We start from the raw sequence: 119,205 nt of genomic DNA on the forward strand, positions 1-119,205 counted from the left end.
TGAGATGCACTGTACTGCACACAAAAGCTAATGCATTCCAGATTGAGCCTGTCAAGTGCTGATGGCTTTCAAAGGATCCATCCTTACACTCACCTTTGAGTAAGTCACAGATGTGTGGTTTTGCTCTTTCCATGCTCCCAAATGAACTGATAGCAATAGTTAGAATAGAGTCTTCAGACAGGAAAAAAAAATCAGTGTTTCTGGCTGAAAAAAAAAAAATCAACATGTAGATGTCTCACAGTGATGAGTTCTGCTAGGTGCACCACAAGAAGTATTTGGTATTATGAGCCTTTTGGCCCATTTTGTGATTTGAGCTTGCAGGTTGCAGAGGTATGTTTTCCTGAAAACTGAAGCAGAGGCAAAAGTAATTGCTAAAGTCAAAACTGTGTACCTTAATCATAGTAGGATACATGGAAATTATATTTTAAGAAATTCAACTGTTGCCCAACATCAAAACCCAGCAATTTCTATTGGAAGGCTGATGACCACAGACTTTACTCCCCGCCCAGTCTTAAGGAGCTGCCTGCAAATCAACCTGGGAATAGTGTTTTCTGTCTTTATGACTTACTGATCTTGTAACTTGTTTCAGGGAAAAGACCCTTATTTGTATGTTACTGTGTTTAAGCAATGGTGGAGTTATGTGTATGTTATATACAATACATTCATATGTTACATATAAAAAGGGTGACATGGGTAAGAGAATGTGTCAAAACCTCCACCAGTTGAACAGCAAATGATGTGCAAAGATACAGATAAACATTTCCAGAGCCAATGTACCTGGGAGTTTCACCTCACCCAGCTGAAGGTGCCTCCTTGAGACTTGCGGAGGGGACTCTTGTCACCAGTCCTCAGCCAGTGATCACCCACCCTGTCCAAGAGCTTTTTCATCAAGATATGCCCCATTTCAAAGTTCCTAATAAAGCTTGCTGAGCAACACACTGATGCAGTAATTTCTGTAACACGTTATCCATAAGGAATTGGCAGTGAACAGCCATTGGCATGTAAGGACATGTGTGGGGAGGAAGGAAATCAACAAAGAGAAGTCTGGAGAGATTGAACACTACTATTTTTTGCTTGACCAAACTATGAAGATCCTTTAAAGAGCAAGGGTGGGTCAGAAGAAAACTCTTAACTGTTTTTTTTCAGTATGAAGAAAAATCCATCTGCACTAGTTGAGACAGACTCCATCAGAAAACTCCAGTTTCTCCATCCTAGTAAAACTCTAGTGATTAAAAAACATCATTATGGACTCTTTCCCGAAGGCAAGTTAGAACGTGGCACTGTCATCCAGGCCAACTGCAGAACTGGACCGGGTGGGATTCTAGCTAGGAATGACTCGGGAGGAAAGCAGGGTGCTTCATGTCTGTTATTGGCGGCTCCTAAGAATCCCAGGATAATTCAGGTTGGTAAGGATCTCGGCAGTCTTCTATCCCCAGCTGAAAGCAAGGCCTTCAAGGAGATGTATGGCTGGGATCTTTATTTCTTCTCGCATAGCACAGAGTCTGTCCAGAACGAGCAGCACACGCTGTACTGGAACCACCATCATTCCGCATTAGGGATGTAAACTGAGGGCCCCATTTGCTGCCATCGTTGCAGAGCCAATGGCACCTTTTCTGTTGCTGTATGTACTGTGCTCAAGGCCTTGACTCCAGAACTAGGGCTGGAGTGGATCCCAATGGGCTGCTCAGCCTGTGTCCCTGGCCTGAAGCAGGATCAATGAAGCAAAAGTATATTGTGACACGTATTTGTCAGTCCTGATCTAGAAATGCGTAGCAGTAAACATCTGAAAGCTCTGTTCAAGTCCATTCAAATGCTTCACTGTCACTAGCATCCTTTTGAAAGACTTGCTTAACAACTTCCCTAGTTATACCTTGCTGAAATGTCATCATCATCATGGCTGGGCTTTGCGAATGAAGATTTGGGGAAGGGTCTCCACCCACGTTTGTTACAAGTGTGCTGGTGGCTAAAAAGGCCAATACGAGACAGGCACGTCCGGTTGCAAAAGGCACAGCAGACAGACTTGCTGAAATGTAAGCCCCTCTTTTCTCTTCTACCTCCAGAGGACCTGTAGAGCAGTTCATTGCCATCTTTATGATAGCCCATCTCGTACTGGATGACTGCGTTTAGATCTCCTGTCTTCTCAAGGTCAAATGACTTAAACTCTTGGAGCCTTTCCTCACAGGTGATATTCTCTGTAGCTCTGATCATTCTTGTTGCTCTCCTATGGCTTCCTGTTGCTCCACCTACTTTCTGAAATGCAGTTCTGAAAACTGGGCAGAGCATTCAACCGAGCCCTTGCTGGGGCTGAAGTGAGTGGAGGAATTGGTTATACCCCTCTTGATCGCTATACAAACACCTAGAAATCCCCTGGTCTTTCTCTGAAATTGATACCTAACGAGCTGTTCCCTACATTTTGGGAAATATGTTGCCTACATTTGGGTAGCTAACTGGTTTTGCTTTTGCATGAAGCTTTGCACTTATCCTCGCTGAATCGCTTCTTTTTATTAATCTTATACTATTATTCCACCATGTTAAAATCCTTTTGAATTATAAACCTGTTGGCCAGGAGGATTTAATGCAAGATTTCAATTCTACAAAAGCAGTATAAACAGGAATCAAGAGCTTCTAGGAAAGAAAGATATGACTAATTATCAGAAAAATATTTGGTTTATTGTGCAATTATAGATGTCTGCCCAGACTGGAGGGGTAGGATGAATTAAAGACATGATTACCAACCTGATTACCAGGGAATGGAAGGCATTAAGGGATATGGATAATGCCAGGAGAAGGTTAAAGTTTAGGTCACATATGAGAAGAAGTGAAAGGACTAGAAAAAAATTCTACTCCAAAAGAAAAATCAAATGCATAACAAGCCATAGTATCAGAAGCAGGAAACACAGCCAGAGAATTTGACTAAAGCCCAACATTTACAACACTTTTTTAACCTCATCTGTGACCCACAGAGGCCCCAAGGGAAAATGTTGACTTCTCCCAGCTCATGTGTTACAAAAGCTCATTATATTTAAAGGAAAACCTCCCTGGGAAGCTTATTTAATTTAACATCACGGTTCAAGTGAATGGATGGGAAGATAAACAGAGATGGGGATTGCTGGCAGGCAAGTAGGGTGGCCCAGCTTTCAAACTGCTGCAGAATTTATTCACTGTTAAAAAATTAAGTTCTTACAGGTGTCCTTCACATGCAGTTTGGAGTCAATCATCAGTCTCAGCTGGCTTTGGGGCATAACTTGGAGTTAAAAAGAGAAGGAAAAAAAATTCTGGCAGAAGTCCTGAGGACACTTGTCTTCTTCACCTAACCAGATACCAATAAGGCTTTTAGGATAAATCAGCAATTAACTAATTTCTGGACTCAGCTGGATGTGGACTAATGGATCAGTGCAAAGAGGCCAAGGTAACCCAGGGAGATATTTAATTTTGTCTCAGTCAATTCTGTGCAGAAAGGCAGTGTAGCAGGCAGCAGCCACTCGTGGGGAGGATGGAGGTTGATTCTCAGGAGTCTCTAAGTACAGTTCTCTGCTTAACACACAAATTGGGAAATGGGATTGTAATCTGATGCATGACACTTTTGAATAATTAGATGTGAGAAATTCAGCATGCACAACAGATGAAGCTGCCAAAAAATGAAGGGGGAAAAAAACTCGGAGAATTTCCACAGTCCATTTTTGATAACATGGAAAAATATAGTTAGCCAGAAAACAGTCTCCAAAATGCCATAAATGCACAGATTTCATGCCACATGGTAGAAGGAAGTGAACAGAGGGCACAAAGGTTAGAGGTAGAAAGACAAGCAGCTCTTTTTCTTTAACTTGTGGACAATTAATAGTGAGAGTTCTACTACCAATAATAACATTATCTATGAAGTGCAGGGGAAAGGTTGAGAGTGGATTAAATTATCAGTGCAGACAGAAAAAGCTGAGGAAGAAAGAAGCTAAAATTTGTCCAACTAATTAGCCTTGAATGGAGAAGGTGACATGGAAAAATGCACCAAAAGTGTGTGAACGCTGGCTGGAAGCTGGATGTCCAAAACACAAGCAGAGAGGATAACAAATTGCCTGGACTTAAGGTAGATAATAAAGACACACTTGGTAACACAAGAGGGTCTTACAAAAACGGGTGGCAGACGTGCACTGGTCTCAAGAGAACCAGCTGACAGCGGCTGTTGTTTCCAGTAGAGATGAGCTGACCAGGCTGGGGACGTTTCCCAGGAAGGCAAAGAACAGGACATGATTGAAATTTATTTTAAACCCCAGAAATGCACTCTCTACTAAAACTATTGCAGAATGGCAGAAAGAACGGATTCCATTCCACTCCCTGAATGTTTCTGACAACCTGCTAATACCAAAAGGAAGTATGCCAGCCAAAAGTGAGCCTGTGAGCCAGAGAACGTAGTAAATGCTGGCAAGGAATGAGGCAATACAGGTGGGAAGGAGGAATGAAATCCCAAAACATTTCTGGGGCTTCTTCTGGTATGGCACTATATACTTCAATGTGGTGCAGCAGAATATTTGAAGGGAATGTCTGGTTTGTCTTCCATCCGGATGACTGCTGATACGCCTTGTCCAACTGAGGAATGACATAAAACAAAACTTCAGGTTAGATGAGACTTCAGGAGGTCTCTAGTCCAACTTCCTGCTCAAAGTAGAGTGAGTTGTGAGGTCAAAACCAGGTTACTCAGGGATTTGTCCAGACTGGTCTTCTAATGGTGAAGTGAGAGATGTTTTAGGCCATTGAGAAAATATATCAGGAAGCTACAATACAACCTTGAACCCATTCTGCGGCCTCCTTTTCAAATCAGATTAAACAGGAAATGAGAACAGGTTTTGACTCCCCAAACATGAAATAAGTTTACTTTTAAGGGCCCTTTCTCAATCATTACCATGAAGAGATGATGTCCTGGATGCTCTAGCAGATTCAATCTCTTAATCTAGTCTCAGGTTTGAAAAACAGACATTTTTTCCTCCTCATGTGTAAAATGTCTTGCTCACATAAAATCTGAGACCAGTGCTTGAGGTGTGGTTATTATCAAGTAGGACCAACATTCAAGATCAGTCATGCCATCCCACAGTGGTGTGTAGACATTGGAAGATTTGCAAGCAGGTAAGTATTGGCCATGTCATCCATGCAAACACCAGCAAAGAGCTGTGCTGTTCCATTTCCCCCAGACACTGAGTTTAAGTATGTTCAAATAGCCCTCCTCCACTACTCCACGTGGCAGATGAAGAGATTTACAGATGATCTAAGGGAACATTCAGGCCACAAAAGACACACCTGAAATTAAACCCAAAGACACAAATCAGTTCAAAAGGGGTTATTATTGTGTTCAGAGAATCAATTAATGAAATTTCTGCTCAGTACAACCAGTTATTTCCCTCTCCCCATCTAGTCTGAGATTTCCCATGTTCATTGATTAGTACTTTTGCAGGGTTTTGCAATTCAAACAGAAGTTTTGTTTCTTGCTCTCCCAGTACTTCAAGGGTTGTGAGAAAAACGGAATCATTCTAGAGATCAAGAGTTTTAACGATGGAAAAGGGCTCTTACGGTTGTTTCTGTTCAAGTCTAACCATGTCTTAAAGTCCCTTTCAGGCAGAACCAAAATAACCTGAAAAGGTGGTCTTTTATTATAATAAGGGTCTTGAGTTCTCTGGTGTGAAATTATTGTGCTGCCCAAAGGAATTCCTGGCAGTCATCACATACTGAGCTGTTTCACCTGCATTTATTTGGGAGGAAATCTGTGGTCAAGACTGGCCTTGCTTCCCTATAATAGCTCTTTAGATTCAGACCTTGCCTAAGGTTTGGAAAAACTGCTCTGCCCAGATTTTATAGTTACACATAGATCAGCACACAAGTGTGATAGAAGTGATGCCTTGTGCAGAGGACCTTGCTGGGAAATGATTGCAAACATTACTCTTTCTCAAGAGGAGAAGGTTTCTCAGTTTCTTTACTGGAGAATCAGGAACATTGGAAAGATATATTGAGTTCACAGTATGCATCCCGCAAGTTGTGGGGACACAAACTGCACCAAGTCTTGAGATCTTGGTCAGCAGCCATCCTCCAAAATTATGCCAGTTTGCCTTTTGTTCTCACACCAGTGCACGCAGAATGACCCCTCGGACACGTGTGAAAAAGTGGTGCCTTATTGCTTGGTCCTCCTCCTTTTGTTAGCTGACTCTTTGGAAATTTAAAACCATGAAGAAACTGTGACACAAGGAGAATAAAATATTAACTTTGCCTGCTGTATGACAGCCTCTACAAAGTGCACACGTCTGGGGAACTGTGACTGACAGTCTTTTGTGAAAGGTTGTGTTTGAAAATTTGTTCTGTATGGTGACCTCTGCATTTCTGTAGCTTCATATTTGAACAGATGTCAATTCGCACAAGTGGATCGAGGTTCTTTTTGTTCTTAAGCATGTTTTTGTTATTTGTTAGGCTGAAGGGTGTTCCTAGTGTTGTTCAGGAGTTGAAAACATACAACATCTAGTTTAAAAGTAGCCATCCTAAGAAAAATACACAAGGTGGAAATCAGCTGGGAATGTAGAAAAAAATGATGACTTCCTCCATACAGTGGGAAGGTCAGCAATGTAGCCTTAGAGGAACTGGGCTTAATTAGTACAGGCCTTCCGAAAACAGTAGGTCTTCAAGAGGAGTGGAACACATGAGACAGCAGAACAATTCACACTTGTTCAATGCCACTGCAAACACAGAAGGCTTGAAAATAGCAAAAAGCATTTTTTGCAGCCTCTTCTCTCTTGGAAAGGTGGAATCAGGCCCTCTGCTCACACAACCAGGCAAAGTGTCACAGCCACCCAGGCTGGACCCCCCAGCCAAGGAGCTGCCCCCCATTAATATGCAGAAGGTTCTGACTTCGCTTACATGATCACTGCCAATCTTATAACTATAAGAATCCATTTTTAGAAACGACTGATTCACTTCAGCTGACAGGTTATGTATGATTAATAAGCAACATAAGACAACAATGTTTAATAGTTTAATGCCTTTAAGTACAATGCAAAATTATTTAATTGTACAAATTAAAAATGCTGAAAAGTCTTTGTAATCATACATTTCTAAAATTTAAATTGTGTTACTTTGATAATTTGATGTCTAATGCTGAAACATACTGAACACCTCTTAAAAGTTTTGTGCTTGACTTCAACTTCTGAATAATTAGCAGTAGACTTTGAGGACAGCTTCATATTCCACAAGCATGGAGACAGAATTTGTAAAACAGTAATGTTATGAAACAAGCTCATTTAAAGAATAAACTCTACTGAAAACCAAATTATCAATAAAAAATCCAAACATTAGAGTAAAAGCCTGAATCCTTAGAAGCACAAGGCTAAATCCTAAAATTTATCTAGACAATATTTAGTATTACATAAGTAATAAAAGTAATAAATTAGGCAAAACTGTAATACTTCCTCTAAAGTATGCTGAGATTACAGTGTGCAAATTGAGTTTGAAATTAACTCAATTGACAACAATCTGGTTATTTTTATTGCATTTAGGCTTCTAGTTTTGTTTACTTGTTTTGCTCCAAAATTCTAGATAAAAATCAAGTTCATTTCCAAAGAACTCTCTTTCTAACTCTGGGGAACAGGACATTTAATATGTGATGAACACCAAGCATCTGCATTCTACTCACAAAATACAAAATAAGCTGAATACAACAGTTAAGCATTTGCTGATACAGTTCAAATAGTGCCAGTGTAGAAGTATTTTTACACAAGCACCTCACAAAATATTTAACAATAAAGTCTAAACATCCCTCTAACTCAAATATATTTGTGATGTTCCCAAAGGGTTAATATTGTCTTATTTCATTTCTTACATGTAGTAATTTAGCTCTGAACAAAAGCAGCTCCCCGCTGGTTACCTTGGCTAAAGGAAACACAATGAACTGGTAAAAACCAGTTTTATCTCACTGCTGTTGCCTAGGGCTACAGACAAAATGAAGTAAAAAAATTCACATGCAGAGTATTAGGTGCTTATGAAAGATCCAGCAGCGCTGTTGCCTAGTGATTCAGTGAGGAATCAGCACAGGCCAATGAGGTGTTCGGGTACTGAATAACATCCCCGATGGCTGCTTTACATCTCCTGCAATTCTGTCATACACCCCCATGATTTCCCAGTGGTGAGAATCACTTTCAAGGGAACCTGTCAGAATAAAAAAAAAATAAAAATAAACATTTAAACAAACAAACACATCACAAATAGCAAGATTACTATTTTTGCTTTTCCCTTTGGATGTTGATACTGCTCTAGATTACATACCTATCCATCATGCAATGTTCTTCATTTCTATTAATACTCAATCATTGCAACAATTTTGATTAAAATACCTTAACAATTAAGACTAACCTTTAGTTTTGAAATTGCAAATACATGTTACTGAATTGCAAGGAATATGCTAACGCAAAACTCATCTGATCATGCTTTTCAAAAGAGCTACAAAATCATCATAATGATTTTGATGTTTATCATCAGCAACTTTGTCAGTAATGCATAAAGATACTATGTTGTTTTTTTTTACCACCTACTTTTCAAATTCTGGGGTATTTTTATTGTTGCTTTGGTTTAATTTCAGTTTGTTTTGCAGTTCCTGGTGCTCTGGTACACAGTAAATTTGCTGACATGAAAGCTGCCTCATTAGCAAGGACTGTTTTGGAAAAAAAGCTACTTCAAAGATAAAGCATTCTTTACCTCAAAGAAGAAAAAGAGCTCTCTCCCTATTAAGACTGTATGTGTGCTCTACTTTAGTGACATTTTGTCTCCATATTAAAAAATAATATTCATATTAACAGAGCACATAACACATATTTAGTTAAAGTAAGTCTGCTGAAGGAAAGCAGGAGCATTTCACAAAAACCTTTTCATCTTCAGCATCTCTAATCCTTAAAGACATATTCTTACTGTATAGAAGGGTAAACAACATGAATAAAAATACAGACTTCTTTTTAAAAGATCACTCCCAATTTCTTCTCTGAGATCAAGCTGTTGGTATGTTATGTTATCTATCTGGCCTTTGTCATTGATCTCTTTGTATGTTCAGAGGAAGATGAAGTACCTTCATGATGCATGTAGTCTAGCGTGCTGTAGCAGTAAAAGTATGTCAGGACTCCTACAGTAATTTGCTCAGGAAAAGAAGACCAAACAAGGGTAATGAAATGTATCTCTCCGAATACTTCTCCTGCCTACTAAAAAGTCCTGATCTTTGAAACCCCCAGAGAGCCGCCTATTGTCCAAGAATGTTTCCTTTCACCTATTAAAACGTAGTTGGGGTTTTAATTTAAACAGAGAATTATTGTTCTGATAGGAATGGCATACTGAATCCATTTGCTAATGCATCGGGATGAATTTGTCAGTGTGTGACAGTAAAACACCTTAGACAGAGGGGAATAAGACTGTTTGTCCCATTCTGTCCACAGGACACCGAAACCTTCTGCCAGCTAATGGTTAGTCTGAAACATGTAACACGAAAATTATAGTCTGCACATGTAATTTTGAACATTCTCAGTAAGCACGTAAACATTTGTCTTTCTTAGAAACCTATTAAAGTGTTCGTATTTATATTTCATGGCCATGATTTCCTCAGGCAAAGTATGCATGTTGTTGCCTGTCAAAAAGCTACCAAAAAGTCTCCTAAGGAAGAACTATAGTGTTGCTATGAAATTTATGTCACCAATATTACCATATTTATTTTTATGAACTTTATAGCAGTGTGAGTGTAAATATATGCTTTTAATTACAATTAAAAATATTTAAATGTAGTATAGCTTGAAATTAAAGGTAATTAAAATATTTATGTGTAGTATACCTTGAAAAACACTCTTGCTTCTCTTTTTCTTTTGAGGAATTTGTAACAAAAGAAGCTAGGCAAACACAGGTGTACAATGTAATCAACCTATAGAAATGCAGTTTGTAAAGCTTGGGAGTGTTTTCTATCAAGCAACAAAAGCTGAGCAGTAGCCGAGGGTGAAGGGTACCAGTAGAGAGAGAAATGTAATTATTTTATAAAATAATTACAATTACATTCAATACATAGATAAAATAGCTATTTACTCAGCTATTTACTCATTTTTTACAGATGTTGGTCTGATAGATGATCCCCTCTACTTTGACCAGTGACCAAGGATTTCGTCTGCTTTGTCTGTTAGGCACCCACATGGAAACGTCAAATAGACCCCTTTTCTAAGTGAAAATTACTGAAGAAAGATCTTTTGCAATATTTTTTTCAACAGTAACAAATGCCTGGCACATCTAGAAAGCCTATTAAAGGGACATATTTTTCACTGTACCACACCCAACAGAAGTTTCACGGCAATGAATGAAATAGATTTTGAAATTACCATACTGCATTGCTAAGGCAGTCTCACTTTCCAAAAGGGAGGTTGACTTTCTTTCAGTTATTTTCCCTTAGAATTGTTATAGTAATTTTAAAAAGCAATTACCCACAAATATGAAAATGAAACAATTGAAGTGGAAGGCAAAATAGTTTTTGCTAGATTCTTGATATGATGACGATAATATACAAGGCTAAGCATGCCTGAGACAGTAATGGAAATTCAAAATTATCCCTACCTTTAGTGGCACTTCCAAGGCTGTTGTTTGCTGCAGGGACTCCATTGTTCTTTTTACCAGTGCTGTAAGGTTAATTTGAAAACCTACAGCTTTATTTTCCATGTTAGCATTGTTATGTGTATATATATAAAAAAATCACATGCTTTATATTTTCCTATATAGTACTTGCATTTCTGTGTAAAAAAAAATTACCATTTACAACTTTGTCAGATTATTTTTAAGTTATATTTTATCTCGTATGGAAGCTTCAATTTCTTATTTTAAACTGAATTTTACAGTAAAATTTGCAGAATTATTTAACTTCTATATCCCATATATAAATAAGTACAGCATTAATATATTTCATATAGAGTACATACAGCATGTATGAGTGCTGAATTTCTCAGCTTTTAAGTTCAGTACTCATAACTATATGTTTGGTTACATTTTATACGTTTTAATTTTTTTGTGCGGCCATAAAACTCAATTAAAAAGAAAAGAAAAAGCTAGGGAAAAAAACCACTAGAAGTCTGAACTTTCTAAAATATCTTATTCTTCAAAGTAAAAAGATCAGAGCCAAATTTCAAAAAAATCTTCCCTGTGGGACAGTGGAGCTCTCAAGCATCTAAACAATTAAACTTCAGTATAATTCATGTAACTTAACAACTCATCATGCCATAACACTATGCTCACTATTACTGTGCAAATGCATCTATAATTATTCCAAATCAATCACTTGGGATCAGATTTGTCATCACTGGTCCTGCTAATTAGTGTTTTGCTTGACAAAGATTGCTGCTGCAACACATATTGTTCTAATAAAAATCAAAAAGAGATTGAGTGGATAAACAGTTTTTTTAAAAAAAAAGTAATTTTTGGCTAGTGAAAGTGAAATAGGAATACCAGGCGGCCCCAGAACACAAGATATGGAGCAACCTCCACTGCTCTGACAGGATGGATGACTAAATAATGGATGTGGTCATGTGCCTCACAGAAGTGAGGGATAGCAGGGAATGCAATACGAGGCGCTGGAGCGAAACCCACGTGATTACTGAGAAGCTTCCTTTGAAGTTATCCCCTGATGCACATCATGGCTCTTTGGCAGCTGAGGTTAGAGGCAAAGGAGCAACAAGAACTCTAAGAAGCTGTGTATGGTTGTTGCTCTGGCTGCTGCCAAAACCTCTCCTAATGATGCCAGCAATGAAGAGCAGCATGTAATGTTTGGTGTCACATGGGTGACACTGAGGATGGCTTGCTCATAATGATGAGGATAACTAGCTTCTGCCTGAACAGAAGTGCAGGGCTCAGGCCGTGTTGGCTCACTCAGACTTGCGTGCTAATGAGCTGTCATGAGCTTTTCCATCAAGTCCAAAGTATGCAGGAACTCAAAGGATCGGTGGCTCAAATGTCAAAGCTGAGGAAACCAAGACATTTGTTGACACATCTATGTACAGCTACACCTATATATTTGCTTCATGTTAGATTTGAGGTAGTTCATGGTCCAGTGTAGGACACAGCATCATTTTTGGAGCGCAGAAACAAACATTGCAACCGCAGATTGTGAAGGGAGAAGTGCTGGCCTAAATAATTACCCATTTGAAATCCAGTCCAAGTCAACATGGCTATTAATAGAAGAGTGTTGGACTGAGAAGTCCACTCTGAATTTCAACAAGCTGTCGGCTCCAGGAGGTCAGCAACGCAGCAGATGCTGGGGCACCCCAGCCAGGTGGGATGCCTTCAGAAGGCTAAGTGGGTGGCCAGTAAAGTCCTGGATAAACATTTTTTCCATCAGTAAGCTCCCTACCAGGCTGCATGAGAAGTGCAGAACCCAGGTGTTATCCTCTCATAGCCTGCATATGCACTGAGTTAGACCAGTTTTCCCCTAGTTCTCTAGACCTCTGAAGCTGACTACTTCTCTCCCATTTAACTGTTATCCCCAAAAGGGGATTCATGATGGCAGCAATGATTGCAACAGCTTTCTCTGTTGGTTGACAGACTTTTCGCTCTAAGGCATCTGGCACAGTCAGAATTCTGCTGCATTCTTAACTGCTCTTAATTTTAAAAAGCACAAATTAAAATGGCCACATCAGTGAACAAACCCAATGGTTCCTCATTCACTTTGACAACCATTAAAAACCTCTCCACGGGTTTGCTCCATTTTCTTCATTCCTTTTTTCTGTGTCAGTTTGGCTCCCTGTTCTCTTTCTCATGTCACACTGACTTCTTCTCAACCCAGAGTTTAGTGGGTGGCATAGTAAAGCCATTCATTTCAAGCAATCTGAGTTGTTGTGCCTGCATTTCAGCCTTCTGAAATCACACCTTTGCAAATATACAAAAGATGTACCTACATCTACTTTACCACAGATTTTGAATGAAATAATAAGTATATAATAACAGAAATATCAAGAAAAGGCAGCTGGATGTTCAGTCGTCTGCTACAACAGTAAACAGGGAAGAAGGAAGCATTTAAACTAAATTACAGTCTTTGCACAAAAATAAATAGGTATAGTGGCTGAATACATTTAGACTGGAAATTTAAAGTTCTAGATTTTAGAGAGATGAAATTCTGGAATAGTCCCTAGTGGGAGTAATTTTTCATATGGAGATGAAAATTTATAAAGGAGACCATATGGCATGGGGGTATGTAATCGCAGGATAGGTCCCCTTTAGTCCTATGTACATAATATCTGAATCTCATGCTACTTTCTCAAATCTCCTTGAAACTCTCCTCTTTCTCAAAGCTCAGAATAAGCAACCAGACATACACAACTCTATCTTCTTTATCTCATATACATTTTAGAGTGTGGTCACTAAAAAAGGAACTGCAGTGTTTAAATAGATGTCTCTACCACTTTTAATTTTTTGTTTCTTTTCTAAGATTTAGATTAGAGGCTTTGGGAATAATAATTATTTCTGTTCAGTCAAGAATCTAGTATATCTGGGGCACATAAATTATTAATTTTAAAATGTTCCTTTACAGTCAGCCATATACTGCAATGGCATCTGTAAAATGCTGCTCTCCCAATCCTTGTAATTTATCTCTCAAAACCTAGAGTCAGAAATTAGGAAAGTTGTTGATTATACTCATCCTGAAATGCTTTGTAAGTGCTAAGTATGCACACTAAAATATTATGTATAAAAAAACCCAGTGACAGCAAAGCTAAAAGATTATAAGGGAACTGAAATTTTAATGTATGTCTTAATGTATATTAGATTTTCTTGATACTGGCCAGGATAAACACGGTTATTGAAAGTGCTGTGAATAGGAACAAAGGAAAGACACGCATGCCTGCTGTGGAACAAAAGCTTATTTGTCCCTATCGAACTGGAGACATTTTTCAAGCGCACTCACCTATGAAATTATGACTCCAGAAACATGTCAAAGCTGGCCAGACATATGATCTATGGAACAGGGATTTTTGCACATTGAAAGCTATCCGGAGGCATCTTTAGTTTATGCACCAGTGTTTTTCAAGTTAGAAAAAGGCAGCTCAGAGGACAGAAAATGTCACTAACTTGTGATGACCAGTTCATTCCTTTGTTCTTCTGTTACTTGAGTCCCCTTTTGAACATGTGCACATTTTTATGCAGCTGCTTCAGTGCACATTAAGCGGGAAATTGTAGCAAAATAAAATGACATTTCATGGAATTTGTGTACAAGCCAAAAATTTGTACTGGCAGATGATTAAAAAAAACTAAGATACTGTTCTTTAGGTAGTAAGATTCTGAATTTATAGAATAGCAAAATAAATAGGCTTAGTTTATCCTTTTTTTTTTTTTCCTTAAACTGGTCCTTCTGGTGTTCTTAGAGTATTTCAGCTGAAATATTTTATACCTGGTAAAATATTAGAAGAATTGTTTAAAACTCTATGTTTTACGTGTACGAAATATAAGAACAGATGCAGAAAACCTTTAATTCTATCAATAATGTATAATTATGAGTTCTAAAAAAACCATCTTTAAAAATTACTCTAATGCACTGTGATATTGAACACAAAGTACTGAAATACATACATTTCTACAAAAAGATGTTACTTCAAAGTATCAAGTGTCTTTCATTTAATTATCACTAATGGATGCAATTAAGCAGGCAGAAAGACATGGAAGAATCCACAGTAATCACCACTGGCAAAGTTCACCTTTCAAATCCACTAGGTATTTATAGAACACATCAGAAGCCAGATTTTACAGCTGTAACTAGAGGTATCTCTTTACTTTAAAAAAAAAATTGTTCTGCATTTCTTCACCCCAAAGTGTATTTCCCCCTTTGACCAGTAATGTAATCAGAATAATCCAAGGGCAAAGAGCCATTTCAAGCACAGCATGGAGTGGCAGTGCCAGAAACAGTCCCCACAAAATGAAAAACTGGGTTCTGCAGTTCCTGAATACTCTTCCAGAGTCCCTAGACAGACTCACTGTCTGATCTGGGGACAGTCTGTCTACCTGATTACACAGACTTCAGAATTAGAGATGCTGAGGCTTCTCAGATCCAAGAGCCCAGTTTTTGGCATTCCCAAAATATCATCTGCCTTTCTGCTTCCTGGGCTGCTGGAGAACTCAGGATGTGAGGAAGCCAGACAGGCAAGCTGGCTAGAAACCAGGCACATTATTGACGGTAAAGCTGAGAGTCTTCTGCCCAAACCAAAAGAGTTTCTGCCAAATGTTTTGATTTGAACATCCCAAGCACCCTCTAATAGGAAATTAGGATTGTAAAAAGCTCTTTTGCTGTCATGTTCTTGCCCTAACCAGAGAACTGAGGGAAATAATATGCCATATCTTTGCTGAAAATTACACAATTCACAGTAGTAGGTGCTTCATTGTATTTCAAACTGTGTCAAAGCTTGGACACAGTTATAAATAAATGATGTTTTGCCTTGTCCATTCAGAGTGAACCATATGCATACTATAAAACTGTGGGTGACATTCTGTTGGAAAAAGGTATTCTTGCGAAATATAGATAACACCTAACTTGTTACATGCAGTGCTTTGTGCAGAAGCAGATATTAGAGAAAAAGAACACCTTATTGCATACCTCTTTTTTATCAGATTTAAAAGATTCAAAATCATCTTTGCATTATTAGATGCACTATAAATTGGATTTCTGTATACTGAAAAGTACTGACAATTCTTACTGGGGCCTATGAAGTCCTAACCACAACTAAAGAAAGCACCAGCATTACAATTCCTTGTGGCAGTTCTCAGCCCCCATTCACGAGAGTCTTAGAAGAAAATAGACATTTTAATCTTGTATAACAATACAAAGGAGACACTTCTATGAGGGAAATGCTGCTGAGAAGGCTTATGTTCTGCACTATGATCTAATGAAATAATACTATTTACCTATATGTTCTCCATTTATAAATCTTAAAAATATTTAAAGATTTCATATCCATTCTGCAAATAGGAAAACAGAGACATATATTTGTAGTTGCTTTCTTGGAAAAGTAGATCAGAAGCATGACTGGAATCAGAATGCAAACACACTGAATAGTAGGCCAGTGCTTCTTGGATCACACTAAATGCAGGAGAATAACACAGCACTGAACTGTAGTCCATTAAAGCCCTCAAACACTGCCCTTTAGCTTTAAGTCCACGGTTTTCCCTTTACTGAGCTTTGTGACTGTACAACTGAGATTTCTCTCTGGATCATTAAACTCCTGGCTGGAAACTGCAAGTCAGCAGATTCTGTAATTTAAAGTTTCTGAATGGACAAAAGCTCATTAGATATGTAAAGACAAAGCTGACAGCTAAAGAATATTGGCAAATAAAAGTAAGAAGAGTAAGGGTGAAAGAACTTTGGGTAAAGAGATGAAAACCATATTTTGACTTTCAAAGCACTAAAGTGAATTAGGAGCAGGCATCCTAGTGACACTTTTTTGGTTTAAAATTCATATACCTAATCTGTTACCTCAGTTAGCAGCTCCTGAAATAATTGGAAAAGATTAGGAAAAAAGAGTGTTCCTATTTAGTTTCATCTGAAAGGAATCTAGGTCAACTGCTCTCTGCTCTGTGATGTGAACCAAAACGGTTCACACCACAGACTGGGACAACAGGCAGATCTGCTTCAGCATGTACTTCTGACTGGAAGTGCAGATGCACCCTTTCTCTGCCTATTCAGATCAAGCAAAATCCTCATTAATGACATTGGAGAAGAGCCAGCTTTGGACCCTTTTAAGACAACTGGGATTAGTTCTTTTACCAGTACTAGCACTATTCACAAAACACAGTCAGGGAGGTTGGAAGGAACCTTTGGAGGTTACCTGGTCCAGCCCATCTGTTCATAGGGGCTAGGTAGGGTTGGTTGCCCAGGAGTGTGTCCAGAAGGTCTTTGAACACATCCAAGGGTGGAGAGTCCACAGCCTCTCAGGGCAACCTTTGCCAGTGCTCAGTCAACCTCACAGTAAAACACTGTTTCCTAATCTTCAAAGGGGACCTTCTGTGTTTCAGTTTGTGGCCACTGGCTCTGGTCCTGTCACTGGGCACCACTGGAAAGAGCCTGGCTCCCTCCTCTATGCCCCTCCCTTCAGATATGTATATACTTTAATAAGATCCCATGAGCCTTCTCTTTTCCAGGCTGAACTGCCCCAGCTCTCCCAGCCTGTCTTCATAGGAGAAATGCTCCAGACCCTTCATCACCTTTGTGACCCTTCATTGTACTTTCTCCAGTCTGTCCCTGCCTTGTACTGGGGAGCTCAGATCCCAGTGACGAATAAAGAGGAAGGAAACGAACGAATCACAAGATGAAGAAGGAAATTAATGTCTTACATTGGTCTTTTGTGTTAAGAATAAGACATTCTTCTGTTCTGACATAAGTGAGTATATCTGAAAGTTCCTGTAATGCAGAATTTTCTTTTTTTTCTTTGTGTCTTAGGGCAAAGTAGAGACAAATCAAAAAATCCATCTTCAATCAGCAGAATGAAACAAACTCCCACGTTGAACACTCAAGCTTGGCAGCCTACGTTAAGTGCAATGACAATTTCCAAGGTATCTCACACCTCTAGAACTGCCCCGGTCCATTTTCTAAAGGTCATCTTAGCGACTTCAATTACAGGGTGATAACTCTGAAGCACGACAAGGAATTTACAGATGTGTTTGTTCTGCACGCTGCAGCTGCACCTGGAGAAACATGAACTGGTTGCTGTGTGGTGTGCACTCCAGGCTTGAGTATTTGAACCAGACTTCGTGTTTTCAGAAAAAAGCTCCCCAGTCGTCACGTTTCTATAGTGGGATAATGTATTACTGGTGTCCATACAATAACTAGAGCTTTTTCTGTTATACTTGAAAAGTATTGATTTTTCCTGAATTTGCTACAGATTCATACTAGTAATACAGGTCAGAATGTGACCCAATGAGGGAAGAATCTGTGATTTTCTAGATGTATAAGCAACTATGAAAAAATTTCATCTTTTGGGTATAATATTAGCTCTATACTTAATGCAAATTGATGCAAAATAAGATAATAAAAATTGTTCTATGATCTCTTACAGATTTCTTACAATATGTTACACTTTTTAATTCTGAAAGTATGTCCCTTTTAGACATTGCCTTTTCTGAGTAGATACTGCAAACTCAAATAAATTGTACGGTGTTTTTTAATTTAAATCAGATTTGAACTCCTCTATTTAGAGGTCAAATGTTAATATATTAACCTAATTCATTACAATGCCTCTAATATATTGAATTGAAATATTTCCCAGGTAGTTTGTTTAGATTAGGTGGAGGTTTAATGTTCTCATTTTGAACTAATACTCACAAGAGGGATCAATGATGAAATGAGACTAATATAGCAAATTGCACTGTTCAAATGAACACAGCACAGGAAGGTGAAAATTAATTTTTTATTAGATGCTTAGGTTATAATGAAAGATATTTCTTGTATGGTTCATTGAAAATATTTGTGACATTATGCTAATTGTTTCAGCCAAACATGTTGTTGAGCTTCAAACAAGACCAAAGTTTGTGAATAAACATTTGGTGCCTACAGGAATAAATCCACTACTTACTGGAGAAGAGACCAGACAGCCTCCTATGTGGCCTCTCTTGTGAACTAAATTTGTACCAGATGCTGAGATAAACTCTGGCTTAGGAAATAATGTCTGGAAGTAAGCCAGATAAGAGGATAAAAATGTAGGCTGGAACTTTTCCTAACCTTAACCTTGAGAGTGCCATCATAATGATTTCTTAATATTAAAAAAAGCAGTAAACTAACTTAGAAATTACAGTACATTACATGGTTACATTAAGAATTTCATATTTCTTTATGTAACAGGGCCCAATCTAAAGTATTTAGGAAGTTACTTTCCAAACCATACTTTTTTAAGCTGGCCTATTTCCTTCTAAAACCCTTTAAAACCTTGGAGAAAATATTATTATTTAGTTTTACAGGATTCACACACTGGATGATGGAATGTTGATAAGAAAACTAAATAAAAATAAGCATGGTGATGAATTCCAGATGATAAGTATATCCACGTTTTATCCACATAAGAGCCAGGGGTGGAAAACATTCAGAAAAATCTGCTTGGTATACATTTTCCTAATTGTGAGAATCAATGTGCTGCTTCTTGCTACATTAGCTCTTTATTCTCTGAGAAATCACAGGATATAGGGAGTAAAAATGAGGTGGGAGGGAAAGAGCAAGATAGATTGTATTTACCTGAAAATTCCTGGATTTGAGAATCTTCTACTTCAAACAACAATTCATCATGGATCTGGGCAATTAACCTGAAAAATTTCAGAGACTTTAGATAACATATGCAAAAAATTCTTTCCATTCGTATCATCAACTACTTGTCACACACACAGTGATAAGTTAAAGTGAAAATAAACACCCAAAGAAAATTAAAATATCGTGAATGGATTTAAAAGAATTGCCAGTCCACATATTCTGGAAACATAAAGGCCATGGTTGTAAACCCAGACTGTGCTTGCTAACTTATAAAAGTCATACAGGGATCTGATGACGTGACAAGGTATTACTTAAAACCAATGTAATTTGCAGAAAAATGCAAGAAATTATGGAGACAGTTTATGGTTTGTTAACATACCTTGTTTTTTTCAAGTTGAGCTGGAATAAATGTAGTTGCAAATGGGTGATTTTACTAATGAAAATTAGGTCAAAAGTAAAAGTACTTGGCTCACTGATATACCAATATTAACTCCTAGGTGTTCAGTGAATTGAGTCCTTTCCAGGAAATAATGTTTTCACTTATGTGCAAAGTGGGTGTCCTCATGCTGACAAACAAGTGGGTTGAAGAATGAAACTGCAGGCACATACACACAACCTGAGCCAGTGCCTGTGCTATCAGGACAGTTGCCTTCATAAGGACAGAGTGTACAGCTGAAAGCAGTAACCCCGTGAAAGCTCAGCAGCTACAAGTACCTGAGCTCTTCAGCTGGAGCTGTTTTGTAAGGAAATGTAACTGCTGCTTTGTTTTTCTCTTTGTCTGCCATATTGATAGGTCTCTTGCATATGCACTGTGACTTATTTGTAGAGTGCTTACAGGAGAAGCATCCTAAATTGTTGGGTTGAACGTAAATGAACTTTCACAATGGCAATGATAAATGTATTTGATTGAATTAAGTCCACAGCAGAATAGATGCAATATAGCACATATAATCCCTGAGTGTAGTAGTAGTAAAAATACAGTATACCTGATTAGACTTTATTCCTATTAGATCTATTTTATTACTTCTTTAAGTACTGTAGCTGGGAGTGTAAGTCATAAAACTGTAACATCCATTCCCAAATTTCTTTGCAATTAGTATATAACATTAGAAAGACCTGCACCTGTTAGAGCAGCTCCAGAGGAGGCTATGAAGATGCTCAGAGGGCTGGAGCACCTTCCCATGGGGACAGGCTGAGACAGTTGGGGTTGTTCAGCCTGGAGGAGAAAAGGCTCCAAGGAGACCTTACAGAACCTTCCAGTACCTAAAGGGGTTACAAGAGAGATGCAGAGGGATTTTGCCAAGGGCCTAGAGAGACAGGACAAGGGTAACAGCTTCAAAATGACGAGGGCAAGGTTATAGATTAGATATAAAGAAGAAATTCTTCTTTATGAGCATGGCGAGGCACTGGAGAACAGTTGCCCAGAGAAGTTACGGATGCCTCATCCCTGGAAGTGTTCAAGGCCAGGTTGGATGGGGCTCTGAGCAACTTGGTCCTGTGGAAGGTGCCCCTGTCCATGGCAGGGGGTATGGAACTAAATGGCCTTCAAGGTCCTTTCCAATCCCAACCAAACCGTTCTGTGATCCCATGATTTAAATTAAATGCCCATTGTAGACTTTTCTTAATACCTAGCAGTTATTCAAGTAAATACTTCTTTACAAATGGCTGAAACATCAATATGGTTACTAGTAATAACTTTTCACAGTTTCTTAAGATAGTTTCACGCTGCCTTAAATTACAATGTGACATTGACTAACAGTGTGGTAAGCTCTAATAATAGCTCTTAAATTATTAGTCACAACACAGTCAGAAGCAGAGGGAAACAGATTAACATATTTCTAATAGGAAATTGGGACACAGGATACAAAAAAGAAATAGATGAAAAGACCAGGATCATCTGTAGCAAGAGAATACAGTTACATGAAAAGTTATAATTTCTAATGCAAGTAAATTAATTAAAGCAAGAGTGTCCTCATAATCATTGAAATGACATGTAAAAGATATAAATCAGAACAGTGAATATTAAAGATGAATAAACTGTGAATCAATGGAATAAGTGAAAATAATTGCATTGATTAAACCAGTGCAATAAAAACATGATAGACTGGTTATTGTATGTACCAGAGTAGTGTCTCATGCCTTCAGTCAGAATAAGAGCACCATATATTCTGAATACTTAGTAAGGAAAAGTCCTTTCTTAGAAGAATTTACAATATACATAAAAATTTCATCATAAATTTGTCAGAACTTAGGAATGGAGGAAAAGGATTTTCAAAACAACTCAGCAAAGTTTCTACTGATCACCTCATCTCTAAAGGAAAAATCGCATTCAGGAGGAGCAAGGTTGGACCAAAATTAAGTGTTACCTTCATACATGCCCAAAAACCTGTGGAAGCAATGTAAATTAACTCACAATTTCTGTATGGACAGCAAAATAAACTTGACACAACTCTACATACTCCAGTTCACATACTGAAAACAGCACAGGTCTTTTAGCTTGGTTCTCCATCTGGGTTGGAGGATCCTGTTTCTCACCCTTATCATCCTGAATAGCACAGCCCACAGCTTGGTGACATTGCCAGTTAACTCAGGAACTGCTCAGAGATGCAGTTACATCTACCCCATCTTAAACATCTAGTGATTAAGTCGAAGTTCAGGACAGTGTTTTGTCTGCTAAACACAGAACTAGAAATTCACATTTGATGGTTCCCTGTCTAGCTCTGCTGCTTTCCTAAGCAATGCAAATTCAGTTAGAAAATGGGGATAATATTTGTGAGATCTTCTATTGTCAAATGAAAGGTATTACATAAGATTTAATTAATGCTAAATGTGATTTCCTAGATTGATGCAAAGAAGCGAAATAGTATACACTATTTCCTCCTTAGCGTTCATCAGTCAAGTTAGATATTTTCTTGATGATCTCTTATCTCTTTTTCTTATCCATTTCACATCAAATTAATGGGTTCTGCTCTTACAATCTTACAGTACAAGGCCACCTGTATTTTTTCAGGCTTGTTAAAGTAATAATACTTGCATGCAATGTGCTGTTCCACAGAAGGAAGCATTCAATTTGACAGCAATACACATGAAAGAAAAAAAATCAAAGCAATTTATACATTCAAAATTCACAGCTTTCACCATTCCAGTGCATGCACCCACCCAACCGTTGCACACCTTGAGTGAAAGAAGTTTAAAAAAAACCCCTATACTTTTCCTTAATAGCTTAATTGAATCCTCTTCACTTTGAAGGAATATTGAAATAGCAAGCTCCTCTCATTAACTGTTGCTAAGAGGTATGGCCAGCTGGATTACAAACTGCAAACCAGGCAGAGACTAGTATTTTCTTTGTTGTTGTTCTACAGATGATAAGAATGCCTTTGATTTACAAACTGATATTTTATTAACTATTTTCTGGATTGCCTGAAAATTAGGCAAGATTGCCATAGTAGCCTTTATCAGAGGCTGGTTTTTAACAGCCACATGTAGTGTTTCGGGACATTACAACGTGCCAAGAGTTCCTCAAACTAATTAAATTCATGCTCCTTCTATAGACAAGGGACTAAGGTTGGTTCTGACTTAGATGTTCTGAACTGACATCTGGAAAAGTCCAACTCTATGCATTGACTCTGTGGGGGTAAAATCAGTCATTTTCTACTCAGACAAGGTTTTTGTCATTTAAAAAAACACCATGTCCCTGATCATTGAAATTGTGAACATTTTCTGTAACAACAGTATTAGATTTTATATCCCAATTATTAATATCCTTGTAATCCCTTGTAATCCTATGCAACCCCTTTTTTTTGACAGAATCAAATCAATGATCAATAAATAATAATCCAACTAGTAATATCACATTTTTCATTTTGAATCTGAAACCTCTAAATGCCTAATGGGAGACTTCAAAGCTGCAGACACAGGAGTACATGGTTAGAAGTTTTGTATATAAAAATAAGTTTAAAAAAATCCCCAAAAAGCATAAAAGCTTTTAAGTGGTTAGGAAAAAAAAAAAAGATAAAAACAGTAACGTATTTTGAAATCAGACAAATAGGGATATATGAAAAAAAACCCAAAACCAAACACCAAAAAACCAATGAAAATAAGTTTTATGTTTTGTTACTGAAAAGAAGAATTTAATGACTTGAAAATCTGAGACATTCACACTCAATAAATAAATATTTAATAAAATAAAATATTGGTTTAAAAGGCATGTAATGAAAGACATTGTCAGAAAAAGTCAGAATGGCTGCTCATGTAACAAACACTTGCGTGGATTTCAAGAACATTTAGAAATGACAACATACAATGAATTTTTGGGAAGACTTTTAAATCTTATGTTTCAGAACTTAGACTCATCCCCACAAGTAGAGGAAGATGAAAATCTGCAGACAGACAGGCTACCCTACTACAGATCTTACACCTCCCTCCTGAAGCATCTGCTACTGGCCACACTCAGCAATAATGGGCCAGATGGATGTTGGATCCGATCCTTCTTAGAAATATCCATGTTCCCTGCACTAAAACACTATTCATTTTTTTTCTGATACTACTAATACTACCTGTTATTTAGCTCTGCCACAGTTTCCCCACAGATTCCAGTGGACAAAATGTCTATTAAGTTGTCACGTAACTAAGGAACAAGGTTATGATAATTTTATAATATTTTGTAGAGTTTCCCTGTTTTGTTTTTTTTTTTTTTTTGAAGCTGCATCTATCAGGATTTCTAATGTGGTACTATAAAGGTTATAGCTCAAGATACATCATGCCTGCATAAATGTCACTTGCATTAACTTTAAGCTACCTCTTCCAGTGTTTCCATGATAAAGACCAAGATATTTTAACATTTTAACCATAAAAATCCAGCTAATTTATGAAATTGGTTTTCTCAGCAGCTACATCATGAAGAGAAGGAAACTGAACAGATGGTTAATTAAAGATAATAGAATTTTTGCATGTATCCAAAGTGTTTGAAAACATACTAATCTAAAAGGTGACCTACAAAAGGGGTTTATAAATGAAATACATTTATTTGCATCCAACAACTCACATAAAGGAACCCTGAAAAACCTGCTACATCGTGAATGTCCTTTTTGGCTGTGATATTTAAGCATATTAAATATATTTTGTTCTTTCTATAAAGAATAACTGACTTGCTCTGGCTTACTGTGCATGAAGTGTTCAGGTAACAGTTCACCATCTTGTGGATGCATGCAAAATACTGCTTGAATGCTTAAGGAAAGTGATGATTTTCCTAAGTTACAGCCTGCCTAGAAATTCAATGTTACTTGGCCACTTTGGGAGGCGAAGAGCTACATATTGGTCTGGGACAGCAGCTATGGAGAGTTCCCAGTCATTTCTGACATAGCAATACAATCTGGGAACTTCTGCTACTGAAACAAAAGCATTTGTGTGTGAAACAACAATCTTACTCTCCTCTCAAGCAGAATCCAAAACTTTTATCTTTTCCTTGTGATTCTATTTCTCCAGTATTAGGCTATAGGTAAAAATTGACCATCCTGCTAGAGTTAATCCATATCCTGGGTGGGAACTGTGGGCAGAGTACCAGAGCAATAAGCATTTACTTGAAAATCCTGGTTAACTGGTAGAGAAGAAACATGATTAAAAACAACTATTTAATTCCTGAAGAAACAGATAAAGGGAAGTAAGATTTATGCTCAGAGTTAAAGAAAATCAACACACATAGCAGCAGCTCTAAGCATTTTACTGAATGTATTTGGTTGAAACTATGATGTAATCATGAAGTTGGGTTTATTAGTATGCCTTCTTGTATGAATCTGAGAAATGATAAGAAGTTCATAAAGTAATAATGATTGAATCCCTATACACCTTATAAAAATGCCTCTGGATTCTTGTGTCATACTAAAACTGAAGCCACTTCCAACAAATGAATCATGTGTGATTTATCACATGACTTGTATCTGAAAAAAATCCAGGTCACAAAACAAAATGCTTGTTCCTGGGATGATAGGGGCTGTTTCTAACTAATTTACCTATCTGCAGAAGTGAGCTGCATTTACAGCTCACCAGCTCAGAAAATCATTAGGTTGATTAAGGAGTTTGTTCATTGAGGAAGACATACAAAACCTCCAGCATCCACTGCTATTGAAAAGCAGCTGGGACCAAGAAAATATACCTTTTCCTTTTATTTGCTGGTGGCTTTTCCTTTTCAGATCACTCATTTAGATCTGGCCTGTGGCTGAACCTCTCTCTTTAACTAGGCTCCAGACATGCTAAGAAGTAAAGCTGTGTGTTCGTGGCACAGGTCCAGTGCTGAAGGAACAATAAATTGGTGAGAAAGCAGAATTTCTGGATTCACACCAAATTACTCAATAGTTCTGTAGACTTGTTAAAATTAATTTGCATGTTGTTGGGATATTATCATCTTTAATGACTTCCTCAGAAGTTCATGTAGCATCAGGTAGACTTTGGGTAACCATCAGTGCAGCTTCAGCTTGCAAAGTGATAATATGTACAATCATTGCTATAGGCAGCAATTCTTCCACAGTTTGCCAGCATCCTTCTTTCTCACCAAGTTTCCATGTGTCTGCCACTGCAGTGATGTTTTAAACACTGAAAAGAACTACAACTGTCCATCTGAGTTCATCGAGTACCTTTACCCTCTCATCAGTTCCATAAATCTTTCTTTCAGCTGCTACTGCATGCCTTGATCTCACTTCAGAAGTTTCTTTGCTATCATCTGCCTGCAGGAAACATCATGTGGAGGTTCTGTGGATTGCATCAGACAGGTAAAAGCTGGCACTTGAATAATTTATGTCAGCAGCACATTTTCAGCAAGCAACTTGGCCAGCAGCAGCAGAACAGCATCTTAAGAAAGATCTAGGTAATATGGAAGAAGTCTGAAGAAATTGTGATTACTTGTCAGTGCCACACAATATGCAGAGATACCAGTAGCCAACTCATACTAATATCAGATCCATATCATATGTGTTGCATTTAATGCTACTTTTCCTGGTTTCTGTAAAATTATTTCCAGGTAACTGATTGACTTTTTACTGTCAAAGCATAATCTGCTAGGCTGGCATTTGAATTAAAAGATGAAGGAACACAAAGAGAAAAATGAGACTGCTAGTTGACAAAACAGAATTGATCAGTCACAGTGGAATATCCTGTTTCATCAAGAAGGCCTCTCTGATGAAGCCTCATGAAAATGTGACTTGATTACCTTTCCCTGACTTCCAAATGCAGTATCATATGTGCAAACAATAACTGAAAATCTATGAGCTGCTAGTCAGATGAAAGTTTCACACTGTTGGGTCAGAGCTTGCTCACAGCTGAACAGCTTACAGTGCAGAACAATGAAAGCAGTGCTGTGAGTGAAGACTGCAAACTAACACTAAAAACTGTAAGACCTTACCCAGAATTATTTTTTCTTTATTTCCAAGGTAAGGAAGACAAAATGTTGAGCATTAGCCAAAACTTAGCTATGCTTAACAGGATACTGTCTCCCAGTGTAAATGCTCATAAACACTTCTAAAGCCTGTAAAAATTATATTTCCCTTTGATATACTGTTCAAAGCGAAAATTCTGTTTCCAAAATTAGAAATTCTAATAGGGAAATAGAGATACTTACAAGGGGCTGAAGATAGAAGAAAAGATAGTAGTGTGCTATCTTTGGAATGAATATGATCTGATGGGATGATAATAGGAGATTGATTATATTCTCATTTTGGAAGAGCTACTGTGCCTTCCCACTGTTACAACAAGAGCACCGATTATGTACACACTTCCTTTTAACAATATTTTTCAAAGGGCTTCATAAAGGATGTTAGGATCATTATCCTAACTTGACTGATAAGAAAATCAAGAAACAGACTACTGAAAAAATAACTAACTGAATGTCACCTGGCAGGCAAGTGGAAACACAATATTTCAAGTTTCAGTCCCATACTCTTTTGGCAACACCCCACTGATGCTTTCAAATGCCACTGTCCAAACTGGTGAGTGTTCACAGAATTTATAAAGGCATTGATTGTGCTTTTCTGACAACTCTGGCCATAAGTACCTACTAAATATTACAGCAAGGAGCCATTATTGACTATTGAAACACTCTCCTCTAGCAAAGCCATCCAGTTGTTAATGGCTGGCAGGAGTTCAAAATTCTTGTTTAAACTAGTCTATCTCTTTGACATGTCCTTGCAGTTTTGATCTTTCCCAGCTGTGACGTTTATGATAAGAATAAGCAGGATAGGCAGTGATACTTTGTTGTTGTCTGGTGTAGCCATTCCCCTACGCTTTCACAAGGAATTTCAACATGTAAAACTCCAATATTTCCCCATATCTGTTACCTCCTCAGCCATTTGGTGACACTACTTCTTTAAAATAAATAGTTTTGAGAAATAAAAACCGAAGCAAAATTTTCTGTTGAGAGAGAAGAAAACATTCATGAGCTTTATCAGACATGACATTTGGCTTTCTCAGACAACAAACAGCCAGTTACTGAATCTAAAGATCTGTGTGCCAGGTAGGAACTGCAGAAGGGAGTATGTTCTTTGCCCTCTCATCACCTTCACTTGCCTCCCCTACTAAACACTGTTGGCTACTCCTCTATCACTAATCTAACTCAAAGTTTTGCTTGCTACTGATACAGAAATTTTCATCCATGCCACAGCCATCAGATTCTGGTCTCTTCATTCAACTCAGGTATCAAAAAGAATTATAATCAGTGCAGAGAATCTGCCTGAAAATGTAGAATGCAATATGTGATAGTGCATCATCCAACATTTAACACAGAAATGTACCATTGTCTGAATGCAGGCAGGATCCAAAGAATCATCTCCACCAAAGAATCATTTCCCATTTCAGATCTGTACTACCAAGAACACTCAACAGTTTTATTTTTGGCATAGGAACGACTGACTCTAACTTTGAATTCAAAAAGTGGAATTTATATTTGTAATTAAAAATTACGTTTTCAAACACGGATCAAATAAAACAACACCACTGTGTGTAAATGATACACACACACATACACACACACACACACAGAGTATTTATAGGTTGGATATAACACATAATTGCCAAGTATATTTGGAAGGCCAAACCCTGTTCCTTTGTAACCTAAATACCCACTGAAGTCCTTAACACATGATTGCTACAGCTAAGTTATTATTACCCCTTCTAGATGACAGAAACACTGATGTTCTGCACTGTCTGCTATCTCTGCTTTTATTTGAACTTGTACTGCACAAATTCATGTGCCACTGGATTGTTTACTACAGCATTACACAAGATGAGAACCCATTTGTTTGGGTTTTTTTGTGCCTGTTTGACTTCAAAGTATCTTTCTATTTCAGCAAATAATAATGCTCCCTGGCTCTCTGCACCATCCCCTCCATCCTTTTTACAGGAAAAGTAGACTTCATTATTTCTGCTAGTGGTGTAAAACTCTTGAGGATGTTCTGTGATCTCCTGCCCAACTCTCAGCAGTCACAGCAGAAGAGAATCATGATGACCAAGCTTTTCTTTAGCAAAGGAAAGCCATCTATACAAGAATAAAAAATGTTCATTTATTTTGCTTGAGTACTGGTTTCCTGATTCCTGTTTTTTTTCCCAGCCCATTGAATGTTCAATTCCCACTGTACAATACCCTCAAAATACAGGAAGGATATGATCAGTGGGCTTGATTTCAAAGATGCAGAACTACCACTGAACTGGATCTGACTGAGTTTAAATGGCCCTGGGGCATTTTATTGCCTTGGGATGGATTTACAGATCCAACCATTAAAGTACAAAGATGTAACTTTAAATGTATAAAACCATCTCACAAGTCTTTGCTTGTTAAAAGATTCAGAGGCATACATGACATTTCTACAGCTGCTTAAAATGCCAGAAATATATTCATTTCAACCAATTTTGTTTTAAGAACAAACAGTTTTGCAGTCATTCATTACTAACCTGGCTGTTAAAGTGGGAGAAACGACAACAGAGGTAAAAATCTTCACCATAGCCATTTTACAAAGATCAGCTGCAGAGCCTATGAAAGAAAGTGATCTGCTTTTAATTTAAAGCACGCAAAAGGAAAACGTTCTTCTTGGAACTATGGCATAGGAATGAAAAACATCTGAAGATTCTGAATTAGAAGAATTTTCAAAACTAGCAGATCCAATTAATGTAATATGTGAAACAGATTATAAGATTAATAAATAACAAACAAAATAATTACATGTTAATTAAAACTAGAAAATAACAATATGAAATTATGTGTAAATTAAAGGTGAATTTGTCAGTCATAGCTATAGGTTGAAAAATTCCTTTTTATAAAAAAAGGTCTGAAATTATCTAAGTTTGAATTAAAATTTATCTATAAATCAATTAAAATTTATTGTCACAAAAGGTCAGAACATTGTTTCAGTGCTGCATTTCAATTTGGAACCTTAATTTTGTACTTTTCCATATTTCCATGTGTATGTGATGTATATCCATATATTCATTACATTACAGTGTTAAGAGCAGTGGTGCATAAAACAGTGTCATGGTACATAATAGACAACATATTTCTGGTGATCAAGAGGTAGAATGATTCTCCAGACCTGTAGTTTGGTGAAAGGCTCTGTTCTGAACCATACATTTGACATAAAAGATTTATCAGATAAAATGCAGAAACAATCCTTTAGGTAAGGATTGGAAGCCATAATCTTCTTCGTCCCATCAGATATCCTAAATGTCCGAGACCACAGATGTTGCCCTCGCACTGTGTAACTCAACAAATTTTGAATTCTTTCTTCCAAATGGTTCAACTATCAGAGTAGGGATAAGGAACAGCCAGGTAGGCAAATCGTAAGGGTACTGTGCTGGGAGATACTCATAGAATCATAGGATACCCCCACTCAGAAGGGACCTATAAGGATCATGAAGTCCAACTCCCTGCTCCTTGCAGGACACTAAATCTGAACCATATGTCCAAGAGCACCATCCAGACACTTCTTGAACTCTGTCAGGTTTGGTGCCATGACCACTTCCCTGGGGTTGGCCCTTCTGGCTAAGGGAGAATGTCTAAGAGAACAAGGACTCAGACTTAACAGCTCTTCTTCCTCCACAGTTTTCTGTGACAAACTGTCTCCTCTGAATCCCGTGCTGAGACTGTTTTGGTCATTGACTGTATCAAGTGCAGACCTATGGCTGAGAGATGGCAATGTCTGACTGCGAGTTTAGCCTCAAATACTTGTCTTGTTTTCCTGTTCAAATGATGTGTCAAATTGATTCAACACATCACAAAAAGGGACACATTGGTATAAAAGGTAGGAAACCATGTTTTAGCAAAGGTCATGTAACTTAGTGATCACGAGAACAAAACTATGTAATTGAGCATTTAGTCCATCACAATACATACGTTCTATATATATTCTTCATGAAAAAATGTAAAGTAATAAAATATAAAAGAATTCTCAAAATAATTTTTTCTGAGATATGATCTTTAGAGATAAGCTACTTTAAATTTTTAAAAAGAAAATAATTATATATCCTTCTGGTTGATTTTGTCACAACTATAAATAAATAATAAAAGATAAAATGAATGGGTTGCTCTATGTGGATAGGTAGAGCTGAATTATAACTGAAGAATATATGCTGTAGATTGGTGAAAACTATTGAACTGGGAAATATCCAAAAAGAGAAAAAATGAAAGAAGTGTGAGAAACCCAGCTGCAGTAAGTAAAAGCTGAAACTCTACATTCCTCTCAATATTGTCATGCATCAGAAGAAGTCTGCTACCAATTGTTGCTACCATAACCAAAATGCAAACTACTTAAATTAATTAGACTATTAGGTATAGTTATAGAACACATAAATTAAATGTAGTTTAGTTCACTAACTATGATAAAAGGTTTTAGTATAATTTATTAAGTTTTTACATTCCTAAAGTATTATCTCATGGCTGAAATCCTGAAATTAAAAAATCATTGTAATCTAGAACGAAATTTTTTATAAAATTTGGGAATACCAAATATTTTAGAGTTTTTCATCCTTGTTTTATCGCACCTTATAATATCAAATGTTTTGAGTAACAACTACATTATTTTTCATCAGATTTGTCCAACAATGAACTATGACAATATTATTGTAGGTACTTAGGAATGAGTGTTTGGTAGACAGTCCTGTGATAGCTTTGCCTCAGCTCCAGCTCTTGGGACAGATGGACAGAGCAAGTGCTGCTCAGAGGGCCGTGTTTCCTCATTAATGGTGCACTGTAAGCTCAGCAGGACTCGCTGTGTTGGCTCAAGCATCGTGCCTTCACCTGGAGGGGCTCCATCCAGCTGGATGGGAGCCAGCTAAACTGAGCACGAGGCTCTGGAGAAGGCTGGACAGGGATGCCCATAAACCTTTGCTGCAGATCTTACAAGGATATTTTAAAATTCTACAAGTGGGGGCCTCCTACAGAAAGGCACCGTCACTCAAGCACAACTATTACTCAAGCAAAAGGGTATATATTAGAATTCTAGATCTGTAGGTGTCCTTGCAGAGACAGTACTTAAAGTCAGTTACAAATTATAAGGAGTGTCAAACATGGCATAAATACTTATGTCATTTTAAAGATGAAACATTAAAATGAATAATATTTGGAGAGAAAAAAAAAAAACCCAGCACACAATCCTTTCAAAAGGAAAATCCAAATCACTTTATAAGGAGAACTCCATCACCATGTCTAGAAAGCACTTTTCACTTGCCTGTAAATTGTACACTTCCAATATAACTTAAGGAAAACCTTGTCAGCATCACCCAATTAAAAAGTAATTCTTCCAAGGGATAGCTTGTTAGGAAGCATCTCAGTCTGGGACTGGCAGCTCAGGTTGTTTTTTTCCCTTCGGTAGCTAAACTCTGTACACAACTGAACCCCAAGTGATTTAAACAGAGTATATTAATGCATCAGATTAACTAGCATGTAAGCACTTACTGCTGATTTCTACATTTTCAATCTATATGGTAAATTGGCAATGTTTTTCTCTGAAAAAATATCTTTTTTCTTGCCCTTCACAGAATTAAGTTTGAATGTTTCTTACAACGAATGAGTGGGGTTTCAAAACAAATACTAACAACACACGACTCTTGTAATGTTTTATATTTCTGAAAAAAAAAAAACCAGAAAAAATAAAAACCAGAATCACAAAAAACCATAAGGAAAAAAAAACTATGAAAACTAGAAAGGAAAATGTTTAAATACAACAGTGCATCAGAAAAACTGAATTCCAGATATTCTCTCTATACACAGTATGTATTATTTAACCACCACAGAGCACTCCAATGTAGCAAAACATCTATACTGTTGTTGTTGTTATTATTGTTGTTGTTTACTAGCAATTTCCAAGACAGTCAGATTACATCATTTTAACTTCTCTTTCATAGTAAAACTTCACACTTCCTCCAGTAGACAACTAAATGTTCATTCTTCTGAGATTACCAGAATTGTTGCCCACTAAAGCCAAGCAGAGATAAAGAGACAGGTAGATAAGCAGGAAGGTAGTGGGCAGTTCTTTACCTTGAACAACAAAATTGACAGCCTGCCTCTCTGCTTGAGTGCGCAGTTTGTAATCCTGGGCATTGATATTGGCCAGGGGTCTTTTACGTCCCATTATGGAAACCACATAACCTGGTAGGATTTAAACAGAAATTAGTGTTCTCAGAGTGATTAAATTTCAAATATTCTTTTTGAAGATAATATAGATATTTGTAATTATGCGCTGTCCGAGTCAATTTAATATTTTGTACTCTGAAAACAGACCTTATTTAAACTTTAAATGCTTATTGTATTTTGGATTTAATAATTATTTCACTCAGATTATTGGTACATGTTATACAAGGAAAACTTCTGTTCATTAAAGCTGTATTTTCATTAGGAATGTCTACTGATAAACCACCAAACTCTCTCTGTGGGAGATGAAACTATAAATACCTAGCAGAATTAGCTATCTATTAGCAGCCATAATTAGAGCTTTCCATGCAATGAGTAGTTTACTTGGGAATAGTAAAGAAAAATCAATTTGTAAAGTAATTAAATCAGTAATGAATATATTCCAAAAATATAAAATAGTTTTGGGGAAAAAAAAAACAAATTATATCTTTTTTTTTTTCAATTTTCTTTATGTGGCATTTCTGTGTTTCTTTCACAGCCAAACTGTCTTAACTTTAGTGTGGTGGGGGTTTTTAGTTTAAAAGAAACATATGAAAACACAGTTAAAGTTTTACCTTAGGACTAATGATGTACTGTGCTAAAAAAACTACTTGGGAGGGCAAGAGAGAAGAGTCGAGAGGGAAAAGAGACGTGAGGATGCTCTTGTCAAAAGAACACGTACAAAAACTTAGCTTATCTTCAAAACTAAACTTCTTATTTTAAGAAAAATTAAAAGATCATCCATGTTAAAAATAAATCTTTAAAAAAATATTCTGTTATAGTTCTGATCCCCTTGATTACCCATGAGTTGTCATTATATGGAAGTTCAGTCTGCCATGGCTTCATTTCCTCTGTGGCAACCAAGCCATGCAAGCACAAGTGGTAAGGAGACCTCTTCAAAGAAAAAGTTATAACCTTACCATGAACAACACATACTCAGGCTTATGTGAAGAGGAAGAAGATGGTTCTGTTGAATTAATACTGCTTTCTGTGAATTAGTACATGCTGATACCAAAATACCAGTTTTGGAGCAAGGAACTGAATTATCTGGGGGTTAGGATATTCTTTGGCAAATCAGTCCTTCCAGTTTAACTAAGATTTTCCACAAAGAACAGTATTTAAAGAAGGAACTGTTGAAATATTATATTCTCAGGTAAAAATAGATTTGCTGTAATCTCCTTATTCCCATGAGGTGTGACTCCACAACAGAATCGCCCTTGCAATACTCATAACTGATCAGCGTCCCCAGACAAATACCATCATTCATGTAACAGTGGCAGAGGATGTGTCTGGGGTCAATGATTAATCTGCAAATACATATCTGAATGAGGGCTTAAAGTAGTCTTTTTAATATGCCAGCAATTTCATTAAAAAACAACAGCAATATAGTAATAAATACAATAACAAATATCTTCATCAAAAATAATTATTTATAAGCTTATCATATCTATATGGAATATCAGACATTCATAACACCTAAATAATATTAGTAGGGTGGATGCTGCTCACCTTTGAACTGCAGATAAAGAAAAATTACCTTAATATGACCTCACTAGGTTGGAATGTTTTTGTTGGAAAGTTAGAATCTGAGGTGGATTAACAAGAAAAATATTAAATAATGCTGATCTGCTGCAGATTTTTAGAGGTTGTACAACCTAAACAGATTACTCTTCTACCATTAATGGTTAAAAAAATGGTTGATAGACAGCAGTGCAAGGAGGAGTAAGAAGTAATTAAACAAGTGTGCCTTGACATTAGAACATTAGTCATGACACTCTTGTCTACTGAACTTATAAATCAGATTTTTTACCACAGAAGTTTGTTTATTGAAATGCATTCATTTTTAAGAAAAGAATGCTGCTATTTTAAATAGATCATAAATATATAATAAACGTGTAATACTGTGTAATATTTTACTAGGTACATTATGTTGGGCTCAATTCTAGCTGAAAATATATTGTTCAGTAGCTTCACTTTTCTTGACTAGCATTAATGAATGAAGGAACACAACTGCATGACACAATGACAGTTCATGCTACCAGCAGATTTTTAGGCCCTACAAAGTACAAAAAAGGAATACTACCCATTTTCATGACTAGAAGTCAATTACATGTTTCTATCGTGACATACAATGATGGGTAACATTATATTGTAAATTTACTATTTATTTCTACAAAATGTCTTAGTACTGCGTGCCCTATTAAGAAACAAAAGAACTCAATTTTGACAGTTCTGCTAATTAGCTTTTAAAAGACAATATTTCAAGCAGCTATGTTTTCTCTCCTCAAATTACTGCACTCCTAGGATTCACTAAATATAAATGAATATGTAGACTAACAACAAATTTGATGCAAGAAGAGTTTGCAGCTGCTGGCTCCAAGAAGCACTCTGCACACATCTGTCATCACAGCTACCACCTGAACTTCAAGCACATAAATTCTGACTGATGCAAATAAAAAATAAGTTTTAAAAAATTGGCTGTGTAATTGGTTGAGCTTCCACAGTCCAGCAGCCATGTAGCCTATTTATTAAGTAAAAGATTCCCTGGGCTTCTTTGTGTTGGAGTACATCATATGTCAAAATGACGCAGTGTAACTTGACATTAAGTAGGGTTCACTCTGAGAACAGATGTCTTACTCTGTTAGCATCTTTCTGAGAAAAGGCAGACAGGCTTAAGCAGCTCCTTTTAGGGTTAAAAAAAAGAAACAAAACCCCAAACCTGATTCACCAAGAAATGATCTTCCATCTTTTTTCTTGTATTATAACGATCAGAATTTGGGATGAGCTGAATGTTTGTCTTCACCACTGTCAAACAGTGCTGATCAGTACATTAAATGTGGTCACAGACTTTGGATTACCTTTATTTCGGCATTGCTCAATGGTTTTCTTTGTAAATTCATGCACTTTCTTGTATTTTTGCATAAAACTTTCTATAAATTGACTGGCTTGAAGAGGAGTAATTCCCAAGCAGTCAGCAAGACGTTCTTTACCTGGTGGTAGAGAAATTATCTTTATTATGCAATAAAGCAGAACAGAAATCCACTATATACAATAGCACTGTTACATGCACAATTACTGGAATTAACTTTACTTAGCTCTCTCCGTGAAAGAGGATGGATCTGATATACTACAGTCACATTTCAACAAAATAAATGTTTAACTCTCAGCTTGAATGTTTTACTGAAATTACTGGACTAAGTATATAATTAATAAGAAGTATACCAGAATTATGTAATTAAGAAATTCCTAGTTAAAATTTATACCTATAATGCGGTTGAAATCTTTTGTTCACAGAATAACTCTGTGAAGCTTTAAGTATCATTTTATTAATTCAGAGTAGAAATCTGAAAACTTTGAAGAGCAGATAAAGACATGAAATCAATTTTAAACAAACACAAATATTAATGAAGATCTAAAAAGGGATTGAGATGTGTGAGGTTGAGTTTAGCTGGAAGCTTTAGAGTTGGTGTCGAAATCACAAAAACTTAACTGCTGAAGCAATCAGATCAAATAGCCTGAATTTAGAAGGGCCATTAGGAGACTGAGTCCCATGGATTTCAAACAGGCTTCTCAATGTCTGTAAAAATCTGTGTCCAAGTTTTGAGATAAAAGGGTAGGAAAAAAAAAATCAGAAAAAAGTGTTTCAACAGAGAGAGAAAGGAATAATAGCTTTTGGACAGAATATAGGTACACAAGATATATTACGTTGGACCAAAAAGCACTTATAAAAATGTGGAAAAAACCCGAAGACAGTTTTTCAGAGTGTGAAAATATAAACTAAGAGCTACAGTTGAAACACATTTATAAACCAAACAGTTCCAGCAAAAATAAAACATACATCAACATTAGTCATATGAAGTTTGAAAGACAGATATATTTGTGTCAGCTGCACAGCAACACAGAACCAGCCCTGTGTCTGCAAAGAACATAAGCTGAGAGGCGACGGCTCAAGGCATGAAAGGCACAGAATAGTCCTTGTCACGGTAATACTGTCAAGAAAAATTATCTAGCACTTTTAAAAGAGAGAGGATTTCAGCCACCTAAATGCCATCACTGTCAGTCTGATGTGCATTTCAGAATAATTCTGTAGCATTTTGTTCTCAGTCATGCCAGGATCTGCACTGAGCTGCAGGAACACCAGTCTGGACAAGGGACTAGAGGAAGACATTCACAAGACATCCAGGATGACACTTGCTGAGCTATTATAGGTCTGTACTTTTTTTTTTTTTTTTGACATCTAACTAATTTGGGTTTTCTTCCTGGGTCAGCAAATGATAAATTTATCTGCTAAAGCATATATTGCTAACAGCTAGAAGACTTCTCTAGCTTCCTTAGAGAACTGTAACATCTAAGTTTGTCCATGTTATCCATTTAAAGAACTATTAATATAGAGAACAAAGTATTGCATAAAATACTAGGAAAATTAAGGCACAAAATTAGCAAGGACATCTGAAAGGTCCCAGGGAAATACAGTTCCTGGGAAGCAAAAAGAGGTGAAGGCACAGTCACATAATTGTGTCAGATCATGTTCCACAACACAGGAGCATAGGCCATGCCAAGTAAAGCCCAGGAGTGGACTAAAGCTTCCCTGAGCACTCTCCTTGAGTTATCTATGCCAGGGGAATTATTAGTAGCAGCCTGTGATTTAGTGTTCTTCATTCTGTAATACCATCTTTCAAAATTGAAAATAGCATTAGTTTTCATTTAAACACTTTGACATCCCTCTGTGTCAATTTAGGGCATTGAATTGAATTAATTCCTTATTTTACAGATGTTTAAGTTCTCCATGTTTTAGTTTTACAAGATGACTGAGGCAGAAGCAGGTGAATTGAACTGCTCCAAATCAAGCAAAAGTATTCATAGAATCATAGAATATCCCGAGTTGGAAGGGACCCACAAGGATCATCAAGACCAATTCCTGGCCCAACACAGGACACTCCAAGAATTGCATCATGTGCCTGAGAGTATAATCCAAACAATTCTTGAACTCTCTCAGGCTTGGTGCTGTGACCACTGTTCTGGGGAGCCTGTTCCCACACCCACCCACCCATCCTCTGGGGGAAGAACCTTTTCCTAATAACAAACTTTCTTTCTTTATTATCCTCCAGAATTATAGAAAAGACCTTGAAAACATAAACCAAGGATAACCTAAAGCTAAGAAAACAAAAAGAAAAAAACCACACCATTTACTACAGGGAATGTTTATGTAGTTTTTAATCCTAAAAGAAGTATTATTCACACTCTTCAGTTGTATCAAAATGTCTTCTTAATGAAAAGTGAGCCATCTTTTGAAGGGAGACAAACTGTGAATGGAATTCAGTCCATCAGTTTCAGGTATCTAAGAATTACTTTTTGTCAGCCCAGTTTCCATCTAAGTAGTTTAATGATATCATTTCATGTCTTAATTAGGAACTGATCACACAGCTAATGAACTGGAAACATCTTATTATCTTTGAGGTGCTTCAACTGTCCTCGTTTGAGAGAGAGGGACACAAAGCAAGTGAGTAAAGGAGATACTTTAATCAAGTGCTGCTGCACCAAAATGTTCAGTGGCTGTTTCAGAGCAAGTGAGGGAGTGCCAATACTGTGCTTAAATCTAATCATGGAAGTTCTCTATAGCATGAGTAGAAAGACAAAGGCTTCACTGAAAGAGGCTCTAGCCCCAGCAACTGAGGCATTTCTGACTGTATACAGAACTACAGGGCATTCAACTGGTGGTGATTCAGTCTGATTACATCTGGTATCTGCTGTTCCACCCACAGTGAAGGGGATAGGAAATGTGCAGCATGTGCATGGAACAAGGGGCAGGAGTGCTATTTCTTGCATTTTGTAAAATAACCCTGTGATGAAACCATTCAAGCTGGAAATGGGAGTCCGAACTTACATTGCAGGGAACAAGTGCTGGGCTTTTTTTAATGCAGATTTTAAACACAGATGTTTAAAATTAAATACAGTTTAATGTAAAAATGCAGGTGTGTGCATATATATATATTTACTCTTATATGTGTGTATATAACCCCCACACACCCCTATACACAAAAGAGATATTCTGGAGAGCTGAATTTGAAGTGTTTTTCTTCCCTTCCCAGTTGAATGCCATAAACAATAAATTGAATGCCCTGGCCAATTCTGCCTTTGGTTCAAGGACTGTTGGTGACTCAGTGCAAAAGATGGTTTAGAAAGCATCTCAGGAACCCAAGATGCAGCATTAAGTGTTTACAAGTTACATACAGCCTGCAGCCCAGGACTCTCATTTACTAAATGAGTTTTTCAAGTACTCATCTTCTGTAGAGCTTTTGGATTTCTCCAGAAGACCTACATAAAGTTTAGTCAGCTGTTCACTAAATCCAACTTGCAACAGCTTGTAGGCTGATGATATACAAACATCTGTCTCCCCAGAAAAGGTAATTATAACCATGTGTGAAGGATTAGGAGAGTTGGGCAAAATTTAAGAAATGGGAGGCAGTTTTGGAAAGTACCTCAAACATCTTGACTTAACTGGGACCTGGGCTGGACTTAGGCAGGATGGGGAACAGTGGTTTTGGCAAGTTTTCTGGATGGTAAAGAAATGGCAGTAAACATTAAGACTCAAAGTAGGGAAACACTTTTACACTTTGAGGATGACCAAGCACTGGCACAGGTTGTCCAGGGAGGCCTTTCTCCAGCGTTGAAGACATTGAAAAGCCATCTGGACACAATCCTGGGCAACCAGCTCAAGGTGTCCCTGCTTGGACATGAGGGCTGGATCTGATGACCTCCAGAGGTCCCTTCCAATTGCTGTCATTCTGTGTGATTCTATAAATGTGCTTTGAGACAATATTGGAATTCTTTTAATTTCATTGCAGTTATTCTCATCTCTACCTATATACTGAGAGAATGCAAAGTACACTCAAAATTAAACTCATTTTAGATAAAGCAAATGCTTCAGTTACATCAGCAGCAAACAAATACAAAATCAGATAATCTTTGTATATGGCAATTTGATAATTGTGCTACTGGGTAGATAATTTAATAATCCTTGATAAAAATAAAAATGTAATACCCTGAAAAACTTTTATTTACCTTTAGCAATTCAGTCCACTTATATAAATTATGTATAAAGTATAAACTTACTGCAGCTGGGTTTTTTTTGCTATAAAATGCCTACCTGCTCCATAAACCACTGAGTAAACTATACGCTTTGCTTGCTCTCTATCAGCATGTTTCACTTGTTCACTTGGAATACCTTTCCTAAACAAACAAACAAAAATCACACATTTTTCAATTAAAAGTAATTTTTTATCCACGCAGAAAATGTATTTAAAGTCAATAATCATTTAATAACTACAAAATTGTAAGACGTGAACAGAAGCACTTAAAGGCTTTTGTTGTCAGCCAGGAATGCACAACTTCTTTACAAATTTTAGTGGTGATAGTCCATAGTAAATGAAAATATTTATTTTAATCTTAATCTTCTCCTTTCCTTTTCAATCAAATTCTTGGCTAGCAAAAATCCTACTACTATATTATTAGTTCTTTAGATTGAGGAGAATTTAATATTGACCCATGAGAAAAATTAGATATTTCCAGCAACAGCATTTCTTTAAGATGTGAGAGTCTAGAGACTCAAAGCATAAGTCTGACCTAAAGCTGGTTTTAAAAAGGCTATTATTAGGGCTTCACTAACAGGAATATCCAACCTCTTATCAAGAAATGACTGATAGAAGCATGCACTGAATCTCTCCATATGCCTTACAGAGCTCCACAATATCGGGGCTTCACAGAACAGCAGCACTGACTGTTTCTGAACCAGAGAGTGCAGTTACATCACTCCCAGCAAAGTATCATCCTGCCCAGTTCCCATTCACTGATGTAAACAGTCCTATAAAGGGCTAATGGATTTAGCAATGTGAAAAACAAAAAGCTGTGACTCTGCAATCAAGTGTGTGCCACCTTATCCAAATGCAGCTTCAGAAAGGATGCTGACATCATTGACAACTGAAAGCACTGAAGAATATTGATCACTTGGTTTAAAGGGAAGTGTATTGAGGGAAATCTCGATCATCTACTCACACTCTGAAAACAAATACCTACACAAATTGTATTTGGAACATGGGAGATGAATTGTTATCAGAGATATTTGATGACATTTGTACCCTTTGGGAATAAGTTTCCTCATGAGTCTGTTTATTACAATGTGGCTGCATTTTTAAAACCAAAGTTTGCTGTGGTTTGTTATGAGGGGTTTTTGCCATGACAGATGCTTTGTTGTGAAAGTTTTGGCTAAAGTGCTTTGAGAAAATGTAGGTGTATTCTTGTGTATCTTCTTGAAGGAGAGTCTTTCACCATTATTATGATACTCAAACACCTAGAAAATCAACAAAGCCACCAATTTTTGCTTACTTGGCCCATATACTGATTTTAGTCTGTGCTTAGTGCTGGTATAATCAGGCATTCTGAATGTTAAACAGGCAGGCTTTGAGTGCAATCAGATTTAAGAAAGTCCTTAGGGTAGTACAGATTTTTTTGAAGAAGAAAAATAAAATTGAACATAGTTTCAAACCTTCATCAGGCAAATAGTATTCAGTTTTGTAGAAGCTCACATTGCTCCTTTGAATGCTACTAATTGCTCAAAGGTAAAATGGACTTTTCACTGCTCAGTTTAGCTGAGAAACACGAGCAATTGGATAATTTAATACAGTGGTTTCCATATGTAATGAAGATTATTCCCACTCAAGTCAATCATTCTGCTAGTTTGAGATTCTTATAATTTATTTTCTTAGTTATGCCAGGTCAAAAGTTCATGGATCTTCTGAACAAAGTAGGTTGAGATTCCCAATTGTACCTGAGTAAGAGGACAAAGTGGCAATTGGAGCTAATAAGTGCAGAATTAGGAAACTAGACATCATTAAGGATTTCCTGAAACAATCTCCAGCAGAAAGACTTCAGGAATTAAAGAACCTGGCAGAAAACTATATAGACACTTGAGAAAGCATTTATTCAGAACCAGGAGAGAAAAAAGAATCTGGTAAGAGAGCTAATCTTACCTAAGGACCTTTCTGAGATGCAGAACCAAGACTGAAGAATGCTGAAACCAGGGAAACCATGCAAAATGTAATACTGCTTTCCTAGTACTGCATAATTTGATTTGCCTGGAAAAGGCAAGAAATAGGAAAACAGTAACAGAATTTACTTGCAGATTTACTGAAGTCAGAGGCTAGAGACAAGTGAGAGGCACTGAATATGTCAGCTGCTCACTTCTCTGAAAAAGAAGGGCTACAACAGGAAGAACACAGTGGGTAAGAAGTCATGTAGAGAAACAAGTTTCTGTAGAGAAACAAACAAAATTCTCAGATCATGGTACTGAGGAATACACAAGGTGAGACTTGCTGGGAGGGACTGGTGGTACTAGAGAAATTTTAACAGTGAAAGATGACACTAGAACTCAATTATGTGCACAATGAGAACTGCTGCCAGGATTTTGAGGATGATTATGCATTATCCAAACTTCAGCTTGAAAGGGCTGACTGGGAAAAACAGAAATAGTCTTATTGCTATAATCATGATTGGCAGTGTCAGCAATAACAATAAAACCTTGCCTAACACAATTATCAGTGCAGATGTACATGCATCATGTACTCATGGCAACCCAACAGTCACTTTGCATTTCCTGGTCTGTGGTTAATCATGAAACACTGGGAAGAAATTAAAATTTCAGAGCTTTGTGTCAAATATTTCTTTTAATATAATGTTAAAACCAAAATGGTCAGTCAACACCTCCTAGTGTGTCAGTGGGAAATGTGAGCACTGGGCAGAGAGGCATCACATCTATCAAACTGAGTATTTGCAAATTCATGTACCACATGCAAGAACACATAATAATAAAGTAGGAAATTGCTATATAAATCAAAACTGCTTGAGCAAACAGAAGTCATTAATCAAAACTATTCATTCTTTTTCCTAATAAATGCTTTTTTTTCTGCTTGTATTGACAATGATTGGTTTCTACTCAAATGTTTGATTCCTTCTGTAATACAGAGCAGCATTCCTGCAATTTGAGTTAAAGGATATTTATTCCTTTGAAAAACAAAATTAAAGAGGAGGTGTGTAATTTCTCAGAATTGCAGCAGCCATGTTAGAAATCCCCAGTGGGCTTTCTGCTTCATCCTGTTTCCTCAACAAAATAATTTATGTTTGTTACAATTAATTTGTTTTAAATGGGTACTGTGAGAACCTATTTAAAGATAAAACTTTTCTTTTGTCTTTGGATTCATGGAACACCATAATGTTGAAAAGAAGACATTGCTACCTGCTTATTTGTATAAGAAATTTTTAAGCAAGCCATCCAATGCATGAAAATACTCAGTGCTGAATTAAGGTAGGATGTAAAATAGATCTTTAATGGAGATGTAATTTTTTTTAATAAATTTGAATCTGGAAAAGGAAGGTGAATGGGCATAAAGCAGCCTCAGATGCTGGGCAGTGGCACTGAGGCAGTGACTCCAGCTCACACAGCACTGTGTGGGCACCTGGAGAAAGAGGAAGACTGTTATTGCAATGTTATAGAAACTGCTGCAGGAAAAAAGCTCAAGTGTAAAAAGAATTTGCTTCAGATTTTGTTGTGGAAATAGCACAATTTCTGAAGCCCTGCAAGAAATAAATATACAGTTACCAGTTCTAGCATGAAGTGTATTTTTCCATTTTATGCCATCGTTCTCATTACTCGTTCCCACATATGCTGGGAAAAGTTCAAGACCATAATCAATATTTTCACCATCTTCAAATCTCCAAATGTGCAGTACTTCACCTCCTACATTCCTGTCCTTGCCTGCCTACTTGTCTCAGGTTATTTCCACATCTCTGACTTGTTTGTCCTTTACCTTGCTTTGTTTAGCACTGCTCTGCAAGTACTTTGCTTCATAGTACTTTATTTGATAGACATCTACTAGGTAGAAAAAAGAGCAGATTTCAGTGCTAAAAGACACGTTCAGGGTAGCAGATCTCATTATCCTGGGAAGGAATTAGCAGAGCTAAACAATCTGGAAAGGTCTGTGAGGACAGAAAAACAACTTAAAGCCACAAATTGCAGAAAATCTAATAAACATTGTGAGAGTAGAAATGTACCAAGTCTTTTAAAAGGTGGTTCTACTAAGCACTGGGCTGTATGCCTAAAAGGGAATAGCTGTCTTATTCGGAGAGTGAAAAAGATGGAGAAAAAATTTCTAGCAAACAGTATAGAAGGATATAATCAAATTATTACTAAGAAACTAAGTGCAGCTATGAAACAAAAAGAGGCATATATAATTTATTACTTTTTCAAAGCAAATATCTTGAATATTTTCATAATTTCTCCAAGATTCACTGTATGTTTTCATATATTAATGGGATCTAATGGACATCTCAAAGAGTTTCTACTGCATTAAGTCTTTAAAACACATGAATAACAAGTTTCTTTATGTCCAAAAAAAAAAATTAGCAATCATATTTGTAATTTTAAAAAAGCTTAAGTATAAAGTGGAATAACACATTTAATACAGAGTAGAGATCTCAATGGATTTATTTTTACCTGTACTGAATATTTTAAAAAAATTAAAACACATTTTAGGTTATGGAAACGAGCTCACACATCATAAAGTATATGAACACATAACAAAAAAAAAAAAATATAATCAAAGAAGCCACAGGGCATAAAGTTTGAGCAATGCCAAAATAAAACTTTGAGAACAGGTAGAAATAGGAGGAAATAAGTCTTAAAAGAATGCGATAAGACATTCCAGAATTTCTGAGAAACGCTGTATGGTGACGGAAGTCGACTGTTTATGCACAGGAAAAGGCAGAACAAACTTCTCAAACACAATATCTGGCAGACATGCATTGCCTTGATCTGCATTACATTCCAGCCAAGCTAAGCTCAGTCATAATAGCCACAAACTCTTGGCTGCTCTCTTGCATCTGCCAATTTATCCAAGTCCTAGCTGTGAGTTGTTGATGTGGGAAACGAGATGGAGCGCCATTAAATTCATTTTATATGTGGTCATTAATGTCCAATAAATGAGTGAATGTACGGGTGAATACACATTCGTTCATCTGACTGCTTTTACAGCTTTTTTTATTTTCATCAGTGAAACTATATAAATCTCTCATTTTCAATCACCTGTTGCTGTTTAATAGCAGATGAGGGTTTTATATTTTCTAAGTTTGTGCCTGGAACTTTGTGTTGGTATATGAAACAGGTACAGAAAATTTATGTTCTTAGTGACAACTGCCAGCTTCAGAAGAGCTCTGTTTTACAGCAGCATCACCATTGGGTGGATCATGTAGGAGGTCAATTCTGAAAGCTCACTTGTTTCACAGGCCTTATTATACCTAGGGCAAGCAGAATATCTACCACAATGTATGTGAGTATCCTAAAATTATGGAAAAGACTGGCCACACATAACGTAGTCCACTCACTGCTAATGCAACAGGCAAGAATAAACAATTTTTTTTAAAGCTGCTATTCCATGGCTCATGGAGAATGCTGACAAGGCTCAGGCATAGGCTGTCTCAGACAGTTGTAAGGTAATATGCAGAAGTGAGCTTGGAATTACTTGTGCATGGCTAATCTCTGTTACAAAATACAGAGAAGGAAGAGGTTGGGAAACAGTTTCCCTGAAGACACTGTCATATCAAAATAGATCACTACTTTTGTCTCGTGTGTCGATCAAAACCAGACTTAAGATACATCTAATGAGCCCATCTGAATGTTTCTATCATACAGAGATGTAACCTGTAGGGTTTGACACAGAATGTCCAGTGAAAACCACACACACAACCCTATGAATGTGCCTTGTATAACTATGAGGCATTTACACGACTATGTTCAAAACAAAAAGTAGGGAGATTGTCTTCCTTATATGAGCATAGAGACAGCAGGATGAAAAATGAAATTTGTCCAGTCTGCCCAGAAGAATGGAAATACAGTTAAGATACTTTTCAGAAATTAGGAAAGAAACTTCTCTGTTGCCCAGAGAAGCTGTGGACTCTTCATTCCTGTAGGTGTTCAAGGCCAGGCTGGATGGAGCTCTGAAAAACCTGGTCTAGTGAAGGTGTCCCTGCCCATAGTGAGGGGTTGGAACTAGATAGTCTTTAAGGTCCCTTCCAACCCAAACCATTCCAGAATTCTATGATTCAATGATATCTACAAAGACAAAAATGCAGACTAACCTCTTGTCAGAAGCGAAACAGCAGGTCAACAGCTAACAGAAAGAGAAACCTTTCTGATGTAACCCACGTATATATTAGTCTTTTATTTCATTGTTCTATCTATGTCACTTCTAAACACTCATCATGTCTGATTCAGATGTTATGTCAAATGCTTGCATTTGCATTTTTGTCATGACCTGGTTTGCATAAGTGAGATACAAGGTCACAGAATAACACAAAGAAACTCCTCACCCAAGTATATGCAGCAATAAATGAATCAACACATTATGGCATTAGGATACACTAATTGTAAAGGGCAATACAAAGGGTCCCCATCCAATATATATTTATTCCCACCCTGGCACTGAAAGAGGCAGAGCTGCCTTCCAGTGTCCACTGCTCATGTTGAAGAACCTCTGGCATGGATCTCTCATGTAAATATAGGGATCATGTACTTATAAACAGAGGGGACAAGGTAACTCCCATTCAGGAGTTTATGTTTTATTTAGTTTAGAGGTTTTTATAAAAGCTTTTAGTTGTGTTCAACTTATCTGAATGAAAGACTACAGCACTCTCTGCTTGATGTCATCCTTCACAGACTACAGCCAGCTCTGATACATTTTTTAATCATTGACACTTTTCCTTTTTTGTATGCCACCCTTCCAAACTGTGGTTTTATTTATTTTATATGTGTTCAGCACCAGAAAAAGCTTTACAACCCCTATAAAACATTTTTGCAAGAATCCAGAAGCTCTTTAAGAGTTTAAAACTTCTTCCAGCAGGTAATCATAAAATAATTTATTTTGGTCTGATAGCCTCTACAGCTCATTGCATGAAGATTTATTTCATTAGTCCTCAACCTCCTCTTAAAGAGCATGATATCTAGTTTTCATGTATTTTACAGAAGACAAAGACATGTCTTTCCAGTTTGCTCTGAGGGCCAGAAGTCTTCTGTTGTTACATTTTAAAGTAGCAGGGAACCAGACAAAGAAATCGCAACAAGGTCATGTCATAAATAATATCTATCATCAGTAACAATTTGTGGAAAGATTAATTTGGGAGTAAAGTGATCCATTATCTTTATTAAGATATTTACCTTTCATGTTGCTGCCATAGATATCGGGTATTAAAGAGACAAATTAGTTAGCACTTAATTTTCAGTGCTCTTGACAAAAAAGGTCACTTACAGATTTTTCTTGAAACATGCACAATTCTGGACATCTGTCAGCTGGAACAGAAAGTCCCTGACATTGATAAGGGTGCTTGAAAAAGCACACCCTACCCTGCAACCTTCACCTTTTCTCTCCCTCACTCCTGCAGGAACAAACAACAAAAAGGGCTTTCTTCTCACATCCATACTCTCTCTTACATAGTGAATTACATGGAGAAGTGATATTTATTTCTGAGTCATGTGATTGCTGAGGGAATTTATCAACTAGAGGGCAGTCTTACTTTAGGATATTTGGGTCTACAAGTACAGAAGAGAAAAAGTCACGTAACTAAATCCCATCTTCAGGTGTGAGCATCAACAGTGATCCCATCACTGAAAGATCAAGTAAATGTAAATGGATTAAGGGGCCCATGCAAATTGGGATGGCATAAAATTTGTCAGAGGCCATTTGTGTAACACAATAATGTCAGGGATTGAATGCAAATCAATGGTCTTGGAGTTCTTTCTTCACTTATCACATACACTTTTCACGCTTTTCTTCAAGAGGCTTCAAATAGTTAAGCAGGAACAGAAGCCATTTTGGGAGATGATACAGGCAGTTACAGCAGGGTATCAAATAATTACACATCTTGGACCTGTTAGAAGTCTCATAAAGAAACAGACAGGCCTGCAGAGCAGTCTTGAGACAAATATCAGAAAAGTGAAACAGAAAGAACAGAGTTCTCAATAAATAATCAAAAGATGAAGTAATGTCATCTCAGACATTAAAAAGAACAAAACATGGAGCTATAATATTGTTTGCTTGGGAAAAGCAAGTAGGGGAAAAAGAGAGGAGGTGTCATACTACATCAAACTGCACCCACACAGTTCAGGAAAAAACCAAGAAACAAACACTGAAATATCTTGGAACGGCAATCAAAAAAGGAAGAAATCAGTCATGTTATATATAAGGGTCTTGAACAAATGGGTTCTATAGAGGGAGATGAGATACTTCATATCCCATCTCTTTCAATCTTCACTCTCGCAGCGTAAGTTTGCATTATGTCTATGATCAACACTGAATTAAAGGCAAACATAAACGTGAAGAATTAATTGCCTTGGCATTTTTCATTTCTTCAAGATTTATCTCGACACTAAAGTTGAAGTTGAGTTAAATGAAATAAAAGGAAACGTTTTACTGAGCTCTGGAGTGTGCATTTTATCAAAGTCACTCTAGAAGGAGACGACTATTTGGAGACAGAGTTTCATGCACAAGAAAGCTTCTCTATGAAATTAGCAAAGCCAAACGTTATCAGACACCATGGAAAAAAAAAAAGGACTGTCCAGCCTCCTCAGAGCTTGCTTTCTCACTAGCTTCCATGTTAATTGTGGTGGTGGCAATTCTAAAACTTTATTTTTCATTTATTCTAGAAGGTTAAGAAAGCATTTAATGGCAATGATAATACACCACCAATGCGACATAAAATTAAGCTGTCTGGTTAAACTTCTAGTTAATTACCTAGTTTATTTAAAGCTACTGTTTAGCTCTTCTAAAGACAAAAGCCATTATGCTTCCTGAAGACTTTATTCCCTCTGCCTTATTATCTGCCAGCCTAAACTAATGTCACAGCTGCCCTTCTCCAAGAAACTGTAAACTACAAGGTGAAATTTCCATAAGCTGCCATACAGACAGTCTGTCAGAGTGCAAAGTAAGACAAGTGTTAAATTTCATTAATATCAACCATAGCAAGTGAGCTTCCAAAACAGATAAAAATTGCTTTGCTGCAAAACTAACACTGTTAAAATATTCCACACCAACACCCATGAGTGTTGAACTTGGAGCTTAAAATGTTTTCAAACTCTGATTCTGAGGAGGCAAACTGAACATCCTACCTTTTTACCAAATTTCAGCATTTTCATAGTTATTTTCACTGTTATTTTCATAGAATCACAGAATGGTTTGGTTTGGAAGGGACCTTAAAGACCACCTTGTTCCAAGCCCTCATCATGGGCAGGGACATCTTCCACTTAACCAGGTTGTTCAGAGCCCCATCCAACCTGGCCTTGAACACTTCCAGGGATGGGGCATCCACAACTTCTCTGGGCAACCTGTGCCAGTGCCTCACCACCCCTTGAGTAAAGAACCTCTTCCTAACATTTAATCTTAATCTCCCCTCTTGTAGTTTAAAACCATTCCCTCTTGTTCCATCACTATCTGTCCATGCAAAAAGTTGCTCTCCCTCTTTTTTATAAGCTCCCATCACATACTGAAAGGACACAATGAGGACTCCTCAAATCCTCTTTTCCAGGCTGAACACCACTAGCAAATAAGCTCTTTCTCGGAGTCTAAAGAATAATAAATATTACTGCTTTCTGTTACCTATTTCATTTGCAAATAAGAATTATTATAGAGTAGAAATTTTGTATAAAGTAGGGGATTAAGAATTAGAAACAGAGAAAAGATATAATAATTGATCACGGAACAACTAGGAAACAGTGTGGTTTGACTGTGGAAAAACAAACGCAACTTCGGGAATTGTTTGGTCCAAGCCACAACCATGACTGGGGCAAATTAACCACCCCAGATTTTGACTGCCAGCAACCAGGGACATCCCTGGCATTCACTTTATTAAAATACAGGTAGTCTGTCTAGTCAATACTTTGCTTTTTATTCATAATTCTGCTAGTTCAGTTTCACGGCTGTTCCACAATTTAGTTGCATTTCTGAATACAAGTATTCCTGAGACTCTGCTCTGGTGCAGAGATCTCAGAGCCATCCAGCAAAGCTGACCTTGGGAACTAAAGCAGTTTAGTGAAAACAGCCACTGAGGCTCGTTTTCCTTGCCAAGAAGAAACAGAGATCAACATACATGGAATTCCATGTAGTCATAACTAGCTGCTCCTAACACTAGTTTATTAAGGTATTTTGATGACAAATACCCTAACAAAGCCTGTCTTGTCTCCTGAAAGAATGAGGGTTGAGAACACTGTTGACAGCCTTCCTAAAGTATTTCTACAAAGTGCACACTGGGGGGCAAAGAGAGTGAATAAAGCTAATGGGCAACATTGGCAAGAATAATTTGGGTGTATAAACTGTAGGAATAAATATCAGGTAGAAAGTAAAGGGTGTTTTTCTAGACAGAAGAGGAATGGGTTATTCAACATCTCTGCAACAGCACTATGTAGGTTAAAACTTCTTCTGAGACCCTACCAGTCTATGAAAGGAAGTTTATGACACTGTCACCTGCAACAATATTATGACCAAAAAGGTTTTTCTGGTCTTCTACTGCTGTGTAAGACCAGGCACACTCTTACCAAGCACAAAGCACTAACCAGCAGTGTCAGAGATCCTGCCTTACTTTTTCCTAAAGCTTCTTTTCTGAATGCTTTTCCCTTTCTTAATAACTGCTGTCACCTTGCCAGCACCTTTTCCTACCCCGAGAGAACACATTAATTCTCACAGGAATTCAAGCTTATACTGGAGTACATCACAGGTTTAAAAAAATTCTCAAAAACAATCCTAAGAAATCTGCAGTGATACACCTGCAGGAGCTGCAAGTGGTACAGCCTCACTCAAACTATTCTACCAAACAAGTTGTTATTAAACACCAGATTCATAATGAGTACTATCTGCACAATTAGATGTGTGCAGAGCACCTGCCCCTGAATGTCACTTGATTTGAAGGAGCACACCTTCCCATTCAGACTGAAATTGGGTCTCTGAACTTCAGGTAGGAAAGAAATTATTGACTCTGTACTTTTTATCAGTAACACTCTGAATAAAAGAAGATGCAAGACACAAATGAGAGACATTTTAGATATTGATCAGTATTAAAATGATACACATACTGCAAAACTGCTTTTTCAGAATCTATTTCACAAAATAAGTAGAAGCCTTGAAACTAACTAAAAATTGTAACAGGATTACAAAACCAGCAAATCCAATGACAATGAAAGAAAAGTTAAATTAATCCTTAGTGAACCTCCCAGCAGGCAGCTCTGAGTTCGGGACCTCCAGATTTACAATGAATCAATACTGGCTGAGTTACACAGCCAAACCTCAGAGCTGAAAGATCACAACATGGTCATACATTTCTAAACAGAGACCTCAGCAGAGATACTCAGTTACACTTATTTAAGGGGGCTGCCACAGGAAAACTTTATGCTCTTCAAAGGCAGGATTCTAGAAGAAACTATAAATACTGCACAGTGAAGAGCAGCCATGTCTCTCTAATTTGTATTAATACTGCAAAACAGTTTCACCATCTTATACGTGCTCAATGGCATGGAATGTCTCTTCTTCACTGCAACTCCAAAAAAACCAAAGATATTGCCATTTTGCAACAGATTAAGTGAAATTAATTAATTTGAACTCATTTTAGACTTGACATTAAGCTCATAAAAAGTGGAGAAACAAATCCGAGAGACAATATGTCGAATAGAAACATCTGAATAGAAGTGCATGAAACAGCCTGGACTACCTAAAAAAAATGTTTAGACAAAGATGGAGCTCTAAGACTCCTAAACTTGTATAGTTCATTATTTAGACAAAGAACAAAACTAAGAGATTTCTACCTAGGAGAGAAGGAGTTGTGTAACCCTGTGGCTGCATCTTGTAACTGTATGTCTGCTAAAGGGGATGGGAGGAGAGCTAAAGCTCTTTCTGTCTCCTCAGTAGAAATCCACCTGGATAAGCATGATTATTTAATTATTCCCTAATCACCTAACAAACATCCAGGTGACATGTCTTGATTAATAACGACTCTTTCAAGAGCTTGTTGATAATATTTTCATAAAATTAATATAGCAGGACAAATATTCATATCTGTTTAAAATGCATTTAGCTACAGATGTGTTTTTTGCTTCTCAAAGGTCTGTTTATCTCGACCGTGATTAACTGGCCTTTGATCCTGCTATCTAAATAGGCAGCTTAACTGAATTCCAAGCCTGCTATACCATACATTTATGGGAAGCAACCTAAAAGACTATTTTGCCAAGGATGAACCTTTAATCTATTTGAGTAAAAGAATGTATTTGAAACAAAGTTGTATAAAACGGGTATGGGCAGGTGTATATATATTTAGTCAGCCTACCACCAAACATTTGTGCAAACTTATACTTGACCTTATCTTTTTCAAACAGACAGAGTACCTTTTTGTATAACTCAGTCCATGAGGAATTATTTTGATTAATTTCAGGAATATCCAAAATATCCCTGCTTATTTCCTGTGTTCTTCAGAACTCAGCAGGGTATCAACAGATAGAGCTATTGTCAGGAAGTATCCTGAATTGCTAAGTGGCTGGAAAAACAAGGGTCCCTATTTTGACATAGTTCATACTGGACCCACAGCGTGCAACAGTTTGTCTCACCTTGCCATTATCAGATATAATCAGTTCCTTGAGTCCCCTGCTTGTCAGGTGGTAAAGAAATAAAATTTCACACTTCCTGGAGGAAGACAGTCTGCAAAGAACAAAACAACCCTTTCTGTACTGTCATCTTTTTATTCAAACCTTGTTGAACTTAAAAAAAAAAGACAGCCCAAAACCAACAACAACAAAAAAAAAACCTGCCCCAAAGAACTCCCCCCCCATTCTCCTTCCAATATGCTAATTCCTAGTAGTTCTGTGCTTTTTCTCAACTAATTTCCAATATTAGCATGTCAGTCTCTTAAAAAAACAGTTCACAACAGATTTTACCATGATCCCACATAAACACCAGCTGAGGAAATGGACTTTCACATTCAGAACATTTTATAACCAGTCTGCAGTTACCAACATTACTGGAAATGAAGTCTTTGAGTTCCCCTGATTCTGGCAAGGGTAATGTAAGCTAAAGACCCTTCCATGTCTTAAAGCATCAGCCAACCAATCCCACAGTATAAAAATGGAAAGAAATCGTTTTTCAAACTGATTAGTGGTAAAGAGTTTATAAATCCCTTGGAATTCCATCATAGTTACACATTTCCCTATTTTAGATATAAACTGCAATTGCTAAAAAGAAATAATGAGACAGGTAAATTCAATACCTGGAAGACGCATGTGTATTCATGCTGTTCTCCATCATCACACAAAAGAAAGCTCTAACAGCATGAATATGAGGAAACAGATGACAGATGAGAGGGGAGGGAGTATTTTGTGGTTTGGATTTTACAAAAACTCAGATCTCAATGTGAAATGAGCAACTAGGCCACTATCAAATTCTTCAGCCTTCTTTCAAACGCTGCCATGAGTGCAAGCATTGTACACAACTGTCACAAATCGTCCTTTCATTGGTATAATCGGAGCAAATATCACCCTTAAAGAGTATCCACTGATTACCTTGTTACTTTAATTCACCAACAGCAGTTAATGTGCACAGGTTAAATTACAGTTCAGAGGTTGAAACTGATACTTTAAAGAGAATGCCTGTTTTCATACTAGAATGGCAGCAGTTATCAGATTATTCAGGTAATTACTTTTTAATACACAAATACATCTGCATATTGAACAGTATCAGAGACATTCCTCTACTACATAGTACTATATAAGTATTTTTAGTAGAGATTATTTAAATTTCTCTATTATTCTTTATATTCTTTTCATATTCTCTGCAGAATATAAGGAAACCTCATTGCACGTGGGCTAACTTTTTGTGTGTTCTCTGATTCATATTCTATGAGTTCCAAACTGAAAAAGAATACAGAAGTTAAAACACTAACCCACAACTGTCCAACAGTTTTATCTACAAAGGCATTTTTCTGAGGCACAGGCCAACTTGGATATTATTACAATGAACTTATACTGGCCCAACAGACAACCTAACTAGAATATATGACAGAAGATACCCAGGTAATTTATCACTATGTGGAAAAGTTTGTGCAGAGGGACAATTATCTCTCTGCTCTCACAGAAATGAAAATACACAGTTCATAGTAGTAGTAGATTTATGCTTGCAAGTAGATCATACTGTAAGCAATTTACTAAATATCTTTCTTAATTCCTCCCCTTCTGAAATAGCAAATATCATCTAAAGAAAAGGCATATTTACCATGAAAAGATAACATTAAATCAACACAAACAATCTAGAAATATTATTAAATCTCAGAGAACTAATGTGTTCAAGAGAACATTTTTTGTTTCATATGCTAATATTGTTCCTAAAGACTATAAGCCACCCAGGTATTCTCATAATTAAATTGCTGGATATAGAAGTTCTGGACTTTCCCTTCAATCCATTTGTAAAGAGTCTGCTTACAGGGTCTTTGAACCTCGTGGTTTATGAGGATATAGAGTCTACATGTTTTACAGCTTAATTCATAGTTAGAGTTTAGAAAGGGCAAAATGGTTTCCTAAATATGGTAGGACATTTATGACAAACACATCTAAACAGAAACTAAGATTAGAGATGGCAAATATATCTTGTTGGTACTTGCCAATGGGTGCCTTAGGAATCACTCACTAGGTAAAAGCATAACCCAGGAATAATTTTCTACAGACTAAAACATAAAGCAGACACTTGAAGCTCCATCTATCAACTTAGTTTGACTTGGCTACTGGGACGATGCTTCCTTAGAGCAGTAATCCTATGTTTATTTTTTGGCCAGTTCTCTATGACAGTCTCAGTGGAAGTCCATCTCTTACAAACTTATACTGGCACTTCCATAAGGAACTGTGACATCCAGACAAATTTCAAGACGTTAATGTGGATGCTTATATCCAAACCAGCAAACCAACCCCTTTCACTCCGTTAAGAGGCCCCATAATTCTGGATGTCCTTGAATCCTCTGGGTACCTCAGGAACATTTCCCTCCTGAGAGTTCATTAGGCTCCCAAAATTCTACATTGTGCACATGCTCATCACAGACTCACTCTGAGCCCACCTGACCTCCTCAGAGATTCCTGTAGGACTCAGTTTCGGAAATGTGATCACATTGAGAGCTTCTGGCTATCAGGTTTGAATTTGTTGACTTTTTCTTAGTGTAAGGTGAAGAAGGTGCCACTCTGGAATTGTTGCCTGGCCTCTGAGGGACAGCAACTCACTTGTCTCTTTACCTGATGGGATTCACATCCACAACTCTGCCTCCCAGTCACATGGAATTAAAGCACACTAGTTGCAGGACCATAAGGTAGGTTGGCATCCTCCAAGATCACACAGAAAAAGGACTACTGTGAAAAAAAAACAAACCAAACCAAACCAAACAAAAAACCCCAACACAAAAACAATCAATCCCAAGCCACCCTAAAACAGCAAAACCCCCCCTGAGTTCAGAAGAAAAACAAACATGAAAGTACTCTCTATTCTATTTAGAGTACTCAGGTGAGAGTCATAAATATTTGATTTTTGTCCTTGTAGCTACTACTAACAAACAGAATTAAACAATCACTAAATAAAAACTAATAATCTCTCCAATGGGACTGAAATAAAGAAATCCCTTTTTCAACTGAATGTTCCAAGCAATCTGCAATAAAATCACAGTTTCATAAACGACAGTTGTGAGAGAGACTGAGAAATTGCCTCAGCTATCCTTGGAAATATCTGCCTAATTGTCTCAGTCCTTCCAGTGATGGAAATTCCACAGCCTTTATAGATAATGCATCTCCATATTTATCATCTTTAGTATTCAAAAGACTTAACTGAAACATCCCTTACAACACTGTGAGCCAACTCTCTACCCAACTGTCTGCAATAACCTCCTATATATTTGAAGATTTTTATCATGTGTTTATCATGTCTAAATTTTATCTTTTCTCAAACAAAAAAATCCAACTATTTCAACTTTACAGTATTTGCTGAACAGACTCTCAGCTTCAACATACAAAGTCTGGCCTTGCTTGGTGTTTTCCTGCAAGGAGAGAGTTGAATACTCTAAGATTTAACAGGCTGAACCGAGGTTTCCAAGCACTCAGTTCTTATAAAACAAAAGCTGGGCCACAGCCACTTGAAAAGAGTGAGTCCTGCTCAATTTTTTTTCGAAGAACACTACCTATCTAGCAGGTATAGAGTCTGGACCACTGGTGTCCTTGTCATTCTGTTCCAGCTTTCTAAGAGGAGCTCAAATGCAAACTTCTTTGATTCGAATGTTTCATTAACTTCTCCTTCTTTTTTGCCCCTTCAGATGCACATTTTGTCACTGAATACAGAGCATGGCAATCCAACATTGGGTTTTTTGTTCTATTTCAGGTTCAATAACCTAAAATATAGGACATAAATATAATTTGCAGATATCAGAGATGTCTGTAGCAAACACTGGAACACAGTGACAACATCTCCAAGATTAAAAAGACTAAGTCAGTTCAGGGCCATAAAATATAGATGCATTAGTAAGGCCAGGTTGCCCTCAGGACCCTGTGCTCTGCTGAATGCAGTTGAACTTGTCACTATTGGGGATCTCCAGTTCTCTGAGACAGATTCTAAAGAAACAGAAGAAAGGCCTTGCCCAAATATTATAAGTATAGCTTAATGCTTGAGTCACAGGAACTCTGAAGCAGTACTAGCCCAGTTCAAAAAAGCACTCAGGAAGGAAAGTAGGTATAAGTCAAATAGGATGAAATCACGTATTTACGGTGTGCTTAAGTGCTTACCTAAATCAAGATACTTCTCCTGGATTTTGACCCAATATGGTCAATATGAGCATATACTGTGATAGAGGAACAACAACCTACTGAGAAGGGTGACAAAGGAACAGTTTGGAAGGGATTGGTAATCATTGAACCTCTAATTAAGAAATAAATCGCAGACTACCTAAAAGACTGCAAACTTCGTTTTCAGCATCTGTCTTTGAAAGTGATTTTAAAATATGCCCATCAACAGCATTTTAAATACAATTATTTTTCATTTACTGTGTAAAAGCTACATTAAAGAAGTGAGAGCAATTTCATGCTGAGATCTGTTGTCATTTGGATGTCTAGTGGCAGTTAGGTCTCTTGGCTGGTCAGATAGCTGCCGGGACAGCTCTCGTCACCGTTAGCACTGGGATGATGATTTGGATTTAAAAGGGCTATAACTCTCACAGGGCATCAAGACAATATAACACAAAGTGATCTTGCAGGTAGCTGGAATCCATTATATTATGAATTTTCAAAAGTTTAGGCAAGCCTTGAAACTCTGTCATGTGTTCAGTAGCAAGTATGTAATTAACATAAAGGATTCTTCACCTTCTTGTAATAGCAGATGCTGACCTGTCTTTTAAGGATTTTTATTTATAAGCCATAACACAATAATCACTGTAAGATAATTGTGGTAATACCTCATGATCATCATCACAGAGACAGGAGAACAGCAGGAACAGTACTAAGCATATAAGAGAGAACATTAAAATCTATTTATATCGTAGTTTTAGCTGGGGTAACTATGTTAGATGACCAGAAAATATATTGGCTGTACAAGGCAGAGATGAGCACCTGGTCAAGTGCAAGATGTCCCTGTCCATGGCTGGGGGGTGCAGTAGATGATCTTTAAAGGCCCCGTCCAACCCAAACCACTCTGTGCTCCTGTGGTAGTCAACTGCAGCTTCTGAGGGTTTTATCTGAACAGCAATTTCAAGACAGTTCTGCCAAAGAGAACACACAATACTTAAAAAGGTGTCTACAGCAAACAGACAAGCACAGTGCAGGGAAGCCCAGAGTGGTGGAGGCTGCGTCACTCCTGAAATGAGCTGCCCCTGTGAGCTCTCCACAGGAGCACAAGATCCCAGCACAGCCTTGTGGAGAAGTTCCATCTCAGCTGGGGTAATAGGTTGGGTGTGGTGTTGCACATGACACTGAATTTTAGCATGAAAGTTAGTACCTCCACTCAGCCTTTTCCTATAAAGTATAGGCATACACTTTATAGACATATCTGGGCTGACACATCCTTATGCACCTCTACCCTGCACTGTTGACCAGTGTAAAGATTCCATGTGAATGATGTTTAATAGAAACGTGGATCCAACAGGTTTCCAAGAGGGATGCACCTCTAAGGTCCCAGGGATAGGCTGAATCACAGTACAGCATGCCTAACCAAATTATGAAAGGAAAGCTTTTATACATAAGAGATCTTTATTCCACCAGAAACTCACAGAGCTCACCTCTTTGCAGAAACTGCCCACCATGTGTATTCGTTGCCAAATGCTATAAAAAGCCTGTAAAGGTTTTTCAAAAGGTTGGATTTCAGATAGAAGGCTTTAACCTGAAGGGTAGCTAAGGAATGGAGTTACATTTTAGTGGAGAAGCCATGAAGCTTAGAAGAAAAAGTGAATAAACTGGTATAAAACTTGGTTGGATTCTGTAGTGTGGCTCAGATTTCTGTCCAACAATATATTATTTTCTATTTTATGATTAACCATTCATCAGTCTAAGGATTTGTAGGTATAGAAAATCTGCTAAAAGATACCAACTGACATGCATTCAGAAGCTGAAATGCTATCAGACCCTAACACTATCTCAGTTTTTTCTTCTGAGAGGGAGCTTCACAAACTAATCCATTCTTTATAGATCTCTTAGAGGAAAAACCTTTTTTGGTCAAAGTTTTCTAATTGTCCAAAATATGTCAGAAAATATTTAGAAATAACAAGAACATCCAGTTCCTTCAAACAGAACAAAACATTTGCTATGTCCCTTACTACATCACTTGCTCAGATTTTAAAGGATTAAGACCCAGAGAAAACCAGGAAACCAAGAGGAGATAAAAGGTCTGTTGTTTATTTTGCTTTTCTCACAACTTTTTCTAATACCAACAGAGTGGAATCAACTACAATGAAGTCAACTGTTGGCCATGAAGATTTTATTTATCAATAGCAGACTATGAGAGATGAATAAATATCTGGAACAGGAAAGCATCTGTGAAGTCTGTAATTTTATGTCTTCTCTTTGGCGCTCAAGAAATTAAGGACAAAACTCAAAACTCCAAGGTGAATTCACTAGGAGCTGATCCAATAGGAGGAATCCAATTTGTCAGAACAAACACAGACGCCTACATTTGAGCTGGCCACCCCAGATCTACTTTGTTCTCAATGGTGAGAAGTCACTTTTAAGGTGCAATCGATCTTACTACACAGGGGACATCAACAATAGGTCAAATGAATCTCTCCAAGTACATGACAAATGTCCAGATTTAGGTGAGATTAAACACATCCTTCGTGTTTCTGTGATTAATAACAGTCATATAATAGATCCGACAAAAGAGTTTCTTCCAAGTATTAGCTTTCCTGAAGCTTAAGAGAAGAGTCAGCAGAATCATTATGTAATGATTTTGTAGACACACCATGACAATTCTGTCTGATAAAAATATTTGCCTGTAATATTTCATTAAATTTAAAGTTACCATGTAGCAACTGTAAGAGGTTGACGGCTGCCAAGAGCTGTGAGATTGCTGAATAGAATGGTATTTCTGGAGCCGTGCCCAGAGTTGAGACAAAATTTGACTCATCTTCATGCATACATTTCCAATAAACCACCAAACTAAAATAAGGATTTAACCCCAACACGAGGTTCCAGTGATATCATCTAGAGCTAAGAATTTATTACAGGATCAATAGAAGCTTCTATAAGCAACTCCAAAATAAAGGTGATCTTTCCATAGATATATTTGTTGGAACGTTTGTGGTCTTGAGTCGTGTTCTCCCAGAATGCACGTGTCTCAAGCACTGATTCAGTTGTTGGTAGCAGGATAATTATAACTTGAGCTCCATTTTGTATCTTTGCATGACTTCGGAACGTATTAGAAAATATGTCCCATCCCTGGAAGTGTTCAGGGCCAGGTTGGATGGGGTTTTGAGCAACCTGATCCACTGGAAGGTGTCCCTGCCCATGGTAGGGCTTTGAAACTAGATGGTCTTCAATGTCCCTTCTAACACAAGCCATTCTAGGATTCTAAGATTCTTTGAACTACTTAAGTGGGTAGGAAATACTGTGGTTGGGAAGGCTATGTCTGCTGTTTAGAAACTGTAGGATAAGAACTGAGCTGAATCAATCATATCTATTTTTGCTTTCATTTTCAGCTAACAATCTTCCCACAAAAAATGGAGATAAAAAGATAAGAGAGGGAAACAAAGAGAAAATAAGAACATTGAATAACATTTACATGACTTCACTCTGTTCAGACAGCTTTATGTTACAGCATTTTATTCAATCTTTTTCTGACCTGTTCAAACTGCAAGCTTCTTGACATCTATCCTGTCACTTATCGAATGCTCAGGAGCTTTTGAGCACAAGGGGAGTCCTAGCCTCAAGTGAGATTTTTAGGCATCATCATCATATGAACAACAATAAGAAACACCTTCAACAGCTAAGTAACTAATAGTTCATCTTTTTTTTTGATAGTTAGTCTTTCGATCTGAATGCTGAAGAAATCAGTAAAGAATAATCTGGACATGGAGATAAGAATTTTTTTTTTTTTAAATTACTGGAGTATCACTTTTTCCAAGTCATCCATAGATAATAAAATAGATACTGTAGCAAAATACAGTCTTTTGTTATTACACAGTAATACAATAGTTTAGGTTATACTTATTATTTTGTGTAATTACCATTAAAATATGCAACATTTATTCTTACCACTGAGAAGCCAATGTGGAAAATATATCACTGATTTCAGGTTCTTGGAACAGTTTCAGAAGTTCTGGTTCAGATGACAAGTCAGCAAGGATCCTTAACTCAATATGAGAAAAATCTAGAAAACAGAGTGTTAAAATGAATCTACTGCTCTAAAATAAAATCATACCTGCATTTTAACCAAACTATCACAAATTAAAATGTAAGCCTGGAGTGTTCAGTCATTTCCTCATGCTCAAAAAAGACAAATGCCTGTAAGAAGCTCATCCTGAAGAAGTTACATTCCAGCTATGGATCACAAGGTGCCTGATTCCTTCATTATCTTCATGTGCCAATTAATCTTATTAGCTCTTTGTTTCTACTGACAAGGCTTAAATATCATCCAGTTCTGAAGCATAGTAAGGAGTACACATCATATAACAATATTAATTGATACTAAGGGATTTGACAACCTTGTAAAATATGTCACCCAAAGGAGAGGGGGAAAAAGAGACGACAGAACTGCGAATATTAATGTGCATGAGAACAATGACTATCTCACCTGCTGCTAAAAAGGTACATCCTTTTTTTGAAACAAACAATGTTCTTGGGGAAATAGTTACTATGTCCTCTTCTTTTCCTAGAGAAGAGATAGGCATTTAAGTACCAAACACCAGTCCAAAAATACCATAGAAGGTTGCAAATGACTTACCAAGCACACAACTAACACCACAGAAATGGCAGTGCAAGCAACCTTGCAGAGTAAAAACTGCCAGCATCACACTTATTTCTGTGTATCAGTCATGCACAACTCCACCATACTCATCCTCGCAGTACTGCTCACTTCATCAAATCCAAACCCTTCCCGAAACACGAGGTAACAAATATCTGCAATAACTAACATTATTCATGGATTACTTAATAAAGGAGGCATTCATAAAGAAGGGTCTATAAAAATGAACTAAAAAATGTATTTTCTTATCTTTGAACATGCTGTAGCAACGTGTTAATAATCAAATTCTGAGTTACAGGTGGTAGGGGAATATGATATTGAGAACATACAGCTTTCACAGGCATCCAGATTGCAATGACAGAAATCCCCAATAATATCATGAAGCCATAATGTACATTGAAAAGGAACCAGAAGCTGAGGGCATCCTGGGAATACCACTTGATTTGGTGTAGAGAAGGATGGTAGTTTGAAATGTCACAGAATCAATCTAGTCAACATAAAAGTGGAAAAAATAAGTGTGTCTTGATACAGGAAAAACTTGGAAACTACATCTTTGAGAAATACATCTTATATAGGTTCATTAACAAAATTTCCAGGAAGTTTCATGTGCCACAGTTATTTCTGGCACCTCAGGTTTATACAGCCCCTGCTCATACAGTTTTTATAATAACTTTTAAAAAATCCTTATAAAAATGAACCATGTGGATAAAATAAAGTTAATGTCAAAATTTTACATTCTCTTCCCTAGCCTCCTGTTTTATGATCTGTGTTATTTCCAAAGCAGGAACTGAATAGCTGTGAAAAGGCAAAGCCTGCCCTTAGCTGAGAACTAAGCACCACAATGAGCAGCATTGCCCAGCTGTGGCTGCAGGCATTCAAGGAGAGTTTATGTTCCAAAATACCTCTCTTATACTTGAATCTGCTATTGTGGGTTTCTCTCTCTATCACTTTGGCTCGTGCTTTTCTAGACTTTACTTTGATTCTCTCTGAATCGTCTGCCTTAAATTTGCTTCTGTTAACACACCTGACTAACTACTGGTGTTTAGTTGTACTAAATGGCTTAGGTTTAACCTCTCCTCAAGCAAAGCCTCATGAGCTGAATGCACTCAAAATCATCCCTAGGATATTTAAGGGATTTAGGATGCATAATTCATCTGGAAAAAGAAACAGTGAGGTAGCCGAAGGAAATAAAAAAAAATCTAAAAGTTTGTAACTATTTAGATCAATGTTGAAAGAGCAAATTTGTTTTCAGAAACAACCAGCAGAAGTAATCAGTTTAAATGATAATGTGTAACTAAGCATCAATCATCTATTCTGTTCATTAATGCTGGAGCTATTTGCCTGCTTTGAAATATAATATAACTCATTAAAAACCCCCACATTTTACCTTTTATGTACTGTTTCTTTGTAATTCTAACTGGATGTTTAGAGATACCTTGAATGTTCTACAAATAAGAAAAATAAAAATGCTTAGTAAGTGAAAGTTTATGAAAACGTGGTTTTGAACAGTTTAAAACCATTATAAGAACATTAGTGATACTAATGCCAACAAGTTTTTCCCATACAATAAATAAGATTAACCACTTTGCCTTTCAAAGGAATCTTCACATTCTGCATCTACAGCCATTTTTGAATACTCACTCTTCCTTGACAATTGGAAGCTCCTAAGAACAATTTCCCACCGGCAGCCTTTCCAAATCCTAATCTCTGGATGCACCATGGAAGATAATTATTAATCCAATAAAAATCATTTTCTTCTTATTTTAACCTGTGTTTTTTTGGATACAGTGCATTACTTTCAAGAAAGGAACACATGTGAATCCTGCCTCAAGGCTAAGGGAACAGAGTATTCTTCAGCCTCTAGAAATTTTTCCAATATCTATTCCCCCTTTTTTTTTGAAATGCATGATAAAATAAATAAGGAACTCTTTCTTGACTACAGCACATCAGTCCAGATTAAAAGTGAGAGCTGTGTTTATCAACCAATATGGAGGAGTAGGGATAGCAGAAAATTTTTCTTTCAAGATCGGGGTTCACACACTCCCAGTAAAGCAGGAAAGAGACACAGCACAGCTCCCTTCTGTTATTTTGTGTCATTATGCCTCTTCATCTAGAAAGGTTAGAAACAAGAGTTAATGTATATCAAGCTGATTTTGTGATTCCATGCAATTAATTTGCAAGTGGTTCAGGAATTAGATGAACATACTAATTGTATGTCATACTGGGAATTCAGAGAGTGGGAATAGTGGTATATAATTCCCAAATCAGAATGATCATTTTCTATGCAACTTTGAACCCAAAACTGTTATTTTAAACTTAAGAGGGATGTAATCAGACAGTAAAAGCTATTGAAATTTAAAGCAGAAGTAAAAGAACAGAATTCCCAAATCAGAACAGTATCGTTTCTAGTCTTAGTATCATCCTTAAAGATGTATAATTAAATGTATTAAAGCTGAACACCTGCCACAGCCACATACAGAGAGAGACATAGGAAACTACTACATAATATTCAGAATATTTTCACAGCATGGAAAAAAACTAGGAACACTGCTCTCAGTCCATCCATACGAAATGCACAAAACTAACATTCCTATTGGCAACGATCGATTTCCATTGATAAGCTGGGGAGAATCAGTGCTTGTTCATATGAATAATATGCAATTTTAATGGCCACGGTAGATCCTCAGAAGTTCAGAAAATTAAGTCCTTTATTACGTATCTGGACATGGATATGGGAGCCTAACTTTACACATATATAAAAAAAAAACAAAACCACAACATTTTAATTCTGACTTATAGAACAATTCTGACAGTAGAGATAACTGCATGAACTTTTCATTGGGGTCTACGTTGGTATTGTGACATCCACTTTGTCAGATAACTTCCAGCACAGCTTAGAGTCATTTACAATTACTCTCACTGATTATTGTTCCTTATCTCATTCGCTTCAAAATCGTAAACAAAGTGGAAAAAAAAAGGTATTTCAAAATCTATCTACAACACAAAAATAAATCGCTATATTTGCTACCTTATTTTCATTGAGAGCATATGCCCAAAGTCTGCTTCCAATGCAATTTTAAAAGTGTTACTAATAATTCTGAAAAACACTAGTAATCGCAAGTGCAAGATGTCCTTTCACTTGTAAATTAGTTAACAACTCATAATTTGAATAAATCTGCAGAAAAGAGGTAGCTCAAGAAACATGAAAGTTTTAACGCTCAACTTTAAGCTACTGGAATAGCTTATCACATTCCTCTCATCTAATTTTGGATGTCTTTAGGCAAGTGGTTGGTCTAAACTATCTGTCTAGAATCCCTCTACAGCCAGCAGACAAGGACAGGAATCTCCAGTGGGCAGCTCAATACTTACAAGTTGTCCTAAGATCCCTTTGGAGGTGACGTATTCTAAGACTTAGATCATCAAATCTGATGAGATAAATTTACTCTAGATATTTAAAAGAACAAAGAAATATGGAGACAATTTCCCAAGAGCCTTCCAAATAGGAAGCTTTGCTTTGCTTGAGTCAGGTGACTGTTTTATTGTATCAGACGTGGAAAACTAATGTGGCTTTGATACATTAGCACCTTGGACTACATAATAATACAGCCTGTATTTTTGCTTTTAAGTATTTATTTCAAGTATTTATAGAAAAACCTTCACAGATCCAATTTGAGATCTGACAGTTATCCCCTATTTGTTAGAAAAGGACATTCACATCTTGCTAGAAGTTACAGAGAAACAAAAGTGCTCTCTCTGAAAAATCATGCTCCAACAGACAAATAGGAATATACTTGAAACACTGTGATAGAAAATCTGGTTATGAAAGTTAACTATTAATACTTCTGTTCATTGTCTCTGAGTGAGGGGGAAAAAAAACCATTAAGCTATTCTAGTAGATGATTAACAAGAAGACTCTAGCATTATCAAAAAAAAATATTAAAAACATGTAAAAACCAACACCATAATCGAGAATTAAGTTAAAGAGGCCCCAGTCAACAGAAGGAGAGATGAAGTCAAGGTCCCAGTTTCAAGTATATTTGAAAGGCTGTGATGATCAGGGGAGATTTCTGAATGCTGGAAGAAAGCAACTGTCACTCCTTTCTTCCACAAGGGCAAGAAGGAAGATGCAGAACACTACAGGCCAATCAGCCTCTCCTCAGTTCCCAGGAAGATGATGGAGCAAATAATCCTAGAAAACATCTGCAAACATATTAAAGTCAAGTAGATGACCTGGGGTAGTCAGCACAAATTTAGAAAGGGGAAATCGTGCTTAACCAACGACAGCCTCCTGCAATGCAGTGACCAGCTCTGTGGACGCGGGGAGAGCAGCAGATGTTGTTTACCTTGACTCCAGCAAGGCTTTCAAAACAATCGCTCATAAAAGCCTCAGAGAAGCTGATGAAGTGCAAGTTAGATAAGTGGACAGTGAGGTGGATTGAAACCTGGCTGAACTGCTGGGTTCAAAGGCCTTTGGTGAGTGGCACAAAGAGCAGCTGGGGGCCAGTCACTACTGGGGCACCCCAGAGGCAAATACTGCCCAACACCTCCATCAGTGACCTGGATGACAGGACTGAGTGCAACCTCAGCAAGATGGCAGGCAATCCAAAACCCTGAGGAGTGCTTGATACATCAGGTGAGTGATTCAGAGGGACCTCAAGAGGCTGTAGAAATGGGTTAATCAGGATCCCACAGAGTTCACAGTCTAGAAAGCAGTTTGGCAGAAAAGGACCTGTGGATCCTGATGAAGAACAACTTGAACATGAATCAGCAATGAGCCTTTGTACACAGGAAGGCCAACAGCATCCTGGGCTGCATCAGGAAGTGCATCACCAGCAGGTCAAGAGACTACTCAGAATGCCTGGCAGAAGGGTGTAATGAATATGGAGCCAGATTCTTTGCCACTGTTGCCCAATGACAGGACAAAAAGCACCGATCAGAAACAATTACAGAAAATTCCATTTAGACATAAAAAAAACCTTTTCACTGTGCCAGTGGTCAAACACTGGAAGAGGTTGCCCCAGAGAAGCTGTGAAGCCTCCATCCTTGGAGATATTCAAAACCCAATTAGACATGGTCCTGAGAAACCTGCTCTAGTGGGCACTGCTTTGAGCAGGGGGGATTGCACTACACAATCTCCAGCAGACCCGACAAAATTCAAGAATCTTGTGATTCTATGATTCTGTTTTTATAGCATCACTGTAATTGATTAAGTCATGTATCCCAGTGACAACCTATTGTCTTCTCTCTACTTCACATGATTTCTGAATGAGATAGAATTGAAGTCTTCAATGGTATGAGGCAGTGGAAAGTCATAGGACAACTTGGTTTCATTTCCAAGCAAATGTTAAGGAGATATATATTTTTCTATATATAAAGTACACTGGTTGAATCTCAGATCATGACAGGTAGAAAGCTGAAAAAACCTCACCCTACATCTGTACCCTTTACTTTTTCACCGTTTTGTTGTCAGTAAAGTCCTTTTCTTTCTCCTCCACAAGTATTAAATGATTAAAGATTAAATTTGGTAATATATTTACCAAACTTAAAAGAAAAAAAAGCACTGAATCTGATCTGCACTAAAGTCACTTTGAGTATGATGAACCCAGACTGGCTGTCTTCTTCCTCGGTGTCCAATGCTGACACCTTTCTTTGGCAATGGAACTGCCACACAGGGACCTGGCACTCCATCAATTCATCACCTCTTTTACAATTTCAGTTACTTAACACATTTTCCTAGCATCTAGATGGTTGTTGGATCACTGTTTTTTAGTTAAACCCTTCGGAAGACACCATGCTGGAAAAAAAGCAGGCATGGCAGAAAAAATTAAATCTCACTAGGAACACTAGATTAAAACTGTACATGTTGAAAAACAGACTGCTGATTTCTTTCCTCCTACCTCCATAATCACATTTTTTGCCACTATAATCCATCCTCACTGACAATCCTGGTATATCCCAACTAGTGTTTTAGCACACAACTAGAAACCTGTTTTCTTGGGTTTGAAAATGCTTTTATTAAAAGCTGTTCTACTTTTATCTGTTGTTTCAGGTGAAGAAATGTAGATTCTTGCCTATGCTGTTGCTTGTGTACACAGAGTCATTCAGAAGCAATGACAGACTTCACTTTGGCAAGGAGACTCAGAACTGATGGACTCTTTATGTCTCTGCTAAAGCCTCACAAACACAGCTTCAAGCCTTGCAAAGACAATGCTCTAATCCATAACATAATTCACCGTACTCAAGGAGAGTAGAATTATCAAGGAAAACAAAACCTAATAAAAGTCAAACAAATATACAGTTTCCCAGTTTGATGAGTTTCATCTCAGTTCAGTTACACCCTCTTTTGAGCTTTCCATTTTTGGTATCCAAAATTCTACATCTACATTTCCCACTGATTTTTTTATTCCTTCCTAGGTTAAAAACCAGTATGTTACTCTGGTTCTTTCAAAGCACTACAGTATACAGATATATATTGGATACATTACCTTTGAAGTCAGTACAGTCAGACTTCACCTAATCACAGAAGCTGGTGGTGCATTTTAATTATTTTTTACTCTGTGTCAAGTAGGTTTGTGGATCATATTTCCTATATTATAATTCTCCTTACAGTTTTTTACATGGATTCATCTAACCCATACCTCTCTTCCTCCTCCTGATATATATTTTCAGTAGCATAAATTGCTATTTCTTTGAGCAATTAACCTCAGCCAGCCCCAGTGACTCTCAGAATAGATGCCCATCTGTGTATGCAAAGCCATCAATAGCTATATACGTATTCTTTTTTTTTTTAATAGAAAATGTCTCATTAATCTACTAACTGCTCAGAGTCACATTTCTAAATATCTATGGAATGTGTCTGTCTGAAGACCTACAAACTGCAGGGAGGGGAACAAAACAATCTAACAGTTACTGAAACAAATGGGAACGCACAGAGGTGGCTGCAGACTTTTCTGTGGATATTTGGTTCTGACTAATTCCCACACTGTTCTAAGGTCTTACTAAAAAATAAGAATGGAGACAAAACTTACTACTAAGATAAGCATATCCATTCACAAATGTATACAGGACAGATGTGTCATGAGGGAAGGCTAAAACCAAGAAGGAGTTAGACTCTCATTGTAATACTTTTGGAGCAGAAGTGTAGAGTGAAGTTCTTTCAAAGCACTACAGTGAAGTTGCAAACTTGTAAATCCATGGCATGTCTTTGATGACTCTCATTGTAATACTTTTGGAGCAGAAGTGTAGAGTGAAGTTCTTTCAAAGCACTACAGTGAAGTTGCAAACTTGTAAATCCATGGCATGTCTTTGATGACTCTCATTGTAATACTTTTGGAGCAGAAGTAAGACTTTGGTCTGTAAGACCAGACTTCATTACAATGACAATAGATAGGTAGATGACAACTCCCTTGAGCTTTAAGTTCCATATTTCTGATTGGGTGGGGTTTTTTTCTTGTACTGGATTTTTTTCCCATTTATTTCATTCTTCAGAATTGTTTGTACTCCTTCTTTTTCAGTTGTCTTTTTTTGCTTTGCATGGGACTGCACCTATTGACAAATTGTGCTCTCGTAGCTCATTTAATCAATCTGAGAAGAAATGTAAGCACAGGGTCAGTGAGCTACTTCCTTAAGCATCAACACTCTGTTTGCTCCATTGTTGCAGGCCAAAGCTGCTGCAGAACCAGCAAGGAAAATTGCACCCTGCCCACAGAGGAGCATTCTTCCAATGCAGAACAAGAAGACTGTGAATCCTGAGGGCACTTGCAACCTCGAATTCACTCAATTTGTCTGGCATATCCAAAGTCAAAAGCAAATCACTCATGAGAAATTACACAGCAGAAATAATTAAAAGAAACCTCTTCAGATTTCCCTTTTGGAAAATTGCTGCATTTAATTATTGCCCATAGCAAGCATTTATTTATAATTTTAAAAGAATAAGAAGTTATATCTTTCACTTCTATATGAAACACAATTTCAAGACAGTCTGAAGATCTAATTTTTAAAATAGACCGTGCATCTCAATAAATAGAGAAAATAGGAAAATGAACAGGGTCACAAAAGCAATGCCAGCCTGGTATGGATGTGTACATGCATTCCTAAGCAAATCTTGACTTGTCTGAAATTGCCACCTAGTGGCTTGTTGAAAATTAAGGACATCTATTTTCCCTGCCAAAACCCACAGAATGATGCAGACTTCTGGTAAAGGATTTCTTCATTTTTGGTACTAGTTACCATTTTTTCAGCAGAGAACAATCATTCAAAAGTAATGCATTCCCCTCTTGCCTCAGCCAGAGCACAGAATTATCAAGGTTTTTTTAGGGGTTAGAAAAGTGGGAAATTTAGAAGCAATTCATATCCTTCCCACAAGTTTAAGTAGCTTTCAAAGGGAATACAAGGGAAGAAAAAAAGAGCAACCAAAATTATTAATTTCTTTACTTCAGAGAGTTGGCCATAAGAACAGTGTATTTGATTTCCTATTACTAATCCTCTTTCTGCCCTGTGCTTTGAAATTTAGACCTGACAATGACCTCAGGGAATAAAGATGTAGCAGGACATGAAAAAGGATTTGATGAGTGATTTTTAAAATGACAAAAAGTATCTTATTTTACTAACTTAGTGATTTGACATGTTCTGTGACAAGTTATTTTGTCAAATAATGGGTTCAGCCCAGATTCTTGGTTACATATTGACAAATTGCTAACCTGTGCACAGCAAGCAAAGGGGTTTGTACAGACACAGCTCTTCGCATCTTTTAAGAGACAAAGAGTGCTTCTGTTTCCCTTAAATAAACTGATTAAATTCTATTACTTGTTTTGTTTCATTTTCCTGGATGAAAATTAGAATATTAGCTCAGTTAAAATCTTCATTAATATGGGAAGCTCCAACTCTGAGATGAACTCCAAGAAGATATAAATTGGTTTTGGTGAAAAAGACAGAGCTAAGGCACAGAGATAACAACCCTTTAGGGGCAGCTGGAGCCAGCAAATATTGTATAGTTGAAGATTAGCTGCATATTATGGCTTTAAAGCAAACAGCACCAAGGGAATATTGTCCAAAGGTACAAATACCAGACCTCTAAACACACAGAAAATGACAAGATTTCCAGGCTGGAAGGATTTACTGTCTAAAGAAAAGATGTAACAGCTGTTTCACGAAAAGGGTAAAATTTAGCATCTCAAACAAGATTGTTCCACATACTGAGGAATTTATGGAGCATATGTTAGCAGGGAATTCCTCTTAAAAGGCTGTGAACGGGAGGTTGATGGAAGGAGTTAAAAAGAAACCTAAGTACACAAAATCTCTTTCTTTGGTCACAGTGAGGAAAGGACAATTCCTGATTTCACTGAAGGGGTCATTAACAGTAAGTTCCTGAGAGCCTCAGCCAGCAGATGATTGTGCTGGTACAGGAGCACTAAGGACAAGGCCACGCAGGAGCCAGCAAGAAGAGCTGTGTCCTATTCTGTTCATCTTCAGTGACACTTACACAAACCACTATGGTTTTTCACTGTTGTTCCCAACTCGAGAGAGTGCATCCATCTCCAAAACTCTGCCTGAAATTTCATGAAGTTTCATGAAAAGCTGCTGAGGAAATAAAGAATTGGCAAATTTTCCACTCACTAACATAGAAAAAAAAAGAGTTGTCAGAAAGGAAAGCTGAACATAATAGGGTTGAAAAGCTGCTGAGATAATTTTCCTGAAATTCTTTGCAATGCCAATGACAGAGCTTTGGAAAATCATTACTGTGTGAAAACTGGACCATCCAAGACAAGAGGTCTCCTTTAATGCACCTAACTTTTGATATTCCCCTATAAACCATTCTCTTTTTATCATTCTTCATTTCTGTCCCCTTCATGGTTTTGTATTGTCAGATCTCTCAGATCTTTTGAAGTAATTTTTGCTGACATACAAATTGAAAGAAGATTGTACAGTAGAAGAACACTGTACAGTAAAATAAACTATTTAAATACTTTTGTCATGCTACAACATAATGAAACTGATGGAAGTGAAATGAAAATGCTGAGATCAGAATTAGACTATATTTTGTCCTTGCAAAAAGGAATTCAGACATTAGAGGAATATAGTAACACTTCTCACTCTTGAGAGTTTGTAAGAAAAGACATAACTTGTGTGTCTGAGATTTTTATTTTAATTGTCCCCTCAGAACATAAGTTTCCAAGCTTTCAGTATTTCTTAAAGCGTGTATCCAAAACTCCTACTAATGGAGTACTTCATATGAAAAACAAAACAAATTTTCAGGCAGAATTTCTAAAATCTTAACTCACAAAAGGTGCCACCAGAAAACTTAATAACAAATATGCACACAGACACTTAATATAAAGACTACATACATTTGTGCACATTGCTGAAGATTCAGTCTGATCAACTGCCTTACGTACGAGAAAACGACCTCAGCAGGACACGGGCTCCGTTACATCCTCAGAGCTCACACAGGTACAATGACTGTGTCCAGTGGAGACATCAGGGGATGCTGCACATGCCAATACCAGGCATGAGAAAAGTGCTCAGCCAGGAATTGAAACAATGAAGAACAAAGATTGTGACAGACTATGAGTGAATGGCACTAATTGTTTCTTGTAACCAAAACACCGTGTTAACATTGCTCTTAAACTATTCTAAAACTACACGGAATCAGACTTAATAAAATTCCAAGAGATACAACAAAGTGCATAGATTAACTCCTGTAACAGAATATTTAGTAATAGATATTACTACAATCACTTTAAAAGACCTTTGAATTTGTAAGGTAGTGAAAGCTACATTAATCAAAACACATCGTTTTTTGGCAAAGAGGATGCTAATTTTGTTTCTGGTTAGCTATGTGCTCCAGTCACACTTACATTTTAGAGAAAAATAACCTGTCAGTAACTCTAGCTGTATTCCAGCATGGATTTCTAAAACATGATCAAGGCATAGTTTTGGCTTCTGTCTGCAGCACTCCCAAAACATTGCTCACAAAGGCCACTCAAGGGATAAAATGAATCAGCATATAATCAACTATCTTAACCAAGCCCACTCAACAGCAGTAGATGCTTAAGTACTGAAACTTAATTTATACAAAGTGTATTGAAATGTATTATCTTCTAATTTTAATGACACAAGTGGAAATATGCAGTGCCATCATCTCTCTAGCACAGGAAAATTCTAGAGGAACATTTTTTTTCCATTCTACATTTCTACAAATCTAAGCTTCTCCGAGGATTTTTTTTTTCAGAAACTAAAGGAGAGTGAAGGAGGAATTCAGCCTCCATAGTCAATATTTCATAATGTGCTAAAAATACGTCGGCTAATATTACCCCAAGTTGTATAGAATCTTTCATTTTTGAGCTGTCAATTTTAACTGCTCTGTTTATTTCTGTGCTTATGTTCAGTTTGTAGAAGAAATCATGACAGACTATCTTATCCTGCATAAATAAAATGCAAGTATTTTGTATGTTATTACTGCACAGAAGCAGATTTATATGGCTATACATTAATAATCCCAAATAGAAGAGAAGTTATATACAGGATTTGAACTGCTCTTGTTCCTACAGAATTACAGCCCAGATGATGCTACAAGCTTTACTGAGTCAAATCATGCTATCAAGTGTAGTCCTTGTATTGGATATACCACACTCACCATGAGATAAATGAACACATCCAAATCAGGAGCATCACAACAGAGAATGCCAAAGACCTGCATATATCACAGAAAAGGCCACTGTTTACTCGAGATGCTAAAAGAACAAAGATCTATAATGAAGAAACCTTATTTCTTGCATTTGGACAATAAATCAACAGGATGATGTTCTGGAGAAGCAGACACGAGTGTTATGAAATGACCAAGAGTGACTTTCTATACTGCAGTTGTCACACTAATACCTCAGAACACTCCGTTATAATGTTAAGGTAGGGTAAAATTGCAGCCTGAATGCAACTGGACTGAACTCTTGTCAACATGCCCATTCGCTCATTTTTAAGCACAATTCCTCTGTCATGAAACATCAACTGTGATGAGTGGGGAAGAAAGAGGAAACAGAGAACTTCTGCCTCTAACACTGTAAGTACAGTTTCTTTAAATGCTAAAGCCTTCACTGAAACACTTTGAAAAAAAAAAGCAACAAAAGAGACTGTAAAAATATCAAAACTCTACTCATAAAATGAGATACTATTTTAGTGCTATCAGTGAAGTCATAATCACCATGTGACTCAAGAGTATTGGAATAAATCTACCGAAAAGAAACATGGCACAAAAATATGTTCTGGATGCAAGAGATGCTGGGAGAACACCGACAACCACAACAAACAGGATGTGCACTCCAGCTTTCTCTAACAGCACATCAGCTCCTCTGAGCGACAGTGGTTTGTACTGGCTAGAAAATACAACACTAAATTGCTTTGACTCAAGGGACCAAGAAAACACGGACATTCTCATGTCTGTTAAGACAACCTACCACCATTTCAGTGAAGCCCATGCTTAGGTAAAAGCATACTTAGAGCATACTTAGGTAAAAATTATTTTGTTAGACTAGGTGACCTTATAGAAGACTTTTGACAAGATGTTTTATATGAACCTGTCATGTGTCTTATGTGTGTCCATCCCCAGTGCTTTACCATAAATATACTCAAAAAAAAAAAAAAGAAAGAAAAAAAGAAAACACACTGATATCGATGCAATTGCAAGACCCATACTGTCCATCCAATTAAACATTCTTTTCAGTTGGATGGTGTATGAAAAGAAGTTTACAAAAATTATGTTCCTAACAGTGCAGCTTCAAAAGCAGACAAGTTATTGGTTCACTTCTGGGGAGAAAAAAAACAAAGATGTAATTACATCCTTGCTCCCAGACTTGTGTCTGGCTCCTCACATTGCATCAGCTCTGTCAAACTTCCTAAAAGCTGTGAAGGAAAGGGACAGTGGAAAAATGGGACACTGCAAATTTCCTCATCACTATTAAGACACCTCGTAGAACATCCTGTTTCTGTTAGAATCCAATTGTGACTACAGACTTCAAACTTCCAGAAAGAGTATTTGTAGTATCACAGATCAGCCTGTAGCTTTAATGAGGCCTTGGACAAAATGCCTGAAGGTTGAGAGCTGACACAATAGTTTTGGTAACACAATCCTGTCAATCCACCCTGCCAGGACTGCACACGTGGGTATGCCAAGGATGTAAAACCTACTGCCATGAAAGAGAGACAAACAGGAAGCATCTCATCCACACTGCCCAGAAACAATCCCAAAACTATGACAAAACTACATTTCCGTTTTATCTCAGAGAAAATTAGTCCATTCACTCCAAAAACCAACCCAGGAGGGAAGTAACACAGATATAGTATGGATAACCAGGAATACTGGTTTGCTAAGTTAATTGACAGAAGAGTAATTTTTGATGGCAATTGCTCAGAGGGGTCTCTACTTCAAGACATTGTTTTTCCCATTAGAAGGAAACCCAGATGGGTAATTTATTATTTATGTTCCAAACACGACCTACAACACACATTTTCTAAAAAAACAGAATGCAATTCTCTATCGTGAATTCCCTACCAGAAAATCTTATTTATGTCTGTTGAGGAAACTGAGATATAGTCAATATTTCAGGTACTTTATGATCCTTCTTTAAGCTTGTTAACATTCAATATATCCTAATTAGTTTCCCCTTCGAATTACATTCCTGCTTTCTAAATTAAAGGCTAACATGTTTCTTTGACTGACAGGTAAATTATTTTATTTCTTTGCCTTTTTGGACAAGCTGTAAAAGCATTTTTCCTGGGGCGAAATAGGAATGCTTTTTTATTTTTTTCCACTTGTTCCAAGAAGGTAAAAAATTTTATTTATCTTCAGCATAACTTTTTGTTACTAAAAGGAAGGAAATGCCCCCTGAAGCCCAGCACTTTATGCTTTTTAGTTTAATGATACAAACAGCTTCTGAAGTAGAGACGAATAAACTCATTAGCAGCATTTCAGTTCTCTCTGCTGCAGAAGCCTGGAGGAAAGAAACCTTAATACAGAATATCTGATTCTAGCACTGAAGTTTACATCTTAAACCAAATTATAACATCCAATTTTATGCAATCTTTATATCTCAAATTAGGATTTCTCTCTGTTCATTCGGAAAGAGGCTCGATCTTAATTGGCTTTATGCTCTTCCACTTTTGTCTTATTTTTGCTTTAAAACATGAGAGGTTGGAAAGAGGTTTTCAACATGGGTCTGGAGAACATAAACAAGCTTTTATGAATATCATCAATATATTTTATAGGAAAGTTATCTATGAGCAATATAATAAAGGAGTATCCTAATGTAGCAAGACTAGTATATTTATACAAAAAGTAATTTAAAATAACATATTCAAACAATAAACCTAATTAAATTCCCCTAATAGTCATAAGCAATCCATCACGGAGTGGAAAAAATAACTAGCCTATGGATATGTTACAAAATGATTTGACTGAAGAATTTTAGGGTTTATATTTACTTTTAGATACTCAGGTTCCATGGAGTAGCAAAGAGAGAACTACGAGGCTATAGGCAGGAGACTACAGTATCAAATGTGTCCCTACTCAAAAATGTACTACAATAACACTTTGTTATTTGTGAAAAATGTATTATTTATACACTACACATATTGTAGAAGAAGAAACCAAATGAGAAGAAAGGGAGTGCACAGTTAAACTAAAATAGATGAATACATGGAAAGCCACCGCAGTGAAGTTCTGCTAAGAAACCCCCTCGAAGTCGCTACAACACAAAAGTCATAAAAATTCATGTGAATAAACTTACCTATCGAGAAAAACCCACATAAAGCCAAAAACATACATCATCCATACATCAGATGTGGATCTGCCTGAAAGATCACAGTAGAGTATCTGAAAAAGAAATCCTGCTCTGTATCTAATGTCTAGTCATTTCCCCTTAAACCTATAAGTAAATCCTTCCTGGAGTCCATTGAATGCCTTAAAGGAAAGAGGACAGATAGATTCACTACCTTTACAAAAGAAAAGAAAGATAAAGAAATCCTTGTTTGGAACCTCATCTCTCACAGCCACCGCAGCAAATGGGATGTTTTTTCTGTTTGAATTCTCAGTGTATCTGATTCACACTTGTCTTTTGCTTTAATCACTTCTTAAAGCATTTTAAAACAGTTAAAAATAAACTACCTCAGCAAATATTCAGCCAAAACTTGACACAATATCATAGTAACTGCAAAAATATCTTCAATATTTATGATTTCTGGCAAGAACCTTCCCAATCCTTTAACACTTCACAAAGTGACTGGGCACTGCAGTATATATTCTATATCAATAAATGATTCAGAAACAGATGGTATAAGTTCCATAAACATTTCAAACAAAAAAAGCCATGCCAATGTTTTTCCTTAAAAGGAAAAGCCAGCCTTAGGCAACCCTGGATGTTAACTTTAGCAGCATTATTTCGGAGAAAAACAACTTTTAAGAAAAATAGCTTTTGTGTCATTTTTACCATGATGGGCCAAAGGTCACTCTATATTGTATGTGGTTGTTCAAGACAGCTGTCTGTTCAGCTCTGACTCGGAAATGCCTGTGCATCACATCACAGAATTCAGTAAATTGGGACCTTCATGATCATCTTTTCCGTTCTCTCCCATCACTGTCTCCCATCTGGGTGCATGAGATTCGAGAGCAGCAGTAACACTTCTCCACTCTGTTGTTAATTCAGAATCCTAAACACTGTTTTTTACTCAGCAAAAAGCACAAGCACTTTCTAAAAATTGTTTGATGACAAATTGTACGGAAATATGCACCATGAGGGTAGGAAGATATAAATGAAACCTGAACTGTGAAGGCAGGTGAAAGAAGAGCTAAGGAAGTCACCAGTATGGTGAGGGTGAGAACCTCCCAGGACAGGTTTCTGCCAGAACTCCAAAGTCACTATTCCAGGCAGGGCTTGCCAGGAGCCTCATGAACCCACCCATGCCAAGTGGTCACAACAAAAGTAACGTGTCCAACTGCTCCCACACAGAGTTGGGGAAGACCATGGCCTTTCTCTCAAGACTGCAGAAAGCTCCTAAGGCCATTTGTACCCAAGAAGCTTAAGGCTGGGACATGCACAGACAGATATGCAGTACCCAAACCTGCATGGATAAGAACTGACAATACTTTGGAGCACAAGTTAAAAGGACAACGGCCTCATGGATTCCCCCTGGCCTTCATGAGCCAAGTCCCATCTCTGCATCTATTCCCCTTCCCCCACAGGGCCAGAGGCCAGGTCTTTGCTAAGAAAAGCCATGATTAAACCAAACAGAAAATATCCCCAGACAGGCAGTCACTACTTTTCTTCTTATTCCTGCACCTAAGCCTTGGCTTGAGCCCTTGAAGCTCAGCAGCCCTGTCCCCTCCCACACCAGGTCCTGCGCTCTGATCCATGCAGCCATACCCTGTGACAGAGCGGGCATGCCAAGACCTCAGCAGTCTGTACAGCCAAAGGTCAGCATGCTTCCCAAACTCCCAGGGAAATGGGATCATAGAATACATTCAAATATGCCCTTTGGTGAAAAAAAAAAAAGAAAAAAACGAAAATCCAAGCCTGTAGCACTCCAGAAAGCCAAATAAAACACGTTTCAGGCACAAGCATGTACATGGAGATCATTATAACCAGAGCCAAGAGAGGAAGCACAAAGAGCCCAGGTGTCACAGCCATACATACAAGCAAGACCTCCAGAGCACCAGCACTGCCAGCTTAGCCCTGTACTGTTATGAGGCCTGAACCTAAATTCCAGAAGAAAAGAACTTCCTTCTTTTCTGTAATACCCACCTTCCAGGCCTCACTGATCCTTTACAAGTGGCTCATGAACACCAGGAATCCATTACAAAGAAGTATTCAATGGAAGTCCAGAGGGTACATGCACGGCCCACAATTGTACCTCTCTACTTCAGGTAATCTTTATTCTGATGCACAGATAACAGACAGTATTCCTAAGAACAAATGTTCTAGATTAAAACACCCATTTAACATGCTTTTTCTGTCCACCATTTAGACACAATACAGCAACTGCTAGACTTGCATGAAAACAAACATTTCTTGTGTTAAAAATATTACATTAATTTTTCATTTCAATTAAAATGTAAATCTTCCAGTAGGGTCACTTACAGGATGTTTGGCTGAAAGTCTGCCAGTCACAGTTCCTGTCTGATTCCACGTAGAGGAAATAAATCCCTGTAATCAAGTAAAGCAAAAAATAAATAAAAAAGGAAAATTATGAAGACACAGAGGTAAATTTTATTTAACATAAGTACCAGTAATAAAAATGCACTGCAATCAGAGCTATAAACCCAAAAGTTCTTTTGAACTTTATAATTTTCCATATATAAAAGTTCTTAAACTGTAAACACTGCAATCCTTTTAGGATTTTACAAGCTACTTTATATATTTCTACCTTTCTCATGCATGTTCGTAATCCATCCACATAAGTTGATTTCATCTTATGAACCTAAAATACATAAATTTCAAAATAAATGCTTACTTATAATAATAAGAGAATTTTTAAATTAAAGATCTTACTTTCCAAATGAATATGAACTGGTTTTGTAGACTTTTTATTTTTTAAAGTCAGTTTTATCTTAGTAAATAATGGCTTTATACTCTCTAAATAGCCTGACCTATTAGCATAAATTAGGTAAGTGCTCAGTTATAACCTAAAGCCAGGACTTTGCAGATAGTAGCAAATGAACTATTGGAATTGATTATTTTGCATCTTACGTCCCCAGGTCGATAAACTACACAAAAAAGCCACATACAAAACCTCCAAACAAAACCAAACATCAAAACCATACATAAACCCACACTTTTTTGTTTGGTTGGTTTTTTTTTTTTAATTCTTGGAATTAAAGAAAACCCAACTGAAAACCCACTCAAAACCCAAATGTTAAGTGTGAGAACAGACTAACTGGACAGTTTTGGATTTTCAGGAGGCTTGTCACCCAAAAATCCCCCATAACTAGTTATCTCCTTCACTTTACGCAAAGTATTTCTTCAGAACTCAAAAAATAAATGTTTTGCCCTAAGATTGTGCTTTATAGCACTGGACAAATTTCACATTGCAGTTTTCCAATTATTTTATGAATATGTTCTCTTTCTTGCTAATTGTGCTTTAATGCAACTACATTATGTGAAGAAGATCCGCTCACCTGACGGTACTCTAAAATTATCTTAGGCAAAGGATGAAGATCTTGCAATTTATTTAGCTGCAAAATCAAGAACGTAAATTAGTGGTATAGTTCTCTGTTAAGTTACATTATTAAACAAACCTTAACAGAATGCATTTTGGAGCAAGAAATTTTTTGACAAGCTGAAAGGACAAAATATTGGCTAAAGAATGACGTCCTTCAAGCAATCCCACTCCAGGCCCAAGGAAGCCTTCATTCCTTCCTGCCTTCATTAGGAAGGCTGGAGATGACTCCTTCCCATTTCATTTTCCTTTTTGTCCCAGATAGAGACAAAAAACCATGCAGACATAAAAACTTCTCCACAGCAACTTTGAAAACACTGGGGTACAATGTGTGTGCCTACTTACAATTCTTTGTTTATTTTTTGTGCTATGCAGCATCAAAGCAAGAGAGAACATGATAAAAGTATAAAAAATAATACATATATACACACATACACACACACTTACACGCACACAACACAGCAGGAGAATTTCTCCTGTTCATCCCCTAATAAAAGTTCCAGGAAAATGTCAAGAGAAATTAAAACTGTCAAATCCCAAAGCAATAAAATAAAGTATATTTCTGATCACTTTTACTGGAAACCGTAAAACAATCTGTTAAGAAAAAGAATGAAATTATTAAAATAGAGATTGGATATTTATAAGTACAACAAAAAATATCTGGAACTACAATAGTCCAGGATGAGAAACAGATGCAACTGTACTAGAATGTACATTTAAAAGCATAAGGTTTTTTCCTTGCTACTAGGGAGAGCCAAAATATTAAGAGTAACTGGTATTTATCTACTGGAAGGTTTCAGCCCACCTTTCTCTAACCAAGTCTCAGCAGTTATCGGAAAGAGAATACTGGACTAGCACTCCTGTTGCTTTGATTACAACAACAAATCTTATGTTCCAACAAAAAGATGACCTGCATTCTATTTCACTGGTCCCTCCCATCTCCCAAGGCTCTCTGTCACTCTATAAAATTACATATTAGATTATGAAACCTCCTTCTTGTTGAGTAGTGTGGGGGTTTCATGGTTATACTGTTGACATTACCTGAGATCATATATGGTCGTTCAGACACTTGGCTGAAAAGTGGTTTTAAAGGAATTTCTTCCTTTAGAAACAAATGTTACCTTTTTACCTTCCCCAGAAATGTTCTCCAGAACTTTGACTCCCATGTAAACTACAGCAATACAATTGTGGCAGCAAATCAGAAACAGGTGCAGCTGGACAGAGGCTTCTTCTGTTCCAAGAAGGAATTCCACTGCTATTATTATCTTAATAAAATGATCTTTTAATTATATGTATAAGGGGACTGAGTGGACCCTCAGTCAGTGTGCAGATGACACCAAACTGGATGGAAGAGCTGATCTGCTGGAGGGCAGAAAGGCTCTGCAGAGGGATCTGGACAGGCTGGATCAAGGGGCCAAGGCCAATGGTCTGAGGTTCAGCAAGGCCAAGTGCCGGGTCCTGCCCTTGGGTCACAACAACTCCCTGCAGTGCTACAGGCTGGGGGCAGAGTGGCTGGAAAACTGCCCAGTGGAAGGGACCTGGAGGTGCTGGTTGACAGTGGCTGAACATGAGCCAGTGTGTGTGCCCAGGTGGCCAAGAAGGCCAATGGCATCCTGGCCTGCATCAGGAATAGTGCGGCCAGCGGGACCAGGGCAGTGATTGTCCCCCTGTGCTGGGCACTGGTGAGGTCACACCTCGAATCCTGTGTTTAGTTTTGGTCCCCTCATGACAAGAAAGACATTGAGGGGCTGGAGTGAGTCCAGAGAAGGGCAACAAAGCTGGGGAAGGGTCTGGAGCACAAGTCTCATGAGGAGCAGCTGAGGGAGCTGGCGGTGTTTTGCCTAGAGAAAAGGAGGCTCAGGGGAGACCTTATTGGTCTCCACAACTACCTGCCAGGAGGTTGTAGCCAGCTGGGGGTCAGCCTCTTCTCCCAAGTAACAAGTGACAGGACAAGAGGAAATGGCCTCAAGTTGCACCAGGGGAGGGTTAGATTGGATATTAGAAAAAATTTCTTCACCAAAAGGGTTGTCAAACACTGAAACAGGCTGCCCAGGGAAGTGGTAGAGTCACCATCCCCAGAGGGATTTAAAAGACACACAGGTGTGGCACTTAGGGACATGGTTTAGCAGTCAGTGGACTTGGCAGTATTTGGTTAACAGTTGGACTCAATGATCTGAAAGGCTGTTTCCAACTAATAATTCTATGAAAAGAAAGGTGCATCCACATTTGCCTAAAGTTACCAAGAAGTCTGCAATTTGGTCCTGATTTCATTTTTAAACAAATGTTCTTGACGTATTTCTGCGCTTGTGTGGGATCATCCATGAACATCTGCATTGCTGAAAATTATCTGCTCCAACACTAACAAAAGAAAGAACTGAAGGAGCTTCATATGCACAATATTTTTTACACTGAATCTAAAGATACATTTGATCTCTTGTACAGGTGTATCAAGTATCTAAACTGTTTGCTCATTGCTTCTGTTAGGGAACAAGATTATATCAAGATCCCGCAGATCTAACTCCAAATGCAACCATTTTTACTGAAGGCAAGCCTCTCCACAGAGGGAACAAAAAAACATTAGACTGAGGAAAACTGGTGCACACAAGTAAAACACTGAACTCATACAAAGAAAGTGGTAACTTTCAATTCAAACCACAGGTATCAAGTAATTTCCTACAGAAATTAATGAATGAGTTAAGGGTCCATAAAAAGATGATAATATGGTTTTAGCCCAAATCTCCTGATGGCAAAGAGGAAGTCTGGGGTGCTATTTCCTTTGACAGCAGATTTTACATTAATGCTCTTTTCTTTGATCCGTGGTCTGTGTCACTCAGCCAGTCAGTCATTCTGAGCTACCAAAATCTGACCAGTAAGAAAGTCTCTCTCCTTTGAAGAAGATGGTCATACAGGCATTTTGGTATTAAAGTTTTTAACCCTGGTTAATTGCTGAAGTTTAGCTTCAGTAGCTAGTGTCTTTTTCCCCATCATAGAGTGCATCTTTCTTTTCTGCCATAATTATGCAAAGCATAATTAGAACAATACAAAAATAAATCAAGATCGTTAGGAAAACTTTAGGCAAATCACAATTTCACTGGAATATAACTTAGAAGTTTTGCTAAATCATGCAGCTGGTTTTAAAACCCCTCCCCATCTCACCACAGCTTCTGAGGTGGACACAAGTTGCTGTATTTCAGTTCTGTGAAGTTTCTCACACAGGGTGTGCAGCTTGAACTTATCAAATAGTACCTACAGTTAGAAAAACACGTAACAAATGTTTCAGTGTTTCAAGTGCTGAAATAGAAAGGATAATTATTTGGTGCTTGAACTTTAGAATACATGTTTCATAGTAAATAGAGTATACTGTAGAAAAGAGAACTAACACAGAATTGAAAAGACCAGATCTTTATTTCTGAGCTACTGAAACAGTAATGTAAAGTATTTATTAAAAACAAATGCCTAATTCAAACACACATCATCCAACATTGTCAGATTTATGAAAAACTATTTGTTCCTCATTAAGATCAGAAAATAAGACAATTAATATAGAAGAAAAGAATTCGGAAGTTGTAAGGACATATATGCTTTACAGTTCTTCTGTATCAATAACAATTTACAGAATGTGCACCTTACATAAATACAGTAGTGCCAATATTACCTCTCGGAGTTGGTAACTGCTGGTCAACAGGAACTGTTCTCCAGCAACTTGATGAGCTTCCTGTTCAAGCTCTTTGAGCCGCAACTATAAATTAGTACATCAGAATTATTCTGTTTACATTATTATCTTCTTCAATATCTGCTAATTCCTAGGTTAATGAGGATATTAGACTTTTATTTAAAAATGGAGAACTTGATATTATGCAATCATTGCTGACTGGCTATCAACATTTACTTTAGTAGACTGCTTATATACTCTTTAATCTGTATTTCTTCATGACCTGGGAATGGGATTTACTGTAGTAAAAGCCACTAACATTTGTGGGAAAAGAATTTAGATTACTGAAGACTATAGAGATCTGTGAGAAAAAGAGCTATGGAAATTATTCTGATAAATTAGTAATCTATGATAATCTAGTTAGATTTTATGCCACAAAATGGGATTCTCTTGTGGTTGTTTTTATCAAAGAACATGTAAGTTGTAAAGAGTGCATTGTTTACAAAGAGAGGCACTGAGAGCCACTTCTCAGGAAGGTGGCTACTGAAAACTAGGTTCAGAAAGATTCATTACCATTTTTAATCTACAACATATAACCCAAAAGGACCTGTACAATTTGCAAAGCAATTTCAGTTCTGGGGCAAGGCTAATGAAGCAAATATCTCTTTTTTACTCTCCTAAATAAAAAAGGGAAATATCCTAAAATGTAAATGTCTCTTAGTTGTATTTATAATAATAAAAATACTAAAACCCCAAACTGTTAGAGTAAAAGTGACAAAGGTTCCTTCTCTTTTTAATCAGCTATCCTCAGTAAAAGCACAAAGATGATGCTATACAATTTCAAAAAGAAAAAATAAATACAAAATTTACCCCCAGAATCTCAGATGTTTTTTTCAGTTCTTGTTTGTTCACATATATTTTGTGTGTTTCCATCACTGTAAATACAATTATACATTGAGAACATTTACAATTGACAATTCCAGTCTTACATACTTCTTAGAAATGGAATCTCAAACTCACACATCTGTCATGAGACTAAGAAAACATTTCATATTCTGATGTATTACATTCCACTTGAGCATAGTCAGCAGCTGTGTGAATATAGTGAAGATTCTTATTTTGAACTGAACTTTCATACCTGCCAGAATTTTGATAAGTGGAAGCTCCAATGTGCAAAATAAGTTCCACAAACCTTGAGCCTGTAAAGCAAGGTATAAGTACATTTGTCAGTACCAGCTAATTTTGATCTTAAAACAGTGTCATTAGGTGCATCTATTTTCCAGTGAGCAGTATTTCACCTTCTGTATATTCGCTTTTTATATGACAACACTGCGGCATGAAAATACTACTTATTGTAAATTATAGTATCTAAATGTTGTATCACTTCTTTCTGTGGAGAATAGTAACACATTTTGAAATAGTAAACATTTTGTACAGGAATACTAATAAAGATATTTAAAAAAATAATTTTTCCAAACTGTTTATTTTTAGAGCAAGCCTCATTATAATAGGACACACGGTTATCCCTTTTTATTTATTCACTTGAACAATTAAGCAACCATTCATAATTCATAACTTTGTTTTCATTAGGAAGAAAATAAAGAGATGATAGGATTATCTACAAATTAGTTACAGAGAACAGGAAGTCTGTTTTCTCTCTAACCACTGAGCAAGACTTGTCTAAAAACTCCTCCTGTAGGCTGGATCTGTGTTTCTGCACCTTTTGTGCTTCCTTGCTGCCTCGCTTCCCTGATTGTTTGTCACACTGCTGGGCCGTTAATCTGGATATCCAGATTACTATGGCTCCATCAACTAGTGGTCTAAGCCCAACACTTGCTACCATCAACTTCAAAGAAAACCCCTAGGAAGCTACAATGTACCTTCCCCCTGAGCATACCCCTACATATTCTGACACTTTTCCAGGTACGTGACTACAGGCACAAAAAAAAAACCAAACCACTAAAAGAGTTTTTGGGATGCATCCTGAACTGCAATAAGGGGTAAAACACAATAAAACAGTTCACTTGGGAGGGACCTACAATGACCTCCCACTGCCTGATCAACTGGGGGTTGACTAAAATTTAAAGCATGTTATTAAAGGCACTGTCCAAATGCCTCCTAAACACCAACAGCCCTGGGACATCGATCACCTTGCCAGGAAGCCTATTCAGAGTTTGACCAGTGTTTGGTTCACACAACCTACAGCAAAAGATATGCTGAGATTTTGTACCCAAGGAATACATAGGAAAAACCAGCTATATTATGTTGTCCCTCTGTTAACACTTTTTAGTCTGTAACATACAGATTTAAAAACACCAAAAGAAAAGTCACAATATTCTGAACCTTTCCTGTTCTCAGAATCTTCATTTAGATAATTCAGTTAACTGTTGCAGAGGAAAAGGTTCTTCTAAAGATTGAGACTATTTCCTCCTTCTAGAAAAAATGGAAAATTCAATGGCTAATTTATTTTAAATGTTGACTGCCAAAGTAAACCAGTATGGACTGAAGCACTCTATTTAACTAGATTCTAACTCGAATGAGAAATACACGACTAACTCTCTTTAATTCCTGATAATACTTCCAAAATTATTTCTGAACAACTTCTTTTTGTATCTTACCTTTAAGTCATGAGCAAGGTCCATCATTACATTATAAAGCTTCTCCAAGTTCACACCTAAGTTTTGATACTGATATAAATAAATAAAAAAATAAAACAATGATTTTACTTCTAAAATGAAAGTATTTAGAGTTCAATATTTTTTATCTTTTTTAAAAGGTATCAAATAGTAAAAATAAGTTTTCCTGTTTTTCTATATGTCTCCTGTTACATTAACATTTTAGAAATGTTTTCAGACCTCTGACAAACCCAATTCATGAACACAGAACTACATGAACATTCCAGATTTTACCTGTTCCTTCATGTACATTTTGCACAGATCACAGAGAAACAGTATCAAACTGCCTTTGATATTGAAGTCAGAGTTTCATTACTACTTGTAAAATGAGGAAAAATTCCCTGCAGTTTTCTTTCTCACATAAGAACTGTTCACTTCCTTCCCTTCTGTTCCAGAGGTGTTCCACACAGAGCCATGCTACCTCCTTCAGGTGGCTAGGATACCATTTTGAAATGCATACAGACACTGAGATTATGACTGTTGGCTCCAAGAACATACATTGCAGCAGTTTGTGAAGAACTGGACTCATGCTGGAGAAGTTCATGAAGGACTGTCTCCCACGGGAGGGACCCCACAAGGAGCAGGGGAAGGACTCCTCACCCTGAGCAGCGGCAGAAATCAACCTATGAGGAACTTGCAGTAACCCCCATTCCCGTCTCCCTGCACTGCTGGGGTGGAAGAGATAGAACTTGTGAAGGAAGGAGGGAAGGGTGGGGGAAGGTGTTTTTAAGATTTATTTTACTTCTCATTCTCCTGCTCTGATTCTGTTGGTAACAAATTTAATTAATATCCCCACTTTGAATCTGTTTTGCCTGTGATGGTGTTTAGTGAGTGATCTCTCCCGGTCCTTACCTCAGCTCATGAACCCTTCGTCATATTTTCTCTCCTCTGTCCAGCTGCAGAGGAGAGTGAGAGATTGGCTTTAGTGGGTACCCGGTGTCCAGTCGAGGTCAATACACTACATGGTCTAGTCCTACGAGTGAGGACTTCTCTCTACCCCAGACAGACTAATTTAAGCAGGTCCACACTGCAGTGAAAGTCATCAACCTGTCTCCAAGAAACCTCATCCATGCCAACCTGATCCAGAACAAACAAGATGTCTATGAAATACAGTTTGCTTGATCCCATTCTGGAGGCGGGAAAGTGCCCAGTGACAGGCTTCAACTGACACCAACAATGCTCATCAGCGAATGCAGCAATGACACAAACTGTAAGATGTTTAGCACCTGCTCCAGCAAAGGTTTCAGGGAATATGGACCAGGATCCCTTTGGCACAGCAACAAATACCTAGACAAGCAGCACATCTTCTATGCTGAAGGTGTGTGGGTGAGCAGTGAGCTATGGAATAAACCAGCAGTCATTCCAAGGGCTATGGTGGGTAGACAAGATTAGGACAATACAGAGGGAGCTTCTCTGAATTAGTGGGGGATGAGAGATGATGTATCACTTATCACAGATCCCTGTGGGAGTACAGACACCTGTTGGGAACCTGCCAGCAAGGACAGAGCAAGAAGGCTGAAGAGATAAATCTGGCTAAGAGCCAGGATTCACAGGAAGAACTGGGACTTACTGAGTAAACAGAAGAGCCAAAAAGGAAGTGTGAGAGTCCAGGTAACAAATTAAGGAATAAGGAATGGGGGGGGGAATAATCACAGGATGTTACAAGGAGGCATTAACTTGGACTTGAGCGAACAAGTCAGCAAAAAGGTTGGGGCAAGGAAACAAACTAGACCTGACGCAGGACAGGAAGGAAATATTATTTCAGTATTTAACTCAGAGCTGGGAATCAGGATGACAAAGTTGAGAAATGATAACTAAGAACAGATGTGATATCTGAAGAACAAAAGACTGAGTCAAGCTAAGGAAAGAGACAAGACTAAGGATGCTGACTCACAGGAGGGCCATGACATATAGAAATAACCAACAAGTTTATAGTTTCTGCCTGTTTGCCTGTCCATTCCCTACACTAATAGCTTAATGCATGAAGTAGCTTCTGAAGAACTGCAGTTTACAGCCAGTGTTTTAAAGCAAACTGGCTCTGGTTTTCTCAGAAATGTCTATACTAACAGGTACGTGCCGATACAACGACCTCTGTCCGTGCTCTGAGCCCACTTGACATTTGGGGACTTGAATCACAGAAGTCCTATAATCATGCTGCAGTATCTGGTCTGAACAACCAAGGCCTCAGAAAAGTGAACAGTTTCAAAAAAAAAAAATCATTTAGGTTGCTGTACATCATCTTATCATTCAAACAACTTCTGAAGGCCACAGTAAATCACCATGGCCCAAAACACAGATATCAAAATTTTATAAAATTCAGTAAATATGTTTCAACAGGAATATAGGAAGATATTCAATAGGATAGAGGAAGAAATTTCTATAGTGCTGGGGATAACATCTCAAAAAGTTTATCACACATTCTCTCTTAATGAGAGAATAAAAATTCAGATCTTTTCATTCACATGCTTGGAAGTTCACATTTGACTCCTGCTATTCCTCAGCCTATGGTGTGGTGTCTTTACCAGCTATGAAATTTAGCAAAATTTTAATAATAATCAACTAAATATAGTCTACAAGTTCACAGGAACTGGAAAAGGCAGCATTAGACATTTTGGAAAGGATAGCTGGAAATCATTTTGCAGGGAGGTGGAAAGAAAAAAGATAAGATTATACATTAATATTGTTACTGAACATTATGGTTTTGAAAGAAAATTTCACAGCTGTCTCTGGAGAATGAGATCCCATCTTGGTAGAATGCAGTGGAACCTTCCCTTCTTCCCTTTCTTTAGATTTCCAACAAGTAGTATTAATAGAATAATTTTCTCCCATTAGAGAAGCATTATCTATCTTTTCATGCAACATTTTGTAGGCAAAAGCAATTCTTTTATCATTTCCTTCCCCTTTCAACCCAACCACAAACAACTGAAAACGAGCTACTTACAGATGCATTTCTCAAAGTGCCTGTATCTGTATTTTCTGCTCCCTTTGAGAAAGGCTTTTCAAAATACTTCTGTATTAAAGATTCAAAGGAAGGAACTGTGTCGCTGGGGTTTATCAGCCATGCTGCAATCCTTGGATCCAACACAACACTATTGGCAACTACAAGAATAAGTTATTTCTAACAATCAAAATATTTATATAACCCCCTATACTAAAAAATACCTCTAAAGTTTTGCCCATTTTTCCTGTGCCCACACTTCATAAAAGAACAAGTATTAACTCTACAAAAATGTTGAATTCACAGCTGTAACAAATAGTCAATATCATGACTACACAGGAGTAAGATCAGTATTAAATATTTTTGAAGAGGGTTATTTTGTGAGGTTGGGGTGGGTTTTTTTCATTGGTTGATTTTTTCAAGTTTTAAAATATAAGTAAGCCTTTGGTTCTTTAGATTTACTGTTAAAGCCTCTCTTTCTCATCACTGGAAGACTTCAAGTTGAAGTTTTTCTTATGAGTGTCTCCCACTGCTACACTTTGTGGTTGTTAACTTGATCCACCAAATTGCCAACGGGGATCAGGGAGAGATTTGCACATGGGTGCACAACACATTGTTTCCAACAACCAGAACCTTTTGTCCTGTAGGATCATAAGTGCTTACACTGCACTTTCTCTCATGTTCACATAGATGGATAGCAGGGAGCAAGCCCAATGCTGCTTCAGTTCCCTCTGAAATACAGTTTCAACATGTGTACTGTAGTACTACAAAGACCAGGAAAAGCTAATAACTACAATGCTTTGTGATATATTCAAAGATAAATCCAAGTACCCTCTTCAGTAACCCCTAAGTTAGTTCAAATGATGACCCACGGGTACATTTATAGAGAACTCCGTGCTACACAACCTTACAGACTCAGTTACCTGAAAGCAAACTTTAACGTGTATAACGCAAGTTACAGCTGCAGGACTACTCTAAACAGAATTTTTAGGGGTTTTGTTTGTTTTGTAGGAAGGGTTTTTGTTTGGTTTCTTTTCCATAGCAGAAATAACATGTGAGGAACTATCAACTTCTGAAGTTTAAAAACCTAGACAAGAATTCTTCTGGTTATTAGAAACTTCAGATTCAAATTCCATGCACCAGCTAGTATCTAATCTAGACCTAGTACTGCTTGTGTGTACAGGTTATAAAACTATCACTACTGGCAGTACCATCATGACATTTCTTCCCTCCTTTCCCATTCCCAGTGCTGTTTTATGTAGATCTTCCCACCAGATTTTAAATCACCTTCAGTTTACTGTGATTTACTGATGAAACTTTTCAGATGCTGAACACAAGCTGACAAGACTCCATAGAGGAAGCCCTTTCTGAAAGGTCACATTTACTTTTGTAACTCACTCAGCAGGAATCTGATACATGGAACCAAAGAGGCATTATATCGACATCTTATGCCTTCTGTTCGTAGTTGCTTTTAAAGCCAACAAACAAGTCTTATTTGTTCCTATCAAAAAAACACAAGTACTCATTCAAATAATTCCTAAGTCTGACAACTGTGAGCATCTCTGGGATTTATTTTAGCCTTTCCTTTGAGCAGAGGAAGCTTTTTACTAGGGGATATGAAACATGAAGTAGTTTGACCTTTTCAGCTATAGTCAGGATTGCGTCGAGAGCTTTTGTTTCCACTGGAAGCTATCCTTAAATTACTCAATGATTTGATTCCTACTCTAAGAAGAAATACATCATCTTCACATGCCAAGCCTCTGGACACATCCTCCCCAAGAGGGATATTCTTCTCCATGGTACTAAACTGTTTTTCAATATATTATTTAGCTACCAATGTAGTTATTTCTACACCCAGGGATTTTAACAGAGACATCAAAATCACCGAGATTATAGAATGAGATTGCAGATTCAATACTCACCTTGTTTCCAGCTGATTTCATTACCATAAACTTGAAGTAGAGTCCTCAGGAAATCTTTTGCATTGAAGCAAATTATTGGAACTTTGCACTGTAGCATTTGAAACAACACTTGCCTGCACAGAAGTAGTTCATTAACACACACTATATTGCTACTACATTTAGTGAATCTATACACTTTATTCATTTAATTAGCACCTAATACTCAACAGTTAAACCAAGACATTTCCTTATTCCTATAAGAACAGAATATTGCATTTTGAATATTAAACTCTCAATTTAATAATACCTGAAGCCTCATTCTATAAGAAATTAAACATCCTAGCAGATATGCCTTATCATGCATTCATAAAGAAAACAAATCCTCTCAAAGTAAATGCAACCTTAATCCAAAACAGCAACTGGCATCCCTGTAATATGTATATCCAATCAATATCAATATATCCAAATAAGATCACAGAGGTCAAGTCACTGTGGCACTGTAAAACATTGATTTAAAAGTTACTAGGCAATTTAAATTACCATAACTGCCTTGTGTTAGTACACTACTTAAATCTAGAATGTTTCATCTCTGTCATTTATTTCCATATCTTTTCAAAATGTCTATAATTCCCTCATTCATGCTATTTTAAATAGATTTTACCAACTATATATATCAGTATGTAGATTTAATAATTACGTGTATATTTTTTTAATAAGTTCCATTTTGGTCAATATAGAAAAATAGTATTTTTTAATGGAACATTTTTGATGGTATGAAACCACAATACCAAGGGTTTGGACATACTAGAAATCACACAGATCCTAAGCTATTATTGTATGCAGTATAGATCCATTATTAAACAACTGCACCATTCTTACAAGAAATAATTACCTATAAGATTCATCTAATACCCTTATTCAACTTATTATTTCTACTGTTCACATGTACCTGTTTAATTGACCTGTTATTCTCAATTCACAACAACCTATATTCAAGCTGACAACAAGACATTAAATTAGTTGTCATGTAACTCTAATATTACAGCTGGAGAAGCACAGGTAAGCAAAGTGACTGGTTTCAAGTCCCAGTGGAACAGTGGCAGAGATTCGACTAACAATCAAGTCCAACATCTTGAAAATGAAAGCTTTGTAATTTAATAACCCCAGTTCAGCAGTTTACAATTAGGCAGTTAATACTGAAAGTCATAAAATAGTCTGATGAATTTTTAACATGCAACTATTACACCTAAGAATCAGATTCAGTTCTCATTTCTCCCTTTATGGGATACAATTTCCAAGTTAATAGGAATAAAAATGGATTTGGGTTATAATAACTGGAAGTTTAAAACATAATCCAACTTTTTATTGAAATTTAGTCCAAGTATTAAACAGATACATTAAGCGTTTATTCTAAAAATTATATTGCATTATTACTGAATATTAGTAAAACTTCATTTGGGATCTCAAAAGCCATTTAAAAAACCTGCCCTAAAAAGACGAAAAAATATTAGCATAGCTCAAAAAGGGTGCTTACTGCAATAATGCCCATCAAAAAAGTACTAGATAAGAAATGCAGTTGAGGAAATGGAAGATAAAAACCAAGAAAGATAAACCTGAAAGAAACACATTCTTTGGTGCCATACAGCTTTAGCTGTTCATAAAGGACTTCCAAGGCAAATGTAAACAGCTCCTAGTTCTGCAGGGCTGCAGTTAAGTGATATGCTGAGGCCAAAGGAATAGTCTACTCTTATTTGGTTTAAATTAGCCCAGACTTGACATGGAACTAATACAGCGAATATGAAACTCAATGAGCTTGACACGTTAAGGAGATTAAGCTTGTGCTCTGTAACCAACATTACTGCTGCTAAAAGCATATGTAAAGCAAAACAGTATTTTTTCCTACATACTCTCACCAAGAAAATTTCACGTGAGCCTGTTCTTGTTCCCAGAGAGATGATCGTTCAGTTTTTAAATAAATTAATTTATCATTTTCCTTAGCAGCTTTCCAAGTACAGCCAGCTGAAGAGTGGCTGGGAGGGAAAGGGTGATCGGTCTGATTCTTCACTAGCACAACGACTCCTTTTACTGATGAGGTTGAGACCTGTTAAGTGTAATTACAATAGTGTTTCCTCTGACAGATCTTGAGCAATCCTACAAAGAATAGTTCCCAAATATTTTACAAAATGAAACCTATTATGTACACTGGAGTTACTACATACACCATTGACACAGTAGAGGAGCAGGCAAGTGTTTCCATCTTGGAACAAAAATTCACAGTGACAGACACAGTAGAAAGTAGAAAAAAATATTCTAATTCAGTTTAACTTTAGAGTACACAAATGTCTGGTTAGCCCAAGTGGTTTCATTTCCTTTAAGTTTTACTTGGTAGCTTAAAATAAAATGTAGTCAAAATATTAAGGTTTACCCCATTTTACATGTATATTTTGGTAAGCAATACACAAATGGGGTTCCTACTAAGCATGGGTTTGTGTTTGTCAGTCACATGCACATTCAAACAGTTCTATAGAACTGACTCTAAACAAAGCCAGTCCTTCACTAACCTGTTCTGAGCTGAGCTGCGAAGAACCATCTTGAAATATCATAGTAGTTACAAAAGCCACTGCCTGTTCTAGAGTTGCAAGCAGTTCTCTTTTTTCTTCACATCCCAAAGTGCTAATATCACAGGGATAATTTTCTGAAGTCTCTCTTTGTCCAGAGCTAAGGTTGTATCTTTTTTCATGTGAAGAAGTGCAGGTCTCTACATGTAATCTTCTTGTTTTCTCAGAACAACATGTAGACACATTTTGCTTTCTTTTAAGAGGAATAGTTATTTTCTTTTCCCCATCCTTCAGCTTTTTTGCTTCTACTGAAAGATTTCTTTCTTGATATCCCCATGTTGGCAAGTCTGAATCCTGGTAACAGCTCACTATTTTGGTATCTTGACAGCCAAGCATTTCATTGGTATGCACTGTCCTGACTATCTCACCAGCACTACTTTTTTCAGGACTGGCAGATGTTTTTAAAATGGCAATTCTGGAATCACAAACCTCCTGGGAAAATTAGAATTTTTTTTTAGCAAAGCAATTATTCAACTTATGAAGACAAATAAAAAATGTGATAATTTACATAACCTTTGAAGAAATCAATATTCTACGAAAAAATGTTGATACTAACAAAACAGTCAGTTTAGGGCAACCACATTACATAAACCAAAATTCAAGTATTTATCAGTAGAGATTATTTTGTGGACATATACTGTTTACATCCACAACCACTGCTGTTTTTTTTTAATCTTAGTCCAACATTAAAAAATGGCAAATCAACAACTGTAAGATGCAGTGTCCTGACTTCCATAGTGATGAGGTTATTAGTGTCTGAGAGAGAAGAGACCATTCATCTTCAGCTTCAATATTCAGAGCTTTTTTTCATGACAGCTTAGTTTCTTAAAGAACTTTTGGCAAGGAACCTTAATGATTGCTTTGGAAATCCAAGTACAGGAGTCAACTGGATCTCTTTAAGCAACTTACAGGAAAAAAATACATATGAAAGCTGCACTGTGGAAGGTGCATGAATAAGCACTATATTCTATTGTTTAATCCACTATAGCCAGAGCAGTTTTCCCACTCCAGATAGTCCTTGGATCCCTTTACAGCAGCATGCTACTAAACAGCATTAAGCAAGATGCTGCATGGTAATGTTTTGTTTCTAATCCTTCATCCTTATTTCCTTCATAAATTTCCTTGTTATCATAGAATCATAGAATCATAGAATAGATTGGGTTGGAAAAGACCTTCAAGATCATCAAGTCCAACCCCTGATCCAACTCCAATTACTATATCATGGTACTAAGGGCCACTGGCCTTAATACTTTCTTACTGTTTATTTTGCTACTTCTTTCTACAACCGCCTCAGCTGAGACAGATCCTCTGTCTTGATTTCATAAACAAGGACTCTGGAACGGTAACCGGTGACGTCTCAAGATTCCCCAAGGTGAATGTGTTTAACTATTTACAGATCACACAAAGTTGTATCTTCCCTCAATACTCTTTACACCTCGATCACCAATAGGCCTTAGAGGAGCCAGCAGGCTTTCTACTTCTGAGGCATTTGGAAAAATGATGTGTAAGTGATGCATTTGCAAGCTGTTCCTCCAAGTTTATTTGGACTATACTATTGTATACTTCATCTAATTTAGTCAAACAAGGCAAGTATAAAAGAATACAAATGCTGTTAAGTTCATGTTTTTGCATGATGACATTTTTTAGTAGTGTCCTTCATACTCTTGGCCATACTACCTTTTCCTGCACAGATTTTAAATCTTCATTTAAATGAATTTAAATGTATTCATTTTAAATCTTCAGTATTGTTTTGAATAAATCCCTATGTTACCTACACATGTTCTGATTTTGGAGGGCAATTCTAGATACTTTCTTTTAAAAAGCTCCTTCAATTTTATGTATTTTTCTTTTTTGAAATTAAGCATCACTGTCTTATCTATCTTTTAATGCCTCAGAAAGATTACAGTCTTTGTCAGGGCACCTTTCAGCAGGAAGATTTTGAACCTAATCTCACACAAATTGAAATAAAAACCCATTTCTCTCCTGAGTTCTTTCTAAATGTTCCACAAAGCAGTTGTCTCCTCATTTTCAGTTGCAGCATCATGCATAAATTTACCATTCACCCACTCCATTGAAAAGTAACTGAAGCCTCTCCAAATTACTCTATTTTCAGCTCTCCCAGCCCAGTCTCCTTCAGTACCTCTGCTGTCATTACCATTCCAAAAACTAAGGCTTCCTCACTTCAAAAGAACCTGCAGTGCAGGGCTCCCTCCATTTCCCAAGATGACAGTTTTCACTGATCAAAGGATACTGTCCATCTCTATCCAATCTGGATAGATTAAACCAGCCAGAATGACAAAGTCAATAAGTTTGGGGGTTTTTTACAGTTTTGCAATATTCCTCAACCCAGTTCTCATATACCCAAACCTTCCAACTACGGAGTCAAAGGATGAAAAAGGCTTAAGACTGCTTGAGATCATACTTCACAGGATCAACTCTACAGGTTCTAAGTAAACAGAAAAAGGAAGCTAATTAAGCTTTTGCCACTACCAAAATGAATAGTGGCTGTTCTCAATGAAGACAAATTAAATGGACTTAGACAATAATAATCAAAAAGTGGACACTATAAAGTTACCAAAAGTGGAAAAATAATATGCTTAAGAGCCATAGAAAGACAACTAATTCACTCAAGTGTATTCTCCAGTCAAACTGCAAATAGTTTTATCATTTAACACAGCAGAATTTGAATTATGACACTCCAGTAATTATAAAATCAGGAATAAGCAATTCTCTTTTAAAGGTTAAAAATTAAGAACAAGGCAATTTAATTATCCAGTCAGAATAATACAGGGAAAAACAGCAGCTTCCGCAAAGAACTGATCTCCTCTTAGAAATAATGACGTGGTTGGAAGTAGAGAAAACTCCCAGGATGTAGTTTCAGCATTTATGTCAACGTAGGAAGATTTCACTAGATGCAGCTAGTCAAAATTAGCATCTCATCATCACAAAAAGGGGTTCCACTACTACCCATGTGCACCCACAGCTGCATGAGCATCTATAAGCCAATGTAATTTGGAGGAAGCTATCCCATTCCATAAAAGAAATGAGTTTTCTGCATCCTGAGCAGCCTGAATGGACTTGCTGAAGTGTGCAACATGCACCAGAGTCAGAGTAAGTAAGGCTGTGAAACTTGCAGCTGGGACAGGAGTCCATTTGCAGCATCTGCAGCTCATCGATCGACCCAATGGATTTTACACTCAGGGCCTGAGCTGGGGCTGCTGCAGTTTCCCACTCCCACTCTTGCCCTGGCTCTCACTCACATGCACATCAAGCCAAATTGAGAGAGATGATTAAACCCAAAATTTAACTTCCTAGTACAGAGTAACTTTTCATCTGAATCAGCTCACTTTATGATTATGTGCTAGCGGTTGTCCAGTGACAGAAGTCTGAGAACATTTTTAAACCCTGGTAGCTGCCTGAATGCAGCAACCTCATTTCTGATCACTCTGTCATAAAAAAACAACTTCCTGTGGAAAGGGTAACAGAAGTGGGGCCAAGACTCTCATGGGTAAATACATGCCAAGTGCAAAATAAGACAGGAAAAGCTACCTGAACTACGAGTGTATAAAATATATCATGATAAAGCTTCTTATGGAAGAACCAGTGTATAACTTCAAACCTGCTATAAAAAGACTGCTTTTAGTGGTTTTCGATCTTACAAAATGCTTGCCTTTTCATTTCTCAGATGTGCATCCTTATCACCTACTTTATTTTCCTTTGTCTTCTCTATACCTTTAAAAAAGAAGAAACAATTTACAATACAAATGAATCTGTAAGCAGTGCACATAACTTAGGTTACATACAGAGTACTATTACTGACATTTTTACCAAACCTAAACCAACTGTATTAAAATTTTCCTCGACAACCACTTTATCAAATTAATATCATTCATGCTTAAAAGGGCCCTGCAGGTTCTGAAATATGCATATGCAAAAGCCTTCTTTGTCACCATTAAGAAAAAATTAATTCAAATTCCCTACAAAGCATACAAACATTTTCCACGGTGCTCAGAAGAGGCATTGCTGTAATTCCACAAATAGGCGTATTTCCTTCTTTCAAGAAAACACAAACCATTTTGGTCAAAATAAAGCTTGTGGTGTGGGCATGAAGAAAAAAAACCAACCAAACCCTACAAACATTTTAACTGTTTTCTTGGAATTAAGCAGTATTATTCCACAATAACATTGTTCTATAAAGCACTATTTGCATATATGACTTTAATATATCGTGCCCTACAGCGAACCCTGCAGGGGATAACTTTTTCACGTTGTTCATCCTGCAATAGCACAGGTATTGTAAGACCACACAAGAACAGAGAGCAAGGGGAAATTCAGACCTACAAACTGACAGAAAGGTAAGGTGATACCAGCTCCAGAAGAAGTGGGATGGCCACCCATGCTGGGTCTGACACACCCAGCCAAAAGACACCTCATGGACAAAGTATGTATTTTGTCCCCCCATACTGAGTACAACAATAAACTGATGTTGTCAGCTACCAATTTGCATTACCAGCAGCAAGACACTTTCTGAATCTCACATACTGATGACCAACATCAAACAAAGCATAAAGTGACCTATTTCTATTTACTAAAACTGTTTTTAAAAAATTTCGTCTAGGCAAATCAAGACCCTGTACTTAAAATACTAAAAAAAGCCTTTTTCAGAAGAAACTAAGCTTATCATTACATGTTGGTGTAAGTGTATAATCAGCCATAAATTTATCTCCAGCTCAGACTTCTAATCTGAGCTGTTAGAACAGTCAACATGGCATAGCTGTATTTGTAGCTTTAAACATTTTAGGTTTGGTTTTCTTGACACTTTCTACAACAATAAGATTATAAATTAAGAACGATAGTATCTGAGTTTACATTCAGTGCTTTTAATTGTTTCACAGCAAGATACTTTTTCTTGACAAATCCACCCTCCAGAGAAGATGATGAGGATTACATTTCTCTCCTCCAGCACACAGCAATCAGTATGACAGATCGAAGAGAGATGCAACTTCCGATTTCTGATTTCTGAATTACAGCAAAGTATCACCAGATGGCAGCAGAAACCTGTCCTTGCCCTCCAACCCCTTAAGGCTTGATGGAAACATTACAGTTCCACTGCCAAGATAACCACAGAATTTCACCAACTAGGTCAAAATTGTGGATCTCTGTTCTATTTGAGCCCAATATTTACCTTCTAAAAGACAAACAGTTTTTCCATTAAGTAGAATATAAAAATCTACCAATAAAACACAGTTCAATACAGTTTGAAACAGACTGAATAACATGGCAGGTTTCTGTTTGGTTTTAAGAGAGGTGAACTTTTTCTTCTTTCCAGATCCACACCAAAGCTATATAGATAAAGATATATAGATAGATATGCAATTTCCTAAGAGCAATTCAAATAGGTCTGTTAAACCTGTACACTTCAAACAATTGTTGAGTAATTACTGCATGGAAAACAAGAGCAAGAAAATCTTTTCATGTGACCTGCTGCTACAAAATGCTTATACTGTTCTTTCACTCCCCAATAAACAGGGATTTAGCAGCACTACAAAGACAACCACAAGCTCATTTGGTCAAAGATACCAGACACCTTCATGGTGTTCCAAAAAAAATAAGGATCTGCAATTTTACACCTTGAGAGAGAGTGAATGGATCAAGAGCAGACAACAAAACTGTGTTATTGCACAGTACTGAGACTTCCCCAGTCTAAGAGAAAAAATATTACTGAGAAAAATTAAGGCAGGGAAAATTACAAGGTAGCAGGAGAAGTAGAATGGCAATTAAACCAAGGTTGAAAAGAGATCTGATTTTGTTTAAAATCATCTGGGTTTTGATCCCAGATGTACCATGTACAATGTACCATTTTAAAATGAACTTATCTCTTCAAATGTGTATCACTGACTGACAATGAACTCCTACCCTTGTCACTGCTGCACCACCAGGCTCCACTGATCCAATACTTTACTACTGAAAGAGGGGCCTGAACCATAATTTATACAAAACTGAGCCTGCAAAAACCATGATGTACACAAGAACAAATCCCATCATTTAAATAATATTCCAGGATCTAGTTCTCAGGAGAAAACAGACAACTGGAACTGAGCTAAACTCTAACTTTCTATCTACTTCCTTCCAGAGCTACCAGACTGACAGACTATGACATGCAGAGAATTGAGAAAAAAAATTACATCTTGCAAAACCTCTCTAGCATCCACAATGTTCTGAGTAAGATTTGCCCAACAGAAAGATCTGCTGAGGCACTTGTATCATTACCTAATTTGCTCTTTCACTGGGACTTTTGTTCACTCTTCCTCCTAGAATTTCACAAGGAGTGCATTGCTAATGAACACGTGTTTAAAGCACAGACATGAGTCTGGAGAGTTCAAGGGCCACCTGGTGAGCTCCTAATACCTCTAGTGATCTTCAAATATCTAGTCCAGAGTCATGTTCATGTATACATGTAATTTATTGCATTTAAGAGTATTAGTTAAGTAACAGTTTGAAATTCTCATCTACTTCTACACCGCACAGGAACAGAAAGAAAAAAAAATTAAATTGAGGGTACTGTTCCTTGCACTCACATAACATCATTTAATCAGAAAAGTCCCAGAAAATGTCAGAGTTACAGCTTAATTCCTTTTCTAAACCTGTAATCCTAAAACCTCACCTTTTTTTTTCCCCATTTAAAAATAAAGACTAGAGGTTTGATATTGTTTTGTTTGTTTGTGTTTCAATTTTTCAACTGAAAAACACTTAAAAAGGCTAAGACTTACTCACTCTGGTTATTTTCTCTGTTTGTCTGAACTTCTACAGGAATAGACTGCAGAGCTGTCATAATCCTCTGAGCAGTATCAGATAAAGGCACTTTAGAAATCTCACATCCTATGTACATGTACCGCTCCATTTTTAAGATTAAACCTACATGCAGAACACACAAATTATCAATTAATCACAGCCACAAACAATCCTCACTTATATTCTGTTGAAAACACAGTGAACGTGTTCAGCCATTCATTCTCAACAGAAAATTACATTTCCTCCCAGACATGTCTGTTAGCAACATATTGTAAATAAAAATGCAATAATTTTTCAAGACTGGTATCTTCGAAACAGTGTTTTAATACACTAATAAAAAAATCAGCACTCTTAAGTACAGCTAATTTGTACCAGAAAAAGAAAATCAAAAAGCAAACAAATCAAGAATTTGATGTATGTCTGACATGCTTTCCCCCCTCAATATCTTTAAACCAGTCTAGCACATGCATACACTTACTTTATTGGTTCTTGGATTTTATTAGGAAAAAAACAACCAACTGTCAAGTAACTGCCAAAATTGAGCCAACACAAGATGAAAGAAACACACATTACTAGCATGGTATACAACCATTAATTATGTGCTGTTTCAGAAAATACTTATCATAAAAGACCTCTGTTTCCTAAATTTTGTATAATTGAGGCACTCAAGTACTGTTATATACAAGTAACTAAAATACTTACTACAGTTTGTCAGTTTGAGAAACTGGTCAGCAACATCTACAGTCTCTACAAGCTTTGACCACCACTGTTGTCCTAAACTTTAACCTTTTCTGAAAAGGAGTAGCTTTTCCAGCTGACCTGGCCATATTCTATAATACATACAAAATACTTGGAAAATTCTTAGATACAACACACATTGGAGAATCACAAATAATGGTGTCCATACTGATGCCTTGTTATTTTACAGTTAGACTAGAAGAATGCATAAAGCTTAACAAAAACACAGAAGAAATATCCAACATTTTAAAAACACTTAAAGGATCCAAGCTGTCCAAGTCAGTCACTCCACCAAAAACTGCTGTTTACTAAATTATTCCTATACAAGGTAGCAAGTGGAGTCCTGCTACTCTGGTCTTCTCACTAAATTCAGATCAGGAGTAGACTGTCAAGTTTAACCATCATGCAAACAATAGTTCCTTTGCTTGCATGGAAATATTTTTCTTAGCTCAAGACCACAGGCAGATTGCAGCTTTGAATACTTACAAGTGCAAACATTTGTATTTCGATTCAAAGAGGAACATCCATCCTGCTGCATTAGAACTGGCTGTATCCATCTAGCTCAAATTAGTAAGTGTGTGAAGGAAAGTGAGAGAGAGGCAGAATGCCTTTCTTTTCCCTGATGTTCCAGGAGTCAGAAATATCATCTTTCCCCACACACAGCTCCTCCTAACTTTTATAATTAAGAGCAACACTTCTTTCCTACACGGGGCTAAAGTGCTCCCTGACTTCTCAGGGTGGGAAGCAGCAATCACAGCCTCAGGGGCACATCAAAATGAGAACCCAGCAGACTAAATATAAACAAGACACTATGCCTGAGAACAGGCCTAAAACCAACACACAGATTCACCATAAATATTGACCACACTGAACTGAATTTATAGAGTTTGGCATTTCATAATAAATACAAAGTACAGAGTTTAGCAGCATGAAATACAGACATAAAGACACTCAAACAATAAGCTAAAAAAAATTAAACATCTCAAAATAAGTTATGCTCACATAAAAGTTAAAAGTCTGCCATCAAAACAGTTTAAAGACTACTGTTACTGAAGTTAAAGCTGATATACTAACCTTCATCAATATGTACAATGCTTGAAAGCAAGCACAGCTAATCCCATCAAAATATAAAAGACTTCAAGTTATCATACTATAAAATCCTATTTAGTTCCATTGGTATATTAGGAAGCTATACAAAAATTTGATAAACAGGCTAACAATGCACATGAAAGCAGCAGTATGAAAGTATCAGCACTCTGAATTGAAATGCCTATCATTATAAATTACAGAGCAAACTCAGATGTCCAAAAGACAAATTTAAAATTATTCTTCTTTGACAAGCCCAGTATAAGTATGGACTGGTTTCAATGGAGAAGACAGGCCATAAGTTAAATTAAGAGATGTTGGAATGGTCTTAAAACAGATGGTCGTGGTATTTAAAACAGATTCTGGTACATATTCCAACACATTTTTAAGACAATCGAATCTTCTTAGGAGAACTGTAAGGGAAACAATCATGGAATATCTGCCTTGGAGAACTCTCCTCTTCACTATGAGCACATTACACTCATGTTCCAAAATCTGGAATGCCTCCTCCACATTTATTTTGTGGTTCACAATCAAAGGTTCTCAGCATGCAAGAAAACTTAAGGGTATGAAATGTTCCTTTTGGTGCTACGCCGTGTGCAGCAGAAATGAACCTACAGGCCAGGAGAAGGGCAGCCTGAACATAATTCTTTCAATTAAACAATGCATTACTTTGTATCCAAGAGCTCTGACAAAACTGAGATTGAACTTAGCAGGCAGATGCCAAAGCCTGCAAAGCAGCACCCAATCCAATGGTAACAAACACACTGCAGTGACAGGTGTCAGCCTGGACGAGCTAATGTTTATTATTCCACAAACTTGTAGACAGTTTACACTTTTTCCTTTCTTAGGAGTACACTGAAGTTTAGACATTAGGAACTCCATTGGCTGTGAAATCCTCATCTTCCAGACCACTGGCTTTAGATGGAGACTGCTGCTCAAGTTTCTCTACCATCTCTTTCAAGTGATCTTCATCTTTGAAAAAATACACATACAACTCTCTTTCCAGCTGTTGCAGCTTATTGGACTCTAGAATGCTTCTCTTCAACTTCAGATCAGCACCCAGATCCTCAAGGAGTTGCTTTAGTTTATTTACATTAACTTCCAGTTGATGAAACAGCTCAGTAAGTTCCTAACAAAAAATACAAGACAAAAAATCAATACTTTTATACTATTAATACATTAGCTGAACTAGAAATACAAAAGTTTTTTTTTGCTTTGGGAAGCCACTTTTATTTGTAATTGAAAAGTAATCACAAAAAAACAGAAACAAAGGTGGTAAGGGATTCCATTCAATTTTTGAGCTTCATGTAACACAACTCACATCAGGTTATGAAGATGTAATTTCATTTACTTGTCGACCAGATGAGTTAAGACCATAAAACCTGACCTAGACAGATGAGTGAATGACGTTTTCAATCAATTAAAAGTCTTCATTGCTAGTCAAATCTTAAAAGGGAAAAAGAGACCACAACAAAAAAGCCAAATCAATTTTAAAATTAAATCATTAATTACCAGCTACAATTTCCCCAACTGGCATTCTTATGATAGTTCAGTATAAGCAGACTAGTCACCTACTTACACTTTATTTCCTTATTAAATAATTACTTTCCTTGAGAAACAGTAGCAGTAGAAGATGTCACTATGTTTTAAGAGGTAATTTGAGTCAATAGACAGGCATTTAATTTAATAATGTATAGTCCCTACATATGTACTGTTCCAATTACAGTTTCATTTTTTAATAAAAACTGTTCTATATGTTGTGAATTCACTTGACAGATGAAAGTTAAATTTATTTTTATGTAATTAACCAAGGGAGTATTACATAAGACGAGATTTCCCTCAATGCATTTTTGAAGTATCTACAATGATTTAAAAACCATAACAAGTAGCATTTAACAAACCCTATTCCCATTTAAAGGATGTTCTAAACCCAACACCTGAGAGCTGTGTAGCAGGACGGTCCTACTACAACTGTCCTTCAAAATTCTGTTATTCTTATTTTGTCCAAATGAGTCAGGCTTTTTAAGGGGCCAAACCACACTACTGGGGTGTTACAGGTAACAGGGGAGAAAAAAGCCCATCTGAAATAAAGAGAAATTTAAATGAGCTTTCCAGTGACACCCTCTCCAGACAACGTATTTCCCACACCACAAACTGACAGGACTGCACATGCCTTTGAAAGAAATTAAGTTAGATGCAACAATTTGCTCAGACACAAAAAATTATTACCTGCCAGCATTTACAAAAATCCAACATTTGCCAAGAACAAGTAAATAGAGAGTCCATTATGCTAATAAATTTGTTGCTGACAAGTGGGGACAGTTTGTGTCTACAGCCTTCACAGGACATTTTTGTCAGTAAAAGAACATGACACACATTAATGTAATAATTCTAATAACTCAGTAAGGGCTTACCGGACTACGGAGCTGGAGCTGATTTCCTCCACAGTACAGAGAATCACGAAGGGCATCTACATTTCTTTCTAGGTTGGACAAGAGGAGAGACTGCTCTTGAGAAGACGCTGCTCTCTGCTCTTGTGCCATAGCACAGTCTTGCTTTAACTTCTCAGCCATCCGCTCCAGGTTTTTGTATGTTTTAAATAACTGTTGTTTTTTATTTCCTCCTTCCAGGAGCTCATATAGCCTGTAACAAGTGAAGTAAGACACACAAGCATTTCTAAGTTTCCTAAGCACTCTACCATCATTAGTCAAGAGAAGATGTGCATGCTGAGAATCCAGAGGACTAGTAAAAGGCAGTATTGCTCAGGGCTCTCTTACTACACTGCTGTATCTCCCACTGATTTCATGATTCTATCTATATAGAGCTAGTGATTAACAGGAATCCAAAATAATGCAATATTAAATTAGCAGCGATGAAATGTCAAAGTAACAGTTAGTAAGTACAAAATGAATGCAAATAGAAGTTGAGTGTGCTTTTGCCAACTATTTCCCGACACTCCAAGAACTGCAAAATAAGATACTTTTTTTTTGAAGTGCTGAAAAAAAGCTGACTTCAGTGGCTAATAAAAATAAGAACAATCTTTGTAACATTTTCAAGCTTACTGGAGTATTTCCTGTTTCCTATAAAGAGAAATTCTCCAGCTAGTTACAAGTCATGCAAAAGACAATGTTACATGCTATACCAAACTGTGCTCTTACACTGCATCAGGAATAGGCCAATATGATCACAGATAACTTTGCTCAAGTGTTACTACCACCTCTGCATAATAAAATCTTCAGGAGCTGAGCCCTAATATAAAATCAGATTGGCTTTAGTAAGAGCAGGAGCTATATTTCAAAAGTAACTGAGTTTCTTTTGAGTGTCTTCTGCTTACAAACCCTTTAAAGTTTTTAACTCTTTCAACCTCCCTTCCCTTTTCAAAAACAAAAAAAAAAGTAGAAAAAGTAGCCAGACAACATTCAGTGACTTGGAGACTTTATAATAAACCCGAACAAAAATGTTACAAGTTGACAATGCAAACACACAATGGGAGCAAAATTAATGCTGCCTCATTAGTGCAGTTATTCACTATGTCAAACCATACTCTGCTATCACTTAGCAATTATTAAAAAAACCCAACACCTGAAGCTCCATTCTAAAGGAGGGGAAGTCTGACAGTAACACACCTGTAATTATACAATACACCTCATCAAAAGGTCTAGTCCTGACAGAACAGCAGCCCAGCATACATCTCTGACTGTATCACCTGAGCTACAGGGAGACTTAACTACTTAGACAGTGAAAACCCAGACTCCTGCATGGGTGACAGGACACTCAAACCAGGTGGAAATCAAGCAGTAAAAATGAGCTGAACACATTTCATGGACTGAAGGAGTCATTCCTCTCTCCTACCGCACACGGGTTTTTGCCAGCTCAGCTGATGAGGCCACACATCAAACTGAGAAATCACTGTTATTAATGTCTGTCCTTCCACAGTAGCTTTCAGGAGGTCCTAGATCCCCATATAAGACAGGTTTGGCTTTGAACATCCATTATTTTCTGGATATTGCTTAGGAATACTTCAACACTATTAAAAAGACTGATAATTGAAAAAGTTTTCCTCGGGCAAATGTGCAAAGAATTTCAAAGGACAAGGAAGAAGCAGGTTTCATATCTTGAAGACGTCAGTTCTTGAGAATTGAAAATTCTAATTAGCTACAGCAAGTACCTAAGAACTTCACCACAGGAAAGGCTTAGCTTGCCTAAGCCGCCTTCTCCCCGATATTATTTCAAAGCAAGTCAAAGTTCAATAGTGACCATAACACTCACCTGCAAGAGAAACCATCCTCGGGACTAATAGTGTTTTTTGGCTTTGCAGGTTGAATTCGCTCAGTTATCACCTGTAGTCTCTGCTGCAACTCATCAGTGCTCTTCCTCAGAGATTCTACCAAATTCTCAAGCTGACAGCTGATCTCCTGGTGTTTCTTCATCTCCATTTTACAGCCCAGCTCAATAAGTTCAAACGATGTTTTCTGTCTCATCAAGTGCCTGCATATTTCATCTTGTCTTGCAGCGCAACAATCCTGCTGAGCAATCTGATGATCCAAGTGTGCTTTCAGCACTGGCACAGTCAAAAGTTGTGCTTTCTCTTTCAGAAGGGGAAGCAGCTCTTCGTTGTTTATCTGAGCCATATCTCGTTTAATTGTTGAAATTTCATCACTTAAACTAGATATTTTGGCATCAAGGTTTTCTCGTTGTTCAATATCCTGCATAAAACAAAACATATATCATTTTCTTCACAGTTACCTCCAGCCACTTTCCAAACATTCCTTCAGTTCACACAAGGTTCATGTGCTTATGCTACATCTACCTACAAAATTAAATGAGAACTCCACAAGTAGTTTCACAGAACTTTACAATATAAGGCAAATACAGATGTACAAAGTAGATATCAAATAAACAGATTTCAGTAAAAAGTAATTTCATTCAATTGCAGGGTCAGGAAACAGTTTATTGTGCTAAAAATAGAAGAGCTCCATTTTACCCAGCACCCAGATTTCAAACATGTCTAACTGAAATCTCACATGCAAACATAATTATTTATATTCACTGGATGATCAACACTGCTGGCAGAATCAATCTTTTTCAAATTACTCTAATCAATCAAGTCCTATATACTAGTCACCCATAAACGAAAATATACAAACTGACATGATGTCTCAAGTAATTCCATGAGTGGCACAAGCGAATACCTTTCCTTTCATTATGATTTCTTCACAAACTCCAGTAGCCATATCTGCCTGTCACTCACTTGTTGAGAGATTTCTGAGGCTTCAACTATCAGATTCATTTATTTGGTACAAATACTTCAGTTTCAAAAGAGTCAGTAAACTAAAACTTTCTAAGCTTATGCTACACAACACAAACAGGAATACATTTACCACATTGGCTTCTCAATACCCTAAAATTGTAACCAAAGCTAAGATTTCGTTTATTGTACAAACAACAGAAAGCCAGTTCTAATTCAAAAATTCAAAGCCAAACTAAACTAGAAAGGTAGTACTAAGTCCTAGGGTTTTTAAGGTAGTAACTCTGGAAAGGAGATTTAAAGGTACTGGGCCAAAGTGAAGAATTTCTAATGACAGAAAGTAATTTCACAAGACAAGTTCTGTGAGCAAGACTAAAACTTCATAGAAGCATAATTTCACTAAATAAAAATAGTTGAAATAACAATAGCTCAGCAATTCCCTTCACTAGATCCAGTTGAACATGGCTGTCTCTTTAAAACTCCACTACTTTCTACCACTTTTTGTGGCTTTCTGTGGGAAAACAAGCTGAGTCACTCTGCACCTGCATTTGGTTAATTGGCATCAAAAGGGAGGACCGACCTTGGCTAAGTGTTTTGACAGAGAGAATGTTGTGCTTCTGAGTGGAAAACCACTCCACATGATAGCATGTTTTTCTCTCATGGCTGAACACAGCCACTATATGCTGCGAGTGTGTGGGATCAAAACACTGGTTTAGGACAATCCTGGGAATTCTGGTTAACTAAAAGACACCACCAGGTGCTGTTTACGGGAGAACATGAATAAAAGGGGAAAGCTGAAAATGGTCAGCAGAGAAATCCCAAAACCGAATTCTGTGTGGAGTGCAGCCTCATCTTTCCAGCACCCATATCTGGTGACCCCCATGTGAGACCTGTGTTACTGGACCCTTTTAAGCGCCCACAACTCAATGGGGTTGGTAAGTGCCAGCATTCATCTTGTTAGAATGGGACAGCAGAGCCTGCGGGACAGGAATCTGTGGAGTTGTGTAGTAATAACGGGGCAGGGAATTCCCCAAGAACACAGACTTTATCTAAAGGTCTTGCAACAGGTCTTGAATGCAGCAGGACATGAGGTTATGGATGAGCAACTGGAACATTTACTTCTATGCATGCTTTGCAACCGCTGAGAGTAACAGAGCCTGATATAGGGACAAAGGAAACAATGGCAATATTTTAATTTAAATTTGGACATCTTGAAAATACACTCTTTTAGACTTGTTGGACGACTTCTTTGGGGAGAAGGAAGATATACCACCTGCCGTTTCTATCTGTGGTGCTGATGAGCCTGGTTTATATTCCCTGCTGACAGGGGGTTTAAGACCTCTGGTGAGGGGTCAGTCTTCTACCTTTACTCATGATAATCTTCTGTCTCCTGCCTTTAACCATGCTAATTTACCTCTGGCGGGGGATTTGACCCCCAAAAATCAGTGCCTAGTCACTCCCCCCCACCTCACTGTGCGCCACCACAGCAGCCTCCCCTCTCTCTCCAAGCTCCGCAGCTGCCAACATGTCAGAGCTGAACTTCAACCATGAAACCAAAAGAACATAAAAAAAAAAATAAAAAGGGAGCTTAAATACATGAATCATCTGAAGAATGGACACACAGCATTGGAACCATTGAATGTACTTGATAATTTGAATGCCTATAACTTTGTTCTTGGTAACTTTAAAAAAGGGAAGTTATTTATACAGCGTGTTTTGTGCTTTAAACCAAAAAACACCTAGGCCTAGGTACATGTGTACAATTAGATGTCCTCACACACGTTGCAGTCGAGATTTAAAGAAAAAAGTTAAGAATAATACTAAAATTGATGAAAAAAAATGTTAAAACTTCAGATTGATTGACTGATTTATGCCTGTGCCAGGGACCTGAGTTGTGTCTGAGATGCTGCCATAGTTGGTGTGTGGTTGTGCTTGTCAATGTGGTATGGGAAAATGTATAGTTTCACTGTTGGGAATACTGAACCTTGGAAAGAGAAACAATAGATTAGGTTAACTGGTGGGAACTTGAGTTTGGCACGGAGTTGGTACCATAAGCCATTGTGGTCTCGGGTCGCGCGTTGGCCACACATAAGCCAAAGTCACAAGTGGAAAATTCCACTCCTGCGAGGGGGATATAAGAGAGGTGGTTCTGGGTTGGACAGGGGGTGCACCCTGCTTTGATCCCGGGGACACCCTGAAAGTGCATGGCCTGCCTGCCCCTCCCGCCAAGTACCATGTCCATCTTCTCCTCCTGGTCAGCAGCTTCTCAGAAATTCAGGGGTCAGTGTGTATGGAATGCTATCACAAGTAATAGGATAAATTTGCTTTGCTTACACCCTTTGTGTCTCAGTGTTTGTGATTTCTGGAATCCTCAGGAACCTAGAACAATGCCAGATTATTTGTTGTCTTAAAATACGTACATGGAAATTGTTTTGATATGTGTTTAAATCTTCCTTGAAAATACAACTGATAGAAAACAATGTAACAAAGAAAAAAAAAAGAGAAAAAGAAAAAAGAAAGAAAAAAGAAAGAAAAAAGAGAAAGTGAAAAAAGAAAGTAAAGAAAGAAAAAAAAGGAAAGGAAAGAAAGAAAAAAAAACCCAACCAAAACAAACAACAAAAAAAACCCTTAACTATAATCTTATCACCTGTGCCTATCCCAGGTGCAAGAAATGTGTACTCTGTATTAAAAACCATACTTTTAAAACAAAAAAGGGGGAATGTGACACCCCAAGTAGACAAAGCTGTATTTACCCTTAATTTTTTTAATTTGGATCAATAGGTATTGTACAAAAACTCACGAAGATGCCCTGTGGCAAGGTCCTATGGAGTTGCTGGCATGGGGAAGGAGCACGCCTGTGTTTTGTCTCCCTCAGGACCCCGCTGACTTCCAGCACGTTTGATGAAACCTTATCATGAGTAGAACAGACCCGACATGCAATCCAATTCCGCAGACACAGAGGCTGTCCCTCAGAGAATCCCGGAAGGAGACCAGTGAACGCTGAGCGGCACAAGGCCTGCCTGGATGTCACATGGAAGAAAATATTCTAGGGATAATTCATTGTCTACTAACTCTTACTAATTGGCATAATGACTCAGTCATGAGTCTCACTCACATGCCTTCTTGGCCGCACCTGATGTTGTGATTAATGTGACTAATAATACCTTTAACATTCCCGTAGGTAATCCCTATTATTTTAATTGTATTACAAATCAGAATGTATCTACTCTCAATTTATCAGTAATAATTTCCATGTGCAGAAGAGCCAAACTGTGGTTCCCAGTGAACCTAACCAGAAGCTGGAAGGATGATGCAGGATATAGTAAGTTAATGACACTGTTAACACAATCAAGAAATCATCATTGGATGGCTAATTGCTTTTGTCATCTCTGCAGTAATCACGGCAGCTACTGCTGCATTGGCCCATTCAGTGCAGGCCAGGCATACAGGGGCCAGTGTATTGGGTAATATGTCAGCATCAATAGCAGGGTTTTTAATAATTTGTCTGTTTTTAATATTTAAAGTCCTCTGGAAGTGCATTGGACAAACCCGAAGACAAAAAGCCCGGGTCCTGGCCCTCTCTGCAGTGAACCTTGTGGGTCCAAACAAAAGAGGGGGAGATGTGGGAACAAGCTGAGTCACTCTACACCTGCATTTGGTTAATTGGCACCAAAAGAGAGGACCGACCTTGGCTAAGTGTTTTGACAGAGAGAATGTTGTGCTTCTGAGTGGAAAACCACTCCACATGATAGCGTGTTTTTCTCTCATGGCTGAACACAGCCACTATATGCTGCGAGTGTGTGGGATCAAAACACTGGTTTAGGACAATCCTGGGAATTCTGGATAACTAAAAGACACCACCAGGTGCTGTTTACGGGAGAACATGAATAAAAGGGGAAAGCTGAAAATGGTCAGCAGAGAAATCCCAAAACCGAATTCTGTGTGGAGTGCAGCCTCATCTTTTCAGTGCCCATAGCTTACCTTGTCCAAGGACTGCAGCATGCTCTCTGCACATTTGATAGCTGATTTCATGCCCTCCTCTTCAGCCTGCAGCTGAATTAGCTGATGCTGAGCACAAATATATGCTGTCTGGAGCCTGGCTACCTCTTGAGTCTCTTCAGAAGTTTCGTCAGTCCCCTCACAAGTGACTGGCTCGCTTAAATCTTCAAGCTGAAAGCTGCCTTCATGTGAATTTTCAACACATTCAGACATACCTTGATTTAAATGGTTTTTTATGTGCGAGATAAGTGCTGCAGTGCTTTGTTCTTCTAGAGAAAAATACTTGTCCAAAGAAAGTTGGGAAAAAAACACTGGATGTTCTGTATCTGAAGCAGTGAAGACAGAGGCAAATTTCTTTGCTGCATCCGTAAGAGACTGCAGTTCACTGTCGAGCTTCTTATTTGCTACAATAAACACTTCCAGAGCTTCTTTCAAATCTTTTTGTGCTTCTTCCTCTTTGCTTTGCAGCGTTTGTAACGAATGGCTGTTTGCAGTGACCATCAGTTGAAGCTTATTATGCCGATGAATTTGAAGTTTTTTTAAGTTTTGAAGAGTTTGAAGCTCATCCTCTAATATCTTCAGTTCCTCCTCTTCCTCCTCCTTCTCTTGGCTACTGTTCTTCAAGTCCATCGGCTTCAAAGTTTTAAGGGCTTCATCCAGTGCATGTCCTTCCAAGATGGGCTTACCACACTTGACAAGATTATCAAAATCTTGCAGTTCTTTTTCAGATACATGCTGCTCGTTTATGTTTCCACAAAACCACTCCAGAAACGATCTCTCTTCCGAAGACTCGAACATCCAGTCAAAATCTTCTCCATCAAGCTCATCGGCTTTTGGATATCCAATTTTCTTAAGAATTTCCACAAAATCCTTTCCACAGCTCATGATTAAAATATTTTTTGTAAGCAGAAAAGATCCAAATGCATAAAAAAAATCCGGGGAATTATTCCAGCTGTAATTTTTTTGCCATTTAAAATGAATATTCAGTATTTTAATAAAAAAAGAGTCTGCATAGGAAAAAGAAAGTGTCAGATCACACCAAAAAAATCGAATGATGTTTTGGATTAGAGTGGCTATTCAAAGATTAGAAACCAATTTTTATTTCAAGGATATATTTTGTTAATCAAATCAGGACACATTTTTACATCAGTTATATCTCTGATCTTTGCAAGTATTTACATTTTTCCTTAATTCACATTTTCCTTAATTCACAATTCTATTCAAATAGAATAGCATCATCAAAAGCAACAGGTGTAAATACTGTGCAATTCATTGGCCTGCAAAAGCGATTTACTTATAGTTTTCTTCACATTCATTTGAAAAAAACACCCACAGTCACTTTAATGCTTCCAAAATTAGTGGGGTTTTCAGTTTGTTCTAAAAACAAAACCACAGTGCTATTACACTGCATTTCAAGATCTAGGTTATAAAGGGTTATTTTTTACCTCAGTAGCCAGCAGAATCTTGTCTTCTAAACCTTCATTTAAAAGATTCCTCTGAAAATGCAACAAGAAATACTTTAACATATAAATATCTCAACATAATACTGCAGGCTTTTTGACCAATTATAACAAATTAAAATTAAGATCAGTGTAAATACTCTTGTGAAAATAGCCACAACTTAAAAGTTACAGGGAAAAGAAGTCTGCTGCTTTGCTGTTTCCCAGCAAACAAATCATCAGCTCTGGGATCCTAAAGTGTGTGCAACAGACAGCAATGGATAAATTATCAAAAAAGTCAAGAGGCCTTGTCTGCAATAGTCTGGTAATATTAAGACTTTTTTTTAGTTTGATATTATTTAATACTTTGTTTCTAAAACACCACAAAACCCCACTTTGCCAGCCAGCCTGGAGGGCTGAACCAAGTAAAGGCGTCCGTCTAAAATTCCATGCATCTGACTTAACTCAGAGTTACAGATTACATATGAAACAAAATGTTATGCGAGTTTCATGTCACAGGGTGGCCTTCCAACTCTCCTCTGCCCTCAGTGCTAAACAGGGCATAAGTAAATATGGGTGCCAAGAGGATGGCGCCAGGTTCTTTTCAGTGGCGTCCAGAGGCAGGGCAAGGGTTAACAGCCATAAACTAAAATACAGCAAGCATAACCTCAGCATGAGGTAGAACTTTACGCTGAGGGTGTCAGAGCACTGGAACAGGATGCCAAGGGAGGGTGTGGAGTCTCCCTCTCTGGAGACATTTCATACCCACTGGGACGCGTTCCGGTGTCACCTGCTCCAGGTGACTCTGTCTTGGAAGGGGAGTCGGACTGGAGACCTGAGGCCCCTTCCAACCTTAACTGTTCTGTGGTTCTGTGCGACAAAGGGCCCACACAGCTTTATGCAGGGGCACGCCGGGCCACCACGGCCCTGGCGCTGCCATTTAACACCGCAAACAATAATCCCGGAGCCCCGAGGAAGCACCCGCCAACCCCGTCCCAACCCGGGGCCGCCCAAAGGCCGCACGACCGGGGCCCTCAGGGGCCACGTCCCGCCCCCGGGGCCGTCGGTGCCTCCAGCCCCGCGGGCATCCCGGCCAGGAGCCCGCCCGGAGAGGGACGAGGCGCGACGAGGGGACGGAGGAAGGCGGCGGTGGCGGCTGATCCGGCCCCGCTGGGAGCGAGCCCCGATCCCACAGTACCCGCTCCGTACTCACCGCAGCGTCTGCTCGGCCCCAGCGGCGACTCCAAGGGAGGGGAGCGGGGCGGGAAATGGCGGGAAAACTGAGGGGAGGCGCAGGGAAGTCAGCGGGAAGGCTGAGGGGAGGCCTGAAGGAAAGCGGCGGGAAGGCTGAGGGGAGGCCTGAAGGAACGGTGAGGGAGAGCTGAGGGAAGGTTGTGGGAAGGCTCAGGGAAAGCTGAGGGCAGGCTCAGGGCGCGCCCGCAGCTCGAACCGCCCGCCACGCGCCGCCTCCGTCCCCGCGGGGGCGCACGCGCACGCGCTCTCGCGCCAGGCCCGCTGGTGACGTCAGGGGCTGTCCCTCCCCTCAGGGCGGCTGCGGGACAGCGGTTGTGTCCCCTGAGCCGCGGCCCCTCAGCTGCCCTCGGCTATGTCCCCTCAGCTGCCCTCGGCTGTGTCTCCTCAGCCCCAGCCCCTCAGCTCCCCCCGGCTCTTGCCCCCTGTTTTCCCCTTCGCAGCACGCGGGAACTGGAGGACGGAGCAGACCTGAGTGCAACTGATGTCGCTCAGCGCTTTGACCGCTGGGCCCACCAGCTTCCCCGTGCCTGTACCCAAACACGACGCTTCTGCCACCCGTGCCCACTGTTGCTGTATCGGTGATTTTCACCCCTGATGAAAATCCATGGCCTTTATGTGCATGGATTCGTCTGATGTCGTCTTCAGCATGCTGGTATCCCCCCAGAACTTCACAAGGCAACATCCCGGAACCTGCTACTTGGAAAGGCAATTCCTATATTGTTTTTTAGCCCTTTCCAAAACCTGTCAGATGATTCCTGGCACTAGCACTGATTTTGTCAATGCCACCTCTGAATCTACCTTACCCATGGTATTCATGGCAATTTAGAAACCATCAGTACATTGCTCTTCATCTTTGTCCTCTCCAGTTTGGACAATTCCAAAATTTGGCCTCTATAAAGGCAGTGCTCCATTCCTCCCATTATTCCAGATGTCCCCTGAACCTTTTACAGCATCACTGTGCCTTGCTGGAGGTACAGAGATGAAACTGCAGAGTCCTCAAGGTGTGGGTGTACCAAGGTTTTCTACAAAATCTTCATTTCCAGTGCCCTTCCTTACAATGCACCCTGTTTTCTTGGCTTTTTGGCTGCTGTGGCCCACGGAGTCACCAGAAAGCTCTCGGCATAGATTGTGGGACCTCTTCTGCATTGCAAGGGCTAGTTCTCAGTCAAGCACCATGTAAACTTGTCATTAACAGTTTGAGCATCCCTTATCAGCCACTCCTTGAGTTTAGACGTCTTTGCTTCCTGTTTACATTTTGTGTGCCACGTTTTTCTGGGCTGCCCTATTTGCCCTGCAATAGACTCCTTAAATTTCTCATTGAGTCATGCAAGGGGAGGTTTGCACCACGTTTCTCTATTTGTGTTAGGTATTATACCTGGGCTTCTAGAACTGTATTTTTTAAGCCTTCTGGGTGTTTGTAGGCTTCTTCATTTCAAACTGTGCATTTAGGGGTTTTGGGCATTTTCCCCACTTTTGCATAGGTCATCTTTGGTCATTTTCTTAAAACTGAGTATCTGTTTGCTTTATTTGTCTTGATCTCTTCTTAGTGTTAAATTTAATTATATTGTGGTTGCTACTATTTAGCAGCTAATAGGTCTTGAACGAGATCCTCTGCACTGCTGAAGACTAAATTCAGAATGACTTTTCCCTGTGGTTCGTAGGGCCAGTTATTCTAGAAATCTATTGCATCCAGAAATGTTCTCTCTACATTTCACCCTGATAAGCATTGACCCAGTCCATATGAGGGTAGCTGAGCCCTCCCACTGCTTGTCCTAAATGTTCAGCTTCTCTAATCTCAATGCAATTGCCGCAATGAATCAACACAGGGCGATGAGCAACCTTGCAGCTCAGCATAGCTAAGACTAACTCACATGAGGTTTTCTAGATCAAAATCAGCACCTGTATCACTCACAAAGTACAGAGTGCTGATTTCTGGTATAATGTGGTCCGTGCAAGACACTTTTAGATTAAACCCTGACCTGGCAGTGAGTTCTCCTGGGTAAAAGGAGCTGTAATGCTGAATTTCTTCCCATCAGAGTGCAGCCTGATATGCAGCTGCAAGTTAGGCTGGCTGAAGTTTTCAAATCGTCTTGCAGCTGGGAGTGCATTGCGTCTTTCCAAGGGTAAAGGAACAAAAGCATTCATCAGCTTATTTCATAAGACTGTGCTGTTTCAGTTCAGCCAGTTACTTGCAGTAAAATCAACTTCTCCTACAGCAGTGTTTTGCAGGGTTGTGCTTCACAGTATTGTGGTTTGGGTTTTTTTGTTTCATAAATATCAGTGTTTCAGTGTTACTCATGTAAAAAATGCCTGAGTAAAGGCAAATTTTAAATACCTAGAAAACTTCCTAAAATTCTGCTGTCCTGAGAGCAGTTCAGCTCTTCCACTGAAGTCCACATCCTAGATGAAAGAAGACACATCTGATGAAAGATTGTCTGTCTTTTTTCTATCAAATTGTCTCTCTGGGTTGCTGCAACTAATGCCTTCAGTTCCCTGCGTGACTGGTTCCTCTCCCTCTTTCCAGACTCACATGGCTACAATGTCCCACTTCCCAAAACCTATGTCCCTGTCTGTGTAGCTGGGCAAGCAGCACTGTATGCTCATTCTGTAGCCAGTTTGGAGCTACATCCGTGCTGGCCAGTGGCCACCTCTTGAAAACAGTGAAGAGCTCAACTGGGCCACAATCAATGCAGGAAATAATTTGTTTTTCTTTCTACCCACACAGGGAATTTCTGTGAAAGTTTTCATCATGGATTATTATTGCAGCTTCCATCCTATCTCTGATTTGTCAAATTTGGTGAAAATTAGCCAGAAGGTTCAGAAGTTATCAAGGAAAGGAGGAGGGGAACAGATGGACGAAAGAGGAGTTGACAGACAGCATGATCTCATAATCCCTGCTGGCATAGGAATTCAGGCTAGAATTGAAATATTTTAGGTCAGAACATTGTGCACATAAAATTCTCATTTTGAAAGAACAAGCCTCTAAAGGGAAACAAATTTTCATTTGTTAGACCATCCATCGGCTTTGAGGGCAGAGATTAAACAACACACTTCCCCTACAAAGATGTCTTCAAAATTTCTTACAGCCCCTCTCCCCGCCTGACCTCACCCCATGTGCTTCACTGTTTCCTTTTGCAGATCCTTATGGGTCAAGATTGTTTTTCTCTGATTCATTTTTTTTCTTGGTTGTGTTCAGTCAAAACATAATTAAAGGCTTACCTTACCCTTTTTTTCCATAATACGAGCAGTCGTTTTGCATCTGTGTCTGAAAGCTGGATGAGCTGCTGAGATAGGATACTGCCTTTACAAACCATTTAATGGTGAATTCCAGCAGATTAAGACATAAACATTTCTGGAAGGATGTCTGCAAGCTCTGCACTATTCCATCCATATCATGTTGTGTTTATTCCACTGCAAAATATGACATCACTGTGCCTGATACCTCAGTTCTTGGTTACCCATCATCCAAGGCTGTAATAAACAGCCACCAAGCAGGTGTCACAGCTGAGCAGTCTAAACCCTCCCACTGGGATACATCTGTCAGATGAAAAACTCTCATAAAAGTGGTTTGCTTGTTACTGCTTTAGGATTTGGTTTTTGTTTGGGTTTTTGTTTGTTTGTTTGTTTGTTTCATGGGGGGGGGTTATTTGTTTTTTTGTTCCGTGAAAAAAAACCCTCAGAGGAGACATGGAAATAGGTTTTTAGCTGGTGAACTGTAACTGTATAGAAGCTTTTTCATTTTGCATCATACTCCACGCCTGCTGGCAGCAGCAGGATGGTAGAGGTCCCTGCTGGAGATTGCTGGAGTAACAATCAGTCTTTGGAAACACCCTGTTTTAAAAGGTAATTCATTCCTTTAAGCAAATATATATTCTGAATTAAGCATGGCTTTTGAAGTGCCATGTGAACTTTCATTATAACAAAGTCATAAGACAGGAATTTGGCACCAGCTTGCTTTCTCTCCCAAGTGCATGTATTTTCTCTCCAGAGGAACGGTGGATTTCATTCTGAGACCTTGTATTCCCAGAAAAGCAGGTCAAAGTGATTAGTTTTCTTCAGCTTTGTTGGATTCACTGCCATAAATATACAAAAAGCTCCTCCACCTTTGGGCTAACACTCCTATGTATTTAAACATGTAATGCACAAGGGGATTTGTTTTGTTCTAGAAAATGGTTTGTTTACTCGCCTGACCCTATTTTGAATGAGTACCCCAAGCAGGGCTGCTGAGCCAGGCTGTCTGCAAATGGGTTTTGTTCTTAAGAAACTGAACCCCTGTGTGGGAACATGCACTGGGACTCAGCAGGAACCTCGGCAGGGAGTGTGCAGGACCAGATCACTTTCTCCCACTTCCTTGCTCTGCTCCCTCTCTCCCTTCAGCCTCCCCACAGCTCATCCCCAGTGGGGCAGCGGTGGCACAGGAGAGCAAGCTTTTGGGGGCTTTCACAGAGCTGTGGGGAGTGTAATACCATAGTGGGCATAAAGAAATCAGCAGCAATCTCTGTTCATCCAGGCCCAGCTCTTCTAAGGCAGCAGTGACTCCAGCACTCTGCTCTTCCTCTGGCCCCCACACCATAATCACACCTTTCTTGCCATGCCACGGTCCTTAAAAACACTGGGTAATTCACAGTTTACAGAAGAATAATAACTGATAGCTTTTCCATTAAATCCACTTTAAAGTACCTCCTTTAAAGGAACCTGATGGTTATATCATTATAATTTTAATTATAATTTAAGGCTTTTTCTTATTTAAATACATTTTGACAAAACGTCTTCATCCTGATAGGCAAGGCAAGCTCCTGGACATGAGGAAACTTGCTTTGCTTATAAACAGATGATAGGACATGACAGATGTCATAAAAGAAGCTGTGCATGTCATAAACTGTACAGGATTTACAAAAATAGTGTCCCCACATTTGTCATAATTCTGTTACCTCATGCAATTCTTGTGCTGAGAAAAGTGCTGTCACAAAACACAGCACTGCTAAAAGTTTGATAGCTTTTTTCCTGTTGGAGATTAATTTACAGTAAATTAGTAAGGACTGGATTGTATTTTATGCTTATTCTGTGATAGTGTTAATTTCAAAGAAAGCTGTGATAAATTAGTTTACTATGCTTTGTGCAGGAGTACTTTTACTGATTCAGCAGCTTAACTTACTCAAATCAAACATAAACATATCAACAAGCTACTTGCCACGATTTCAACTTAAAACTACTATTTCTGTATTTTTAAGACATTGCTGT

General features: G+C 37.8%; 2 protein-coding genes across 4 annotated transcripts; both read right to left on the reverse strand.

The window, feature by feature from the left end:
- Positions 1–7,015: 7,015 nt before the first annotated feature.
- On the reverse strand, positions 7,016–101,011 carry POLN (DNA polymerase nu). 3 transcript variants are annotated; one of them, XM_017820823.1, is made up of 25 exons: positions 100,900–101,011; positions 100,180–100,320; positions 97,076–97,137; positions 93,349–93,837; positions 92,701–92,888; positions 90,809–90,921; positions 88,890–89,047; positions 85,892–85,960; positions 84,412–84,472; positions 84,144–84,208; positions 83,277–83,360; positions 82,778–82,867; positions 79,581–79,637; positions 78,830–78,883; positions 78,544–78,609; positions 62,808–62,865; positions 61,250–61,327; positions 60,712–60,826; positions 40,033–40,115; positions 35,744–35,875; positions 32,754–32,864; positions 29,177–29,255; positions 19,232–19,299; positions 10,597–10,658; positions 7,016–8,172 (listed from the first exon to the last, which is right to left on the reverse strand). In XM_017820823.1, exons 2-25 carry the CDS (start codon positions 100,304–100,306, stop codon positions 8,104–8,106), a joined length of 2,538 nt encoding a protein of 845 aa, XP_017676312.1. In that variant the 5' UTR covers positions 100,307–100,320; positions 100,900–101,011; the 3' UTR covers positions 7,016–8,103. The 3 variants fall into 3 exon arrangements, with proteins under 3 accessions (XP_017676312.1, XP_017676313.1, XP_017676314.1); XM_017820824.1 differs by lacking the exons at positions 97,076–97,137; positions 100,900–101,011 and having other exon boundaries at positions 100,180–100,254; XM_017820825.1 differs by lacking the exons at positions 7,016–8,172; positions 10,597–10,658; positions 19,232–19,299; ... (1 more) ...; positions 32,754–32,864; positions 35,744–35,875 and adding an exon at positions 36,373–36,472.
- Positions 101,012–102,860: 1,849 nt separating this feature from the next.
- HAUS3 (HAUS augmin like complex subunit 3) lies at positions 102,861–113,985 on the reverse strand. Its single transcript, XM_017820827.1, has 6 exons — positions 113,924–113,985; positions 112,717–112,767; positions 111,254–112,278; positions 106,294–106,730; positions 104,439–104,667; positions 102,861–103,153 (listed from the first exon to the last, which is right to left on the reverse strand). Exons 3-6 carry the CDS (start codon positions 112,154–112,156, stop codon positions 102,887–102,889), a joined length of 1,836 nt encoding a protein of 611 aa, XP_017676316.1. The 5' UTR covers positions 112,157–112,278; positions 112,717–112,767; positions 113,924–113,985; the 3' UTR covers positions 102,861–102,886.
- Positions 113,986–119,205: the final 5,220 nt, after the last annotated feature.

Source organism: Lepidothrix coronata, unplaced genomic scaffold (assembly GCF_001604755.1).
Source record: "Lepidothrix coronata isolate B3197 unplaced genomic scaffold, Lepidothrix_coronata-1.0 Scaffold85, whole genome shotgun sequence".
In the NCBI taxonomy this organism is placed as follows: domain Eukaryota; kingdom Metazoa; phylum Chordata; class Aves; order Passeriformes; family Pipridae; genus Lepidothrix; species Lepidothrix coronata.

What these genes read in the sequence shown, in the direction of transcription:
- POLN (XM_017820823.1), bottom strand. Translation starts at nt 100,306, where the DNA reads ATGGAGCGGTACATGTACATAGGATGTGAGATTTCTAAAGTGCCTTTA. An exon ending in AAAGAAACAGTACATAAAAG is followed by an intron (nt 61,328 to 62,807) that starts GTAAAATGTGGG and finishes TCTCTTCTCTAG; the next exon opens with GAAAAGAAGAGGACATAGTA. An exon ending in CCTTGGAAGTGCCACTAAAG is followed by an intron (nt 8,173 to 10,596) that starts GTAGGGATAATT and finishes TTATTCTGACAG; the next exon opens with GTTCCCTTGAAAGTGATTCT.
- HAUS3 (XM_017820827.1), bottom strand. Translation starts at nt 112,156, where the DNA reads ATGAGCTGTGGAAAGGATTTTGTGGAAATTCTTAAGAAAATTGGATAT. An exon ending in TGCTGCAGTCCTTGGACAAG is followed by an intron (nt 106,731 to 111,253) that starts GTAAGCTATGGG and finishes TGTTTTATGCAG; the next exon opens with GATATTGAACAACGAGAAAA. An exon ending in AGCTCCAGCTCCGTAGTCCG is followed by an intron (nt 103,154 to 104,438) that starts GTAAGCCCTTAC and finishes ATTTTTTGTTAG; the next exon opens with GAACTTACTGAGCTGTTTCA.